General features: G+C 46.8%; 2 protein-coding genes and 1 pseudogene across 2 annotated transcripts; all 3 read right to left on the bottom strand.

Annotated features, from left to right (window-relative positions):
* Positions 1-7,527: 7,527 nt before the first annotated feature.
* On the bottom strand, positions 7,528-45,918 carry CD101 (CD101 molecule). Its single transcript, XM_039841307.1, has 14 exons — positions 45,574-45,918; positions 44,528-44,732; positions 42,920-44,322; positions 41,330-41,387; positions 40,630-40,730; positions 37,568-37,685; positions 30,718-31,098; positions 29,045-29,461; positions 25,177-25,563; positions 21,402-21,785; positions 20,305-20,709; positions 17,385-17,795; positions 14,539-14,934; positions 7,528-7,848 (listed from the first exon to the last, which is right to left on the bottom strand). Exons 6-14 carry the CDS (start codon positions 37,608-37,610, stop codon positions 7,607-7,609), a joined length of 3,066 nt encoding a protein of 1,021 aa, XP_039697241.1. The 5' UTR covers positions 37,611-37,685; positions 40,630-40,730; positions 41,330-41,387; positions 42,920-44,322; positions 44,528-44,732; positions 45,574-45,918; the 3' UTR covers positions 7,528-7,606.
* Positions 45,919-46,035: 117 nt separating this feature from the next.
* On the bottom strand, positions 46,036-116,150 carry PTGFRN (prostaglandin F2 receptor inhibitor). Its single transcript, XM_039841308.1, has 9 exons — positions 115,978-116,150; positions 88,259-88,627; positions 85,314-85,736; positions 80,551-80,931; positions 68,842-69,267; positions 63,390-63,809; positions 55,716-55,823; positions 50,969-51,274; positions 46,036-49,465 (listed from the first exon to the last, which is right to left on the bottom strand). Exons 1-9 carry the CDS (start codon positions 116,024-116,026, stop codon positions 49,299-49,301), a joined length of 2,649 nt encoding a protein of 882 aa, XP_039697242.1. The 5' UTR covers positions 116,027-116,150; the 3' UTR covers positions 46,036-49,298.
* LOC120585265 (uncharacterized) lies at positions 82,400-82,518 on the bottom strand (annotated as a pseudogene).
* Positions 116,151-116,787: the final 637 nt, after the last annotated feature.

Below are 116,787 nucleotides of genomic sequence, written 5' to 3'. Positions count from 1 at the left end.
GTCAGCGGGCTCCTTCAGAAGCTGCCGACCCTGCAGGTGCCCGGGGTAGGGGGGTCAGAGACCCACCTGTGCCCAGAGAAGACCTGTGGGGGACGGCGGGAGGAAGGGGGTGCGAGGTTCTTCTTTCTGTGGTTTGTTGGCTTGTATTTCCGCTTTCTCCCTCTTATGTATTAACTGCCCATTTCTTGTCGCCCATACCTCATTTTTTCCTGCTTTCCCCACAATCCCTCCCTTCAACCTTCAATGATTCCCCTTGGTTCCAGGGGAAATGAAAACAGCATTAATTGGTAGCTGTAGAGAAGGAATCATCCGGGTCCTTGGGACTCCTGCCCAGAGCTCTGCATGCGTGTTTAAGCAATCCCTTTTCGTCCTCACACTTTTTTCATGATGACACCATTCCTGCCACTTGAGTAACTGCCTATTTCCGATGAAGAGCTGGAGCACGGTTAAATGGTAGGTGGGGGAAATTCTGCTCCCTTGGTTTTGCTTTGAAGTTGTATACCCTCCCCAAGTGCTATGGACTGAATTTTGTCCCCTGCCCCAAATTCATATGTTGAACCTCTACTTCCCAACGTGATGGGAATCTTCGGGAGGTGATTAGGTTTAGATAAGGTCATGAGGGTGGGGCCCTCATGACGGGATTAGTGCCTTAGAAGAAGAGACACTGGGGAGACATCTCTCTCTTGGCACCCCCATCCCGCCCTCGTGTGAGGACACAGAGAAGTTGGCAGTATATAAGCCGAGAGTAGGGCCCTTGCCAGTCAGCTGGCACCTTGATCTAGGACTTCCCAGCCTCTGGAAATGTGAGAAAATACATTTCTGTATTTTCTGTTTAAGCCACCCAGTTTGTGGTATTTTGTTATGGCAGCCAGAGCAGAATAATATGAATTCCCAAGCTAATTATTTGTTATCTTCCATAATGTTTGTTTTCCAAATGTGCCATTTGCACTTAGATCTACATGCAAATTGAATTAGCTAATTAATACAGGTAGAAAGTACCTCAGGATAGGAGTCTCTGGTGGCTTCATTCCCTGTTAATTCCCATATATTTATATATCTTCACCTGGAACTCCTGGATTAAACTATCCTGGCTCCTCACTTAATCGTAAAGTACTTAGACAATTTTATCCAAACGTTCCTCTGTCCACACAGCCTTGATATCCAAATTTTTCCTTAAACTTTACACTTATCTTTCCCTAAATTAGCTTTTTGAGCTGAGGACCCAAGCGATGATCCTATTTTGAGGCCAAGTCCATGCATGTGTTTTATCCTCATGCCCTGTTCTCCCTGCTAAAACATTCAAAATTAGGTGGTAAAAGACAGGTATCTGGTTTCCTTTTCAGGAGTCAAAAGGATTCAAAGGGCCAGCTCTTCACTGATGTCCACGGTGATAATGATGACACTTAACCTTTATGAGTTCTCACTGCTTTACACACATATATCATAGAATCCTTACCACAAATCCTATGAAGTAATGGGTATTATCTTCATTTTGTGGATGAAGGAATTGAAGCAAAGCTAGATGGACCGCCACAGACGACACGGTCAGGGAGCGATGTCAGGATTCGAACCTGAGCCGTCTAAATCCAGAACTCACATTCCTGACTGTTGAGTTGCTGATGTATTTGTTGGGCACACCATCTAAGAGAAGCAAAAAGACGAAGAGGAAGGGCCTAACAGGGAGTCGTGAGCAGCCTCGACTTTCTCTCACTGCAGCTGACTTCTTATGAGGGCTCAAATGCTAACTACTTCTTTCGTGTGGAAAGATTACTGAATATCACAGTTGCCAGTTAGCTTTCTGTTGCCAGGTGGGAAGTCTCCTGGTTTACTGCATTTGAATGACCCACACTTAATACTACACTGAATATATCCCCTCCATCTGGAAAAAAAAGTTTCAGGTGAGGAATTTAGGCGTGTGTGGGAGCGTGTTAGCGGCCGCCGTGGGGCTGAGCCAGTAACCCTTAGTCAATGTCGAAGCGAAGGCCGGCCACTTCAAACCCCTATAACTCTGTTCCATGTTTCGCTTCACTAGTGGTGCTTTCTGCATACAGCTCTTTGCCACATTCATGGCTAGAAGGTATTTGGCCCACACATAAGGAATAAAGACGATTGTGGTTATATCTGGCTACTGAGAACAGAAGATTCCTCAAACAATTTCCTGCTGCCAGCAGGGTGGTACAAAGAGCTGCTGTCAGGCAGGCTATTAAACAATACAAAGATTCCCTAAAGACAGACTTAAGAACTTACAGCATCTGCCTTCAGTCATGGGAGACCATCGCAAAAACACACTCTCGTGAGTCTATTTGAACAGCAGCAAAGGCAGCACAGTGTAGCCATCTAATCAATATGCTCTGGACTGAATGAAAATCGGGTCACCAGGGCAAGGGGTGCAAAGGGGTCTCCTGCTCCTCCGGTCAAAACCCAACTCCCCTTCTTAGAGTAAATCGGTACTTAGCAAGTGACAAAACAAGCACCTGTCATCATTTTCTGTCCTGGCGGTCCTCTCATTACCTTGCATGTGGAGGTCTTTGCTCGTAATGAGATAGCAGGCTCTTCACAACTGGAGTCAGCACAGGAAAAGGGCTGCTTTTGGAATCGGCGTACTTGGGCTCCCATGCGGGCTCTGCCACTTCATGATCGGTGACCTTCGGCATGATACTTAACTGCTTTATCCTGTTTGTGGTTTAATCTTGGCTTCTTCTCAAGACTGTCATAAGGATTCAACCCTCATAGCACCTGATGGCTGCTCAATAAAGTAAACATCAGCTCTGTCCTCTTTGAGAGAATGGACGACATCAGTTATTTCTGCATCCTTAGCTCCTAGCGGGTGCCTTGGCACGTGCTAAATATCAGAAGATGTGTGTGGAATAAGTTAATCTTGTAATTTCTCTTGTACATTAAAACCCCTCACTCTGTGTTGGTCATCTGGTTGGTTCTCAAATACTCTTTGAAAGAAAAATGCTTTTGTAAAAAATTCAAATTTATTTACATACAATGAGTTATTTATTATATTATTATATTTATATATTTCTAAGTTATACATCACCTTTTTACATCATATATAATATGTATTATATGTTATATGTATTGCATATAATAAATTACATATTATTTTATATATAATAAATTGCATATTATTTTACATATAATAATATATAATACATATTATATGATATATTATTATAGATACTATAGAATAATTAGATATATCTAATATATAATTATATATTATTAAGTTATATATTATATGTTTTATATAACTTAATAATATATATGTGTTACATATTATATATTATGTATTATATAATACATATTCTATACTATTAAGTTATTTACATATAGTAAAGTACTCAGATCTTGAGAAGACAGGTCAGTGAATTTTCACACGTAAATACACCCATGAAACCACCAACTAGACAAAGATACAAAACATTTCAGTTACCACAGAAGGTTTCCTCATGCTATTTCCTGGTCAATACTCAGAATAAAGAGGAAATCATCATTCTGTCTTCCGTCACCATACACTCATTTTGCTGGTTGTTGGACTTCATAGAAATGGAATCACATAGTGCATAGCCTTTGTTTCTGGCTTCTTTCACTAAACAAATGCTGTAAGACTCATCCATATCATCATGTACGTTCTATGCTGATTCTATGCACTTTGCTGCATTAGGAGTAAAAACTAATAGCCAGCATAGCATAAGTCCCAGCTGAACCTACAGGAAATGCAACCTTCTCTGGACCTTTCTGATGAGTGGGGAGCTTCTCTATTTGCATGACCCACTTGCAGGAGGGTAAGGGGTCCTGTAATGAAGAGGTTAATACAGAGGTTCCTGGGAGCTGAGAATGGGAAATGGAGAGCATAGCATGAAGTCTGTCTCTCACCAGACTGGTCCCAGACAGGTTGGTGTCTGGACCCTACAGAGAAAGGAGATATTGGGCAAAAGCTGAAGGATCTGTTTTCACAAGAGATCTTTACAGACATAGGGAACAAGCAAACTTGGATTAATTTGTGATCTAAACAGACTGTAATGCAAGGGCTGAATGGGAGGTAGGTGCTTTTCCTTGCTTACTTATCACTGGGCGCTGCCCAGCATGGCATCTCATATGCTCCAGCAGCCCAACTACAGGGGGAACCCATGGAGCTGAACAGAACTGCAGAGAACTGTGTGCATGTGGACTTGTTTGTGAGCTCATATGACTTCACAGAACCCTAGGGGATCCCCCGAAATCTGTGAAGAACACTTTCTAGATGGCCAAGACTCTGTATATGCAGCCTGGGGCGAAAGTCTGTAAAATTTGGATAATTATTGCTGATTTAATTTCATATATGTGCACAGACAGGTAAGGCCAGGAAACACTTGGCTTATAATGACGTTCATTTATTACTTGAAATGGTTTAAAACTTATCCCCATGTAAGTATTTGACTTTAGCCTCATAACAGCCATATGAAGGGAATACTATCATCACCAGATTTTCGCCATCACAATGGATGTGAGCAGTGTTTATCGTGGAGCGTCCAGGACTTGTCGGCAGACCTCGATTTGAGTTTTTACTCTCCTACATATGGCTGGGTGATCCTGGGTAAGTCCCAACTGCTCTGAACTTCAATTTCTTATCGCAGGATGGGAATAACAATCCCTTTGCATGGGGATGGCGTGAACCTCTGTAATGATGAACAACTCCTGTACGATTGTAAGAAATTATTATGGCACATGACTTTCTGCCATCACATTCATCTGCTGCCATAAATCAGTTGTTCCAACAGATGTCTCACTAGACTAAAAATGATGAAAAGAGCCTATTCATGCTTATTCTTCTCTGTGTCGTCTTGTCCCTGACAGAGTAAGTACTCAGGAGCATGGTGTGGCATTCCCCATCTCTAGTAGCAGTGTGGTAGAGAGGGCGCAAATTTCAGATCTGCTCGGACTAGACACCAATACGGAGAGTCTAAGATTATTTATTAAATTAATCGGATATATAACTGATACAGATATCATGGGTCAAATCAAGTTTCCTGGGAACATAATACGTGGCTAAAACAGATAGAACATTAGTCACTAAAAGAGAGGAGGGCTTGGCAAACTTTCCCCTAAAGAGCCAGATAGTAAACATTTCTGGCTTCGTGGGTCATCCAGTCTCCGTGGCAACTACCCAACCACTCATACTGTCATGACAGTAGCCACCGAGAATACGTAGGCAAATGAGAGTGGCCGTATCCCAACAATGGTATTTTAAAAGACAGACAGTGGGCCACATCGTAGGTAGCCAGCTCCCGAGACAGGTTTGTCCTGTTGCCAAGGAAGACGTAAAACACAAGAAGCTCAGAGCAAAACCAGGTGGTAACAGAAAGGAAAACTTGAAATTAACGAGTAAAAGTGAAGTTCTCCATTAGGTTTTAAAAAACGAAAATGAACAAGTACGTAACTGGAGCATGAGGCACTGGCTAAGAACCAGGAGCCAGGTGGACCTTCTGGTGTGGGGAGGAACTCGGGGGCTGACTGGCACATTGTTGCAAAATTGAAAAAAAAAAAAAGGTTTTCCTTAGCAACGACGTAAGAGGTTTCGTGTGAATTGTCTACTGAATTGGGGGAAAACAAATTTTATCCTAGAAGTGCAAAAAGGAAAAAGGAAGACCTTGGGCTTTCAGTTGCCTGAAAACTCACTGTGGGCCAAAAGAATGCAGTGTGGCTTCTTAGAAAATCTGATCCAGATCCTACGGATGACAGCAGAGCATCCTGAACAAACAAGGGGATAACCCCAGGGCGCGGGGCCCTGTCTGGATCCCTCACGCCCCTCCCAGTGCCGACATGGGATGCTCACTGGAAAATGCTCATTCCCAGGCTCTGCTCTGGGGGAGCAGTTGGATATTTGAGTGTCTGTTCCATGCATCTCCGAGCTGGATTTAAACGTGAAAAGTAGGGGTTGAGCTAAGAGCTGAAAGGGTATCCAGGTGAAGACAGAGAGGGGCAGTGTCAAAATCTATTCTGATTCCCTCTGACAGGGCTCAGTTCTGCTCTTTCCCTTCAAAATCCCAATTAAAATGCAAGTTTCTGGAAAAAAATGGGGGAGGAAGGTGGAGTGGTGGGCTAATCATACTTTCTAAGAAGTCTTACTTTAGCTCTGTTTTCTGAAAAAAATGTACTCCTTTACCTGAGAGAGAAGAAACAAATGTGTTGCCTTGTTCGAGGAAACATTTGGAATAGTTCAAATAAGGCCATAAAGGGAGATGGATTTAAGGAACCAGTAGGTCTACACTGGGAGTTCTCATAGCCACCAATAATCCCTTTGCAGAGGAACTAATTATGTTTGGAGAGGATGCAAGTTCCTGATAAAATAATTAAAAATAAATTGCTCTCCTTGGAAATGCAAATTACCAAGTGTTAAAGCAATGCTTTTGGTCACATAGACAATAAACGGATGCGGTTTTTCAAGTCTGTTAGGTGACACGGATTGATTTCCATTTCTGCCTATGACAGGACCTAAGCAGCTTTTGAAACAGAGGTGAGGGAACCTCGGGCCTGGTGGGGACAGTCATTATAACCTGGGGGACGACTGTTAAAAGCCTTAGCCATGACACTTCCCATCCCCAGTCCCCTGGCTGAGAAGAGGGGACCCTGAGGGACCAGACTGCTCCCTCTTTAACTTCCAGCTCCTGCTGGAGTAGGAGGGCATGGTGGTACTGGCGACCCCTTCTCCCGCAAATAATTGCCACAACACCCTTTCCTACCACTCAGTGCTGTCAAGGCAAAGAGAAGAAGGCACTGGCTAAGAACCAGGAGCCAGGTGGACCTTCTGGTGTGGGGAGGAATGAGAAGGAGGACTCGGGGCCGCGGGGGCGGAGCTGACTGGCACATTGCTGCAAAATTGAAAAAAAAAAAAGGTTTTCTTTTAGCAATGACTTAATAAGTCTTATAGAGAAAAGAAAGAGATACAGGCTACCAAATGCTTTATCATTTCACCAAAGAACCGATGTCGTTTAAGCATCAACTACGGAGTGCTCCTGAATGTCATTTATAGATGCGATGGAGGAAGAAAAATGGATTTCCGGCCTGAAGGAAGTCACATTCTTTCTGAAGGCAGATTTGATGAGAAAGAAGGGCCGAGTCTCAATTTCTTTCGCTTTGCAGACATTGGGCCCTTTCCTGGCCTCTCATCTGGAGGCAAAAGGTTACCTAGAGCTCACGTGACAGAACGCTGGATGTTTCGAGGGACTGTGACATAGAGAGGAGGAGCTCAGAGGGAAGGCTGCCCCTCGGCTTGGCCACAGGCTCTCATTTGACCCCCAGAGGCTGTGTGGGGACAGGACTTCTCTCCTCACAGACGGGGAACCTGAGCCTCAGGGAGGTGTGCTGATCGTAAAACAGGGCAATGATGCCACCTAGCTCCTGGGAGGGACACCAGGGGTAGGTGAGGTCACACACAAAGAAACACTTAACCGTGCCTGGCACCACACACGCACTCAAGAAATGTTCCCTCTGACTCTGGGTAACTTACCCGAGGCCACAGACACAGAGAAGGGCAAAACCAGGGTTCATTTACGTCCCGTCAGTCCAATTCCAATGTCTGCACTTTCCCCACAGGGCTGCAGGTGCCTCTGGGGATTCAGATGTCTTCGCCTTCCTCTTCCTCCTCTCTCCTGTTTGTGTACCTGTCTCCGGCCCTTTTCAAGTCCACCCAGAGAGCCTTTTCTTTCTGGGCATTTAGACTCAGCATTGACAGCTTCCTGGCCTTCCAGTATAAGCAGAGGAGGGCAATGAGCAGCAGAATGAACATAATGAAGGGGCAGATGAATATGAAATAGACCAAAGGTGCCGACGAGCAGATCCTGGAAGGAAACGTGGGCTCTACGACGGAAAGGAGAAAAACAGAATAATTCATCTCTGACTTATTTGTACGAATCAATTATAAACACCTCTGAAATTTATTGTTCCAGGCGAACCTATGTAAAAATAATGGGGCCAAATAGCAGCCAGCCCCTTAAATCCGACGTGAGGAGCGAAGGGAAGAGCTGCTGGAGATGAAAACTCCAGAAATGCTGCTCAGGCAACCTAACGCCCCCTCGCCCAGCAATTTCCAACCACCGGAGGTTCCAATGACCTACTTAAAACTAACAGCCAGAGAGAAAAACAAAAAAGAAAACCTCTCCTTTAATCTTCGTTCCTCAGAAAAGATATCTATAATTCGACCCTTGTTCTCAACTCTGCTGCCGGTCCTGCATTTTTAACGGAGTTATTCCCACTGCTGCTTCTTAAACACACACACGCACACGCACATACACGCACTGCACCGTCCTGATAAAACAGCACCCCTCCTGACTCTTTGAGCCCCAGTCACCCTCCATTAGGCTCCTTCTCTCTGTTCTTACTGCTGCCTCCCCCTGGCATGCTCTCTGCACCCTAATCTTCTAGGTCTTTCTGGCCCAGCTGAGATCACACTTCCACTGCCAGGTGGTCTGACCTCACCTCAGGCACAGTTCTTCTCTTCTATCCTCCTCTTACACACCTCTCTCATTCCCCTCTAACCATCTCCTTTGTTCCGTCACAGTTACTTGAGTATGTCCGATGGTGCCATTTGTCTCTATATCCCCTACAGTGCCTAGCATATGTGCTTCATAACTTTTGCTGATCTGAATTAAATCAGATCGACTTGGGCAGAAGATACTATATGAAGGCTTGCTGAAGATACCCCATCAGCAGCTGCAGTCCACAGGGAAGCGCACGCACACACAGCCACAAAGTGGGTCCCGGCCACACAGCCAGGAAAGCAAAGGAGAGGGACCGGAACTGTCACAGGCTCCAGGAAACAGCGCCCTAAGTTACCAGTCCAAGGAAAGGGTGTATAGTCCCTGAATGCAGAAAGACACATGCTTAAGGAGACACCAACTACAAAATGTGGTCTTCCAACTACACTTACTTATGATAGCATCTTTGACATCAGAGCTATTCCAAACATTCCGATGCTGTGCTTTCACTGGAAAATTGTAATAGCATAAGCAATTTCTTCTTTAGAGGTTAAGCTATAGGATTCATGGGATTATAGACTCTTGGAGATGAAAACAACAGGTTTCGAGGTCATTTCGATCAACCTCATGCTGCAAGGGCTCCCCTTCGGGCATTACCTTGAAGAACATCTCTTGGTTGGAAGCTAAGAATCTAAACATCGGTGCAGCTCCTGCGTTGTGAACTCCTGGAGGACAGGTCCTATGTCTTATGCATTTTTAAAATTTTATGCAGGAATTTGTCCACAGGTCATCAATGGAGAGTGATGAATGAATTGATTGCACAGGTGAATTCCACACGCAGGAACTGATGGGTGGCTGCCATCTTGTGTCACGGAATAATGATGATCCCTGAACACGAGGGCTGGCAGCTCTGAACAGGGCTGGTGGCAAGGAGTCTGTCACCTGGATTTTCTCCGGTCTCATTTATATTCTCCAACTTAAATTTGGTTTTTGAAAGAGTGGGCGATGATAAAGCTAGATTTTGAGGTTCTTTTTCACCCTCTCTTCACATCTTAACCTGACCCTTTTCTCCAAGGCCGTTCAACTACAGTAATTCTCCCAGGTCTGATCTGAATATATTTGAAGGCATGAGGTTAGGGAGGTGTAGACAGCAATGCTGAGAGGATGGGGCTGAGGAGACCAGGGGCTAAGAGAACTGACCTTGATACTTCACACTACTCATGCCCAGAGTAGTGACTGAGCACCTACTGCATCTCTGCAAGAGCTGGGTTCAAATCCTGGTTCTTCTCCTTACCATGTTGACATTAGACAAGTTACTTATTCTCGCTAATCATTAGTTTCCTCATCGATCAAATGAGGATAATAATTTCTAGAGTCATGATGAGATAATGTATAATAAAGCATTTAATATAGTGCCTAGCGCATTTGTTGAGTCAGCAAAGAATAAATATTAGCTAGAATGCTACTGAGAAAATTAGGAAAGTCACAGGCAACTTCCTCCTGAGAGACTGGGCAGAAAATAGCCAGACTTGCTCATCTGTCCCACAGGGGCCGCAGGTTTGGCCATGTTATTCCATGGGCCAAGTCTCCCCCTTAAATCTCTGAGCCCCCTGCTCGCAGGGTTGGGTAACATTCAGCTGAGAGTCAAATGATTACTTAGAAGACTCTGCTTCCTTATCTACTCATGGGAGGTGAGAGTCCATAGACTCACGTATCCCCTTTGCTAGGATGGTGGAATGATGATGGGGACGTGAGCTGCATGTAGAAGGTGGAAAGAACTCTGGTACTTGGCTTCTCCGCCACTGAGACGCTAACCGTCGGCATGAAGGGACAGCCAGAGGGCTTGACTATCTTAATGGGAAGGAGGATGCTCTGCTTAGAGCAATGTGCCATCTAAGCATGGCAAAATGTGCCCTTCGCAGTGCTGAATTGGCCAACAGCTAGCAACTGCCAGCTCCAGCACTTCTAAACTGTCTTGTTGGAAGGACACGTTTGCTCTGAGTCCCATGGTCACCATTTCCCACCATCTGCCTCTCACCCATATCTGGATTAGAATTAGTGCCATTCAAATCCACTAAGATTTGACATTTTGAATTAATCTGAGTAAGTGCCCAAAGCCCAAAGTACAAGACCTGCAAGACAGAGCCAAAAATGTAATGAGAACACTTCATCACGAGGTTTAGTTTATAACCCATTTCCACCCACAGCCAAACACATCACGAGGAACATTCCTTTATGATATCACCTCAGAAATACTGACTTTAGAGACCAAAAGTACCAGATAATCAGGAGGCTACAAATCCTCCCCAACCCCAACCCAAACTTGGGCAACTGACTGACTATGCCATGTGTGGCTCTGTGGGAGAGTCGGCTCCCGCCAAGAAATAAAAGTAGTTCACGTCACCTGACACAAATGTGTCCCGGAATAAGTGAACCCCTGCAGCATCCTGTTTCTGCCCAATTGAAGACTCGCTTTCTCATCTTTCATCAAGCATTTGCTGAATGCCATGTGCCAGGCTCGTTGGAGGCACTGGGGTAGCAGGGACAAATGGCATGGTCTCTCAGAAATTTCAGTGTGGTAGGGACACATATCTCCTTTGAGGACCCACTTCCTAAATATATCCTTACCCAAATAAAAGCTGGGAAATAGTAACAAATACCATACTACTACATAGAACCCAGTCCCCCAGAAAGTTCTATAGTCTCGCCTATTAATTAATCACAGAGGATTTTCTAGAATAAGACATTTATGTCTGGGGTCTGAAGGTGAGGCTAAGAGACTCAGGTAGCCGGCTTTTCCCCTTCTAGAATGTGAACGCACTCAGGTCCCTACCATCTTCCAGCCAACACTGAACAAAGCAAATTTCACTGCCACCTCTTGCCACTCATTACGGCCATCTCTTTCCCTTTACACCAAAGCTCTGAAAGTGTAATCTGTATTTGATGTGTCCACTTTCTCACGCAGTCTGACTTCTCCCATTACTTTTCGGTAATTTCCCTATATCATTAAATCCAGTGGATATGTTTCTATGCTTATTTCAATTGACCTCTTGCAACAACTAGTTGAGTCTGTCGGCTCTCCCCACCCTCTCGATCCCCTCTCTACCTTTGGTTTCTGTGCTACCAACAAACCCTGGTTCTCCTTGGTGCCTCCATCATTCTCCTTCACGGGTTGCTGTTCTGTACTCTCCTGATAAACAAACGGTAGGGTACCTCAGGGGGCCATCCCTGGGCATCATCACTGGCTACACGTCGATGACTTTGAACCTACAGTTCTGGCAAAGATCTCGTCTAAAAGGCCCGGTGTTTACTGTATAGATCTCCCTGATAACTTATTGGTCCTCCAGACTCAATTCCAGCCCAACTTATTCAGAATTGAACTAATCTCCCGCTTCTGACCTTTCTTCCGTATCACCTCGTTTAGTGAATGTCCCCACTATCTGCCTTTGCCAGAAACCTGATGTTCACCTTTCTGCTCATTCACCCCCACATACCTCTAATCATCTCTAAGTCCTTAAGAGTTCACCCCCTAATACTGAATTCCTGTCCTCCTCTCTGCCCTCACGGGCGCTGCCTTAATTCTAGCCTTCACCTTGTGTCACCTGGGCTCTACGATCAATTTCAAACAGTCTGCCTCCCTCTCGATTTATGGGGAGCTTTCTGAAATGCAAATCTGATGATGTCACTCCCCTGCTTGAACTCGTTCAATGGCACTCCATAACTTTCATGATCAAGTTCACCTTCCTCAGCTCTATACACATGACACATTCGAGGTCTGTACTCCCCCATCTCACTGGCCTCGTTTCCTGCCATCGTACCACAGTTTCTACGATCGTCTTGCATCCCCTTTCCTTTTCCCAAGATACGTTTCTTCCTTTTTTTAGGCCCCATATTCTGGGGGACCTACCCAGATCCCCTCCCCATCCAGCCCTTCACCCCAGCCCTGCCTCTCCTCCTGCCATAGCATCCTGAGACTACTTCTTTGATGACACTTATCAAGTTGGACTTTGCTTGCCCCACCAGACTCTGAGCTCTGTGGGGACAGGCTCTGCAATACAGGTTTTTGTGTCCTCAGAAGCTCACAAGTTACTTACTGAATAAATTAAAATATTTTGTTACATAGATGCACATACAGATATGTTCGTACGTATGTTCGTACGTGCGCGTGTGCGTGCACGCAGTGCATTTGGAGGCAGAAGGGGACAAGGGGTTAACATTTTGAGCAGTTACAATATGCCCGGGCTGTGCTATCTACTTTGATTTCGTAGCTAGCAGGTAGGTGGAAGAGCTGCGATTTGAGCTTAGGCTTATCTCATTCCTAACTCTGAAACTTTCCATCTCCCCAGACTGCCTCCTCAGCTACCGGAAAGGGACATCCAGGCAGAGAAAGCGAGATGCCATATTACAAGGGTTCAGTTGGGAGCCCTAAACTGTAAGTATAATGAAAACCCTCAGGTCGTCATGGCACAGGCTTCAGGCTTCTTTAGTTGAGAAGAACACAAACACCAATCAATTTTTAACATTTCCTTTCCAGGGTTCCTCTGTTTAAAAATCTTACACCTGTTTTATAAGGATTCTACAAAGCTCAACTGTATATACATGCTGTGAAGGATCCCGTCTGTCTCAGAGATGTGCTTTTTAGTGACGGAATATATACTTTTTACAGTTATCATCTATTTATTCTACTGTAAAAACTGCTAACTCTACAGAGTCTAGGAATTCCAGTGGGAAAAGGGGAACGGCATGTGCCGGAGTGTGGGACTTCCTATAATTGTTAGAATGGAAGAAAAGCTGCTAGAAAGGAAAATTCTGGTAAAGAATGAACAGAAGAGGATGATGGACCCCCAGGGAACCAGTCAGAGGACCTTCACTCCAGAAGCTCTGCGGGGAGGCGTCTGCGCCTGTGCCTGCACCCACTTTTGAGAAGCTTCCATATGTTCTCGGCGGCATGCCCTTCCTCTTCCTCCTAAGGAGTGTCACCAAAGCTGGCTGGTGTCCTCGGAATGTTATCTTTATTGATTCTTGTTACCCATCCTGCTGTACGAACGAAGACCACACCTCTGCCTCTCCAATGACCGTTTTCCATTGTAAGTTTAGTGTAGAGCTCACCCCTCACCTTGTCCTTAAACCCTACCAGGAGCAAGTGGCTCGGAGAATGAGCTGGCTACAACATCTGCCAGCTTACTGATCGCCAGTGAAGATTCACTGGTCTGGCTGGAGAAGGTTCTGCTTTCATTTACAAATGCTTAATAAATGCCTGTGATGTGCTTGGCACCGTGCTGGCTGGCAGGGCACCCTCTTCCCCTCCACAGCCTCTTGCTCCATATCCTTCCTGAAGCTGTGCACTCAGCTGAAGAGGCCGACCTTCCCATACGGAGAAGGGTCAGCTTTTGGCGTTGGCTTCCAGGACCCGCCCTCCTTGCTGGAGCCTGAAAACAAGCTCTATAAGGATGCACTTCCTCCTTTGATGCCTCTCAAGGTGCAATTAGGAGAGGTGCACTGAATGACTCTTGATATCAAAGTCCTGGTGGTTTGCTGAGCACACAGAGAGATAAGCGACTTGGCATTTATTCTTTGAGAAAGGTTTTGTTTGTTCATTTGTTTGCCTTTTTTTTTTTTTTTTTTTGACTCAAGGAGCATTTAGATAGCTGTTTTTTTTTTTTTACATTTGATTCAACCAGATCAAATGTAAAGTCACCATGTCCCTCTCCTTCATTCCCTCTCCCACTGCAGAGCAACATTCTAAGGTCCAAGATTCAGCCGAGAGGTAAGGCTGTCTGCTTCAGACATTATTTGGCTAGGTAAAGGGATATAACGTTGATGGCTTTTCTTGTTTGGGAGAAGAAGCAGGGAGCAGATGCCCCTGACATTTCAACGTCTGTGCCATCACCTCACGTAGACCTTGTCTGCCCAAAGGCGTTACTATTGAGACAAATGGCAAGTCGTTTCCTTAGAGCGTCTGAAATTGTTTTCAGCCTGAAGAAGGAGCAAAACATAGCTGGGAGGAAAAGCCCAAGAGGGGAGACAAATGTTCCGAGTGCGAGCCACGGCCGCTTAACTAACCCCTGGTTACCTGACGGCAGCACCGTGAGCGCCACATGCTGTGACTCGTCTGAGGCTTGGCTGACCCACTTGCCGGGGGTGCCATGGAGCTGCCACTCCACCACCTTGCACCAGTACATTCCAGCGTCCTCCATCTCCACCCGATGAAGCTTCAGGACGAAGTCTGTGGGGGATGAGCGGTAACAGTGCAGGGGACTCCTGAGCCTCTCGTCGCCATACTCCAGCAAGCCATCCTGCTGCAGGTGCACCAGCATTTTGCTTCCAGAGTTTTCTCCGTTCCGGTACCACGTCACAGAGAACAGGGAGGCTGAGCCACCTGGGCTCTCTAGGCTGCAGTGGATGGTCGCCTCTCTGTGCTCGGTAGCGTTTTCTGACCAGGACACTCTGGAGACACGTACTTTACTTCCTAGGAAATAAAATGGCAGTACGTTAGAGAAGAGCATGGGCTTTTTGAGGAGATGCCATCTTATAATCTTTAGATTATATCAAGTGCTTCATCTTTAACACTTTCCTTTGACCCCTATCCTTCTTCTATATTTGCTAGAACATTCTCTGCTATGAAGCAAACCAGCCACTTCTCTCTCTTAGCCCTACCTCTTGTCTGCTGGACCTGACACTGAAAACCACCCAGCTTTGGAGGGCGCTCCGCCCCTCGCTCTTCTATTTCCCGGGGGGATCGCTCCATACTTCCAGCCTTCTTCTCAAGTCCTGTGTCCCACCACTGCCCCTCAGTTTTAGCAAATCACCCTCCTCCCACACACCGGAAGGAGAAGGCTGTCCGAGAGACTGAACATTTTTACACAAGTGCTAGAACACCACCGCTCAAGGAGAAGATGTAAATGATTGGATTTGACTTGTTCTAAACAGATTTTGACATTTACTTAAAAAAAAATTTCCCTGCTAACCAGCAGGTGAGGACTGGAATGAAGGCCAAGAGTAGTTACAAACAAAATAAAGAATTTATAGTATGCACTGAATTTTCAGCTCCACTACAAACGCCTTTATTAATCTTTTTACCTTAAAAGAACAACTTTGTCTGAGCCTACATTTTTTAGTTATCGTCTTTACTCTCTGTTTCCCTTTATAGCAAAGCATGTAAAATATTAGCTTACGTGATAAACTAATATTTATCTACTTCCTCATCTCAAATTACTCCCTGCTTTAGAGCAATCAGCCTTCCGATCTCCCCACTACACTTTGGCCAATGTTTGCATTAAGGGCCCAATTTCCCTGCTCAAGAGACCCTCTAGTCTTTTTTTTTTTTTTTCCTGTCTCTGGTTTTTGTCACTGAAGTCCATTTTCTTCAACAAAACTTCTCCTCTTTGAATTTCAGATGTCCCTTCTACCATTCCCTCTCAGTGTCTTTCCCTGGGGCCAATTCCTTAACTCTCCACTGGTGCACTCAGCAGGTTACCTGCAGACAGCCACACCTGGATGTGTTTCGTCTGACACTCTCAGGATAGTAAAAGACTTTGAATTCGTTGTGAGCATTCTCACATGGAACGATGTCACCAAGAAAAAATGTTAAGCGCTTTCTCGATACATGAAAAGACCGGCCAATGCTGAGCCCCCGTTTCTGAAGGAGAAGCGCTGGCTCGGGCTCCGGAGTGGCTTCGACACTGGCGGGATTTGGCGAGGACAACTGGGAGGAAGGGGAGCCCGCCACACAGACGGAGCGTGTGCAAGTGTGCATGAGACTGGCAGGATGGCAGGGAGGACAAACGCGACTGGGGACATACTGAGCGGCAGGGACTCTGAGGCCTCCAGGTAGGAATGTCCAACAGGCAGTTGGGTAGAAAGACCTGAGCTCAGGAGATTGGGGCTAAGAATAAAGACCTAGAGCTATTTCCTCAAAGGTGATAGGGGAAATCGAGGCAGTGTTTGAGAAATTCTGAAGAAAACAGAGAATAAGAAGAAAAATGGGCCCAGGACCTGGTTCCCTTGAGAACACCCGCCTTTAGCCCAGGGAGAAAGAAGGGCCTGAAGAATGTGGCAAAGGAGAAGCAGAAGGCTCCCTGCTACCCCAATAGACCGCGAGCTCCTTAAGGCAAGAGCTGTCTTTGTGATCCTAACTGCTTAACACACGGTAATGCTCATTACCATCTTGTTTTTGATGCTACATCGAACTGAGAATTTTAAGTGCCAAACTAACTCATCTGCATTGTGCTACTGGATCTCATCCAGTTCCCAAACCTTAGCCACGACATTCATTTAATTTTAATCAACATTAGAGGTGACCTAATGAAGGCCGAGAGATCTTCTCAGCCCTGCCCACATTTCGATCTCAGCGCGCTTAGACCAATGCAAGTGGATGGAACCTCTACTCCATTTTTAAAGATCTCCTGAGGAAAAGGAGACCCTCTCTGTAAGCCATTCCAATGGTTAACTACTCTTCTTCGCCTTCTGTTTAGGCAGCCAAATGTTGAAAAGCAATTTCTCCACACTTCCCTGTAGAGTTGTACAGTTTCTGTTCACAGTAGGAGAAATATGCTTCGTATTACTCTTTCTCTGCCAAATTACAATACAGCCTCACTGGAGTGACACAGCTTGTTATTACAGAGAGCTGGAGATACGATACCCTGGGTAGCTGCATAGACCAAGCTGCCAGGCTGATCAGCAAACCAATCGAAGGGCTCTCGTCCCCGTCCAATCTCCCTGAAACCTCAGACTGATTCACCTTCAGTGATCCCCCATCCCCTGGTGGGCTACCAGGTCCTGCGGTCGTTGCGTAGGTGGACACTTTTCCTGGGACTCTAGGTCATCTTTTTACTTTCAAGTAATCACGCCACAGAACAGCGGCCCAAGAAAAGATGGCAACCCTACAGAAAGACGTGAGGATACGCTCATGAGGTTCACCTGTGGGCCTGAGTTTCAATTCTGTTAGACCCGACGTCTCTTCTCCAAGCTGGTACCAAGCGCCATTCGTAGCCAAGAGCCATTCCTTCACAGAGCAGCGATATCTGCCCTGATCGCTGTCTCCTGCGTTCAGAATGTGTAGCTGAAACGTGTCTTGGGAAACTCTCTCGGTGTGGAATTTTTGTTTTCTCCATGGAGTGTGAAATTCATCCCCATATTTTACAACGTTGGTTCGGTCCATTTCCAGGATCTTCCGCCAGGGTGCATTAGTGGAAATGGAAGAGAAGTACCAAGTAACAGCAAATTGAAGGTTTCCGGTAGATTGGGATAAGATGTGACATTCTATGTCTGTGTTGGAGTTGATGGGGATCTCTTGGACTTGACTGCTTGAATTCACTTTCAGGTTGCTCTCTAAATTAAAAAAAAAAAAAGGAAACGATGACTTTTGTTATTTTGTTACAAAACAGAATTTGAAGGTAGAAGGGACACTGGAGTCAACTAGAGCAATACCTCCTATGGCCACTGGATGTGTGAATGCCCTCCCCGGCAGGCCTACTCACTGCTCACTCACTCAGCCTCTGAACAGCTCACTGTCTGACAAAGCAGCCCATTCCATCTTCGGACAGCTCGGCCACTAGAAAATTCATTCTGATATCAAGTTGAGTTTTACCTCTCCGTAACTTCCTTCCACTGGTCCTAGTTCTGCCCTTGCCCGGGAGAGTGGGATGGGGGAGCGGACAAGTGTCACTTTTAAAGGCCCACTCTCTCCCATCCGATAGTGCTTCCGTATTTAAGCACAGACATCTTCTCTTTTGTAGCGTTTTATAAATCGAATGGAGAGGAAGTGGCCCTGTTAATGCTTTGTCCATGTGTTCGCTATCCAGAGAACTCTTGGTTCACAATTTGCCAAAGTCTGATTGTATGAGCCGTCAAACATGGATAAACAAAAGGAAGTTGCACGTAGGCTGTTAATATGGTAGCCTCTTTGTAGCCACTCGACTGCGGAATATCATATACATATGGAGTCAACTACCCTTTAACCCCAATGGCTTTTCTGCTTCATCGGAAAGACAAATGATAAAACCAGGCTTCTAAATCTTATTGTAACTTCTTGCTGACATTACTAATTCTGCTTTTGTAACTGCTTATCGATGTTGCTCTTCCTTCAATAAGCATCCATTAAGCATATACTATGTTATGTGCCGGACTATTCCAGACTCTGTGGATACCTCCCCTCAGTGGGTTCACAGTCCAGAGGAAGAGACTAGTACAGGGACAGAGGCTTAGAGATTACAGGATTGTGTCACCCAAGCGGGATGAAGGTATGCACAAGTGGCCATCAAAGCACACACCACGACCACTAAACCAAAGCAAGGGAATCAGGGGAGGCTTCCTGGAGGAGATGTCTCTAAGCTAAGTCTTCAGGTTAATAGGAATTAGTCTGATGGAGAAGGGGTTAAGGCATTCCACACAAAAGAAGCAACTCGAACAAAGACTTTGAAAGTAAGAGAGAACAAAGAACATTTGAGGAACTGCAAGTAGTTCAGTGTGTCTGGAGTTCAAATTCAAGATGGAAAGTAGAAGGAGATAACGCTGGAAGGACATAATGTCCTGAATGAATAAGGACCTTGCATACCAGGCTATGTGAGTTTGGACATGAATTGTGGATGACTCAGGCTTCCCACATAGGTCACTGGTGGGTGATGGGCACATAGAGAACAATGTATGAGTAGCAGCTTTGGAGGGATAAAAATGGTGCATTTATGTTCGACACATTGAGTGTAGACCTGTCTTGGAGGCAGTTGCACAGATGAGTCTGGTGATCAGAAGAGGAGGCTTTCAGGATAACGGATTTGGGCGTTGTCAGCACATGGGTAGAATCCACGGGTAGAAATAAAGCCACTCCAGGAGACTACAGAATGAGAAGGAGCACTCAGCGTGTTAGGACGGAAACCAAGAAAATCTCGCATCACGAAGCCAAGGAAAAAAGAAGTTTCAAGAAGAAAGGACTGGACCAACAATTTCGAAATCCACAGAAAGGATAAATAAATTAAGTCGTGAGTTCATCGGCAAGGATCATTACCATCACCAAAAATATTGCTCAGCAGCAGAGAGAAGAATGACAGCTCAGACCACGTCTGAGCCTCTGCTTTGTGTGTCAGGTACTGTACTAGGCACAGTATATATGTCTCCACCTCTAAACTGCACATCAGCAATTTATAGATGAGGTAACTAGGCTCGGACAGGTTAAATGACTTGTTTAAAGCTATGCTGTTATCAGCGCTTGTCAGATCCAAATGACTTCAAAGGCTATTGAACACTCTGCCCTAAGAGAGTGAAAGTCACCAAAAAAGATACTTCACACAGTGGCACTCTGCCCAGGTTGTGTCTTACTTTTAACCTCTATGCTCTATTACCAACTGACAAGGTAAATTATATTTGGCTATAATCATAAGTTCTCCCTTATACATGGACACATTAAAGTAAGTGCATAAGTGTACTCGGGTGGAATTTATATTATCCATACACCGGGGAGACAGCCCAAACATTTAATGACTGGTGAGGCATGAGCAGAGATCAGTCCGAAAGACTGCCCCTTTACTGGAGCTGGCCCCAGAGGGCCCCTGCTGTGCCACGTGGTCCCTTTAGTTGCTGGCTGGTGGGGACTTCTGGGAAGAAGGGGGAGGAGTATGGATAGTAGCTACTCTTAGTGTGGAAGTGTTTCCATGTTTTAACAGCAAAGATGGCCATGCCGTGCATACTAACTTAATGTGACTCTGGATGTCACTTATATATGGTTTATTTATACAGTACAAACACAGGAAGAAGGTATTTTATGCCTTCATTCTATCACTTATCCAAAGTGGAAGAAATTTTTTTATTTTTTTAAAGCAGGGATTAATTTCAAGCGGCGATTTACCTGGTAAAGTGACGGCTATCCGCAGCGGGTGAGAGATGGCAGAAGCCCTCATGGGGCCATCTGTGTGTAGGGAATTTCTGTCATAAACTTCCACTTTACACCGATACACTCCCGCCTCCTCCTCAGTGGCATCGTGGATTAGGAGTTGAGAACGAAATGAAGACTGCGAAACCTTCGATTTCCTTTGGAACTGGGACGGAAAGTGGCCCCATTCGATTGTGCCATTATGGGTGATTCGAATAAGCTGGTGAAAGGCTTGGGACCCAGCCGGCTGGAACTGCCATGTCACGGTGAGTGGTACCTTGAGGTCAGCGTAGTCAGCCCCCACTATGCAGGACAGGTCTAAGGTGTTGGTTAATTTCACTTGCGGTTGACGGCTCATCAGACTAACTTGTAAACTTGATTCTGTGGGCAGAAATGTGAAACACGATTTCTTATATGTTTATCACACCAAAGTACGGTCCTGCCAACTTTTACCTAGTCTCCACCTCTGCACGTGGAACCATGCAGTCACACGTTGGGAGTCTCAAGTATTGGGGGCTGGGGATAGCAGTTGATTCACAGTACAGTCCGTCCTGAATTCTGACCTTGATTTTCCAAAGCTGACCTTCCTCTCAGAGTGTTCTCGGCAGCGACAACAAACAGGCAGTGTTTCTCCAGTCTGCTGCTTGGACAGCTGCTGCCGAGTTGGGGGAGCGCTCCACAGCCCAGCGCTGGCCTCCTTCCCTTACCCCGACTCAGCTTCCACACACTCTTGCACATGCTAGAGAGGCTCTGTAAGCCCAGGGCTGCAGCTGTCAAAAGCCCGAGTGTATGAGGCTCAGTCTCACTCAGCATCTCTTCTATAAGTCTACTCCAATTCATAGGATTTTGTTTTCAGCCTTGAAAGACAACTTACATGTTACGCCCTAAAGATGAGTGAACTTTAGAGATTCGTTAACAGACATGGTAGCCAGAGACTATGCTCTGTGTTCTGGGGTACATATACCATAACTAGGGGATTCGGGATGACACGCCATCTAATTCCACTGCATTCCACAGCAAAAGAACAGTGCTGGTGATGTGCGAGTTAAGAAAAGGATTTCACTGACACTTACGCAGAGATTTCACAGTGACCGCTATCTTCTGAGTCCAGCTCAGATCTCCGGCCTGGTTCCGGGTCCTCTCAGACACTCTGCACTCGTATGTCCCGCTGTCTGTCACACTGGTGGAGGGGATCTCCAGCTGGAAAGTGCCCCAGTCCGTCTTCTCCAGCCTTGCATTGCCGTGATTGTTGAGTTCCCGGTAGGAGTCACTCAGTTGCACGGTGCCATCCTGCTTCATGCCGGCCACAAACTCTGGCTGCGTCTGGTCCTGTGGAACGTGCCACCAGTTCACAGACAGGAGGCTTTCAGCTCCGTCTGCCTTGCAGAGAAGGGTTAGTGCTTCCCCTTCCCACACTACTTGCTGTTTGTTCCTGGTAGACATGACCACGCTTCTTGCTGTGGATTATAGATTTAGAAGGAAAAAGCATTTCAAGTAAATGAAAAATTTTCTAAAACACAGTGAGAGCTCGTTAATTAGAAATTGACTAATTTGTGACAAATTAGTCTGTTTACTCCTGCACCCCCCCTGGGGGGGGGTGGGGGTGGGGAAGACTTGCTAAACACTTAAACAGTAGAAACAAGACAGCAGAAAGAACATCGGGAGAACCTATTTACACTTAAGCAATTTACAGTTTGCCCTTATTTTTAGTGATTTGTTAAATCAGCCCTTCCTTAAGAACACCCAGTCGGGAAAACATCTGGCAATATTTTGTTAGATGAGTTAGGGTGAGCGTATGATTCTCAAAGTAATGCAGCGTGTTTACTAAACTTTTAGTTTTTTGGAATTCAGATTTTCACAGTTCAGAATGACCTTCCTCTCCCCACTTATCTTTCCCTAATTAGTAAGTGTTTCGAACAGGTAAGGAGTATTGTTAACTAGATTTCGGTTCACAATATTACCATTAAAAGCAATTACTTGGGGGAAAATATGCCGTGTATGCATATTTCTTTTTTTCAAATTGTATGTATGTATGCATGCATGTATGATGTATGTATGTATGTTTGGTGTGTGTGTGTATGTATGTATGTATGTTGCCTGAGCGAAGATCCTTCTTTCATCCGAACTACAGTGTAAAACAATAAATGTAAATCTGGTTCCCAGATGGGAAATTCAAGATGCGTAGAAATGCAGACATTCATTCAACAAACACTTCCTGTGCAAGGCTTTGTCCTGAGTGCTTTGGGAGCAATGCAAAGATATTTCAGGTGCTTATACACCTGAAGCAGCCCAGCTTCATGCTTAAGGCCAAGGTCCCTGGAGCCAGAATTATCTTAGGCAACATAGTTGACCTCTCTGAGCCTCAATTTTCTTTCCTGTAAATACAGAGGTAATAAGAGCACCCACCTTATCTCACTGTTGAGAGGACTAAATGAATGGCAGGCACATGTAAAGGGCTTGGCCTGGCTGGCAAGAATAAGTACCCAGTAAAGGTCAGCTATTAGCATTAGTATGTAATAATAGGCATTTCCTGAAAGCAGAGGTAGTTCAAAGCCAAAAGAGAAAAACAAAATAGAACTGGCATTAGCAATCTAAATAGGATCTAAATGAATGTGCAAATTGTTCTTCCCTGCTGAGTGAGGAAGGAGTTCAGTCTTCTACTGTTTTATGTATCTATGTATATAAGTTGCAAAGGCTGAATGAAGGTTAATGTGCACAAATAATATATATGCAAATCCGCTTCCAAATTTTGGGTATTAGAGGCATGATTATACTTAAATTTTTTTGAGTTAAAAATAGATTCATAACTAAAGCTTAGAAATTAGAGAGATAAATATTACTCAGAATCTTACTACTCTAATATAACCATTATGATCAGTTTTAACTAACATCAATTTTTTTTTTTTTTTTTAAAGGAAGAGCTTTTCTTAGTTCATTGTGGTCATTACTGCCTCTTGGTAAGAAGTAAAAAGCTTACTAAGTGTGGGTAAGTTACACATTCACAGTGAGTGTACCCCCTTTTGTTTAAAATATTCATAGAATGATAAAACTCTGCTCATATTTCAAGTAATGATTTGACTTTCAAAACTGAATGCACAAGAGAATCCTTAATAAATTTGCTAATAACCTTTTCCATTCCTACATATTAGACCCAGTTTGGACTTCAGCCTACATGAAGGACTATTTTTAGCTTTGGAAGACCCCCCAACCCTTATGATCTATGCATCATGAAACGAACACATCGTTAGGTCCCTTTGGTACAAATTCCCACATACTGGGTTTAAGAAAGGTCATAGATACGTTTTCCCGGGGAGATTTGAGATGCACAAAGCAGAGATTTAGCTCTGTGTAAATACGTAAACCGCCTACATAGCTCTTCCTGATTCCTAGAACGTTAGGCCAAATATTTAGTGTGAAAAGTAACACCAGTGCACTTCCTGGCTTGCCACTCTAGGCCAAAGCTTCCGTGTCGTCATTCCTAGCAAACGGGGAGATGAAGAAGAGACGGAAGGAAAATTTATTTCTCTTTGGAGATGCTTCCAATCGGAAAGTAACACAAGGATATCTTTATTTTTAATTTGTGTTTTTTTTCCTTTTGTTTTGTTTTTCCTTTTGCGTAAATTAATCTTTCTAGACTGAATTTAATACTCAGCCCAGAAAATCCTAATACAGTCAGTCTTCCATATCCATGATTCCACATCTACTGATTCACTGACCTACTGAAAATACTCCAAAAGAGAGAAGTTGCATGGTTGCTGAGATGTACCGTGTGGTTAGGCCTAAGATGGTTGCATCTGTGCTGAACATGCACAGCCTTCTTTTTCTTGTCATTACTCCCTAAACGATACAGTATAACAATAAAATGATACAATTTATATAGCATTTCCATTGTATTAGGTATTATAAGCAATCTAGAGATGATTTAAAGTATATAGGATATGCATAGGTTATATGCAAACACTACGCCATTTTATATAAGGAACTTGAATCCGCAGATTGTGGCATCCACACTGGGTCCTGAAACCTATACCCCGCAGAGACCTAGAGATGACTGTATTAGTTGTGGATTTGTCTGTTTTCTCGCCCCACATAAAGCACTGATTATTCCAACATGTTTTGGGTCATTCGACCTTCATAAACTCCATGAGAGCCCAGTGGCTTCTCCAGTTTCACACCTACAGATATTCAGACCCATTTGGACAGGCGTCTCACCACGTCACAGCGAAATGTAGAGAAAAGAGTCTGCCCAATATCATTTCCTTCTTCATTCCTTGCTCTGAGTCACACCTGGATGCAGCATTAAAACCTAGGATCATCGCCTGTATCAAGTTAAGATACTAGAGGATAGACACGAGGCGTCTGAAGACTGTCAGAACAGTGTGGGTGTGTAATGTGGGTGTTCATTCCCCAGGAAGGAGGCAAAGTGAAGCACTTTCCTCTTAACCTACTCAAATCACACACACACAACAAAAAAAGACAGAGAGAGGGCTTCGTTACTAAAGGTGTTCTCTGCTTGGAGAAAAAAATCCAATGTATAAAAATTAAGACTAACAGCAAATAGAATCAAAGAAGGGATTTAAGGGCAATCTAATCGTATGTCATTATTTTACATTTGAGGAAGCCGAGATTTAGAGAAGTAAAGTGGTATTTCCATGGTCTTGACTCATTTAATGGCTCAAGAATGGGACTCAGGTCTTCAGCTAGTTTGGGTGCTTTCCTTTACTTCCCCTCAAAGTGATGTGATTGGAATCTTCAGGAGACCTCGGCTGCATCCCTGATGGTACCCTGTCCTAATAAAGGAGAGGATCTGAAAGCAGGCGGATTGTGTCTGGTCCCGGCTTCACATACCTGCTGGCTTCCTCAGGTGCACATGGCTGTCTGATGACTGCTTTCTCTGAAGCACCTGCCAGGAGCCCATCTGAGTTCTTGTCACCTCTGCCACAGCACATCTGTAGGCGCCTTCATCCTCTGGGCCTGCAGCAAAGATCTTGAGAGAGAAAGCCTTGGGGTTTAACTTTGAAACCTGGACTTGTCCTTCTCTTGCTCTCTCTTTGTAGTCTTCTTTCAGGCCCAGAACTCCACCAGCATCAATATCGGCCATTTCAATCCCATTGAAGAACCAAGTGCCCTGAAGCTGAGGGTCCCGGCCACTGCCCACTACCAGGCAAACCAGTTCTAAGGGTTTTCCTGCAGTAAACGTGCTCTCAGTCGTAATGTTGACTTGAAAATCTCTCCCTAGGAAACAAAAGCAAGGCAGGTATTTAGACAGGCCACTGCATCTGCCCTTTCAGTAACAGAGAGAGATGATATTCCCTGTAAGGAGAGTACATACAGGCATTGAATTTCAGTGGGTTTCAGTTCCGAGGAGTAGGTAAACCAAAAAAAGTCTAGAATCAAAAATGCCCTTGACTATTTCTTAAATCACACAGGAAGAAGAGCATACATGTTTTCTGAATGTAATCCCATTAAGCAGGATGTATACATAGATATATAAAGTATATAGCAAAGTATCTTTTTTAGTGAAAAATATAAAATATTTTATACTATGCTGAGTTACTAGAAATTGTGATTTCTTACTCTGTTTTTTGGCTGAGACCATCCACCGGGATTTTCTTGCGTTAAAAGCACATGTGATATATAATAAGTCTACAGCTAACATCATTCTTCACAGTGAAAAGCTGAATGCTTTTTCTGTAAGACAAGAATGCTCACTCTCACCACCTCTAGTCAACAGAGTACTGAAGGTTGTGGCCAGAGCAATTAGTCAAAAAAGAAATAAAAGGCATCTAAGTCAGAAAAAAAGAAGTAAAATCATCTCTGTTTGCAGATAACATGATCTGATATGTAGAACTGCCAACGAACTTCACCAAAACAACTGTTAAAACTAATAAAGGATTTCTGTAAAGCTGCAGGATACAAAATGAACATACAAAAAAATCAGTTGCATTTCTATACACTATCGAGCTATCAGAAAAAAAAAAGATTTAAGAAAAATTGGTATTTACAATAGCACCAAAAAGAAGAAAATATTTAGGAATAAATTTAACCAAGGTGGCGAATGATCTCTATACTGAAAATTATAAAACATTAATTTAAGAAATAGAATTAATAGTGTTAAATTGTGCATACCACCCAAAGCAATCTACAGATTCAATGCAATCCCTATTAAAATTCTAATGGCATTTTTTTTTAACCAAAATAGAGAAAACAACCTTAAAATTCATATGGAATCACAAATAGCCAAAGCAATTTTGAGCAAGAACAAAGCTAGAGGTATCACACTTACTGATTTCAAAATATATTACAAAGTTACAGTAATAAAAATCAGTACGAGTCCAGAAATAAATTCATACATCTATGTCAACGGATCTTTGTTAAGAGTGCCAAAGACACACAATGGGGAAAAAATAGTCTCTTCAATAATTGGTATTGAGAAAACTGCATAGTCACATTCAGAAGAATGAAGTTGGATCCTTATTCCACACCATATAGAAAAAATCAACTCAAAATGTAGTAAAGATTTAAACATAAGACTTGAAACTGTAAAACTACTAGAAGAAAAGAGAAAAGTTCCTTGACATTAGTTCGGACAATGGTTTTTTTTGACCCCTTAAAATCATAGACAACAAAAGCAAAAATAGACAAGTGAGAATGTACCAAACTAAAAAACTTCTGCACAGCAAAACAACCAACAGAGTGAAGAGACAATCTACAAACTGGAAGAAAATATTTGCAAACTGTATATCTGATAAGGGATTAATATCCAAAATATTTAAGGAACTCATACAACTTAATAGCAAAAAAACCAATTACCTGATTCAAAAAAAAAAAAAAAGGGCAATGGACCTGAATTGACATTCTTCAAAAGAAGACATATAGATGGCCGACAAGTATATGAAAAGATGCTCAATGTCACTAATCATCAGGGAAATGCAAATTAAAACCCCGAGGTATCACCCTACATTTATTAGAATTGCTATTAGTAAACAAAGACAAATGTGGGTGAGAATGTGGAGAAAAGGGAACTCTTGCACACTATTAGTGCGAATGCAAATTGGCACAGCTATTATGGAAAACAGCATGGAAGTTCTTCGAAAATTAAAAATAGAACTACCATATAATCTAGCAATCTCACTTCTGGGTACATAGCCAAAGGAAATGAACTCAGTACCTTGAAGAGATATCTGCACTCCCATGTCCATTATCCATAATAGGCAGGATATGGAAACAACCTAAGTGTCTGTCAATAGATGAAGAAACTGTAAAATATATATATTATAGTTTCTGTAATATATATATTTTATATATTTATATAAATATAAAATATAAAATATATATTTTACAGTTTCTGTAATATATATATATATATATATATATATATATATATATATATATTCACAATGGAATATCCAGTCATAAGACAAAAGGAAATCCTGCCATTTTCAACAAAATGGATCAACCTGGAGGACATTGTGCTAAGTGAAAGAAACCAGACACAAAAGACAAATACTGCGGGGTCTCACCTATATGTGGAATCTAAAAGTGCTGAACTCATAGAAGCAGGGAGTAGAATGGTGGTTGCCAGGGGCTGGAGGGAGTGGGGAAATGGGGAGATGTTGGTCAAAGGGAACAAACGTAGTTATGCAGATCTAACGTACAGCATGGTGACTACAGTTGATAACGCTGTGTTGTACACTTGAAATTTGCTAAGAGATTAGATCTTAAGCATTCTTACCACACACTCACACACACACACACACACACACACACACACACACACACACGATAACTGTGTAAGGTGATGGATATGTGAATTAGCTTGACTGTGGTAATTATTTCACAATACATATGTATATCAAAACATGCTGTAAAAAAATCATGTTGTACACCTGAAACATGTACAGTTTTTATCCATCAAAATAAATAAATAAAAATACAGATCGTTTTACGTTTAAAAAATTGAGAGCAAAAACAGAAGGAGAAAAGCGCCTGTGATGTGTCCCCATTGAACTCACTGAGTATAACTTGAACACTTAATGCCATCAGGACAAGTTTTAATGGAATAGAATAAAATCTCTCCAAAAAAAAAAAAAAAAAAAAGAGAGAAAGAGAGAGAACTTCAGGTATCCATCTTGGATCGTTGCTGTTAGCGTGGACATATACGGTATTAGCGACCTCCTCTTACTCCTATGCAGAGAGGCCAGGAATTATAGCTGAGGCTTTCTGTTCACTTTGATGGAAATGCCAGTGGATCAAGGAGAGTGACACCATTCCAGGTGGAAGGAAATGTCGCCACTAAGACGAGACTTTACATTGGAAGCTACAGTGACTCTGAGACCCAGGTGTCTGTGGTGACACACCTGACTTCAAATGTCAGCTCCACCTCTCAGCAGATGGGTGACCTTAGGCAGAGCGTTTCGCATGTCTGAGGCTCAGGCTCCCTGCAGAGCCTGGCGAGAACAGTAACGAAGCTATTCCCACGCACGGCTGTCTAACCGTTCAGCAGATCTTATCCCGTACAAAGCTTCCCGCGGACAGGGCCAAAACTAATGTCTTTCTTTAATTTATGCTTCCCAGATGACAAAAACAAAATTTACTCAAGCTTTCTAAATGACGTCTTTTGGGGGGATCCAACGAAAGATTAGGAAACAACAAAAAGTTATCCCATAAATACGCACAACGAGCATATTAATGAATTTCTTGAGAAGATAATTACCTGCTGGCTGGATCCACAGATTCGTTTGATCTGTCTGCTTTTTTGTGATGAAAGTCCAGGTTCCATCTGGATCTTGAATCCATTCAGTTGCCTCACAGAACAGCTGGCCTTGATCTGAGGGCTGCAGGCTCCCTACGGTCAGCCTGAAGGTAGAGGCCCCAAGCTTGTCGAGCCTCACATCACCAGCTGCAAACCTCTCTGTATACGAAGGCCCAGGGATCAACATAAAATCTTTGGAGAGGGAAATAATCTTGATGCCTTGACTTCTTTCTCCATCCCGCATCAGGTACCAGGTGACAGACAGGTGGGTATGTTGAGCTGTGGCTTTGGCAGCCTCACAGGTAAGTTCTAATGGCTCACCTTCCTCCTTATGGAGAGTCTGGGAATTCATGGTGGCAGAGAGGGTATCTGGAATAACTGGAAGCAAAGGAATGGAGATAATTGACTGGCTCAGTACCTGTCAGACTAGTCTCCTTAGATGAAGATGGCGCCTGGACCCACCATCTGTAAAGCACATACTTTGAGTTGCTTTTCCACTAGCCATATGCTTTCCCCACTGCCAATGGGAACACTAGCATCTATGTACGTACAGTCTATGGAATTTAGCAAAGCTGATGGCTCACTGATGTACTGACCCTGACTTTCCATTTTTAGTGTAGACTTTAACCAATATAGCTACTCAGACACAGAGTATTTAAAGGGGAAATGTGCTGGGAGCCAGAAGACCTAGTTTCCGATCCTAAATCTGTCCCTATTTGACTACATGAACTGGAGCAAGTCGCTTCACTTCCTTGGGCCTTAACCTGCTCCTGTATAAAACAGAGTTCTGAAATAACCCGTTATAATCTATCATTCAGAGCCAAAATGCAACCCTGACGTAAGTTTTGATAACCATCCGACTCCCTTACCACTCTCTCCTTACTCAAAGGAAATCACACAGCCTCGGCTTATGTGAAAGCAACACTTAATCGATGAATATTTATTTAGCAGCTACTCAGAGCTAGCCACTGTGCGAGGGGCTGAGATAAACATTCTCTTCTCCTGGAACTCAGAGTGAAGAAGGAGCCAATTACCACATAAGCTGGTATGAATAGAGCATCGAGAGGAAACTAAGGTGGGAATACTGCCAGAAACTGTCAGGACAGGGCTCACAGGAGAGGTAAACTGGGTCCTGAAGTGAACATCTGCTTGGCTGAAAAAGGGGTGCTGAGATGTCCCGGGCAAAGGGACAAAATGGGAATGGCAAGAACGATGACTGTCCCCCTTTCGGTAAATACGCTGGAGAACAGTAGTTTGAAAATAAATGAATGACTTCTAACACCAGATCTCTTATCAAGTTAATGTTCTGCCTCCACGAGGAGACCTAACATGGGGAGATTGCCCAAAGCTTTGTCTGATGCTCTTATCATGCTAAGATTAGCTATGGGCGAGGCTTTGAGAAGACCACACGTGATCTCAGTCTCCGGGGCAAAGTTGATTGGAAAAATGAATTGAGAGTTTTGGAGAATATGAGATACCTATTTGTGACAAATCTCCAAAATATCCAGAGGGGTACCTGGGCTCTTTCATCAAAGCAAACAGCACAATATAAAGCCGTGTCACAATACAGGGCATTGTCATAATGGAGGCTCTGGCTTCTCTGGCTGGCTAGCAGAGACGGGCAATCAGCTCACCAATCAGGGTAGTCTTTGCACTGTAAATCCCGTAGTATCTTCCATCAGTATTCGGTGTGTGACACTCATACTCGCCAGAATCCTTCATCTGGAGCTTTGAGATGTGCAAAAAGACTGCACTGCCCTGGACTCTCTCCACGTAGATTTCTCTGCTTCGTACCCGCGGCGCATACATCACGTAAGAGAACGTGGCATCTTTAGTGCTGATGATCTGGACTTCTTGGGTCGGGCCTGTCAGCAGGTAAACAGACCACTGGAAATGCTGCTCGGAAGGTCCCTTGTGGCCAGTTACATTGCAGCCAATGCTGACAGGGTAACCTTCAGCTCTAAACAGTGGTCCTTTCTGAACTGTGACTTCTCTCTGGCCAATGCTGAGCTTAGCTTGCAAGGAGGAGAAAGAAAAGGGGGAATAAAAATAGATTAGTGCTCTATTTCCCAAAGTGCCGCCTTATGTAGCTCCCTGTATTACAATTCGACTAAATGAGATCTCAGGTTATTAGCTATAATCAACTCAAACGTTCAATACCTTCAGGCTGAGGAGCAGTGGAATGGCTTGATGAGTTAATTATTCTTTTATAACTTCAACTTCCATCGTGATCTCTAGTCTCTTGAAAACAAGTTTAGTTTCATCAGAGTATCAGAGTCTCTACCATGAAGCTTATGTGCTTATCTAAGTGAACTGATTTTAAAGTAAATACAATGTATGATAATTCACTTTACATTATTTTATGGAGAAATTCAGCATACACTTCCCAAGCCTCAAATTCCTGGGCACCTGTTCTCGTAGAAGTGGCTGCTTCTACGTAGAAGCAAAGTCAACAGCGCTGCCCATGGTCTCATGCTTTTTCTTGCTGGTTGGTTGAAACCATCTGAAGCACCTGGCCAGGTCTAATGCAAGACTAGTTAAAATTAGCACCAGGAGAGACAGCAGCACTTCATTTCTATACTGCGGAGGTTTCTTTTGTTTTGTAATTTTTTTTTTTTTCATAGAGCCACTACAGCTTTATTGAAAAGCATCACAAAGATGGCTGTCAAGCCCAGTAGGATCTGGAATCAGAATTTATTTTAGTTCTTCTCGTACCCCAAAATTTCAGTTGAGACACTATGGAATGTTTCCTATTGGGACAAATCTCAGGTATTAGATTTAAAGGAAAAAAAAAAACATTATTTTAAATGGTAACATTCCCTCTGCCGTCCACACTTTCAAAACCGAGCATTTTTCAGAAATGAAAACGTATGCGTTGACTTATTATGTTAATATTAAAAGCTAGTTTATTTTGCGTTACGGAAAGAACAGTGAAAAAAATGACAGAGATGCCACAAAGGTGAACTCAATCTTTCACTGGGGACTGAGGGCCAGTGGAAGGGGAACACGGGGCAGAAAGACATCTGCAGAATCCACCAGGGAATGACTACTGGTGTGAAGGGGTTAACAGAATGACGTTCAGAAGAAGGTGTGAAGAAGCAGCACGTCTACGGAATTTTGTGACTCTCCAGGACAAAGAGCAAAAAAAGGCAGGAGTGAAAAAAAAGTGAGAGAAAGGGGAAATGACATTATAGAGACCGTGGTGAGTCCAAGTACAGGAATTCTGGAATGCGGACGATTCTCATGGAAGGGGGCCGACAAAGAAAAACAGGCAGAAATGGTAAGTAGCTACCTGAGGCAGACAATTAAAATGGCATGTGCATGTTCAATGCCAAACTGAAAATCAACCAACCAACTAATCAACCAACCACACACATATCTAGTAATAATTTAAAACATACTAATTCATTCATAAATCCCAATTAATATATTTGAATTATGCCTAAGAATAGAAGTTAGACCATCTAAGAAAAATTGTAATTATTACTTACCAAATAATTATACTATAGAGGAAGTTCAAAACATTTTCAGCAACGCCAGCCAGGCTTATACATAGACCTTTGAGAAAAGCATGTACTGTCTGCCAGGCTACGCGTGAGAGACTCTCCATAGCATGCTGTTCATCATGGCCCCACACTAGAGAGCACCCATATGTCCATCAACAGGAGGGCAGACGAACTCTGGTCCACTCATAAAATGGAATATTATACAGAAATGAAAGTGGATGAAACGTGAGTTGAAATTCTACGGATGGCTGTGTTTAACAGAAGATGCAAATATTTTTTAATCTTTTTGACTATTCACAGAACGATTCTACTCTTTATAGTTGTAAAACAGACAAAACTATACTGTGTTGTTTAGTGATGCAAACACGGGGGTAAGGATTTAAAAAAAGAGAAAAGCTAGGAGTGGTGACCACGCCCATCAGAAAAGTGACTGCACGAGAGAGAGGGTTGTGTTTTGCATGGGACGCATGGCAGGTGGATGGGTGCTGTAGGGTCCTGGCAATGTTCTCCTTGACCTGGGTGGCTTTTACCTCTTACTTATTGGTCAAATTGTGCATTAATTTTTATTAACTTTTCTTAGGTGTTATATTTCATGATACAAATGTGGTTTCTGAGGTACCACCAACCTGTTTATATCAGGGCATATTTCCATGTTATTTTTGGTAGCAAAGCAACACTTCGACATTTTTCCATAACTTTTCAGAGAGATGGGTACCACCTTTGAAACGTTTTACTGTGAAAACTAGCACTTCATTTTTTTTTTTTCAATAAATATTAATTCAACCACTTATGGTATTTCTGATGCGTCAGGAACCAAGATACAAAGATGGGTTTGGGATAATCTCTGACTTCTAGATTTTATAATTCATTCAAAAAGGAATGATAGTTCTCCTAGAGAGATACGATAAAAATGCTCTGAGGAATTTGAATGAAGGGGAGATGCCATTCCTGAGGGGAGAGAAACGGGTCACGTTTATGAGAGAGAGAGTATTAGAAATGAACTTGGAAGAACTGGGAAGATTATGACAATTTAAGTGGGGAGACAGGGCCTCTGTGGTGAGGGGACTTCGTGACAAGACTGTATGAATAGGAATCTAAAGACTTGTTCAGAAAACAGGGAGTAATCAGTTCGATTAAAGGAAGAGTGGCATGAAGATTAATAGGAGAAGGTAAGACTGAATAGGAAATGTGGGTCCGGAGCAGGAAGGACTTGACTATCATGATTCAATGTTTGAACTTGATTGATTAGGCAATGGGGAATCTGCTAAGGATGTTTGAAAAGACTTAGGAAAATTAACCTGACAATTGTGTGTAGAATGATGAAAATTAGAAATAGACATCAGGTAACCATAGTAGCCCAGGAGAGAAGTGATGAAGGCAACAAGAATGGAAAGAAAGGAAGGACAGTTTAAAAGCCCCCTCCGGTGATCAAATCTAGAGTTCTTCAGTGTGTTGGATGCTTGGAGGTAGTGGAGGTGGATGGAGGGATGGGAGGCAGGAAGAAATCAGAGATGACACCCAGGTTTTATGAGGGTGACTGGGAGAATAACGGTACTATTAACAGAAATAAAGATACCAGGAAGAGTCACCGTTATGAGGAAGAAGAGAAAGCATTTAATTTTGGAAATACTAAATTTGAGTATCATGGAATTAACAGGAAGGATACCCAACGAATTAACTGGACACAATATTTAAGTACATATATTTGTGCTTTCAAGTCTTCATCCTAATCTAATTCTTTCAAGAACTCTGATATTTGCAATGTCAAAACTTGTAAATGGTTGAGCCAGACTGGAACTTAGATCTGCAAATGCCAGTCTCTGGCTGTCTTTGTCCATTGTTTCTCATGGCTTCCTGTAAACACTCCAGATTACTAGAAAAATCTCTCTATTTAGGGGATGGGATGAGGAACAAAACCTAGAGAAGGAAGAGTTGGGGAGGCGAGAGGGCAGCCAGGTCACGGTGGCTTGGAAAGCAAAGGAGGTAAGACGTTGCCGGAAGAAAGAGCTCGCCGGCCTGCGAAATGCTGAGAGGCTGAGGATTCTAAAGGCAGAGGCGAGTCCTCTGAGTTTGATGACGAGGATGTCAGTGGAGACCTCTGTGGAAGAGATTTCAATCAAGCCCAAGTAGCAGATTTCAAGGGTCAGAAGCCACTGCAGGACACGTGAACGACTTCAAGAAGTTTCATGCAGAAGGGAAAGAGATAAATAAGGCGGCAGCTAGAAAGAGTCTGTGGGTAGAGAGAAGCAGGGAGGGCCGGGGCGGCCGCAGGTGCCACTGCATGTTTGCAGGCAGAGAAGCAGTAGAGGGCAGAGATGAACGAAGCCAGAGAGAGGGTGACAAATGGAGTAAGGTCCTAGTAGAGGCTTGAGGTCAAGAACATGTTTGGGATGGTCCTGCTTTCTCAGAAAAGCCAAAGAGATTGTGTAGGTGTTTTATAGGTATTTTTGAGGTGAGAAAGAATGACGGACAGAGGTCAATTCAAATGGCTATGCATTCAGATCATATACTGAAGCGTCTTACTATAAATATATCCTCTGTGGGATGTGTTGTACAAATCTCTCCTCCTCCTAAAGAGCAAAAATACCTCGAGGGACTGTGCCGTCACGTTCCCCTTTAATGGACGGAGGCTCAGATACCTTTGCACAGCAGCTCAAATTTCCGTTGACTGCTGGGCACACAGCTCAATATGAACGTACCGCACTGGAGTCACACTTTGGAAAAACGAAGAATTCCCTGACGGTATTGGCTTTTTTCAAAATTATAACTGAGATTGCCAAGTTTGCCATTTCAGTATTATTTGAATGGAAGCTGAACCATATAAAATGGCCCATATTTGGACCTTTTTGCTACACAAAAACAGCCACTTCAAATAGTCCACCTAATGCAAAAGCTACCAGAGAACATCACACACAAGCAACTTCTTTCTTTGCACATGCAAGAAACCTATATGCTCAGAGGCTGAGACAGCTTCCGTCCATAAGTTAGTGTGATTTTTTTTTTCATGAATACAGTCTTAGTAAGACAAACAATAGCCCCTCCTCTGCAGGCTCCCCTGGTAATGGCTTTTATGTGTAAGGCAACTAGTGAGGGTGAGGGGTGACAGATCACAGACGTGCTAGAGCTAAATCCAAGAGCTCGTTCACCCAGGGCCTTAACCTCAGCTAGCACCGTATTCTAATAGGGTTAACCAGTCTTTCTATCTATTGAAAAAATAAAGTAGAATAAAGTTTATATTTGCTAAATAATGCAATTGACTGATTGATCATCATTTAATTCATTACTTTTGTTTTTCTCTTTCATATTTATGAAGACAAATAGCAAAGTTTTTTCAAGTTACTTCTTGATTTATGTGTTCGTTACATAAAAACTGTGGTTCTGTACAAAATCAGGGCCAAGGATGAGTCAGAATGTAGAAGAAAGAAATAGTTAACCCAGTTTAAGTTAATTGTTTCAATGAGTCAGGGGAAAGCTTCTAGCTTCTCCTTTTTGAACCTGGTTACCACTTTCTGCACCCCCCAAGGCCTTCCAGCCTGCTCACCAGAGAGAGGGAAGCAGACAGACAGACACACAGAGAGCGTTTGTCCTTGAGAATCACACTCAGACAACTAAACTGGACGAACAGGAACACACCAGCCAACATCCCGCAAAGGATCCCACGAGTCCACCTAGTCAGCAATGCGTGCCAGGCCAGCCTAGTGGGCACTGATCACCCAGCACTGGGCCTAGAAATTTCCCCGCAGGTCACCTCTCGCCCTGTCAGGCCCCAGATCTGACCCTTACCTCGCACTATCCAATGTCTCTTGAGGCGTGAGCCCAGTTCAGCTCAAGCCACTGTTTAGTAAGCACCCCCTGGCTGATGCTGCGTCCTTACGATGCTTTAGCCACAGCCCTGACCACACTGACCATAAATTCTTCCAGTTCTCCTATCATTCCAGTCATTCAAGTCCCTGCACTGACTCAATCCAGTCCCAAAGGCAGGAGTTCTTAATCGGGGTCCATGTACGAGATGAAAGGGTTCACGAACTTGGGTGAAAAAGAAAAACCCTACATCTTTATTTGCACTTCATGGAAATTTTATATTTCCTTCAGTAATGAATGTAGACAACAAGCCATAGATATTTGCATATCCCATTGTGGTTGTTTCAGGTTTCTTGAAATACTGTTCAGATTCATCACTGCTTTGAAGTTTGGTAGGTAACAGACCGCCTCTAAATCTTATTATGTAATGCGTAAAGAAGCAAATGAATGACTACATCACAATCCATTGAAACATATTTTGATAATTGTATAATCCTATACATTCTATTTTATGCATTTAAGAAATTATTCTGAAAAGGAGTCCAGAGTCTTTACCAGATGCTAAAGGAACCCACAGTGCACAAAAGTACTTGCTACCTACTCTGTCTACCTGGAACTACTTCGCCCCTGCCCAGTTCATCCGTTCTCTCATTCACCTCCAATTTCCCTTTCCTCCACCCGGTTTCAGCATGTTTACATGCCGCTAGGGCCTCTCCATGTGCCCTTCAGCAGAGCCAAGTGAATCCTCCTGTCCCCTTCTCAGTCCCTTAGTAGTCAACTCCCACTTCAGCTCACAGGTGAAATCTAGAATCTTCTTTAAGCCTGGCCTAAAACTACAAAGTACTTTAATAACCTTTCTTTCCATCCAGCCATATCCCCAAGGCATGCTAGCTAGTCAAGCTCTAACATTAGGCAAACCTTAAGGTCACCTCTCACCTGGGGAGCCAAACCTCGTATTACCTCCAGGGACAAGCTAGCTCAGAAAGAAAAGATAAAGCCAGAACCAGCAAAACTGGCAGATCTAGTAACATAGACAAAACTAAAAAATTATTGCCAACACCAGAGATGGGTGGCATTGTTTTTCTTGTAGAGACCAAATTGACCTGTTCTATCACCCAGCAGCCTCCAGTTGCCTAGCTCCTGTGACAAGAGAAATGTGCAGAATTATGACACTTACTCAGAAAGAGAAAGAAAGATGCCACACGTGGGATGCATGCCATTTGGACCAGCACAGACCTTTCCTGGTGGTGTCCCTGAAGCTGTTCAGAGGCCGAGTGACAAATGCTGTGCTCTCACTACGAAAGTAAAGAGGAAGCAATGGTGTGGTTTTCAGCCCACTGAGAAACAGAAATGGCTTTGCAACAGACAAAACTGGTTGCATTATGGTCCTTTGCTAATCACTCAAATTTGTGTGTGAAAAAGTTATCTTCATGGGTAAGTATGTATTTACACAGATAAAAATAAGAAAATACAGGCCTCATTCTGGCTAAATATGCATCAGTAGGTAATCACAAGGGAATTTAAGAAAACTGAATAAATAAAAATAAAAAAGTTCTCTTCTTAGCCCTTACCCCTCCTTCCATCCTGGGGAAATTCCTGAGAAATGAGAGAAGCATCTCTGGAAAACGTGAACCCAGGGAAGCATGAGGTGATGGTGACGATGGCAGGTTCTCGAGTCAGGCTGCCTGCGTTTGCACGTAGATTTTATTTTTAATGGCTGTGTGATCTTAGAAAAGTTAATTAACCTTTTCTAACCCTCATCTATAAAACGAAGATACTAATAGTGTGTATCTCATAAGATTGCTGTGAGAATTGAATGAACTGATTTACTTAAAACTCTTAGAACAATACCTGGGACATGGTGAGTGCTCAGTGAATGTCACTGACCGTCACGTGACATTTAAGGGTATCTTCATCTGCTCGGTGTGGGCCTGGGCACCAGAGATGGCGGCGGACTGAGTGGCTAAGCTGGCACTGAACTCTGGCCAACTCAATCCCACTGTAGTCCTAGAAGACCAGACCAGACAAGGGATGAGCTCGCCGAGGACGAGTTCCTTTGGTCAGGCCTATGTTTCGATGGGTCAGTGACCAACTGGTCAGCTTCAGGCCACATTTACAAGTGGATCTCCAGTTCTACCCAACCATCTAACAATATTTTAGTCCTTCTAGGATCTAGATGCTGCTGTGGTAGGTTGTGCACATATGAAAATATTAACAACCCAGCTTTTGTTCTCAAGAAACTTAACCTGAATCAGACCATCACCACACAACTCTGAAAGCACAATGATCAATGAGGCGCCTAAAACAAGTAGGGGAGGTTGGTGGGTGGGAGGGTTGGTCAGGATGGGCTGGGCCAGGCCCAAGGAAACCACCAGGGAGGAAGAAGGCTAGGTACAGCTGGGCAGAAATGGTTTAGCATGAAAAATGAACGCCAAGCCAGCTGCGTCTTCCTGCTAGAGTCAAGTTTGAGGCTAGAGTGATGGGATAAGGGCCTGGCGAGGCAGGCAGGTCTTGCTGGGCCATGCAAGCCAGGCTGAAAAACTTGGCTTTTACCCCATTAAAAAAAATAAATAAATAAAAGGAGCTATTGAGAGTTTTTTTTAAAGCAAGAGAATGCTCTGGTCAGATTTTCCTTTTACATTGAATTCCATGTTTGGAATTTGCTAATTGGTTGAGAGATGAGGCAGGTGTTATAAGCCTCATCTCTCAACCAATTAGCAAATAAGGAGTTATAAGCTTTTTTCCAGTTTTCCGTATGTGCAATGATGAGGGCCTACATTAGGGTATGTAACATAAAGACAGAGCAGAGGTAGATGAAGAAGTATTTACATATTTAATGGAGCACATGCTCTAGGGTGCATGCAGAATTACGGTGTAGCCTCCGATCACGGGAACTTCTGTTTGAGATGGTGGAGCAGGTGGAGGTGAGTGAGAAAGGACTAAGAGCATGAGTGGCTGTCACGCAAGGTAAATTAGGTGAAGTCCCCCAGGAGAAATACAGGTAAAGAGATATGGACATTTGAAGGAGAGAAAGAGCATGAGGCTTGGGTGGTAAAAGAAGGGCAAGTTGGGCCCTACAACTCCAGGAACGTGGACTCTAGTTTAATAAACGACTGTACTTAAGAAATAGTAGCCACATAAAGCTGTATGTGTTGGGTAACCAATTTATGGTTTAGGCAAGAAATAGCCTATGAGTTAACAGGCTGAAGAGACCACTGCAGGCAGGGGCACCATAAGTCATTCAGAAAAGGCTGGTTTTAAGTAGGTCCTTAGAGATTCGGTATGATTCAAACAGACAGAGAAGAGACAGAAGGACATATATCCTAGTAGAGAGAAATGAATTACAAAGATACGGAGGTGGGGATGAGCAGGTTTTATTTAGGAAACACTTAAAGAGTAGTTTATCTAGACTGGAGCTTTCAAACTACCTCTCTAGGCTGTTAACTATAATATAAGTGTGGCTTGAAATATAAGAATTTATTTACCATTTCGGTTGAAGCCACCGAAATTTTAAGCAAATGCACTGTTATCAGTTAGTTATTGCTGTGTAACAAACAATCACAAAACTTTGGTGGAATGCAATACCAAACATTTACTTTTGTTCACAGCCCATGCTGGCATGGTCTAGGATGACCTTGGCTTGGGTCCTTTTCACGTCCATCTGGTAGGGTAGTCTGGCCACATTTTCATGGTGATGCCAGGCGTTCAAAAGAATTAGGGAAAACACATCGGTACTTTTTAAAAGCTTCTACTTGCATCATGACTTCTAACATTTTGCAGATCAAAGCAAGTCACATGGCCAAGTCCAAATACAGGAGATGGGTTAACAGACTCCATCTCTTTAGTGATGGGAACTTCAAAGTGACAGGGCAGAAGGAGAGGTCAAGAACCGGGGCCATCGATGCAATCAATCTGCTAAGTGCACTGAAAAGAAAATTATTTTAGAAATCACCGTTGATCACAGAGGCAACCATTGCCAACAACACAGAGTATCCCGTATTCCTGAAATACACATAACCAAGTAAACGCTATGTAACATCTCATTCCTGGCTGTTGCCAAAAATTTTTTTTCTGTTTCCATTTGAGTGGCTCCATTTCTGCCAGAGTTTAACATTCACAGGATGATGTCACTTCTTTTCTGCAGAGGGAAAAAGAAGCTTTCTGTTGTCAAAAAAAAAAAAAGAAGAAGAAGAAGAAGAAAGAAAAACTAGAGTCAGCGAGAGACAGTTACTCTATTACCTTGGGGATCACTGCATTGTAATTTTATCAGTTGAAAGGAATGTAAAAATGTAGCCTTGATTCGGATGGGCCAGTTCTGGACAAAGTAACACAGGAATGTACTAAAGAAAGAAAAAAAAAAAATCTTGTTTCAGGTCCTGCAAGATTAATGAAAAAATAAGGTTTCTTCCCTTCCTAATTTAAAATGCCCAAATATTAATTCCACAGAATCATAGAAAATACAGCTGTTGTGACCTCCTATCCTAAGCATTCAGGCACAAGAAATATTTAAACAGGGACTTTTTACATGCCAGGCTCTTTGTGAGGCATTTTCACATATATAGTTTAATAGAATAAATCACATCACCGAGTGATAAGTATTACCAATCCCATTTCACAGATGAGAAAATTGAGGCACAGAGGAATTAACTAACAAGACAACTGTATGGCTAGGAAATAGTGGCATTCTTTCTTTTCTAATTAAAATTATTGGGGTGACATTGATTAATAAAATCAAATAAGTTTCAGGTATATAATTTAACAATGTCATATATACACACATACCTACATACATATATAGCATTGTGTGTTCACCACCCAAAGTTAGATTTTCCTTCCGTCACCAAGTATTTGACCCCTTTGACCCCTGTCTACCTCCCCACTCCCAAATGGCTGCATTCTAAGGCTGCCTGCTGACTTTCGGTTCAGTGCTCTGTCTTACCTTCTAGCTTGTCACTCATAACGTTCAGAAGGCAGAACGTGTGTGAGATAGTGGATGCCTGGGGGACAGAAAAGGAAAGCCCCAAGAAGTCAGCAGGAAGCTGAGCATGATGGCTACCCGCCAGGTGTGAGACTTGCCAAGATGCATGGGCTGAGTCTCACGTCTACACATATGGAACACCAAGCAGTGACGTGACAGGAAGGGACCGAATAATCTCGGTCCCTCATAGAACAGGGGAGGAAATGGAGGCCTCGAGTGGGCCGAGGTGTGACTTGGGCCCCATGTTGGAGACGATGCCCAGGTCCCTTACTTCCCACTGGCCCAGCTTCCCCAGGAGCCAACAAGTAGTTAACCGAGGCTGGAGAGCTTTACGAGGTGGGCGGCTACCCCTCTTTCCTGCGGGGAAAAGCTCACGCTAGATTCCAATAGGCAGAGGCAAAGGCCAGGGAGAGGTCAGGGCAGGAGATGGGGAATGCGGGATGGCAGCAGGAGACAAAGAGCGAGCAACAGATGGGGTTCCTGGGCCAACGGCTATTTCCAAATACTCCCTTGGGAAGGGCTACCCCTCAAATTTCCTATCAGGGATTAACTGACGATCAGTTCTGAGGAGGGCTCAGAATGGGCCCCGAAGAGAGAGAGAAAGGAGAGGGGACAGGCAGCTTGCTTTACCGGGGCTCTAGGTTTATCCTACCCCCTTATACAGGTGCCCATTCATGGCTTGCTGGGCCCATAAAGCAGCTCGGGTGCCCTCTGCCTTCTAAATAGCCACGTTTTCACCCTAATTTCAAACCACCTCCACTGCCCTCCCCTCTTCAAACGTCTCAGCTTCCCAGTGTTCTGTATTCTGTTTAAGTTCCTAACTCTCCGGCACTTCAACCCACTGCGGTGTGACTTGGCTCCACCCACACATCCAAGGTCACAGCAGTGGACACTGCTCAGCTCTCCCATGCCTGTGACACCAGGCATGACCGGCTGCTGGCAAACCTTAGAATTCTTTCCTTCCTCCCCATTCCACTTGCTCCCCAGGATTTTCCCTCACCCCTTTGCAAGTTCCTCCTGCCTCCTTCTCACTGGATCCTCTTCTCTAGGGTTCTGTCATCAGCCCTTGGCTCCTCACGCTGCTGCCTCTCATCCCTCATCTGAACACTGACAATTGCAAACGAATCTCCGACCCCATCTCCTCCCTTAAGCTCCAGATGGATTTTCTAGCTGGTGTTGGACATTTCTACTTGAAGGCCCCACAGAAGACTCAGACCTGAGTCTGAGTCTCATCGTTTTCTCCTTCGCTGGTGTTGCCCTTCATGGTTAGATGCGCCAACATCCACCCAGACTCGTGGGCGGCCTCCACACCGCACATCCACTTATGAAGTCCTATCAGTTCTTGCTAAAATCGGTACAGGCATACCTCGTTTCTACTGTGCTCTGCTTTATTGCACTTCAGAGATTTTTTTTTTTTTACACAAGTTAAATGCAAGACCCTCCACCAGCAAAAAGATTACAATTCACCTTATTGTAATATTCCCTCTATCGGGGGGTCTGGAACTGAACCTGTAGTATCTCAAAGGTACACCTGTAATGAATGTATTCTACCTGTTGCTGTCGCAATTGAGGGCTTCAGTTTTTCACCTGGATCATCACAATTTGATGCATCTTTCAGCCTCGCCTGTGCCCCCACCGCCTCTGCTGCCAGAGGAACCTAAAATGCAAACATAAGCATAGCCTTGCACCCTCCCGGTTAGTTTGTCAGTGGTCTCCAAGTATTTCTAGAGGACCAAGTCCAAACTCCTTGACTTGACCTTTACGAGCTGGCCCTTGGGGACTGTCCCACCACCTCACCCTTCAGACACAGAAACAGTTATTTTTCCCAATGTGTCTTATCATCATTTTCCTCTTTAACTTTGCGAAATGCGACACCCTTTGCATAGGATCTTGCCCCATTGCTACTTAGTAAGTGCCCATTCATTTAAAAATTTAAATTCTAGGTTTGCATCGCCCATGTGAAACCTTTCTCGACACCTTACATAGCGTTCGCCATGCACGCCTCTGTGCTATGACAGTGAATGTCTCTAATTTTACTTATTATATGTAATAAAATGAGTTATTTGCATGTCTCCAAAACCAAGAAATACTGAATACCTAAAACATTCAGGCTGTGAGGCTGGTGCGGTGATTTAGAACATTTACGGACTTTGGAATCAGATCTGGGTTCAAATCTCAAGCAAATTACTTAATTTCTTAAAGTCTCAATTTTCTTACCTATAAGAATGGGGACAATAACAGTAGAAACTCCATTGTCTGACACAATTAAGAGTTGTTAGTTGATCAATTAACAGGAAACGTCAGGTAAAGTTGGGAATCACAAAGACTCCTATGTATCTAAGCTGTTTATTTTCACCTTGACCACACACACATAAAGTCATTCACCGATCTCTTGGCACAGGCCCTGGCCCTCCCTTTGAGTGTGAGTCTGCTGTCTGGAATGTTCCATCACCCAAACCTATGTCTTCTCTACAACTTGATTTCTTTAAAATGGAGTAAGAATTTAAAAACCATTTGTGTAATCCCAATGGACTACAGAATCCTTCCCCATTTTTATAATTTGTCCCCCCTCAATCTTTTACAGCTGCTTTTCCTGGACCTAAACTGATAGCATTTTTTAAAAAGCAATTTGCCTCTATGGAGTCTCTCCAGAGAATTCATCTTACTTTTATTGATACCTCTTTCTTTGTCATTCGTATTTCTCAGTGAATGTGTGTAATTCTAGTAACCAGTACTGTTGGCACAAACAGGTTGGAAAATAAACAGAACGAGAAGACTCAGGTGAGTGTCACCTCCCTGGATGGAGATGAGCCACCCAGGCCTACCTGAGCAGTATACAAGTCCCCAGCAGGGAGTGTATTAATCATGTCATTTTATTTTCTGTTTTTTGATACTCTGACAGCTAGGGCCTTGCTGATCCTGGAGACACTGCCCCTCCCAAGGCTAGCCAGTTCCTAGAGAAAGAAAATGATTCGCCTGTGAGCACGCCTTTCATGTGCAAACCAACCAATCCAGAACCCACCCTCCCTCCCCTCCTCCATTGGGCTTGCCCATTCAGAACCACTGTCCCCTGCTCTCATCACCCCAGGGACAGATTGACCAGACAATCCCTACGCCCCGGAGCCAGCTAAAGTCAATCGTAGGTCTGCTAGCCCTCACCAGCTCCTTCCTGTAGAGACCACAACGAAGGCTGTTGTTGCCATCCTGCTCTCTGGCTCCCTCCGCCTCACGAGAAACCCTGGTGCCTCCTCGTGTGGCCCTCCATGGTGTGGCATGGAGTGCACCCTCCTCTTGGGATCTGAGTATAACAAACGATCTTTGCAGTGATAGTCACCTCCTGATCCGTCTGTCGGCCCTGCCGTATCTACGTAATAATAAAACCCGTATTTTATTTTATTTTACTTTTTTCAGGGTAAAACCTGCATTTTAAAACAGTGCCACACCCACTGATCTGTGGGTGAGAGGAAACGGTGTGGCTGTTATTCGGAAGATCCCGTTACATGGAGAGCAGGTAAGTCAGCTTCTGCTGTCGCCACCTCAAGGTGACTCGAGGCACTTGTCCCAGTGCATGGCACGTTTTAAGAATCTCAGTGTTAGTTATTGTCACAATTAGATGCCGGGACACAGTGGCGAATAGTCCTTGTCTTCGAGCCACTTTCAGACCATCGGAGCCTCTGTCAGAGGATCCTCACCTAGCACAGAGGGACAGAAGAGGCTCCCTGGGACCTGGAGCAGAAGTATGAGTTAGACAGGTGGAAAGAGGTGTAGGCGAGCAGAGTGTGTGCCCAAGGACAAGTAAGTGGCAGGTTCCCTGAGCTAACACAATGCCTAGGCACACAGTGGGTGTGTAGGCAAGTTTTTGTTTTGTCTTTAATTTGAACTGAGGCAGGAACAGATACAGCAGTAGGTAGGGGACTACTGAAGACCAGCTGTGACTGTGCCAGCGCTCCGAGGCCAGCAGAGCCCCCCAGTTCATTGACAGCACGCGGGGATGGGCCCTTTCTTGTGGCGGAGTGTTAACTGCGCATTTATGACCTGCCGGTACCTTCACTGTGCCTGGCACGGCGTCAGTCCCCGAAGACCTTGCAATGTGAGCAATGTGAGGTGACCCCTGCCCAGGACACGGATGAGGCTAACAGCAGAGTCCTTGGGGGAGGCCATCCAAGGCCCAGTGGCTGCAAAGTCGGGGCTCCCTGTGCTCTCACCAGTCCGGGGCCCCGAAGCCAGCGGCCTGCAGACAGCACCGGTTTGGTTTGACCACAGCGAGCACCTCCTGCCTCGGTTTGGCTCCAGCCTGGGTCATGAGTCAGAAAAGCCACACTGCTCCAGGCACGATATGGTCACAGACCTTTGGTGTGTTTGTTTCCTCATCTGCAGGAACAACGTGTAACTTCTCTTTCCTGGCAGAAGACCTTGGGGTCATGAGAATTCACCTAAACACCAAGGGACCTTCTGTACCATCTGACCCTCACCTTTCCGCTTGGTGGGAATCTCAAAATCGATCCCGTGGAATCCATTTCTTTTATCTTTGGTGAAAAGCTACGATGCTTTCATAGGATTCAGTGAGATCAGAAGGTGCTAAAGTTACAACTGCAATTCAGCCAGAAGCCCTCACGCAGAGATGAAGGGTAACAGAGGCCAATGTCAAGTTCCTCACACGGCTTCGATTTAAATTAAACGTCCTTTAATGAAATAAAAAACAAATGGTGCATTGCATAATATTCGTGGTCACAGTATAAAACAATACAATTAGTTCATATAACATCAGATATGGACAAAAATACGCAAGACCCTTTCTTTGTCTATGTAAAATTCGGCAGATCCTTATGTGCCACGCTAAAAAAGAAAGTCGACTTTTTTCTCCTAGTGATCTGCATACAATATTTACCACTGAGGATTTGGTCAAACCGTGGAGAACTTATCCAAATCTCAGTTCCCTTCTTCTCCTGGCGTCGTCAGTGAAGCTAAAAAAAAAAAAAATTTTTTTTTTTTTTTCTGAAAGTAGCAAGTTGTATAGTATTGCTTATTACTCCTGCCAAAAAAGGCTCAGTCTTTGGCTCACAGATGTCAGTGACAAAATCATGGCTGCAGACATGTCTGCAAAGCAAGAAGCAAGAGCCACCAGGGAAAACACAGGGTTCAGGTGGGGGAGGCCTGCTTCGCCGGGACCTCAGGGAAGCCAGTGTGGGCCGGAGGGGAGAAAAGACACAAATAAATACATTTCCAAATTAAAATTTAATGAAATCCAGTTGGTAAGTCAGAGTTCCACTGTGAAAAGTCTGAAAAGTGGTTAAAAAGTCAGTTTGCATTTTTTTTTTTTTAAGTGTAAAGTGTATGTAAACATTCTAAAGTAAACAATTTAAAGTAATTTTGAAGCTCCTAGCTGAAAGAGCTTAAGCTCTTTCTGGGGATACTTTTATGATTAAAAAAAAAAAAAAAAGCCAAACATTTCATAAAGTTTCTTTTTGTTAAGAAGTGCAATTTCGTCTGTGTGAACTGTGGCTAGGTCCTTCTTCCACTCACTCCAGTGCTTCTGGCAGGAGCCTCTTCCAGAAGAGCACTTGGCGGCTCTATTTGGTACAACAAGAGTGTATCCCACACTTTTAAAAGGACACACATTCCAGGCAAGCTTATTTCCCCAGAAGGAATGAGATCCTTGGTACAACGCCCTGGGAATTCTGCCCCCTACCCCAGTGACCTGCAGTTTGGCCGGCCCAATGGACAGAGGGTGGGGTTGGGGGTCAATGCTTTAGCAACCCCAGCCTTGAACTGCAACAGCAGTTTGAAAGGAAGAGGTACAGCGTGTGAGCACACGTCACCTTCACTACTACCGAGTGTCTGGTGTGACCCATTCATGGTTTCGCACACACCTGGGGCCACCTGGTCACGTCCAAAGCTAAGTACGTGTCCTGTCTACCAAGAAGGGCCTGGGCTACCATGATCCTGAATCTGCTTTTAGTGTGACAACTGCCAGGGCCTGAAGGCACCGGCACTACCAACACAGCACCTGTGTAGGGTTCTCTCTCGAATTCCGGTTTGGACCATCACCTGCGACCCACCTCCTCTAAAACAGCAGTTAGGAAATGACATGTAGAAAATACCCAGCTCTAGAGCCGTCAAGGCCTCCTCCTCCTCCACCACTTATGCTCTGCTGAGTCATGCCGGCTGCCCGTCTTCCTGCCACAGACGCCAGGCCTGCGGGTCATCTGTACTGCCACCGTTAGTGCAGAAATCTATCCCACGAGTGGTCCCCTCGGTGGGCAGAACAAAAAGAAAAACTTAAGTGGAAATCACCTGGGGGTGACTCACTGGGAAGTGCAGAATGAATCACGGAGCAGCAGAGTGAGGAAGCGGCGGGGAGGGTGGTGAGCCGGGAGGGGTACCGCCCGTCCGGCCCCTTGTGACAAAGAGCCACACATGAATGGCCATCACTTTGTATGACTTTATTGCTCAAAACAAATGTATCCTTTTTCCCCTTCGGAAGACAGAGCAGTGTTAGAGCCTTCGGAGCCAGGACAGCAGCACGGAGGACAGCGATGAGGGACGTTGAGTCCCCGTGAGCCTCAGAAAGCCCCGCTGGGACCCTGGCGGAAGGCAGCGCCGTGCCGGGGGCGAGACAAGTCAGGATGGCCTCTGCTCCGCTCCGCTCTCAGGTCTGCTCTGCAGGCTGTCCTCACGGCAAAACATTGCTGGTTTCCTTCGTGCTCCTAAGAGGAAGGCAAACGTGCTACGAGGTGGATCCTTTCTCCCGAGCCCCCTGCAGGGGGCCTTACAGAGGCCTGAGGGACTGAAAAGGTCAGAGAAAACGCATGGTTCTTCTAGACAGTTTCTGAGTCCGTGATGTCGGAAAGTCTTGCAAGCAGTGCTTCTCCTTCACGTTAAGGAGACCAAGCGGCTTGTGAAGGAGGTGGGTTATATGTGGGTACCCCCAGCAGTCCGTTGGTGCGCAAGGCCGTTGCCTCCTGCAGAACGCAGGAGAGGGGCGTGGAGATGGCGTCTTCCGACTGACACGCCTCTGGCACCCCTGAGCATCCCGGCACGATCTGCAGAAACCTAACTCTCAGGATCCACCTTGTGGCCTCGGCACAATCGGGGTGTCGGTTCCTTCCCTTGTCCCCAACCTCCCCTCCCTTGCAGACCTTCGTAACTACTGCCCTGGACAGAGGTGGCTGTGTATTTTTCTTCATATTCATTCTTAAGGCTAAGGTGGCAAGATAAGGTGCTCGGTGGAGAGCCAAATTCTAGATTCCAGGGCCGCCCCTTCCGCATTCTCACTCCAAGCAAATCGCAAAGAAACGGACAGAGGGCAGAGGGGGCAAGAAACAATACGCGTTTGGGCTCAATAAGAAGTTACATACTGCAAGTTTAGATTTCAAATGTAGTCCCAAACCCCTGAAAATAGGGGGTGGCGCCGGTGGCGCAAGCGAGCCTCTGGCGCTGCCCTGCGTTGTCACTTCCGGCCGGAGTACAGGGTGGCAGCTGGCAGCTCTCGCGACACCGGCCTCAGCCCGCAGGCAGTTACCTGCTGACCCAAGACAAAGAACTCCGAATACCATCACCCCTTCCTCACACCACAACCCCTCGAAACGAAAGACACACACACACACGCGCGCGCGCACACACACACACATACACACACGTCAGACATCTATAAACCAGTAGGAGAAAAAAATTAGGTGGTTAACCATTAAAAAGCCGCAGCTGGGGACACACGCGCCCGGCCGTCGCCGGCCAGTGCCGTGGGGAGGGAAGCTGTGTGCTGGTAAACGTGTCCGCGCTCAGAGCTTGACATGCAGAGGAGAGCGCCAGGTCCCACCTGAGATGAGAGAGGACTGGGTTTTCGCGCAACACGCGTCTCGTGAAAATGTCCTCTTCGCGCCCAAAGTACCCCTGGACCGTCCCGCCGGCCGCCGCCTCCCCGGACACCAGCCTAGTCCATCTCCATGGACATGAGCCGCCGGCGCTCACGCCTCGTCTCCTGGATCTCCTTCTTACAACACCAGCGGGAGCTGCAGTACCCGATGAGGCAGGAGAGGAGCCCGATGACCGCGGACAGCCCAGCGCCGATCAGCAGCGGGTACTTGAAGGCGTTCAGCACTGGGAGGGGGGACAGCAAAGAGAAGCGGGGTTAGTGACGCCGGGAGGCGGCCCCAGGGAAGCACCGGGCCCCGCGCTCCCCACCCCGAGCGAAGTCTCCCCGAAAGACCAGATCTCATTCATCCCACACCCAGCACCTAGCCCAGCGCTTGAGACAGGAGCGGCTCGGCCCTCTGTCCAAAATAAAAAATAAAAAAAAGAGCAAATCTCTCCCCGCCCAGCTCCGTGGGGGAGAAAAGGAAAACAGAACAAAGACTTCATTCGCCGTCTTTGAATGTCAATTTGCTTTTTAGGGTTTTGGCAGGAGACTGATTTTTAAAAGTCAGTATAAGGGCAGCACATATTCGGCAGCAGATGCCTCCTTAAAAAAAATGTGCGTAAATCAATTCTATGCATCAAATAACTGATGTGTGCTAGGGGAGCTATTTTAAGTAACACTATAGTAAATTATCTAGCAAAGTGAATAATCACCCCCTCACTTGTTTGGTGAATCTGGGTTTATCATATGGAGTCACTTCAAGCAACGAATTTCTAAGATGCAAATAGGGTACAAGTGACTGTGTGTCAGGAATGCATAAGCACTGCTTACATCCCACACCCCAAACCCCATGTTGCCTTCCCCGTCCCCCCCGTGTGGATGCTGGCACTGTGGGAGGTGCCTGACATTTAGTACGACTGAATTTTCACGAGCGCCCTATGAAAGATTATCATCCCATTTTCCCAGAGAAGAAACAAAGGATCAGAAAGGCTGTCACCTGTGGAAGAGCTTCCCCCCAATTCCAGTCTCTCCCACACTGACACATCAGCAGGGAACACACACTCGAAAGCTCCTGGGGACCCCTGGGGACCCCTGGACTTGAGTTCTCTCCATGGAGTTTCTTCAGTTAATGTTTACTCTGAAGATCTTTGCAGAGAAGACGGTTCTCATTAACTAAGGAATGACTGTCCCCACATTGGGTGCTCAGGAACCAAAGGGGTAGGAAGGGGGCCCTTGACCGCCTAGGCAGGCTGACCCTGGTGGTCAGTGTGGGCTAACAAGGCAGAGAGCTCATCCTTCCATCTTGGGGTTCCAGGAAGAACCTCATCCATGTTGGGGACACCAGGAGGAGTCTCCCTTTCCAAGAAGCGAAACCACCATTTGGGCAAGAGTGGCAGAAACCCATCGCAGCCTTGCCTGGAGACCCAGACATGCTCTCTCGACTGTTCTCGGCCTCTGCCCGGCAGAACCTGTGCCAGCTCTAGGACACAGTAAAGTGGGTTTGTACGTAATACATAGAAAGCATCAAAAATCTTTCCAATCAGTCTTCAAAATCATTTCTCAACGGTGCCTCCAGCACACAATACACAAGCGAGGGCTGCTCGTGCTCTGTCCCGGCCAGGTCTAGAGACAAAGCAGGCCAACATTCCTCACACGGGGGAACTTGGGCTCTGCCAGCTGCAGCAGCACTGCACAGAGAGAAGAGTCCCTGAACCCCAAGAGAAGTATTTGCCTGCCATTCTTACCATCCATCTTCACAGTTATAAAGATGGGCTTGGAGAAGATCTCTGCCTCCTTCTGCCAGGAGCCTGTTGGTGACTTCACCCAGGGAGTCACGGAGCAGTAGTAGTTGCCGAAGTCCTGGTCCTCGGAGCCGTGCACTTGCAGCAAGAACTCCAGCTCGCTCACCCGCTCCAGGCTGAGGTCGCTCTTCCAGTCCCTCGGGGCTGTGTGCACAATCCCCTTCCGGTCCAGAGAAGACAGCAGGACGGGGGCCTTGTCTAGGCCAAAGGAGTGCACCGCAGACCAAGACACATCAAAGGCCATGTCATCTACGGATGAGCAAACCAAAAGCCCAGGGTCAGTACTGTGGGCCGAGAGAGAGACTACGTATGACTAACGTGCCCGTCACCTGACTACGAGCCAGGACAGCTCCACCTGCCTTAGGTCTCACCGAATCCTCACAAGGAGCCTGTGGCGAAGGTCTTACCACACTCCACACTCTACATGGACACTCCACACTCTACACGGCGGGATCGAATACCTTGTTCGAGGCCACACAGCCAGGGGGGCAGCAGCACGTGCGGCTCAACCCAGGAAGTCTGGCTCCAGAGTCCACCCTCTAAACCACGCCCCCGCCACCACTCGGCCTAAGATGCACAGGAACAAGGATCAGACCCCAAGCTGTGTCCTACAGAGAACGCAGGATGTAAAGCTGGTACACGCTGACATCACATGCTCTGTCTCCCAAAGAAAGCAGGGTCCTTTGACGTTTCGGGCAGAAGAACCCAAGACTGGAAGGACACGAAAGTCGCAAGGAAGGAAAGGCACATCGAGCGACTCGTCCAACACTCAGAGTTGTAAACCGTTTAGATTTTATTGTTTGCTGTGTTTTTCCCCCTGCAGAAGTGCTTAAGTTCAGAACAAGAGGAAAAAAACCGTCAAGCTGAGAAAATTGAGCACAGTCTAACAGTCCCAGAGAGTAATGCTGCTGAATCGTAAAATTACTCTGCAAAATTAAGGTTCTAACAGCCTCAAATAAATTAACACGGGCATAAGAGAAATGAGACTTTGGCACAAGGGGCGATTCTCATAGAATGTGGGGACGGAGCGCACATCATGAGCCCGTGCCCCCTTGTTTCTACTGTTACCAACTGATATCAGCTATGGCAGGTCTGAGACTCACCCAGCAGATGAGAAAGGACTGCAAGGCCACAAACACTGTTTCATCTTAAATCCACTTGACAAGGCTTTCCACATAAATGTGGAATTACACAATTTTTGTTAAACAAAGCCATATTTACTCATTCAGGAAAAACACACTCCTAACAACCTCAAAAAGCACATCATAAGGCAAAGAAAGAAATGATACTCAGAGGCTTGCAAGAATTTCTACAAAATTATCCAGATGATAATTCCTTTTCGACTCACTCTAAAAATATTAAGGTCCACGACAAATCTCAGCTCTACCTATGGGATGACAGCTCTCTACTCCGATGCCCAAAACACCTTTTCTTTCTTCCCATCGACCCACCGTGGCACTTGAGCGTAAAACTCGATGGCTCCCCGTGTACAGGTCATCTCTTGCCATGAAGACCAACTCTCTGGGGCAGAGGGAGTGTTGTCCACACCGCCAACGTCCTCACACCCTCATGGTGCCTGAGCAGAGCAGACACCCACATCACTGTCGTGTATAAAAACTCTAGCTCGGTGCTGCTGTCACCTGCAGGTGCTGGGGGGGTTACTGAAGGCAAAAAGTCACGCTGTGTCCCCGTTATTTGTCCCTAGACTCTAACCCCAGTCCTGCTGTGCCAGGATCCCTGAGCTAGACGCCCGGCACCAGCCCTTGTTAGCCTGGCCGTGTGACCTGGGTGAGTCACTTAAATTCACTGTGACTTAGTTTCCTCATCTGTGAGATGAGAATGACGACATCGCCATGGTTAAGTCAGTTACCTCACAGAATGCTTAGAACAGTCCCCAGAACGCAGCGAGTGCTCAATAAAAGGTGGTCGCCGTGAACTTGCTCACCTCCACAGCTGGACACACCACTCTCTACCAACAGGAGCTGTGGCAGGAAGGATGTCACCGCCTGTGGCGGAGTCCCCAGCTGCCGCAGCCGTTGGCTGCCGACTCTCTCACACCTGGACTGTCTGTCCTCCAGAGGACTGGCCTCAGCTGATGGAAGCCACCTGTTGGCCAGTGACAAAACACCCTTGCTTCCCAGCCATTCAGCCTGTGGACAAGGGCTGAGTGATGGGGGACAGAGAAGCTCAGCCAGTCCCTTACCTCAAGGAGGCCACATTATTCTGCGGCAAAACCCACGCTCCGGAGCCCCCTGTGGGGAGCTAGACTTGTTTTGAATTCACATCATTGCCTGCTCCACCTGGATTCACTTGCTCCCTCATGGTTTTCTCTTGAGAGCCACAGTATCCATGAATCACTGGCACACGTGTCTCAGGCTCTGCTTCTAGAGAAACTGACCCGAGCCACTGCCTCGAAACGGCCATCTGCCTCATCCCTCCCCCCAAACCCTGGCACACGAGTGCCTTGGCATCTGGCCCACTTACACAACGTGTCCTTTCCAAAAGAAAATTCCTTTAGAGCCCGTAGGATGCGTAAGGAAAAACGAAATTACAACTTGTGTTTAATTATTCAGAATCTTCCACCCACACAGTCCAAGAGTGCAAAGTTCTGGAAAATTGTGATCTGCAAGATAACAGCTACCTATAGCTTTTGCAATTACTCTGGAGGAAAACGCTTTTTATATTAAGGGCACAGTTGGTGACCCATTAATTAACTGAGAAAGAGCATTTAAATGATTTATTTTTGTATATATCTTAAACGAACGTTAAGGGTAAAAATGGTCTTACGTTCTTTTAACTTTTAAAAAGATTTCCCTGTCCGTTCCCTGGCAGTCTCCTCCTTTTACATTCATTTGCACCTCTGAATCCTACTTGGCGCCCTCCGCACACAGGCACAGCACAGTCGTGCGCCCCGTAGCACGTTACGGTCAACGACAGACCAAGAGCTGAAAACTTCCTATCGCCCAGTGACGTCATGGCCATGGCACTGCGGTCCTCGTGTCTGGCGACGCTGGAGTAAACAGCGATGGGCTGCTCCCCCGACGGGTGAGTAAGCGCACTCTGCGATGTTCTCACAGCGCCGAAACTGCCTAACGACACGTTTCTCGGAGCAGACCCGGTCGTTAAGCAGCACGTGACTGTCACGGCAGCTCGTCGCGGGTCAGGCTCCTCCTTCTTTACCCCCCAGAACAGAGCTAACCGACTCTGTGGGTTTGGATGCGTTTCCTTCTCTTCCTTCTCGTCTCTTCCGTCAATTCTTCTTTTTCCTGCCTCTCAAGCTCAATTGTGTTTTTCGTTCCCTAACAGAGCCACTTTTGGTGCCGATCACCAATTTCCGGGGTCATAAACCATAGCTTACAGGCCAAACCCAGCCCACTTCTTGTTTTTGTCAATAGTTTTACTGGAACACAGCCACGTCCACTGGTTTACATTAATCTGCTCTCCCACGACACAGGTGAATAGTTGCCGCAGAGACCATCTGGCCCACAGAGCCAAATATGCTTCCCGCTTGAGTCCTTTACTTGCCAACTCTGAATGAGCTGCCATCTGAACCCTCGACGGGTGTTCCAGCAGGAGCCTGACCTTGGGCGGTGGCCACGCGGGCCTCTACTCCTCCACACCCACTCTGCTCCGTGTCCCGCTCACGGTGTTCACCCTGGATTCGTTACAGGCCGCCCTCACTTTGTGCACAGTCTGCCTTTTAGCGTGGAACGAAAACCTGCTTCCTGCTTCCACCCCGGAGCCACACGTCTGGCGGTCTCGGCACAGACCCTGTACAACTGGCCTTTTCTTTAAGGCATGAAAATGGCCCGTGAGAGGCCACAGCTCTGCTTGTGATGGGACAGGCGATGCAAAGACGCCCAAGGTCAAGGCATCCAGAGGAGACGAGATGTGCAGCCTCCAGACCGCGAGTCGGGTTCTCCACGAGCTCTTTAGGAGAAGGAAGAGGTGGGCACAGTTCTGCTCAGCAACAAAGACATGTAAGTGCACTTAAGGTTCTTTTAAAAAGTGAGAGTATCATTGACTGGTTGCCGAGAGGGCTGAGGAGAAAAGGCGGAAGACCCACAGCCCACAACTCTGAAAAACGCGATGCTCACGTTTTCTGCAGAAAAAGAATTTATGAAGCTTTCCTAAGAATTTAAACTATACTATCACCCTCTGGTCACTTGCTACTCGTTTGTTCTACTCTGTATTTCTTCATAGCATTAATCACCATCTGATATTATATGGTGATTTCTTTCTTGTCTGCTTCCTTAACCGGGCTGCAAGCCCCATGCGGGCAGACTTTGGATGCTTACTTCACTCCCAGCATTTAGAACAGCCCCCGTATACAGAAGGAGCTCAATCCATATCTGAATGAAAAAGAAGAGAATGAAAGATAAAAATGAAGGAACTGGACTCTGCCGGTGGGTTTCGCATCAGCTTGAACCGGCCCTGGAAGGGGCCCAGTGATCTCCTTGACAACTCAGATTAAATGTCTGGATGTGTTACCAAATCATCTAATCGATAGATGCACTTGTTCAACAAGTATTTATTAAACACATACTGAGAACAAAGTCCTGAGCTGAGCAGTTTGGGGATAAAGAGACAATCCAATCCCTGACCTCCACATTGGTATAACACAGTGGGGATGATGCAAGAAGCATTTATAAAAGCCACATGGGGAAGGAGAAAGGATGGAGAAAAGTACCTGGGTCCAGAGCCGCTCCTTCGACAGTGATGATGCAAAACAATTTGATCAGCTCTCCCCGGACGACTGATGGCGTGTCCGAATACACGGAGGCATTAAATATAGGACCTGCGAGAAAGTGACGTCACCCCATTATTCTCTTTCACACTTTTGCTTACATTCCATTCTCGATGCTCTAAAGACTATTTGAATGAGGATCCCCTTCCTTGGAACTGGGCTAGAAACTCACAAAATAGGTGTGCTAAGGTCGCTTTTCTTCTACTGAGAGAGACATGTCCCTGGGCACACCTGAATGAGCTTCATTTTAAGATTACAACCAAAATACGACCGTTGCGAAAAAATTACTGTCCTTACAGTGGCTTTTCCTTTACCTCTTTTCTGATGACAACCGCAGTGTCTCGTTTAAAGGCCCCCACCACCTCCCACCCGGGTACGGCCTGGGTCGCTTCTGTGTGGTTCATCTCCAGGCCAGGTGGCTTGACAATCAGAAGGATGAGGCCTGGATCAGGGACGCTCTGGGTCTCGCTGGAATGAGCAGCCTCGTTGTTTTGGGTGCTGGGGACAGAGGCCCTGCTGTTAGGAGGCTGAAACCCAGTAAGGAGACTGGAGGGCCAACGATGACAATAATTCCGTCAGGTATCATGGGAGCACTGAAGGCACGGTGCCACCTGCCAGGGGAATCAAGGTGGCATGGACATGCCTTGAAAACTCTACCCAGATCGGGTGTGTGTCACACACTTTCCTGGGGACACTCCTTTGATATCCAGTTCATTTTATAAAGGACTGCTCCCCTTCTTCCCAAAAGCCAGGAGATATTTCTACCCCAACCATGCTGACCCCTCACAGGATCCTCTCACTGCAAGGCAGAGGGGCTCCCTCTACGTTTCTCAGTTGTGAGGTAATGAGCACACATGTGAGAAACAAAATATAAAGTATAAATATTGAACATATAAAGAGAATTATCTGTGGCTCCAATGCCCTTCAGAGCCAGAGAGAGGGGCCAGATACTGTGTGTGTTTTTTAACCCTTTTGCAGCTGATTTTTAGGCGGCGGCGTTACATAGCCTCAAACCGACCTAATCCTAAAGAACCCAACATTTATCTTATCCCAATGCCTAATATCTAGGAACAATAAAACCTAAAGAAGTTTCTAGAATACCAATATTATGGGATTTCCCTTGGAGTTCCTGTGAAGCAAAGATAGATGACCCTGGACACTGATTCTGAAACCCATTAGAAGCTAAGAATACAGGTGTTACCACCTTTTAAATCAGATTACCAGGGGAAAAAAAAGTGCTTTTTTTTTTTTTAAACACAGAAAAGAAATGATCATGAGAGAGTAAAAGGTCATGCAACCCAATGAGGCAAAGAACTGAAATGGCTGTTTTCATGTGAGCATCAATAGTGAGATGAATTCATCAGATTGCTTTCCTAACACCGAGTCCACGAGTGACCTGTGGTTTGCTGGGATAACGGTGAAGGGCAGTTGTAGAATATGGAAACCCGAGAGAGGTCAGGTAGCCCTGGGTGGGTTGTGCTGAGAATTTGGATTAGCCAGAAAGCAGCAGGAAGGGACTTAACTCTAAGGCAGGGGTCCCCAACCCCCAGGCCGCAGACCAGTTCGCAGACCAGTTCGGGTCCGTGGCCTGTTAGGAACCGGGCCGCACAGCAGCAGGTGAGCAGCAGAGGAGTGAGCAAAGCTCCATCTGCATGTGCGGCCGCTCCCCAGCGCCGGCATCACCGCCTCGGCTCCACCTCAGATCACCAGGCATTAGCTTCTCATAGGAGCGCCGGTCCCCGGCGCCAGAAAGGTTGGGGACCGCTGCTCTAGGGGACAGAGAACATAAGAGAATGGCAGCAGGAAGTGGGGAAAGGGGTGAAAGCACAGAGGACAGGGAAACTGTACGCACTGCTGGACGTCCCGTCCTTCAATTAACTGGGCGCTCGGCCGCAGTGCCCTCAGGGGCTTACCACCCTGGGTTTGCTCTACGACAGCAAGGAGGTGGGAAAGGGTTAATCCAGTTGCTTTGAGTTGCTCGGTGGTAATGACTAGGGGGACAACTTCATGCCTTACACGGCCATCTGTGGGTACAGGTTAGTAGCAACCATGGTGACCAAAGGGGACATTTTTTTTTCTCTGACGAGAAATTTCACGGTTATAAAATAGAGCTACGCTAAGGGGCCTTCTCAAAGTATCCAGGCCACTCGTAAGAGACCACGAAATGATCAAACATAAAGAGGGCCTCACAACTGATTCAGATTTTTATTTACTTAATTTGAACTAGCAAAGAAAGACTTATCTGATTTGGACTAATTTCACTCTTTTTTCTTTACATTTCCAAAGAAAACCCCAAAATGCCTTCTAGGTCCTGAGTTACAGTTCTAATTTCCCCCTAGTGGCCGTAGCTGTGGGAACAACAGCGTGTTTGTGCTTTGGCTTTCCATGCAGCCGAGGACCAGGGAAAAGACCTTCACCGTAAACTTGTCATAGCAGGGGGTTCCTGCTAATGAAATCCACAATTCACTGTAAATGTGGGCCATTACCCCAGGCTTGGAAACGTGGTTTTTGGTTTTTTTTATGGTCAATGTCTAGGGTAATGCTGTTTTTGTAAGGGGATTTGTCTGGTTAACTTCAGAAAGGACAAGACTACAGTGTAGAGAAGTGAACACCTAGTCACTAGATGTCCCCCGATTCCTAGTCTGCGGAGAGTACCCGGACCACTTAGCTTTTAAATACAAACACTGACACGAACCATATTCTAATTCCAGCCCCTAAGCAGAGGCTGCTAACAGCAGCATTATGGTGATAGTGAAAATTGCAGACCATCTGCATCTCTATCAACAGAGTGCTGGTTAACCGAATTCTAGTAGGTGGTCATTTAACCTGGTCTTTACCTAGAATTTGTTATCACCTGGAAAATACTTATCTTAGAGTGTTAAAAGGGGTGTGTAGGGGGGTAGGGAGTAGGTCATAAAATTGCGTGTACAGCCTGGTCTCTAAGTCATGAAGACAACATACAAGAGAAAAATTCTAGGAAGACAAACACCACAAATTAACTTTATAGGTGATTCTCTTTTCCTTCTTTCTACTCTGCTATATTCTTCAAAATTTCTCTATTAAAGAGAAAAACTATTATTATTATTTTTTTTTTATAAAAGATCAAAATCTTTAATGCCATCCCATTTAAACCATATTTTTCCCCCCAACAGTAAAAGTCATGACTCGGTAGAGTCCCTTGGGAAACGCAGCCCTCATAACAAGAGAGAAGTAGAAGTGCCCTGGGGCCAGGGACCAGGGATCAGGAAGCTGGGCACCACGAAGGACCTCTTGGCTAGATGTATCTGATAGCGCACTGCCGCTTTTTGGGAAGTGATGGCTCTTTGGTATTAAGTCAATAATTGCTGGGGACTATTCAGGGCTATGGCATTGTGCTGGGTGTTGGATTTGACGGCAGCTTCTCTTCAACTGTGACCTGGCCATGACAACTTCAGGGATTGAATAAAATAAAACCTTAGGCAGACTACTCAACCTGGAAGCTAAGGTATTTTTCTTTTTCCTGTTACGCTGAGACTTAAAGAATTGAGAAATTAATTCAAAATCCATTGCTCACCCAGAAATACAAAAGATTTTGCGTTTCCCCTCTTCCTCATAACAGTTTTAAAGAATCGTCAAATAAGAAATGTAAAACAGGATGGAGTAAATTCCTACAGATAGTAAAACAGATATATAAATACAATATATATCTGTATATATAAACAAATATATAAATAGTTATCAAATTCCTACAGATAGTAAAACAGATATATAAAGGAGAAAAAAACACATAACCACCTAAATCTTAACAGACATAGAAAACGCATTTAAAAACATCCTAACACCTCTTCGTGATAAAAACACTCAACAAACTAGAAATGAAAGGTCACTTCTTCAACTCAACAAAGACCTCTGTGAAAAACCCACAGCTACCATGACCCTTAACAGTGAAAGACTGACCACCTTTCCCCTAAGATCAGGAACAAGACGAGATGTCCACTTGTGCTACGACTATTCCACATTGTGCCAGAGGTTCTAGGCAGGAGAATCAGGCAAGAAAAATAGAAGGTATTCAGTTTGAAAAGGAAGAAATAAAACTATCTTTATTTGTAAATAACATAATCTCGTATTTTAAAAATCCTAGGGAATCAACCAAAAAAACTATTAGAACTAATAAACAAGTCCAGCTAGGTGGCAGGATACAAGAATAATATACAAAAATCAGTTGTGTTTCTATACACTTGTAATGAACAAACTGAAAAAGAAATTAAGAAAGCAATTCCATTTACAATAGCATCAAAAAGAATAAAATACTTAGGATAAAGGAAAGAAGTTAAGAGATTTGTACACTAAAAACTACAAAACACCATTGACAAAAACTAAAGCCCCAAATAAATGGAAAGACATCCTATGTTTATGGATTGGAATATAATACTGTTGAATGGCTCTACTTTCCAAATTGATCTACAGATTCAACACCATCTCTATCAAAGTCTGTCTTTTTTCCAGAAATCAATGGGCAGATCCCAGAAATTCATATGGAAATGCAAGGGACCAAGAAGAGCCAAAACCATCTTGACAAAAAATAAAGTTAGAAGGCTCACACTTCCTACATTCAAAACCTACTACGAAGCTACAAAGCTACAGTAATCAAACAATGTGGTCCTGGTATAGGAACAGATATATAGACCAATGAGATAGAACCGAGAGTCCATAAAAAAAACCCCTTCATTTATGGTTAAATAACTTGTGACAAATGTGCCGAGTCAATGGGAGAAAGAAGAGATTTTTACCAAATAGTGCTTAGGACAGCTGGGTATTCACATGTAGAAGAATAAACTGAATCTCTTCCTCACACTACACACAAAAATTAACTCAGAAAGGATCACAGCCCTAATGTAAGAAGAGCGACAACTTTATAAAGCTCTTAGAAGAGAAGAGGGGCATAAATCTTCACAGTATTGGGTTAAGCAATGGTTTCTTAGCTATGCCACCAAAACCATGAGCAACAAAAAGTGAAAATAAATCGGACTTCATCAACATTAAAAAACTTAGGAACTTCAAGGGACGACATTAAGAAAGTGAAAAGACTACCCACAGAGTGGGAGAAGATATTTTCAAATTATATCTCTGTTAAGAAACTTGCATCTAGATTCTATGGAAAACTCTACTAGTCAATGACAAAAAAATAACTCGACTTGAAAAGAGGCAAATGATTTGAAGAGATTTCTCCAGAGAAAATATATCTAACCAATAACTACATGAAAAGATGCTCAACATCGATAGTCATTAGGGAAATGCAAATTAAAACCACAATGAAGTATTACTTCACACCCACTCAGTTCGCTATAATCAAAAACATGGAGAATAACAGGGTTAGTGAGGATGTGGAGAAATCAGAATTCTCGTACACTGCTGGTGGGAACGTAAAGTGGTGCCAGTGTGGCTGCTTTGGAAAACAGTCTGGCCGTTCTTCGAAGAGTTAAACATCACCCCTAGCTGAGAAATGAAAACTTAATTCCACACAAAACTTGTACACTAATTTTTATCTCAGTATTATTAATAACAATCAAAAGATGGAAACTTTAAATGTCCATCGACAGACGAATGGATAAACAAAATGTGGTATATCCACACAATGGAATATTACTTAGTCATATAAAGGACAACAGCACTGATACTGCTATAACACGGATGGACCTTGAGAACATTACGCTAAGGGAAGGAAGCCAGCCACAGAAGTCCACATACATGATTCGATTCACATAAAATGTCCAGAAGAGGCAAATCCATAGAGATAGAAAGTAGATTAGTAGTTGCCAGGGGCTGCGGGTGGCATTACTACTAACAGATACAGAGTTCCTTTTACAGCGATTAATAAATTCTGGAATTATATAGTGGTGATGGTTGTACAACTCTATAAATATGCTAAAAACCAGTGAATATTACAGTTAAAATAGGTGAATTTTACGGTATGTAAACTATATCTCCATAAAGCTGTTATTAAAATACAAAACTCGCAGATATATGATAAAAGAGAACTGTGCTTTTGCTGCTTTTTCCAAATCCAAGGGTTCAGGTTGATATTTACTCTTCATTAATCTAAAGGCTGAGATTCAAAGATGCCTGAAGACTATTTCACTATACACTATTAAAAGTTATAACAACATAAAATAATATTAATTAGAAAACAAACTTTCTTAAGGTCTAGTTTACCTTTCATATAAATGGTAATAATTTAATTCAACAAATATCTTACATTCATTATACTAATTCATTTAATACCTGAATTTTTACAGGTGAGTATGAATTTATGCATTCAGAAATTTCTAACTGGAACCCAGGGCAGATTTAGTGAAAACACTGAGTATTAAACTCACAAATGATGATCCTTTACCTTGACCTTCTAAATAAGATTGGGGATCAAAGACTCTTAAATCATTTACCTGTTGAAACACACACACATACACAAAGATTTGTCAGAGAAGATTAATGAATTACACAGGTGAATAAGAAATATTTCTATTTGAGAATAGGTATCTGTGTCATTAAAAAAAAGTGGACCCTTCTGCCTTATAGCATAAAAACATTTTAGTTATCAAAGATAAAACCAATTCCAAATCAACATAAAAATGCCCTTGTTTTAATTAATTTTCTCCTAGATGAACACCACTAACGACTATTCCTAACAAATCAGGCTCACAGATATAGTCATCTACACCACTGGCGGCGACTTAACTGATAGGACATCTTTTTCCAGTCCAAAAGCAAGATCAGGCTTAAGGTGGAGATACTCAGTCTTTATATGGGAATACTGCCCTGATAAGGTGAGCCAAGGATACTGCCCATCATCTTCAGTCCTAGGGACCTCGAAGAGTGAAAGCCACAGGGCTGGATGGGATGGGGTCCTAGCTCTGAATCTTCCACTTCTGCAAAGTCATTTAGCCTCTCTGGAGGCTCAGTTCCTGATCTCTTTATTCATACTCCGCCATGTTCCCTAAAGATTTTGAAATAGATATTTATCTTTAAAAAAAAATGAGGGTCGAAATAATAATGATGAGATGGTATGTTCACCCCAAAAATTATACAGAAATGTTCACAGCATCGTTACTCAAAATAGTCAAGAATTAGAAACACCCAGATGGCCACCGGCTGATGAATGGATAAACAAATGTGGTGTGTCCACGCAATGGAATATTACTCAGTCATAAAAAGGGATGAAGGACCGATACACGCTATAACACGGATGACCCATGAAAACATTACACTGAAGTGGAAGAAGCCACACACAAAGACCACATAGTACGCCCCATTAGTGTGAAATGTCCAGAAGAGGCAAGTTTATAGAAAGAGAAAGCAGGGATGTGGTCGCTGGGGAATAGGAGGTTACAGGGGTGGTGTCAGCTAAGCGGTGCGGGGTTTCTCTGGAGTGGAATGAAAATGTTCTATAATTGACTGTGGTGATGGCTGCACAACTTTGTGAATATACTGAAAGCCACTGGATTACGCTTCAAATGGGTAAACTGTATGGCATACGAATCACATCTCAATAAAGCTGTGAAAACAAATGAAGCCATTGGATCAAAACCCTAGGGTCTCTTCTAGCTCGATCCGATCCCACAGGCAGGGCTCCCTGCTCACCTGAGGTTTGGAAGTCTATTTCAATAGGATTGGAGAGACTGGTTGCTGCTTCTCGCCACAGGCTGCCCCGGACAGGAGACCAGGCTGTCACCAAGCAGCGGTACAGCCCTGCATCTGACACCTGAGTCTGGTACATTCGATAGCGAAATTCATCTTCCTGTACTTTCTCTAACACGACGCCATCCACCCGTGAGGCATCTGTCCAATTCTCCAGCTTCACCACAGAATCCTGGTCCAGGGAGATGATGTACTTGGTTTCGTTGGGGCTGGAGAGGTCCCCAACAGGCTTCTCGGCAGTGATGAGAACGGAGTAGCGTGGTGACTTAATATTCTTGGAAGACACTTTGCAAGTCATCTCAAATGTATTTCCTGCAGCAAAGAAAGGCTTTGGCTGCCTCGCCTTCACCACGAGCACGGAATCTGCAATGAAGTACCAGAAACAAGCAATTTCCAACGAGATTAGTTAAAACGCGCACGTATCTGAAAGTACAATGTCAAGGAAGTAGGGATTTATTTGCAAATTGCCACACAACAGCACTTAAGACAATCCGGAAACTCAGCAAGAAAATCGCACTGGATGAAGCGGAGCAGTCTGAAGAGATTTCATGGTGTGAGGGAAGAGGGAACCGATGGGTGAAAATTTGGTTTTAAGGATTTTCAAGTCCTGGGGAAGTTTCATCCAGAGTGCTACTGGTGCCCGAGGATGTGAGGGAGAGTTCACTTTTAGTGGACCGCACGAGACAGGCTCTAGAAGATGACATCTTCCTCTCTTCCCCTGAGGTTCCGCTGGGTGCAGGAAAAGTACCCTTAGCTTAAGCAGCCTGCTTGGCAGAGCAGAGTAAGAGAGAAACGGGCTCTCTGTTTCATCACATGATGGTACCTCATGGAACAGATGGGAGCACGTGCTTGTGGAGCTAGTCATTTCCATAGAGATGCTGCTTTGACATTCTGAGCCAGTGTCCATAGCTACACTAACTCTACGTTTCAGTCCGTTACTCTGCGCTTCTCAGTCCCTAAAAACAATCCCTAAGCACATACACATTTGAAGTCACCTCTTTTAGAACAGCTCAATGTCAGGCACTCAGAAGGTACTTACATGTTTGTTGAATGGATGAATAAATGAATGAAACACATTCTTTTTATCCTTTCACGAGATGATGAATTCTATAATCTGTCCAGTTATAAAATGAAATTTTTACGCTGGGCCTTTTGGGAAGAGTTGTTCCCCCAAACCTATTAGATTAGTAGAACACGTATGCTACAGTGTTTCTCCAGAATAACTGCTTCCTGAGGTTCCACTGAGCCTCCCACATTCTTTCTGGATTCTCCTATGAGTTCTAGGCACTGGGAACGTCCCAGTAAAACATATAGAAATCCTTCCCTTTATATGCTAGTGGAGGAAGATGCACAAAATAAAGAAGCAAAGTGTATGGTACGGTCAGACGGTGATAAATGTTTAAGAGAAAGGGAAGCAGAGAAAGAAGAAAAAAGTATGGACTCGGGGAGGGGGTCGCAATTTTAGTGGCCAGAGATGGCCTCGTCGAAAAGGCATCATCTGAACAAGGACCTGAGGAGGTGAAGGGACGAACTCTGCACCCTTCGGGGGAACAGCATTCTAGGCAGAGGGGACAGCAAGTGGAGGGCCCCGGGCAGAGGCATGCGGGTGTGCGTGAGGAGCTGTGGGAAGGGGTGCCTAAAGCGGGATGGGTGTTGGGGAGAGCTGGGGGTGAGGTTAGAAGGTAATGGGGGTCAGGTGGTATGGGTCTCTGGGTGAGATGGGGAGCCCTCGAAGGTTCAGTGCAGAGGAGCTGATGATCTGGCGTACGTGCTGACAGGATCGCTCTAGCTGCCGCGTGCCAGGGCAGAAGCCAGGAGACGGGCTGGGAGGCGGGTGACATTACCCAGGACGGAGACGACGGTGGCCTGGCAACAGCGTACTGTGAGAAGGGGCTGGATGGGTTAGATTCTAAAACGATGCTGAAGAAGGAGGAAATCGGGAGGAAGGTTTTTGTCTGAAGATCTAGAACGCCGGTGCCGGGGAGGTCGAGAGAGGACCAGACGCACCGCTGAGCAGTGCGAGACGCCCTTGAGACAAGTGGAGGGGTCAGGAAGTCAACGCAATATTGAGTGTAGAGCTCTGGAAAGAGGTCCAGGGCAGAAATATAAATCTGGGAGTCCCTAGTGTATAGGTGGCATTTAAATTCGTGAGATTAGAGATCACCGAGAGAATGAAGATAAACTGAAAAAGTCCAAGGACTGTGTCCCGTGGAAGTCTGATGGGGGGCGGGGCAGGTCAGGAAAATGAAGAGGGACCAGCAGAGGAGGCTGAGAGGAAGAGCTGCGAGCTGCCAGAAAGCCCAGAGAGGGTGGCATCCCACAGCCACGGAGAAACCAAAGTATTTCCGGGAGGAGGGACTGAGCACCTGTGTTAAATCCTGCTAAGTCAAGTAAGGTAACCAACAACTGGACTTTGCAATAAGCCGATCACTAGTAATTTTACTATCACAAGCAGTGGGGGCTAAAGCGATTAGAGTAGGTACCAGAGAGGAGGGGAGGAGAGAAACTGGAGCCATCAGGTGTAGATAAATACTTTGGCTATGGAGCAGCCTCCCCTCATCTGTGGGGCGGACATCCCAAGCCCCCCAGCGGATGCCTGAAACCGTGGACACTACCAAACCCTATATACTCTGTCTTTTTCCCCCGTAAGTACACACCTATGATAACGTTTAACTTATAAATTAAACGATTTTATAGACAGAAGATTGTTCTTATTATAGCTTTTAGGAACCTCAGCATATGGTTCTCGTTCTTTCCTTATTAAGTCAATAACTTTCACCTTTCCACTTAAAAGAAGCACGTTTTGGCTTCTCTTGGCTATGTCCACCTTGGCAGCATCACTGCTCTCGCACTTATCAAGTAAAATAAAGGTGACTTGAAGACAAGGACCGCGATACCATGACAGTTGCTCTGATGACTGAGAACGCTACTGACTGACCGACAGGCGGGAACACAGACGACACGAAGACACTGAGCAAAGGGACGACTCGCGTCCCAGCTGGACAGAGCAGGACGGCGCGAGATGCCATCACCCTACTCGGAATGGTGTGCGACTTTAAACTAACGAATTTCTGGAATTTCCCATTTAACGTTTTTGGACCACGGTGGACTGCGGGTAACTGAAACCCCATACAGTGAAATCTCGGGTACGAGGGGATTACTGTAAGATAGAAAAGAGAGTAACGAGCGGGCAAGGGGGTGCGGGAAACGGAAAGACGGAAGTGAAGTGAGATCGAGATTAGCTTGATTAAAAAAGCAAATGAACGAACCCCAAAAGGAGAGAGACCTCGCAGCACGGTTACAGGCCAGTGGGAAAGGGCCAGACAAGAGGGAGATATTGACGAGATAGGACAGAAGCCACGGGCCTGAGTCGCGAGAAGAGCTGGCCTTTGCCAGGACACGAGGCCACGTAAAGTGGACTTGGCTGGGGGCAGGCATGTGGGAAATTTCCCACTGTCTGTTTTTTTTTTAGGAACAGAAAGCAAGACCAAGAGCTGAGCGTGAAGCCGGGAGAGGAGTTTTTCAGAGAGAAAAGGTGAAATGTGATAACCATTTCAGAGAGTGGGGAAGTGAGGGCAGTCGACCTGTTGAAATGGTTTTCTCCAACCACATTCGGCTCTTCAGACGCAGAGAGGGAGGCGGCAAAGGGCTGGCTTTGAGCCAGGGTGTGGTTTAGCCAGAGAATAACACAAAAAAATCAAGAACGGGGTGAGAGAGCTGAGGGCGTGTGCCAGGAGTGGCTGTGACTGCCTGGGAACAGGCTCCGTGACACGGGGGTGACTCCTAACTTATCCCGCCTCCCTGGACACGTCTAAGAATGAGGAGGATACTGTTAAAAATGACACAGGACAGCAGGTGTAGACTGGACGACCCCGGGCAAATGGTCACTCTACGTGAGACAGAAGTGAACACACAGCGGGAGTGAAGGACGAGGCGAGGATCAGTGGGCTCTCTGTCCTGGTGGGGTGAAGGGTGGATGTGGGAGTACTAGAGAGAGCGATCTAGAAAGACAGGGCAGGTGTTCAGAGCACAGGACGCTTGGCGTTGAGAGGATGACGGTCTTTCCGTGATCAGAAGGGAGGTAGTCTAGTGCAGGGTGTGAGCAGGGGAGTGAACAACCAGAATGAGGTGGGGGACGGAGGACATGAAGACTAGGGCTGGGGATGAAAGGCTTACTCTACACGAGGGTCCTCAGCCTGGGCTGCACAGGAGACCCAGCTCGGGAGCCTTTAAAACTCCAATGCCCGGACCACACATACCCTCAGGCCAATTACGGCGGAGTCCCCATGGGATTCAAAGTTCGGTATTTTTTTTAAATCCTCGGGTGACTTCACTGTGCAGCCAAGATGTGTCCCAGCATTCGACATGACAGTGAAGCCGGCAAGAATACAGGGGAGAGGGGCTGTGAGAGAGGAGTTAACATGTTCAGAGAAGAAGGCCTACGACTCGCCAGGTGACAGCGATGCGAGCAGGTGGTGCGACCCGGTGATGCGAGGTTGGATGGAGCTGGATGTCTTCAGGGAGAGGGGAAATGGTTCGGAGGCCGCAGTCAGGGACGAGGAGGGCACTGTCCCACGCGGGCCCACCTGTACGAGCACGGTAGGAGGGAGACACGCACCCCTCAGGACTCCGGGGGGACAGCGTTCCCCGGGGGAGAGCGAGGTTGGTCATGTTTAACGACAGGAAGAGAAAGGGCATCCAGAAAAGCAGTTCAGGAAGCAGATGTTGCTGAGTTCTGACGGCCCTGTCTGGGGTGTGGGGACGCAGGGGACAGGCAACGAGTCAACAGAGGCGTGAGGGGCCGTCCGGAGCCTATCGTCCAGCACCTAGGAGGCCTGTGGTGACAGACTTGACGAACCTCGTGGCCCACGGCAGGCAGTGCTCCGAGCATTCGAGGAGATGCCTCCGAGAAATTGTTCCCTTATGTTCTTGTCAGTTTTCCCTAGACATGAATGGACGTCAAGCTCCTTGCGGGCGGGCGCCATGGCCTGTGGTTCCCACTCACTCTGTGGCACCTCGAATGTGCCCGCATCCAGCGGGAGCTCGTGGGCACGGACACAGCCCCAAAGATCTATGGGAGGTTTGGCTTGCGACCACCCGGCCGGACACTAGTGTCAGTGGCTGACCCCCTGCACACCGTGAGCACCTATGAGACGATGCCCTTCGACTCCCAGCCCAGGCCTTCTCACCGGGACTTTGCCTTCACCTGCATCACCGCCTTACAGGGGTCCGTGCCGTTGATAAAAGCAACAGTCATTTGAGCATGTGCTTCTCAGATTCCTAGTATAAAAGGAAGCCTGCAGGTGACTGTGCATCTGAAAACCCAGTGGGAGGACTTCAGATAAAACCAACGACACAAAACCGTTCACGGACAAGAATAAAATAAAGCTCCTACCTTCTGATGCCCAAAATATGTGGACGGGTTTCGAGACGACGTCCTTGCTCTTTGCCCAGCTGTCGTTACGCTGTGCGGTCCAGGCGGACACGACACAGTAGTAATCGCCTCGGTCTTCGTCCGTCGTCCTTTGGATTCGGAAACTGAACGTGTCCGTGTGCTCTTTCGAAAAGATGAAGTCCCCATCCTGGGCTCGCTGCTTGCTCCTCTCTCCGTACCTGAGCGTCCAGTCCCCGTCCATGACTGCGAGGAGCTCGCTGGTCGCGATGTCGTCACTGCGCTGGCTCGTCCTATAGTACCAGGAAACCGTGAAGCGGACGCTCGCCTCCGCGTTCTTCCTGCCCGCTATCCGGCACTCCAGCTCCGTGAGGTCGTCGGAACACTCGGGGACCTTGGAAGCATTCAGGTACACCTGATAGTCCGGTTCTGAACGAAAGAGAAAGAAGCCAGGATTAAAAAAAAAACAAAAAAAATCAGATGGCAACAAACCAAGAATTAGCAAAAGGAACAAGAAAAGACAAGTACTCCTCTCGTCCTGACAATGAAATGCCCACTCTACCGCCTCCAGGGACAGACACGAAAGTCACTGCGGTGGAGGGAAAGGGTCCCGCAAGAGTTTGTGACTGTAAAACCTGTACAACACTGTCCCCCGCTGTGGCCCCAAGAACACCTCCCAAGGCCAGAAGCCCAATGTCCCTGATCAGAGCCTTGAACTGTCCATCGGCTTGGGGTCTGCTGTCACTGAGAAGCTCGGGGGTCCAGGCTCTACCAAGATTTTCTCTGGACTGCCCAGCAGTGCCCAGAGACCCCACTGGAGCAGCCCTGGAAAACCGTATCCCAGAGGACATTCTAAAATGTGAGGCCAATCAACGCTACCATGGCTCGGGTTCCTGCCGTGCTTGGAGTGTCCCAAATGCGAGGCCCTAGGGTCGTCGTCCCCCTGGAGGCTCATCCTCACTTTACTGGTCCTCCGACTCTTCCCACCGAAAACAGTGGTTAACAAACACCCCGACCCTGTCTCGCCCAACGGCATTCTTTTCACCGCCACGTGGACCTCCCGCCCACGGTTCCAGTGAAGAGCCCGGCTCCAGTAAAGCCTACTCACTGACGACCACCTGGCTTCCTTGCCAGGCACGAATGCTGACAGGGGGAGGGAGAAAGGCCACCGCCCTGTTACTTGTCACGCGTATACAAACCCCTCTTTCTTCCGAGGTTCATGGCATCGATTTAATCTGTTTCTGCAGTTCTACATTTCTGTCCTCGCTGACCCCAAGGCCTTCCCCCACGCTTGCTGAGGAAGCGGTATTGGAACCGTGTGTCACCTCCTTTCCTCCACCCACCTCTCTGCGCGACACGCTTAATTACCCGACGTCCTCCAGTCGCCACAGTCTCACCCCACTGTGGTGACCTGTTTGCGGTGGCCCTCTCTTCTCGAGTGTCCTGCACACTTCTACTCTTTCTTCAATGTCACCTCCTCTGTGCCCCCTCCCTGTGGTCCCCAGAGTGTGACACGCTTTCTCTGTGCTCCCGTAAGCCGTGCGTGTACTCTCGGGTAGCAGTAATCCTACTGTTATACCCCTTGCTTGAAGATCCCATCCCCAAGATCCAAATACACAGCCTTGTATGCAGTAGGCACTCAATGTTTGCTGCCTTAGTGGTTAAGGCTTTAGAAAAAATAACATTTTTCTTCCATAGCACTTGGCCCTCCGGGAGAAAAATCACTCGACCTAAACAGAACTTTCTATTTGCCAGCACTATCTTTATTCACATCACCTCAAACAGTTTAGTTTTATTTAATGTTGTTTTTATTTATGACTCATTCAGGTTATAAACTGCTGAGGTCAAAGAACTGTTCTTTGGTGATTTACGCTTCTAATGAAATATGTAACATCATGACTTCTCCAAGAATGATTCACTGGGCCAGGAAACGGAGAGAACTCAAAATCCTAATCCCCACAAATGTCATCTTCACAAGCATTTGATTGCAAGTGAGGCTGGACCCTGGGCCGTATAGGTGAGCCAACACGGCCCTGCCCGCCCAGGGGAGCAGGCTCTGCCAGGATACGGATGCTGTAGAGAAACATCACGGGCTTCTGGAACATCGTCCTGCCTCCTCATCTTACAGGATGGGGGTTCCTGCCTCCCAGGCAAGATGCTAACACACCACAAGTCCTCTCTAGTTACGGCTGAGGAACAAATACCAATGAAATGTAGTTATACCGTCACGTGCATAAGCCAGGCTATTCCCAAATTATCCCACATCTGCGGTTTCAGACTCTTTTCTCACGTCAGATGTTGGCACAGCGGCTGGAGTGCGGACAAAGACAGCGAGGTCTGTTTAATGTGGAAGGGACAGACTCGGACTGGCTGTACACACGGCAAGATGGCACTGCTCTTCGTCCCCCAGGACCAACCCGAAACATCGCCTCGCAAAGCAGCAGTAGCAGCTGTCACTTATGGAGCCCCGGCGTCGTTTCAAGCACGATGTCAGGACCCTTCCCCTGTGGTACCACGTTAGCGTGAACAACAAGCTGTGAGGCAGGAAAGAGCTGTGGTGAAGAGCCAGGGGTCTGGAGCCAGGCTGTGTTCAAACCCTGGCTCTGCCGCTTACTTGCTGTGTGACCTGGGGCAGATTACTGGACCTCTCTGGTGCCTCGGTTGCAAAAATGGGGATTATAATAGTAATGATCTCGTAGTATTACTGTTGAGGACTGAGTTAAAATATACCTACAAGGACTTAGACAGGTAACTGGTATGTGTGTGTCTGTACGCGTGTGTACACACACATCGACACATACACATATACCTATACGCACATGTATATATTTGTGAACTACTAGTCACAATTCCCGGGTCATATCTGAGAAGGAAGAGCTTTTAAGAGGTTAACGATGAGGTTACACAGCCCAAAAGCGGCAGGTCTGAACCAGGGCTGTCTCCTGCCCTCCACCTTTCCAGCACGTCCTCCCTCGTCGTGCAGACGTCCACACGCCCGTCCAGCACGTCCTCCCTCGTCGTGCAGACGTCCACACACCCGTCCAGCACGTCCTCCCTCGTCGTGCAGACGTCCACACGCCCGTCCAGCACGTCCTCCCTCGTCGTGCAGACGTCCACATGCCCGTATTTTCTAAGCACCACTGACTGGCATCATGACCATCGGGCACGCGGAATGCCACGCCTCGCACGACACCGCTACGTTACTGCCACTGGGACCCTGACCCAGGAAGACGGCTGCCCGTGGGCCACCACCTCAGCCTGACTGACCAGTGCAATTCCAAACGCCACAGGGCAACCTGCGGGGCCTTCTCTTCTGTCTCCTTGCGGATGACCAACTCCTTCATGACAAACCCTTCGACCTTCCGTGTTTATTTCCACCCCGGAGCAGGCTCTCCCCAAGTGGCGCTTTGGACACAAAGGCCATTAAAGCTGCCACGAAAGATGATAGAGAAGCAGTGAGCTGACCTATTAGTGGTCAGACCTTGGGACACGAGACGGCCGTCAAAACTGGTCCCGGCACCAACCACGGGCAGCTCTCTCCCCCACCTGCTCTGCCCCGACCCGGCCACGCCCCAAAGCTCACTCCCCAGACACTGGAACCCAGCTGCTCCCCTGCTCTGGCCCCAACTCTTCCTTGGGCTCCAGACCCATCCCCAGGCACAGAGCTGCGTCCCAGGCCTCTCGACTTGGTCTCTCCATGTCATTCGGGCATAGCACATTCACAACCTAGGTCACCTCATCCCCATCTGTGTCTCTGTCAACACACACACATTCACACATGCACAGGCATGCACGTATACACACATTCACACACATACAATACACATATACGCACATTCCACGCATACACACACACACATACACACACGCAGAGCTAAAACCCCACTCCAGACAGCCAGCTCCTCCTAACTTTCCAGCGGCTCTCCCACCATTCACCCTCCGGCCACCTCTGAAATGAGCCATCTTCAACTCTGAGGGTCCGAGGCCTCACGCGGTCTACCTCCTCGAGGTCCATTTCTCTCATCCCAGGCCTCACACACAGTAGGCGCTCTATAAATACTTGTGAATAAAAGTGAAAACCTCCCTCAGCCTGGCCCTCTTTGCCTCCAGCCAAAACTATTATAATAACTTCCCCACCCAACTCCAGGCTGACACTGCTACCAGGTCATCTGGTAGCCTATGGCTTTTCCTCTCGCCTCCTGAGGTAGAAACACGTGAGCCCCAACCTAGTACGCAAGGCCCTCCTCAGTGCGAGCCAAGCCCATTTGCCCAGCCCCACCGCCCACCGCCTTCTCGCGTATGTTCTAGACTCCGTTCCATGACACATCCCACCATTCCCTAATCACCTCCTATGCTTCCATGTTGTCTGCCTTCCTTCCTGCTGTTCCCTCTGCCTCACTGCCTGGGACACCCGCTCAGCAAGGTGTTGAATAAGTGACTGAAGAGAGTCTCCCATTCCACTCCAACCTCCAACCCCAAACGGGTCTGTTAAATCCTAGGCCTCCAGACGCAGAGGAAGGAGAATGCAGGGGAGCTGCAGCACGCATGCACCCAGGGACAGGAATCCCGCTGCAGCACGCATGCGCCCAGGGACAGGAATCCCGCTGCAGCACGCATGCGCCCAGGGACAGGAATCCCGCTGCAGCACGCATGCGCCCAGGGACAGGAATCCCAGCCTGGCGGGAGAGCAGAAGCTGGTCTCCTCCGTCTCTGCTGATACTAACCTTAGGCTCCAAAGAGGAGGACCTTATGCAAAGACAAACAAAAACGAGTGGATTCTTGGCTTGTGAACTTGCAAAGGGCGGGTTCTAGTGATTTAAAGGATGTTCAAAGGTCATCTGAACTATCCACCAGCCTTGTGACTTGAGTCAGACTTAGGAAGATGATCCCACTATGTCAGAATGGTAGGATATAGGTGGGTTCTTATTTCTTTCTTGCTTTGGTGCACAGGTGGAGATTTTCCTTTATTGTCGTCCGATGATTTTAAAACCCGTTCGCAGAGGCTGTGCCTAGTCCTCAAGGCCCGCCAAGCACACACCTCCTCTGTGCGGCCTCTCCGACGTGACCGAGAACGCTTCCTTTGAACTCACCTGGCCTGTCGTCCTCTACTTCTCATTCAATAAACATGCACAGAGACCCTACATCTCGCCAAGCTCCCTGCTCTCTAAGACTTTATCTGAACACAGCCTTGAACTTTAATCATACGTAAGTGTGTCTTAAGACCTCCTACAGGACTCTTCAGAGTCAGGGACCACCTACCTTATTCATCCATATGTGCTATGCATGCAGTGCCTTGTACATAAAGGATATTACCATATGTGCTGAATAGGACAAAATTTAGTATTTTGCATAAAAATGTTCATTTTTGGCATAAGCATTCCACTACTGATTACCGCTATATTCTGCTTGATCTCATCAAGAAATCAGCTAAGACTGTATGTAATGGTGGTTATGTTTAAAAAATGCTTATCAGATAAAGATGCCTACTAAAGTACTTAATAGTAAATGAGATGATGTCTGAGATGTGCTTTAAATTCTTCCTGAAGAGAAAAAGTGTGTGTGTGTGTGTGTGTGTTGTGTGTGCGCACACATGTGTGTTTGTGTGTCTGAGGGAGAGAAAAGAAAATATTAATCATTGTTGAAGCTGGTGGGTCTTTCTTCTTCTGTGTAAATTTCTTTGTAAATCTTATTCCAAAAAGTTAAAACCAACCAACTGCACCCACATGGTAAGCCCTCTCACAGAATGCCGAGGCCAGGCTAAGCGCGACGTCCTAAGATCCTGAGAAGCAGGTGTCTGCCCCGGACCTGGCTCCCTGCGAGGCGTCTGCTCACATCCACACCACCTCCTGAGGCCACAGCCTCCAGCAGCGCGAACCCCGCTTCGAATGAAAGACTCTGGTTTTTGCATATATGGATCATGAAACTCCTTGGTTACTACTTCAAAACAACAAAGAGCTCTCAGAATCATTGGCTAATTGGTAAAAGCGGGTATTTTGTGCCTCCAGTGTGCAGGGACCTAACTGTAGGTTTTCACATAGATTACCTCCTTTCACATCCATGATCCTGTAAGGAAGGGATTATTGTCCCCTTTTGACAATAGTGATACCGACTGGCATTTAGGGGGCTGCCGGGTCCACGCCCTCCACTCACTTGCCTTGCATTCTGGCTTAATCTGCATAACCACCTTATGAGACAGATGCTCTTTTCCTGCACACTTCCAAAATGGAAAACAAAAACAAAAACCAACGCTCAGAGGACTTAAGTTCCAAGACTAAGACTATGGCCTTGTGCTGTGTGTGTGTGTGTGTGTGTGTGTTATGCCACAGAATGCTAGGGGAGGCTCTGGCTCCACGAGGACAGAACTGTAGGATCTCCTCACACACGCGGTTACTAACGCTCCCTCAAAGCCTGCTGCATCCCAGATAGAAGATGAGAGTGATGATGTCGGCCGAGGCACTGACCCTGAACCCCGGAGCATTGCAGGGCCATGTTCTAATACCCCCGTTGAAGCTTAGGGAACTTGGTAGAACTAATTAGATGAAGAGACTACATATGCGAATCAGAGGAAACGGGGAAGGGCTACCATCTCCGCTGATACAGATTTATTCTCTTGAATTGGGCAGGGACTTTAGAGGCAGCTGAGCAAGTTGATTAATTGCCAAAGAGTTGCCACTATCACATTTGTATAGAACAATTAAATATTCTCTAGCATTAAACCGAGAAAGCTATAAATGAGGATCTCTTGTTTTGGGAGGACACTTGACCCCATCTTAGTAGAACCATTATTACGAGGTTGCACTTAGCATTAGCCATGTCAGAGTAATACAGATAGTATCATCTGAATGGGACAGCTAAGTCCCCCACACAAAATAACACTTCAGAGGCACTTTTCTCTCTGGTCCTCACTCAACTCCTTCCAAAGAAGGAAGAGTGAATTACCAGATTGGGGGTGCAGGCAGGAAAGGGCTGAGTGTGGTCAGCTCAGCCCCCCTCCTTGGGAGCAGTGCTTCCAGGAAACACATTCCTGGTCTTTTCGGGTTCCTCTGAGCCCTAAGTCAGACTCCTATGTCTTACTTGGTTAAGACCTTGGTGGGGAACAGTATGTTACACAATGAGCCCCCCAAACGCCAATAAATCATCATCACCACCGTGAAAGTGTACTGAGCACTTAAGTACAAGCACCGTGTGAAACACTTTTACATGCAGTATCACATGCATTATTGTAGGAAACTGAGACAACCAAAGCTTAGAAACTTTAAGAGCCATGCCCAAGGTGACACACCTGGGAGGCGGTGAGGCAGGAGTCCACAGCTTACACAAGCTCTCCTGCCTTCAGACATACTCCTAGACCAACAGCTAGTAAGAACTGCCTGTAAAAGTCTACAGATCTAAATCTTACCTCTTAGAGATGGCCCAGAACTCTGAAGTCTCCACCAAGTACTTAGCAGATTAACAACTCCTTTTAAAGAAAAATAATTACCTTCCTGGCTGGCACGCTGCTGCTGAACGAGGGGCCGGTGCTCTGGTGGGGAAGCATGCAAATCAGGTTCTTAAGCCTGAACAGCACTGGGTTCTGCTTCCTCCTGCACTTATGTCTGAAGCCCGAGGAAGCCTCCCCAATTAACGCCACAGAAGTCTGGTGCTCCCGCGCGGGGAGCTCAACCGTGAACTACGTAGTATCCAACTCTTGCCAAAGGCTCATTTAAGACATCTGATGGCGGAGAGAGGTGGCTTAATACGCAGCCACTTGCCATTCCTCCCAATTCTCTATACCGTCAGCCATATACTAAACTGGATCAACACAAAGCAACATTTGTCCTCCACAGGAACTCAGCTTTTTTACAGAAACTCCTTCACACACTTAAGATTTATTCCCTTGGCTTTTGTAGAGACTGAATATGAGAAACGTTCATTTAAACAATCACTTAGGGCCTTTTGTAAAAGAACAGTTAAAAGCACTGTCCATTATGTTATCCAATGCCCCTTAAATAAAAAAAAGCACATGATAAAATTCAGTGCCAAGAAAAAGTTTGTCTCTCTGAAAGGACTCGTTTTCCTTCATCAGAGGGGAACGGGATAATGACATTTCTTTTTGCCTCGACTTTTCAAAACTTCAGAGGCAAATTCGGTGTTCAAATGCAGTAACTAAAACATCCCAGCTACCTTGCGATACCTATTCTTTGCTTTTTTTTATACCTCTTTTGATCTTATTTTATTTTTATGTCTCCTCCTTTAAATTGTGATTCATTTCTCAAGCCAACTTAAATCTTTTTCTCTCCCCTTCAAATGTAGGACATAAATCCTAAGTAAAAGAGACTTTTTCTTAGCTTTTAAAAATTGTCATGCTCCTCCCAGCTGTTACGAGCGCTCTTGGACTTGCCAGATGCACTTGCGTCACTGTCCTGATCTCGGTCCGCTTAACACAATGGAACATGAGACTCCCATCAGCTTCAGCCCCTCACCCACCCAGTGCACCAACCCCAAGAAAATAAGGACAAGAATGACCCAGCTTTTAGGACTCTACGCTCTAGAGTTTCAGGAGTGAAGCTGATTCCCAAAGCCCAAAATGTTTCCACATGACAGTACTTGAGACGGACTCCACCTAAGATGACAATACTGGGGACAGACTGGACCCAGGGCCGTAATGCTCTCCACGCCATCCTGAACATTCCTTTCAAAATAAAAGAAATGAACGTTAACCATGGTGATAGATTCTGTTCTCCAAAGACGACTGCAGCAACATTTCCCAGCCACACGTCCCTTGCCAATGTGACCGGGCTATTCTACCATCAGGAGATGGGGGTCTCTTTCTCCACCCCTTCAATGTGAGCAGATTCTGTGATGGCTTTGACCAACAGGGAACAGTACAAGTGACACTGTGCCAGTCCCAGGGATAGCTTTTAACTGGCTGGGCACTTCCACTTCCTGCCTCTTGGAAGCCAGCCACTGTGAAGGAGAAGACTGTGCTGTGAGAAGCCCAAGCCATGTGGAAAGGGCCGGAGGATGAGATGCCATGTGGGCACAGAGAGAGAGAGAGAGGCCCAGGAGCACAGTGACAGTGCATGGGAAAGCCATCTGGAGGGAATCCCCAGGCCTGGCTGTCCCAGCTGTCACCATGCGCATCAGAGACGAACCCCCTTGGGTCCTTCCTAATTCCTGACCCTTAAAATCATAAGCAATTAAAAAAAACAAAAAAAACAACAAAAAAAACCCAGTGGTTTTCAGATGGGGCTAGGGGCAGCACCTCACTCACAAGGCTGTTGTGGGGATTAACTCTGAATACATGTAAAGCCCTTTAGTGCCTGGTAGCAAAAGTGAGTTTTGTGAAATACTTGCATAGGGAACCGAATTTCTCAAGAACTCTGTGACAACATTCCACAGTCCGTGACTTAAGACGACCTATGTAAACAGAGAACCTGGCAGATCATTTGCAGTCTGCCTTTTCTGGCCACCTCTCAGTTACCTGCAACAGGCCCCAGGTTGCATGTGGTATGGGATCCACATATATGTCATGTATCTAGAGAGAATCATATCGTGCCAGTCTGGGCAGAGAATCCAATTGAGAGGTCCTGGAAAAAGGTCTGCTGCCGTACTCATGCCCAACCGGCTTCCTGACTTTGTAAAGTCTAAGCAGCTGTTAACGGTGTGAGTCACAGGCATAAGAAAGGAGGAGATTTAAGAGGAAGAAAAGAGAAGAATGCAGTCGGTTTGTAATAGGCTTTTTAGTAGGTTTACTGGGAGTGTAAATATCTCCGAACACTCTACGGGTTGAACATCATTGCTTGCTTTGAAAAACCTCGTTTTCCAATACACATATGTTAACACTACTCAAGTATCCACCGCTGGTTCATCTATCCGTCCCACCAATGTTCACTGAGAGCCCATGATGTGCAAAGCGCTGTGCAAGGTGTGGGTCTCAGTGTACCCTGGCGTCAGTCAGGAAAAAGCACACGGATGACTTTCGCAACGATGGTGCTGGTACTCTGCAGAAAAACAAACAACTGGATCCTTAGGATAATAACTGAAACTTTTCCCACAATTTAGTCTCTCCATTTCTTCTCACTTTGGAGAACACAGACACCAACAAATCCCTTCCAGTTAAAAGAGCCTGTTCCCTCCCAGAGCTCGCCTCCTGTTCTCTGCCAGTCCCTGCAGGCCCCCTGGGTATGCCGGGATCAATGCACCAGTACTTCAAAGAGGCCCTCAAATTGGAGTGCAGGCAGCACTGTCTAAAAAAACCCACTTGAGCTGTGATTCTAAGTTGGAGGGGGAGGGGGTGCCGAGAGTCAGAGCTGAGATCTGACAGCACCACACAATGCACTGGGATCAGCGCCGTGAGACAAATTCAGTTCCAGAGATGAAAAATCTTTGGGTGCTGACAACATCTGTTTTATTTTGAAGGTTGCTAGGGAGAAGCCTGGCTGGGCCAGCATTGTTCCAGTTCAGTACTTCATAGCGAGCATCCTGCGTGGGGTTCAGACAGCAAGAATAAAAGCTTGCCAGATAAAGCCTGCTCCTTTCACTTTTCAAATATCAAAGAATCCCTTTGCTACCAGGGGTGACAAACACCCTGCCTACTCAGAACTGGGCGTGCCTTCCGCTTACTCCCTGATTACTCCTCTTCTTCCTGCCCCCTCTGTCCCCACGTGCCGGCTCCCCATCTTTGCCAGATAAAGGCTTACTCGGAAGAAACAGATCCACTAGCCAATGAGTAGATTTCATGCAGAGACAATGAAGAGCTAAGTGAGGGGCGGGGGCGTGGGGATTGTCTAGCATCACATGAAGGAGGAAGTGATTTCCCGGACTTTGAAGATGTGTTAGCGCCCGATAATCAGAGCCAAATGCCTCCAACAGGGCTCAGCACGGTTGTGGGACAGCAGAGAGCTCAAGCTCAGAAAAGAAGTTTCACTTGCAGGCCTGTTTCCAGCTTCGTGATGATGGAGGGGCGGGAAGTGAGGCAGTCCACACTCCTCGACCCCATCCTGCCTGAGTTTCCTTACAATTAACTACAAGACAGTAACAAAAATTAGGAAGTCAGCCCGGCAGGACAAGCATTTAGGACGATAAGAAACGGGGAAGATGACGCTGGTAAAAAGAAAGGACGCGACAGTGATCTTCGCATAGATGACGAACTGTTATAAATGGATGGCAAGGCGCCAACAGTTGAGAGCCACCCTCGAACGCTGGGAAAGCAGGAAGGCCCTTGCATTGAACTGGCATCTGCAAATAAAATCATTTTGGGATTCTGGGCATTCCATGAAACACCCGCATTCCATTAAGTGCAGGAATTCTCTTCCTGCACTGGGCTAGAGCACCAGCTCCTGCCAGGGAGCACCCAGAATCTAGGAAATGCACAGGGAGGATGACGGTCCTTCCCCCCCACACCCCTCCAAACAGAGATCCATTTCAAAGAGCCATTCAGCAGGGCCGGCCCTGCAAATCTCACACAACAAAAGGAAACTCTATCCTCTCAAATCAGAGTATTGAAGCGACTGAGGCCACATTATCTAAACATTTCCCTGGCCTGCCAGATTCCATTTCAGCCAGTTTTGCTTTCGCCCACAGCTTGGGATCCATCCAAGCTCAAGTACGCCTGTCCTGATACCAAGAACACCAAAATAATGCAACGCGCACATTGCTCTGACTTCTCCGGATGTCCTCAAGGAGGAACTAAGCCTGAGAGGCTAAAGAGCCACCCCCCAAGCCACTCACCTAGCCAGGTCACATCCACACTGGCTGGGACAGACATGGCCTCTGCCACCTTGTGCCAGCTCCTGTTGTGCCCTGGTGCCCAGAGCGCCACGTGGCAGAAATAGTGGCCAGAGTTCTCTCTGCTGACATCTCGAACGAGTAAGTGGTAGGAGCGGGCACCCACGTGACTCAGAGCAACGTGAGGAGAGCTGTGTGCCAGGGACTCGCGGTCCAGCCGAGCCAGCACGTGGGGGCCGGGCCAAGTGCTGTCAGGTGTCCTGCTGAAGTACCACGTCACCTCGGGCCGGACGTCATCCGCTCGGTCTGTCGTGATGTTGCAGGCCAGGTCCAGCTCCTTTCCTTCGGTCACAGACACATTCCTGCCCACAGCGGCTCGCAGAACTTGAAAATTAAAAACAAACACACCTAGATAATCTGCGTTATGTTTTCCCTCCCACGCAGCCCCCTTTAGATCATCTTTTACGTTCTTTCTTAGGACATTAAAGTGCGAAGGCTCTGTATAGTTGTAAGTGTTTGAGAATTATTTATTGAATAAATTAATGAAATACGTCACATTTCTTATTTCAAAAAAAACAATAATAGCAGCAAACCCTTATATACATTTACTATATCCCAGGCACTGTTCTGAGTGCTTCGTAAATACTAGTCTTCAAAAATACCCTGCTAACATTATCTCCATTGTACTGATAAGGAAACTGAAGCACAGAGAAGTTATGTAACCTGCCCAAAGCCACACAGCTAATATGTGGCAGAGCTGGGATTAAAATCCGAGCTGTCTGCCTCCAGAGACTCTACTCTTAACTGATATGGTATCATTTGAAAAGAAGTCTGAACATCACAAACTAAAATTATACTATCTCCTTGTGCCTGATAAGACTTGGGTGATTTTACAGAGAAAGGACAGTTCAGTTCTGACTGGTACATATCATTAGCTGGGGACTAGGAGTGGGGTCCGGAGGCTAGAGAGTAGGAAGCGAGGGTGAAACCCATCTTTTAGGTAAAAGAGGAGGGAGTCCTACATAGAAGGACCAGGAAAGTGAAACCAGACAACATGCTTTATGAGTCAGTCTTCAAAACGCAATGTACTTAGGGCACCATTTATTCCGCTAGGGATTTCCCCTTGGACTTAAACATAAAGCACATATTCTCAAACCAAAACAATGACTTCTGGATTATCAAGCCACTGTGCTCCCTCCTTCGGGTAGACGATTAAAAGCAGACTATATTGAGATGAAGCCCTGTACTGTCTGGTGCCACAGTCTCGAGGTGAGGTGTGGTTTCAGCGACCCCCTGTCACAGCTTTTTACGTGGAAACATTTTACTGTATTTAGGGGGTTTTTAAAAAGAAGTTGAACATCTGTAATCAGAGCAGAAAAACATTCAACTCGTGGTAACGCGCTGGGAACAGCTGCTTAGATGACACGTGGCCAGTACCTCCCACGGATTCGAGTGGCGGCAGGCAGGCCTGGACGTCCAGCAAACGTCACTGGCTTCCCCTGACATCCTGAATAGGCTCAGTGGCGAAGGCTGGTGCCCAGTTCAGGAAAAGACCCAACTCTAAAGCCACGCCCTCTGGAGTCAAAGCCTGACAACATTTCAAACAAGTGTTTCAGGCCAAGTTCAAGACCCCCCTTGATGAAGACAGGAAAGGAGGTGGGCACGGTAATTAGAAAAAAGAATTTAAAGTCTAATTTCTCACCTCCACCCACACTCCAAATTCTTCCTTCTCTTTGACCCTTTTTTATTTTTAGTTATTTTTATTTTATTTTTTTAGGCAAGGCAACCCTGGGTTGACCTCACAGATTGCAAGGACCTTGTCAGCTTACAATCTCTTACTTTTTATTTTTTATGCCAACACCACCTGGTCTTCCTAGGTGGTCTCCCATCCAAGTACTAACCAGGCCCGACCCTGCTTAGCTTCTGAGATCAGATGAGGCCAGGCTTGTTCAGGGTGACATGGCCATAGACGTCTTTGACCCTTTTAAAGGGGCCAGAAGTAATTTGAGGATATCTTTTGGGAGAAGTCAGTAAGGAAATGGTTGCCCTGAGCCGGGACTGTGGTTTGAACCGCCCCACATACAATGCCCGTGCTCAGAGCCCCTGGAATCCTGCTGGAGGCCCCTGTGCCGGCCACCAGCTGCTGGAAGTAAAAGGCGGCTCAGGAGGTGAGCTGAAATGGTCAGCATGCAGCTGTGGACCGTGTGTACAGAGAAAACAAAGTCTTAAGTTGAGGAAAGGTGGTGGACATGTCTCTTTATATAGTTCACTTTGTAATTTTCTTTCTGCAAGTGGCTAAACATCTCATCACATCACTAACCACTGTTGCCACATGTTCTGGACTGCGGGTTGGGGGGAGGGGGTCATTCATGGGAAACAGGAAGGAGCAGGCTGAAGGGAAAAAAGAACCAGTTCGAAGGATGCCCAATGCAAGACGGGGCCTCAGACAAAGCCTGCGGTGGCTCAGGCTTTCTCCCCCGATATAACTGAATCGCACAGGTTCTATCCTACTGATATAAGCTGTCTCCTACGGACAGGCGCCAAGCTCTGCATCCACCAGACCACCCCGAACATGGGGGAGGGCGGGAAGAATATGGCCACGTACGTAAGAGAGCTCCATTGTTTAAGTAACTTTGTGCTGTTTATCCTAAGAATGCAATAAGGATATTTAAGGAGGTAGCTATGGCTAGTATGGGTATTAAGAAAAAAACCAGCACGCTAGGGTGGTGGTTCTTAACCTGGGGTCCACAAAGAGGATTTAGAGAGCCTGTGACACAGATGAGAAAAAAACGTTGTCTCTGTTGTTACTGATCTCTACCTGAAATACAGCATCTCCTCTCATTATGAAATTGAGCACTAAACCAGTGTGTGTTAACTGTCCCTGGGACTTGGCCCCAACAGAAGTCACGGATATTGTCACATCCCATTACACTCGCTGCAGATATCTTAAATATCATTTATAATTATCACTACTTAGAAATCCCACTAGGCGTTAGGCCTGCCACGACATCTCATTGCTTAATGCGCTGATAAGCGATGTTGATATAGAATATCGCTACATTAACAAATTTGTCTTAAAACTATTTTGATAACAATTTCAATATAAGTGTTTGCCTCTGTCATCCTATGTATGAACTTTAAGATTTGAAACATGTTAATTGAGGAAGGTCTTGGGGCTTCAAAAGACTGTCGAAGCTCATGGCTCAAAAAAGTTACGAACTCCCAGGCTCAGGGATTCAGGATGCTCAAGTCTTGTAAGCAGATCTTATGGGTTCTGTGGCTTGTTTGAAATAAAAAATAAGTACCTTCATGACTGAACTACCTGCATAAAAAGATAACTTGCTGCAAAACTGAAACCCTTCAGCCTCCTGCCCATTAAAACAGTTGTTTGATGCAAGCTGGGTAGGCGAGGTTTCTTAGCACAGACGGCAGGCAGATCACTTCTGAAAAGGAAGGTGACCCAAGTCCATCTGGAAAGTGATTTCTGCAGCCAGTGGAACCAGGACTGACTGTGATGGGCAGTCCCTCTCCTCAGCAACAGAACCTCCCACCTCATCCACCGCCACAGTCTCTGGGGACCTCTGCCTGCTTTTACCGCAAACAGCTCCTGCATGGTGGTCTACGTACAGAGGAAAATGCCTAGGACAATGCGGCTTGCAGAGGAAAAATATGACCCATGTTTCCTGCTTCCCTTCCCATCTGAGCAACAGGGCAGCCACACACTCACATTTATTCTCAGGACGTAGTCCAGCCAAGGTCTTCCCAGTTTACAAAACAGGAGGCAGCCACTACGGCAGCGAAGTACTGTGAGGGCTGAAGATGTGAGACTTCCAGAAAACCAAGTACATTCATCCGCCCACCACACCGTCATCCTGAGATGCTCTCTTTACACTTTGTCTCTGCGAAAGCAGGAAGGTCCACGGGGCCTGGGAACCATCCTCAAAGTCCCTCCGACTCCAGGACCCAGGACCCAGCTCATCATCTGGCAGATTCCTTACTGATGCTTTCTGTATACTGAGCCAATAACGGTTCATTTTCTTTCTTGTTTTTCTTTTATTTTTATGGGTTTTCTAAAATGTTTTTGTGTTTTCTTTATTGCTTCTCTAGTAGAATTAAGTTTTGGATTGTTGTTTTGTTTTGTTTTGTCTTTTAAAGACTGGTTCACAGATGACAGGACAAAGAGCTTCTTGCACATAGACCCCCAAGGCTGGATGCTCCTGGGGTATGTGTCATATAGGAAAGGAGAAGGGGCCCAGCCCTGGAGAAGTCCTCACCTACAGGGGACAGTGCACCTGAGGGGACTCGAAAGGCAGGCTCAGAGACCCATGTTACAGGAGAGGTTCAGGGGTGAGCTAGACACACATCCCCAACAGCTGTGGGGAATGGCAGATCCGAGTAAGATAAAAACGCAAGGGAGCCGGGTGGGGACAGCAAAACCCCAAAGCTCCTCGGGACGCCAAGCTGGACCTCGTTCTAGCACTTTACAGGGATTTAATCTTTTAGTCGAAATATTGTCTTAGCATCATATGGAACCTGCGGCTTCCCAAGGGTTTGAATTCGAATGTTACGCCGCTGCAAAGCGAAACTAGAGGCAGAAAACAGAGATCCACGACCCCCCGGCCTTCCCTCCCTCCACTCAACACCGGCCTCGCATGAGAAGCAGGAAGCTCATGAGAAAAGGAAGAGGCTCCGGCCTAGTTCTTCGTGCTGTCATTGCTCCAAACACAAGCTATATAGTGTAAAATATCCAATTTCCAGAAGCTCACCTGTTGGCTGGATCACCACGGTGGCCACATCCACGGCTTTTTCTTGAATTTCTTGCCAGCTGCCCTGCTCTTCGATCCACTCGCTGACGACGCACCTGTAGGTGCCCTGGTCCTCGGCCAGCACGCGGGACACGGAGAGGCGGTACCCGTCGCTCCCCACGGTGTCCAGGCGCACGTCTCCGCTGTGGTAGCGCTGCTCGTAGGCGGGGCCCGGCCGCAGCCGGCCCTCGTGCGTCAGGGCGACGACGCTCTGCCGGCTGGCGCGGTGCCGCACCTCCCACAGCAGCGCCAGGTGCGTGTGCAGCGGCGACGCGGTGGAGGCGACACAGCGCAGCTCCAAGGGCTCGCCCTGGCGCAGGCTCAGGCTCAGGCCCGGGCCCGGGGAGGGCGGGCTGGCGGCCACGCGCAGGGCGTCGGCCAGCACTGGGGGAGGAAGACGGAGGGTCAACGGGCCACCCCTGCCCCTACCCCAGCCCTGTCCGCATCCCAGTCTCCACTGGCAGCCCCCGCCCCACCCCCCACTCCAGATCCCACCCCTACCCCCACCCCAGCCGCATCCCCTTCCGCCCAGCACTACAGTGTGAGCCAGCTGGGACCAGGGACAACCTCCTCCTCCTCTTCGCTGTTCCAACGTCCGGATGGGCACGTTTTCCCACTGATTCATCTATAATCTCAACGGACTCACTGACTTGAAACTAAGAAAAAGAAGTGGCCCTAATAAGACTCCTCGATAGAACCGTGAAAACTCCCTTTTGGGAGCTGGGCCTTGGGGATGTGCTTCTGCCTCCTTTAAGCAACTTACTTTACGCCTCGGTGCCTCAGTTTCCTCCTCTCTGAAAAGGGGCGACAACTGGATCTGTTTCAGGGAGCTGACTTGAGAGTTCCCCGAGTTCTAAGGGAAGGTGCTCAGGACAGTGCCGGTACTTGGCGATCGCGACAAAACTGGCTGCTCCCGACAAACAGGGCTAGACGACCGGACGGAAGGGTCTCCGAGAGCAGCAGCAGCACACTCACGGAGGGGAGAGCAGGGCCAGCACTGCCTGTGTCCTGGGGCTGGGACTGCCTGCCAATGACCAGTGAGCAGAAGTAACTGCAGGTTAAGGGCCCGTCAAAGAAAACTGAAGCCTCGGCTCCTCACTCTGTCAGGGCCATCTGGAAAAGGCTGTGCTCTTCTACAGAGTCTAGAAAAAGGGGGCCAGAGAGGAACGAAGTCCTGGGGAGTGCTATTTAGGAAGGACAGCGAGAGTGAGGTAGCCAGAGAGGAGGCCCCCGCCAAGGGGCAGGGACACCCTCCCAGGCGGGCTGGGAGCAGATCTCAGAAACTCATCTGGTGTCTTGGAGAAGGGGTGACTCTAGGTAACAGAAAAAAAACTGCTATATCTTTAGAGAGACTCATCTCAAAGACCCATCTCTGCTGCAGAATGAATCGATGACCTTCTAGTATATCCACCAGTCTGTGATTCCAGCTAACTGGAATATATAATGACTCAGTCCCCAAGGCCAGTTCTCTCTCAGGGCACAGGTGAACCGTTTCGAGACCCACGAAGCTGACGGCCAAACAGACTCTGGACCATGCATGGCAGCCACCAGACGCTCCACCTAGGCAGCCAAAGAGTCTCTTACGTGGGCCATCCATCTGCTTTCCTGACCCAAGGATAGCCTGCCCTAGCTCCGGCCTTCCGAAGACTAGGGGAGAAAGATGCTGGGTGGTAGGCAGGGACCTCCTGCTGCCTCCAACCACAAGATGAGAATTACGAGGGGTGCATCTGACCTAACAGAGGTGTAACATGTGTGCTGACTATGAAAGCAGCACATTATTTCACTGTAATGCAACAATGTCTTATGGGACTTCTTTCTAAAAAACATATTTGGGATTTTCCATAGGAATAGGAAGAGGTAATGGAAGAGGTAGATTTGATGGTTTAATACCTACATAATGGACATGGCTGCTTTATTCCCTCGTGAGTCAGACGGGGGAACAGCATCCGCGTTATGGAAGGATTCTAAGAAATCATTACAGTGGGAAGGAATGCCTGGATCAGTATATCATGATGTACGTCTTCTACTTTCTCAATCCCTAAATATATTCCTGCCCTGACATAAATTCTTTTTGGAACACAGCAGGGTACAAATAAATGCATAATTAAGCAATAAAAAAATGATAATAATGTTTCTATTTTGCTATCTCCAAATTAAAATTTTTGTTCTTGCTCATTTACTAATTAGCTGTATGATTTTGGGCAAGTAGTTAGTGTATGCTCTTCCATTTCCTCATGAGCAAATTAAGGAAATATCCCTCCCTACCTTCTTCGTTGGATTCAGAAAATTGAATGTGTGAGTAAATCTAATAGGCCTTGGAAAATGGAAAAAAAAACAAAAAACAAAAATACCAAAAATACACTGCAGATATCTAAGGTGTGATTACCTGCACAGCCAGGCCAAAGCTTGCAGCGTCCCATCATAAGCTAGCAGTGACCACAACCCGCTTTCTCTACATAGCTTGCTATGGCACTGTTCTGAGGCTTTAGACATACTAACTCGCCTTGTCCTCACCACTTTTAAGAGGCGACTGTTACAGAGGAGGAAGCTGATGGAATATGCCCGTGGAAGCTGCCAAGTGGTAGAACCAGCAACGAGGCTTTCTGAGTACAAGCAGCATGGCTCAGAGCTGGGCTCTCGACCAGCACACCCTGCTCTCATCAGCCAGGGGATAGTTCAGAATCACAGTGGAGTAAAGAGAAAGGGCCCTCAGCGACCACCTGGCCCATCGTCTGCCTTAGATCAGGTGAAATACTATTACTTCACTGGACAGAAGAGGGAGCAGGGCCCCAGAGGTGTTAAGTTTCTTGACAAGGTCACCCAGAGCCAAGTGGCAGAGGAAAGTCTGGCCCCTGGCACAGCGACCCGCTCCTCCCCCAGCCCCAACTGCCCCCGTGAAGATGTACCTTTCACCTGCACTGTATCCTCATAGTTGCCTTGGACGGTAGCATCGGTGCTGGGGGTCGAACACTTGTAGTGGCCTTGGTCCGAGGGCTGGACGTTCTTGATGTGGAGCTCCACGGCATCATTGGCTGTCCTCCTCAGCAGGATCTCGCCCCTCTGCAGGCGCTCCCGGTACAGCTGGGCTGGGAAGCCCACCTCCCAGGTGCTAGCGAGCTCCACGAAGCTGCTCCCCGAAGACGAGAAGCTCCAGTCGAAGTTCTGCTCGCTGGGGCCATCGTAGTCGCTGACGTTGCAGGGGATGACCAGCTCGGTGCCCGCCACCCGCACCAGGCTCTCGGCAGGGACTCTCACCACGCGCCCTCGGCAAAGAGCTGCAAAGACGAGAGATGAACGGCGGGTATGGGATCAGGCCAGGTAGCAAACCTGTAGGTGCTCTTGTTGGCAGACACGTGGTGGAAATGTGACATCTGGGGAAAACAGTGTCTTGCTTCTGTCTGTGTGTAGCCCATCCCCAGCCCCATGAGCCGGAAGTACAACCCTGAAATGAGTACCTCTCACTCAACCGTTTCCTAGGATTGACAGGGAGGAAGATAAGCATTAAAGTCCGGCTAGCCACAAACCCGAATAGCTTCTTCCCTCCCGTTACTACTTAACATACCATTACCACTCAGTGTGATGTCGAAATACTTTAGGTTTTGTGTGAAAGAAAAGGACACAGCTAACCAAGTATTTACACTTCTGCCCACCCTGTATCAGCCCTCATCTCTAGAGACCAATCCCTGGGGCTCCTGAGACCTGATTTACATTGATGAATGCCAAAGTTTCAATCCTAAGGCAGCTTGCTGATAAAATAATTTAATTCCGATTATCTGACATTGCCTATAAATTAATTTTAAAATATGACGACTCTACCAAGTATTAATTTTCTATTTTCTGGCTCATTTCCTTCTCTCTACTCTTCACCCTGATTCTAAATTCAGAACGAGGATCATCGGAAAGCACAGAGGGAGAAAGCGCCTAGTCTGGCTGGTTGCTGGGCTGGGTATTGCTAGGAACGCAGCACCTCTCTGGGGACAAGCCCCGTGGACAAAGCCAAGAGTTCGCTGACATCGCCCCCCACAGAGCACAGGCCTCGCGTGCCTCTGGTAAGGCCCCTAGGGACCCTCCCCTGTGCAGTCTTTAAGACGTGTTCACTGCAATGAAATTCATCACCATTCTGCAGTGCATTTACTATCTGTGTTTGGCACTGCCATTCAGACAGACCGAATGGACTTGTGTGGCTCCTCCTCGGGGTCTATAAATAGGCAGAGCACTAAGGTATAGAGGAGAAAGCGTAGGCTCTGAAATCAAGGAGCACTCAGTTTAAATTTGACGGACCTCTCAGCTTTGGCTTCCTCGGCTATGAAACAGGGCAAGAAGGAGTCACTGAGTTAATGAAACAAAATGCCCAGCTGAGAGGCGCTATACACTAAGAGCTCAATAAAATGGGCACTTCTATGATTTATTTTCAATTCTGTTTCTCTTATGGGTTGAATTGTATCCCTTCTCCCGCCCCCCCAAAAAAATTCCTATGTTGAAGTCCTAGCCCCCAGCACCTCAGAATGTGACCTCACTTGGACATAGGGTCATTGCAGATGTCATTATTTAAGCTGTGGTGAGGTGCAAGGGAGTGAAGGGGGCCCTAATCCAATGACTGGTATCTTTAAAAGGGGGGACGTCTGGGCACGGCTATGTACACAGAGAGAACTCCCTGTGAAGACAAAGGCAGAGAAGGGGGTACTACACCTACGAGCCAACAAATGCCAAGAAACACCAAAGACTGCCAGCAAACCACCAGAAGCGAGGGGACAGGCTTGCGACAGACTCTCCCTCAACGCTGCGGAAGGAACCACCCCTGCGGACGCCTGGATGCTGGTCTCCAGAACTGGGAGACAATAAATTCCTGTGGTTTGAGCCACCCAGTTTGTTACTTTATCCTGTACTTTATTACAGGAGCCCAGCAAACTAACACACATTTGTTGCTTGTTTTTCAATGGTTTAATTTATGTTTTTCAAACTCTGAGTTGCCACCATTTAGCCAGTTGTACAGTGAATTTACAGTGGCTGTGATTAGCATGTGTGTATGTTTTTTAAAGACATGAAGCAGAATAGAAAATATTAGAGTCCACCGCATTTAGTGGAAGTAAACTGGGTTTCGTTAAGTTTTGTTAGGTAAACAAAGGTATGTGTATACCAGATTATGATGAAAATCTTTTATCTTAATTTGTATCATGGTAAAAAAAAAAAAAAAAAGTCAAGAAAAGCTTTTTAGAAGTCATCTCTTAGTCTCTCCACCTATTATCTTTTGCTTTGAGAAGGAAAAAAAGGAAACATCCACAGAAGACAAATAGTGTTGGAGATGGCGGGCGCCCTGAGCCGGGGGCCGACTGCCTTCCCCTCCCAGCCCAGCCAGTGCAGGTCCAGACTGGTCACCAGTTCTAAGAAAGGCCGCTGCCACCCTAAATCACTCTCCCTGAAAACAGGGTGACTGGCACTGGTAACTCAGAGCCATGGGTCACGTTTCTTCCCACAAAGAACAGTACTTCCGATCCCAAATATTCGAGGAGTGCTGGGACGTGCTTTCTTCCCGAGGCGACTCGGTGCCTGTAGGAAGATGTCCACGGCCTCACCTTAGCACTTCCGACCAGTACTCATCCACGCGTGTTGCCCAGCATTCAAGTGCCCCTCAGGTGGGCTGACCCTGCACCCCCGAAGCCCCTGACATGGCCACTGGAGCTGAAACCAGGTAAAACGGAAGCTTCCTGGCTCCTTTCTGCTGAAACTTTTCAGGAAGATATTTTCACTTCCTTTGGGAACAGGGTACCATAAAGACGATTTGCTCAAGCAGCATGGGGACAGCCCTCCTGAGGAGCTGAGGGGGCTGTCTCCAGCAGAAGAGACCCAGGCCAGCAAACACTGGGACCAGAGAGGTGGAGAGAATGCACCCTCGTCACCCGATGACATCTTCTGGGCCACTGGGCCCAGCTACACCTTCTAAATCATTCCACACTCACCCAGATCCACACGTGTACGTGTGTACACTCACGGACAGACAGAAAGACACAGACAGACAGACAGACACAGACAGACACACACACACACACACACACACAATCTTGGCAGTTTCTCCACTCACCACCACTTATGTTCCTTAAGCTAATTTCTGTCACTGGTAACTCAGGATGTTGAAATAATACATAACCCGCCCAGCAGCGAAGCCATCACCACCACAGTTCACAAGGGAAATAGATCACGATCTCTTTTTCACATTTAAGTTTAGAGATTTAGGCAACTCTGAATTTCCCTAAGAAATCATTCAGAAGGAAGTGCCAAGGTGAAGGTCCTTAAGAGGCAACAGGGCCTCAGCTTGACCTCCTTGTGCCCACTTCCTCATCTGTGAAATGGAGACAGTAGCTACCGCCCCCTTAGGATTAAGCTCCATCACTGAAGACAGGGCCCTACTTCACATAAGGGTATGTGGATATCTGCTTTGCAGGCCGCCTCTGACCACAACCACTGACTTTACTTCCTTGGCAAGGTTCAGCAAAGGAGTTTGCTAAGGTGTAAATGTTTTTAATTCTTCACCCTTGTCAAGAAGTTGACCAGATTGGCAAGTGCCCAGCAGGGCCCTCTGCACAAGAGTACGTCCTTTGTAGTTCTGTCTCTATCTTTATTCTTAATGATTGGAGCTTGGGAAACGGATCCAGCTCCTCATCTTAGCTCTCCAATCCTGCCTCCACCTGGTTGCCAAAAATCGTCTTTGAAACACACAAATCCTATGTCGCTTCCCTGGTCCAAAGCCTTAACCGGCTCCTTTCCACCTGCAGGACACAACCTCCTGCAGACGGCCCACTGCGGCCGCCCTGGTTCACACCACCATCTCTCTCACCTGAATTACTGCACAAACACCTCCCAGCCGGCCTCCTGACTTCCATTCTTGACCCCTACTCTCGACAGAGAAAAATGACCTTTTAAAAAACCTAAGTTGCATTAGGTCAAACTCTCCAACTCACTCCCATCACACCCCATCTCACTCAGATAAATAGCCAAGAAAACTCCTCACAGAGGCCATCGAGACCTCACAGGATCTGGCCCTGTTTCTCGAACTTCCTGCTCCTCTCCCACTGGCTCCCTCCCCTGTACTTCAGCCATGCTTTCCTCCTAAAATGTCCTGAAGGAACCAGACCTGCAGCAGCCTCAGGGCTTCTCCGGCTTCCTCAGTCCAGAGCCCTCTCATTGCCGCACCCCACCGCACACCCGCATCCATCGCACCCCGCCCAGCTCTGTCTCCGGCTTCAGATCTTTATTCCAATGTCACCTCGCCTTCGCAGTGAGGCCTTCCCTGACCAGCTTTCCTGACCAACTGTATCACCACCCCCCATTCTGGCTTCTGCCAAATTTTCTTCTCATGTATCACTAATATACTTTATGTGCGTTTATAATTTTTTAACTATTATTTATTGCCTGTCTCTTCCCACTAGAATCCACATTCCATATGAGCGGTGGTTTTAGTCTGTCTTATTTACTGCTGAGTGCTAGTGTCCAGAACGAGGCCTGGTACATAGTAGCTGTTCAATAGATATTTGCTAAATGAGTGACTGAATAAAAAGACAAAATAAAAGATCACTCATCGTCTGGCCCACGGCTAGCGCTCCAGCTTCTTCTCCTCCCATCCTCCCATCCCATAATGCTTATGCTCCAACAAAACAACGACCCCTCATTTTCCAGAAATGCCGGATTCTCTGGGGCTCCGCAGACTCTGTTTCTGTGCCTCCTTCGTGGGAGACCCTCCCACAGTCTCCTCATCCTCTTGCAAGAAGCGGCTCCAGCACCACCTCCTCTGTGAAGCCTTCCTCATCTTCCCTGGGATCACTTAGGCACTCCGGCCTCCGTGTTCCACTCAACCTGAGAAAGTACCTTCAAACGCTGGCTATGATATAGTGCCGCTGGGAAAAGTAAAGCAGATATGAACAGATGCTGGAAAGATCCAATTCTAATCTAAAAAGATATAAACCCAAGCTGTGTCTTGCATGCAGAACTGAGCTGTCACCTCATCCACGCAAATCAGATTTTAAATTTTGGTAACAGAATTCCAACTTGTTACAAGCAATCTGGTATTTAGCACAGATTTCCTTTAATACCGTGAAATAACAGCTAATAATATTTTTAAATAAATACAATTTGCAAAAAATAAAGCATATGGCTCTTTTCAAATCAAAAAGAATATCTGCATAGCCACACATAGCCAATTTCTGTCAAAACCTTTTGTAACAGTTGATAACTAAGGAGAAAAAAATAAAATTTTCCTCTGCTTTTCTAAATTCTAGCAATATTTCACATTTAAGAGTCTCAAACACTGTTGTTAGTCTAGTTCTCCATAAAGATGTCTTTACTAAGTAACAATTTAATTAAGTATGGTTTCATTTGTTTTCAGGAGTCAGCATAAGAAACCTCCATATGAAAAGCATCTCTCTATCATCTTTACAGGTCCTACCGAGGACAATATTGTGTGTTCAATGACACAAGAATCCATATGATAATATTCCTTTAGAATTTAGTACCATGAAAAAAAAAAACTGTTGTTGGACCATTGTACATTCTTTCTCTAGAAAACAAGAACAATATAGGTATCCTTCACCACTCAAACCAGTTATCACAGTAACTTCGATGCTCAAGACAAGGGCACTTTAATATCACGTTGTGCAGTGGTATGAAGGCGTCTGTGCCAAACCATTAGCAAACCCAGTTACTAAGTGGACCAGCACGTGAAATGCCCTGATGACATCAGGCCCTCTCAGGAAAGTTTTAGAACCTCCATTGCCTCTTAACTTCTGTTTTCAGAAAATGTGCCTAAGCCTACAAAAAAACAAACCAAACCAAACCCACCAAAAAACCTACTACAATTGTTACTGCTAATTTCATCTTTCTTCTCCCCACCAACTTCTGTCCTGTTTTTCCCAAAATATATAATGTGTCCTTTAGTACTTTAGCTTAGAACTACCAATAGTTTAAATTTCTAATAATTATCTCCCTCTGTCTCTACACCTTCCTCTACCTTCCCTCCTGACCTTGAACTTTTGATTTTTTTACCCTTATTTTAAGTTTTTTATTGCATATATATGTGCATCTCATTGCGAATTGCCTCAAATACTTTTAGGGGAGGAGGGGAGGTGAGTAGAGTATAAATTCTAAAAGACCAATAATTGAGATTTCCACTTCCAGGAGACTTTCGCTTTTTGCCATGATAGAGTAACTTGTATCAATTCCTGCCCGGAGAACTACAAAAGATGAGTAAAATATAAGAAACAGATAACTGAGTGCATTAGGAGCAATCTGGGTATCCAGGATCAAGAGGCCAAGATCACAGAAATACCCCAAGGTGGACCTGGCCATGTCCACCACTCTTTCCCTTGAGCTATTCGCCATTTCTAAGAGGTATAGGCCACGGACTAAGTAAAGTTAGTATCTCAGCACTGCCAGCACTCACAGAGCCAGGAACACAACAACCGAAGTTTAGGCTCACTAAGAAAGTTATAGTTTGAAGAGCCAAGATCCTAGGGAAAAAAGGCAACAGCCGAAAAGCAGGCACATTGCTTTTCCTCTCAAAGCAATTGACATTTCGAAAGCTGCTTTGCGTTGGGCAGTGGGGAGAGGGCGGTTTGGGGCTGGGGGTAGGGCTGAGAAGCTAAGCACAAAGTAAATACTGAGAGGCCAGAGGGTTAAGCAAAGTTGTCTACTATCTCACAGTACTAGGGAAACAACAGCTAGAATTCAGAGTTCACAAAGGAAGGCAGACTGCAGTAAACACCCCAGAATTTCAGTTACAACCCTGGAAGGGGCTGTGCCCTCGGAGTAAGTGTAAAGCTGAAAAAACAATGAGCTCTCAATACTGAAACCCAGTCTCAAAACCTCCCAATTCTTCATTGGATTATAATGAGCTCCTCTTACTTCTAAAAGCCTCCTCGAAGAGAAAAAAAGTAAATCTTCTTGAGAAGAAGACAACATCATACAGAGCCTCTGTAATTTTTCAGTATTCTGTCAAGTTACCGGACATTCCATATGAAAGGACCAAATGACTGAAAACGAAAGAGGAAAAAACAGACAGTAGAAACAGACCTACAGGGATCCAGATATTGGTGTTATCAGAGATGGACTTTAAAACAGCTATAATTAGATTACTAAAGTAACAGACAACAGGATTTCGCCTCTTAATTGAAATCTGCTAAAATAACTGAATTGAAATTCTAGAACAAAAAACATATATAATATCCAAAATTAAGAGTTCAATAAATGGATTTGATAGCAGATTAGATACAGCATAAATAAAGTCAATGTAACATATCCAAACTGAGACCCAGGGTATAAAAAAAAGATGAAAAATGCAGAAAAGAATTTAAACGACACATGAGAGGCATTTAAAAGCTAAAATGTGTAAGAGTCCCAGGAAGAGGAAGAATGTGGTCGAATTAATTTTTGAAGAGATAAGAGCTAAGATGTTTCTTAAACCAACAAAAGACATCTTGCCACGGATTCGAGAAGTACTACGTATCACGACCAGTATAAATACAAAGAAAACCACACCTCGGTACATCATAGTAAAACTGCTAAAAGACAGAGAAGGGAACGATGATACAACTGACAGCTGACTTTCAACAGAAAACATGCTCATAGGACAATGGAATGACATCTTTAAAGCCATGAAAGACAATAAATGCCAATGTGCAATTCTACACAGAGAGAAATCCTTTAAAAAAAAAAAGTCTAAATAAATATGCTTTCAACCAACTCTCAACAAAGGAAAGAGAATGAATAAAAAGAAATACCAAAGGGAGTTCTGGAAAGGTAGAAAGGCATAAAGAGCAAAAGAAAGAGTAACTGTGGGAAAGTCTACTGAGTACTGATGATATACTACAATATTAGTAATGTCTTCTAGAATTTAAACCATATGCAAAATTAAAGTATATGACATCAACAGTACAAAAAGTGAGAGAAAAAGTGGGATAAATGGAGCTTAAATGTTCTAAGGTCTTACATTATCCCAGAATTGATATAAGGGCCACCAGGAGACACTAAGTCAACAATGTTCTAATCTCTGGAATAACCACAAAAATGAAAGCATGGATAACAAATAAATTAATGGGGGGCAGAAGGGAATAAATAATACTTGATTAACCAAAAAATCTATAATTTCAGCTAAAATAATATAAGCATTTCTCAAGAATTTATTTTGCCATGGGTTCACTTGGATTCATCACCATGTGTCTGTCAACAACAAGACTCAGATACAGACAGAGGAGGAAATAATAATATACTGTGTCTCCTTCATATGTCATGCACTGAGAGTACTACTCATATTTCTTCCTAATTAACCCACAGAACAGAACCAGAAAGTAGATACTACCACCTCCATCATAGAACTGAGGAATCAGGACTGAGACTCCTAGAAGTAAATAACTTGCAAAAGGTCATAATAGCAATTAAGCGAGGGCCTCAAACTCAGGTATCTGCCCTATACATTACACAGTCAACACAGAGATGGGCTGGGTTGGTTTGTTTTGCCTTCAACTGTGTTGTTGATATTACCACTTTCTGTTGATTTTGCCTTTGCTCTGAGTAGGAAGAAGAAATCTTGAAATTCCCTATAAAACACTTCATATTCTCCAGGGGCAATGTGAACCAGAGAGGCAGAATGAAGTAATAGAAATGAGTTACTAAGAGGAAATATATATATTCTCAATATGAAGTAGATGAAATAGAGAAATGAGTTTGCTGAAAATAATCTTCCAGTTTCTTCAAAACTTTTTTTGACCTGCTACTCTCATTATTTTAAATGATACTAACTGCAACATCTCACACTTTCACATTCAAAAAAAGGTAAAGAGAACTTTATTCCAAAATCAGATAGGAAGGACTTTTGAAACCCATTACTCTGACTTGTCATCAATACAGATAATTAATAAGCAAGAGGTAACTGTTTCCTGACTACTATTTGCCTACCTTTGAAGTACTCAAGCAAATAATTAAATGCTTTCAACTTTCTTCTGCCATGTAGAATGGATGGGGGGGTATACAAGACATCAGGCAAGTTTTTCAAGGTCAGCTGTTCCTTCAATGCTTATTGCAACAAGCACTACTGCAACCGTGAGGAATCATTAAGGAGAAAAGCTAACGAAGATTAAACTGTATTTATCTACCTTCTTCCACCCCCTCATGATATCCATGGGAAAGAGATTTTATTTCTTGCATATCATCAGTATTATTCTAAATCAAGACCTACAGACTACAGCAAAGGATTCTTGCAATTGTTTCTATTATTGCTCGTTTTACCATCTCATCGAGCTGCCTAGAAGCAAACAGCCTGAATTTCCAATCGGAGCCATTGGCAAGATAAAGATTGGCTGTTTTGGATCCAGTGGTACAAGTGGAGCTGAAATACTGAAGCTAAAGAGCTTTTGGTATTTTAGTTTGCCTTATAAAAGGACATCTAAGGCCCCTTAAAGAAGGACTGGGGACCTATGAAGCTCCTCATGGAGTTCCCAGCCCACACGTGAGCCAGAAATGACCACACAGAAGGTCAAACTTGTAAACTCTTAAAAGAGCCCTTATTGGAGTATCTGACTCAACAAATGAAAAACTTTTGTCTCTTCATGTCTGCCACCGAGGGACCTGGCAGGAAAGGACTGTGCCAGCTTTCATCAAGACAGTCCCTACGCGACGAAAATGCAGCAATGTATGCATTAAACAAGTTACAGCCAGCAGAGAATGTGTAATGAAGTCACATATGGCAGTACTTCAAAATCCCATCCGAACGCAAACAAGGCTCTACTAGAGCAGGCCTTATCATCATTAAAAATAAATAAACAGATAAATAAATAAGTAAATAAATAAATGGATGTTCAGCTAATCCCTCATTGAGATACACTAGACAAATACAATGTTACTCATTCAACAACTACTAAGAAAGAAGCTCCAGTGTTGGACCATATATGAGAGAGAAAGGTAAATCAGCCTCTAGATCTTTTTTTAAGGGACTTAATGTATGATATGTTTAGGGTCAAAAGGTGAACATAAAAATTATAAGGAAGGATATAAGAAACCAGAGAGGTACTGATAAGTACCGTGGAGTTCAAAAGTGAGTGTCCCTCCAAAAAGGTTAGTGAAAATCTTCCTGCCTGTTAACATTTGAATTGGGCCTTTGACGAATGGATGGGTGGGGGGAAGGGACGTTGGACAGAAGACACTGAGGATGAAGCTGACCAGAATTAAAGGGCGGAGCATAAGCAAAGCCTAGGAAGGGACCCGTGGGGAGTGGTAAAGAGTACAGTGATGAGAGCGGACTGGGGTGGACACGTGGGAGACCTGTTGGGAGCTGTCAGTTGGGAGCTCTCTACAAGACGACAGAGGAGAGGTATTAAGTAATAAGAATCAAAACAAGGGCAGTGCTGGGCACGGAAAGGCAGCATCTCTGAGCCATGCTAGCAGGAGCGACTGATGGACCCGCCGAAGGGAAGCTAACAGCTGGTGAGGACACAGTGGAGGAAACAGTCGATGAGATTCAGACAAGCTGAAGGATCCACGAAGCAGGGGGAATGGAAGCCCCCAAAAGATATGAGCCCCGAATGAATGTGGAATCACATGCACGGAAGGAGGTGGGTTAAGAGAGAATTTGTCTAAAGGTGAAGATGTGGAACTCGGTGAGGTCACCAAGGGATAGAGTGCAGAGAAGAGAGAAAGGGGCAAAATAACAGTGAACTCCCATATATTTAGGACACAAGCAGAAGGAAAAAAGTTCGCAAAGAGAAATAGTAGCCAGTGAGAAAGAAAACCGGAAAACTCTTATGTCCCAGCAGCCAAGGGATGTAAGAATTTCAAGAACGAAGGGTTGGGAGTATCATCTCCTGTTTTACGTACAGAGATACCCATCTACTTGCTCCTGGTAGACTTCAAATTCCTAAGGCAGAACCTGTTTCTTACTCATATCCGCCCCCTCCACAATATCTAGAGCAGATTCCAATTATATGTTTCAGTTTGAAGAAAAAATGAACAATGTAAAACCTTCAGAAAAGTCAAGGTAGATGGCGGCTGAGAAAGGGCTACTGAATCGGTCACGGAGGGATCACCGGTGACCTCCACAGACGGGCACCTTCTGTGCTGTGGTGTGAGATCTGGAGAGAATGAGCCAGGACAAAAAGGACAAAGATGAAAGGAAGAGAGGGCACAGCCATGAAAAAGACCCCGGAGCAGGCACGGGAGCTCAGAACGAGCCACCCCAAGATGTGCCTCAGTGGTATGCAGATTACTTTGAGCTAAAGAAAATTTTAGCTTCAGGCTCAAGTGAAACATCCACTCCACCCTTTAACTGCCTAAAAGAACTTGAATTAGGGGTCTTGCTCATAATGAGAGATGACCAGAGATAACCTCTTTTAACCTATCTATTTTCTAAGCCTCTACTCTTATCACCCTGCAGTGACCTTTTAAAGCCCCCCAGGCACCTTACCTCATCCCCAGCTCAGAATGTCTTATATGCCCATGTTTCCTTTCTGTCTCTGAACTTCTCCTGCATCTGGGGTCCCCGACTCCCTCATGTACGCGGGGTTCCCGTACACACGTATGTGTTAAATTGGGCCATTTTCTCTTGCTACTCTGTCTCATGTCTATTTGATTATTAGACCAGCCAAAAGAGTTTGGTTTGTTCCTTCTCGACACAGGTATACCGAAGGGCACAAGCAGGAAGTTTATCCTGGATAGTCAGCCGGTCAGTCCCCTAAGCACTGGTTTTGAGATTTCCCAGAGCAAGATAAGGCTTAGTAGGCTGAGAGACTGTGGTTGGAGTGGATTACTCAAACACGACATGAGGACTGGCAAAGAAATACGGCAGGGGTCTCCCAGGATGTTCACAAGCACACTGCTGAAATGCTGACCACCTGGGTCCACCCTGGGCTGGAGCCCAAGAAGAGTGGCCTGGGGGACCGGAAGGAAGGAATGTTCAAGACTGGGGGTGGGGGTGTCACAGTCACAGTGAGGATGAAGAGTAGGTACAACAGCCACGAGGGAATACAAAAAGGGTAAAGGGAAGAGGGTATGGTCACACAAGGAAAGATCAGAGTTGACAAACGAAAAGGTGACAGAATTCAGAATGATGACAAAGTCCAGGTGTGGCTGCTAAATCTCACGAAGTGTGCTACTTCCCCGGGGGCCAGGATTACCAGGGAAGGCACTCCCCAAGGCCTCACTGGCCTGAGCTGGCTGCAGAAGCATGAAGAAAGGGCATTGGGAACCAGCAGATCATGGGAACAGAGGTCTAAACCTTGTTCTCAATGAACATTTACACGACAGTTCCTGGCTCTAGCCTGTAGCCATTCACATCCAGGAAACTTCCAGCCTTCACGCAGGGCGAGGAAAAGGAGTGAGCATCTAGTCTCCCAGGTCAAACAAGAACTTGGTGAAAGAAAGATTTTGCGATCCAGCAGAACTGGCAGGCTCTTCCAGGTCAATGCAACTTTACTTAGCTTCTGCTGCTGAGAGGACCAGCGCATCGCCTCTGGCACTACAAACAGGAAGGATGAGGAAGACAGGAGGAGATCCAGTACCACCAGCCACCGAGGACGAGGACGAGGACAAGTCACCTCTGAAAGACTGGATCATGAACGAAAGGGACTTCTTACCAGTGAATCACTAGGTCATCCAGCCATGACTTTGGTTCCAGTTCTGTGGCCTTCGAGAGATACTGGGAAGCCAGAGTAATGCAAAATCTTTCATTTTACATTATGAAACTGTGGGGTTTTGCTCTGGGTCAACGTGGCGAAGTTGGAACTACATTTCCCAGAATCCTCTTCGCTGTGCAGTTCTGGGTCAGAGTTGGACAAGAGAGAAGTGCACTTGAGATCTGGAGGGAGAAGGAAAGCAGCAGCTGCTCGTGGGCACCAGCGTGTCCTCGCTCTGCTCCCGGCTCTTTCACACCCCACGACCACCCAGTGCTTGGCTGCGAATCAGAAGAGGTAGCTCTGAAGAGACAATCACCTTTCCGCAGACTCCTCGGCCAGCCCCTCTTTGCAGTCCCCCTCTGCCCCGGTCCCGGATTCCTCTGCAGCCGCCAACCTGTCCACCTGCACTGGTGCACCTGACTCGTGGCTTCCAACTCCCCTTCTGCAGCGTTCACTTGCCTCTGCTCCTCCCACAGCTCTGCAATGCCTAATTCCCCTAATCAGTGCCTTATTCCATAACAGTTACAGAGGCTCCGCTTCTCTGATGGAACTCGTAACTGACAGCGTAAGCCAAGTATTGAAAAGACAGCTTTCCCCTCAAGGATATGGTAATTGACAAAAACCACCTCACATTTATAGCACTGCTTTATAGTTTGCAAATCCTGTTCCCATCATTTACTATTCGACCTTGAAGGGATCAAATCAGGAAACTGAGGTTCTAAGATGTTAGGTGACCAAAGAACGAAGAAAAGATGCAAAAACATTTTGAGGCGACCTGAACCAATCAGTAACCCAAATAACTCAATAAACATGAAATGATTTAAAGAATTCTCTGCCTAGGGACCAGAGACAGAAAAGGCTGAGGCATAATCTATCCACAAGGATGATTTTGAGCATTCTATAAAATTAACAGCTGCTAGAGGCCCAAGTACCACCCAGCATCCCTCGCTACTCAGCCATTTTCAATCCCCTCCATGTTCGAACCGGCCAGCCTGTCTGCCAAGTTCTGTGTGAACACCTGGTCCTCCCTTAAGCCTCTAGTTTAAAGAGAAAGGGGGATTCGCAGAGGATTTAAACTCACAACTGGGCGTGAAAGGCACCCGAGTTAACTGGTGGTGAAACCACCGCGCCCAACTCCTTACCTTAGGCAGCTGTGTCCTCTCTCCCCCTATTTTACTGTTTCTTATGCCCATTTTCTTCTCTTCTTTAGCCTTGTTCACCCCCTCCTCCCAACAAGGCCTTAAGCCTGCCCTTGACGTTTACGGATGCCATGGGTGGTACGGGGGTCAACACCCCACTTCCCCAGTGAGGCCTAGGAAGGAGAGCAGGGCAGTAGTCTGGCTTGAACAGTAAAAGGCTCTGGATTCACGTGCCCTTTAAGGAAAAGACTTTAACTCTATCGATCTGATATTTCATTCCTTCATTCAGCAGTTCTTTACTGCACACCTACTATGTGCAGAACCACATCATCAGGCAAGTTGATGGGCCGACAGCCAGCCAAGTATCAGAGTCACAAAGACAGAACATTTTGGCAGCTCTGCAGAAAAGGTGGGAAGAATGAGTCCTCTGACAATGGGAATCTTCTAAAATATCAAGTAAATAATGGACACGAGGGACTTAAGAGCATCCTAGGGAAGACAGAACCAAAAATGACAGACAAACTCACCCACCACATCATACTCAAATTCTTTCAGGTGACATTTGAGGCTCTTCACAATCTTACGACTTTCTCTCCAGTTCTCAAATCTTTCCCTCTGAACACCCTAGAACTCAACCCCCCACTCCAGCCACACAAAAAAAGTTTTCTCCATGCAAGACCAGCATGGCTTTATAAACAGGTGTATTTCTTTACCCATGTTCTTCCCTCTGCACGAAACAAATAACCCGCCCCTTCTCTGCCAGACCAAGACCTACTGATCGTCATGATTTAATGAGCTCAGACGCAGCCACCTTGCAGAAGTTTTTCCTGGCTTGGTCCCCAGCCCCAGACAGAGTTCAGAACATGCCTACTGAGGGTCCACTGAGCATGACTGCCATGATCACCCCGAGCTTATCTGCCACCCTCGCTGGACTGGGAGCCCCCTAAAGGGGCAGAGCTCACCATCACAGCCCCAGCCCGGCAACACGCCTGGGGATGCCGTGCCCGCAATCACCCCTGCTCAATGAGTTTCTGCAAACTGGAATTTTGGAGCCAGAATTGATCTTTGGATCATCGCCTGGGTGGGTTAACAGGAGTAACTTAATCTCACTTATATCAGAAACGGCCCCTCATCAATGAATTTTCAAAAAGCTCTTTGCAAAGCTCATCACAGAAAGTGAAGAGCATATGGTGAGTGGCCACAACACACATCAGTCTAGAGACCAGTTCTCAGCACCCCAGAAAGTGCTACAATTTCAGTATTCCGAACCCCAAATTTTGCCAGATCAGTTTTATTATCACTCTTGTTGGGGGCTTTCAGAGAAGCCAATGACCCAGATGCTTCAGTTCCTTACAAAAGGTCCCCAATCCAGACACGTTGCTAAAGCCTATAAATGTATACGCAGGTAGAGAGAAGATGCAGGTAGTGGTATAAACAGGTAGAGAGGGCTGCCGGCTGTCTCACCTTTCCTGCAAGAACACCCGTCTAAACTGGCCCAGAACGGTCTTGTTTTCCTCTACACTTTCAGCATTTTTTTCTAACAATCCCTGGATACTTCTGCTATGCCACCTCTCTTCCCGTGTCCATGTCACGCCTTCACAGCTAGACCGGTGGCTTCAGGAGCTGAGGGACTCTGTCTCTTCTACAGCTCTCGAGTGATGCCCAGCTCAGGCAGCAGCCCTGCTGCCCCTTCCCGCAACGTGGCCGGGGCTGGCTGCTCGTTAGAACAGTGATGACGAGCAGGCGGCGTGCGGCGGGGACTGACCCAGCCACGAGGCGCTTGAAGCCTGCACTGTTACTGCAGACGTCTGCTTCTCCACACCGTGAACAACCCAGCGGAGGCCCAGGAAGGGAGCAGATGCCAGTCGGAGCGGGGAAGGTTGTGTCGATCCCGCAAAGGGAGGAAGGGGTGGAGGGAGTGGAGAGACAGGGAGGAGAACCCGTGAGTCACTCGTCTTCCACAGAAGCTGCCGAAGAAAAATCTGAGACAATCACTCGAGGAAGGCTGGAGACTTTCTCATCTCTTCTTTTTCATGGGCAGACTCCATTTTCTCCTATCCCACCCTAGAAACCTCTGTCTTAGAAAAGAAATCACAAGCAATTCAGGAAATATAGTAGTAACCTCCCCCAAAAAAAGACACTAAATACACATACCAAAGACAGTAAGGACACACAGCTAACCTCTGCCCCCTTTATGACTTAAGGTCCACGAAACAGATTTTATATGTGTATTTCTTATGTGTCATATAGTGTCTATATGACAGATGTATATCTACATGGGAGACAATGGTGTTTTCAACACACATAAGTTAATTCATTCAAAGACTAGAATTTCTAGACACTGGGATAAGCAAAAATAGACATAATCCTGCTTTCATGGTGCTGACATTACCATCTGGGGTAAGAAAGACCAACACTCACCCCGATAATTGGGCCGTGAGACATCGAGGGCTGTGCTCTGAAGGCACGTGGCTCAGCGCCAGCCCACGACAAAGGAACTGATACAGGGAGGCCCTTGCTACAGGCAGCAGCACCCCCGGTCAGAATGCGTCCCCCGCCCCACCACCACCTCCTGGGAAAGTGAGGCTTGACTTTGAGCCCCAAATGGAAATCATTCCAAGACAATATAAAAACAGAAGCGGGGCAACGTGGGCAGAGATCAGACAGCCGTTCGTAGGGGCACAGAGTGAGGGGTACCTGGGAAAACTTCCCGAGTCGTCACTGAAATTTGGCTATGTGCTCAGTTGTCAACACTTCTCTGTTGGAGGCCCAAGTGCCTTCAACACTGAGCACACCAGGCAGAACAGAGACCCTGCCTTGTCACCGCTGCAGCGTGGGTAAGTCCATTAGGCCTGCGGGTCCCCGAGGGTGCAGCTGGGCGGTGAAGCCACCTTGGTACCCCTGCGACACTCCAGAGGTGTGGGAACAGAGGTACCTTCCCCGGCACTTACGAGCCAGGGATGGCAGGAAGCTTTCTGGGGCTCATCCCGATGTTTCAGATGAAACTTGCTGGTGGGGTAAACTGTTAAGAAAGTGGGGCTCTGATGAATAGATCACGTGGCGGCATAAAGCTTGTTTCCATAGAAAGCCATCTACAATTCCCCATCCTTCCGCTAAAACTTATCTGAGTCTCTTATCAGGTGATAGTCCTTTGAGGAAATGCTCCAATAAACTACCTAAGGGGAACATCAGTAATTGTTTTATGAGCCATTTTCCTTGTAAGAAACAACCAAAAATAGGATTATGGCCTGACGTATCACCTTAATTTAGCAGACTAGCTTCCTGTAAGCCCCGCAGAGCTCACTGGCCTCATGCATGTGGGCTCTTAGCGGCTCTGCAGGTGCTGACAGCGCTGCCAACATCTTTTGGGGTGACTTTGCTCACCTTCTTTCTCTCCGCCAACCTCCCCTCTGAAGACCTCCCCTCTGAGGTCCCTACTTGTCCAGCTTAAGTCAGCTAATCCCCAAATGGGACACCAACCCCCACACGCTCATCCACTCCCACCTCGGAGAAACTGCACTGGCCATTTTCATACCTGAAATGCTTTTCCTGCTCCCAGCTCAAACCACTTTCCAGTCCCACCTGTTCCACGAAGGACCTTCCACAGCAACAGCTCCAGGTCCCCGTTTTATCTCCATAATCACGGCCAACAAACAATTCATCCACCAGGTGTTTAAAAAGCCCCAGCGATCCACTCTGCTCTTCAGTTACAACCGGTTCAGTTTTCATGGTGCACCCCATTTCCTAATTCCTTTGTAACCTCCCACAGTGTCAGAAACATGGTAAATACTCCCTAAATGCTGCAGAAGTACTAAAAAGATAAGACCACAAGGAAAAGTGGAAATGCCTTGTACTGCAGTGTGGGTTTAAAGCTGGGCCCCAATTTGTGACTTTGACCAACATGACTCATTGCCCACCATGTGCCAGGCTCTGCACTAGGCCCTATACATGGTCTTCACTTGGAATTTACCATATGGATTTCTCAAGAAAGACGGACTATAGTGCCTTCTAATAAGAAAACATCTGAATGTGCCAGCCTTCAGAAAATGGAAATGAATAGCTATGCCAAAGTGGTTTTGTCTGCTGTTTTGTTTTGTTTTTTAACTCCTCACTGCTGCATAAGCAAAGTGGCAGCACACTGGACAGACACCAAAACAGCTAATATTCTGTTCTTAGGACATCCTAAGGGGGCAGCGCATTTAGAAAGCACTGTCCATCCCTTTACTTCCAGAATAGCAAAAGATAGCAAGCCACTTTACACAGGCAAGAATTCACTCCTAGAGGGTTCTTGATGAGACTCAAAAATGCCCGCATCCAAGACGAGTGAGAGAACATCACTGGGTCAGCAGCAGGGGTTGCACCTCAAAAGTAACCAAGATGCAGTGAAGGCCAAGGTCATAAACACAGGTTCTTAGTAATATGGAGGTTTTCCAAGCTGTAGCCTTTAAGCTGGCATTGCATCCAGCTTCATTTAGAAACTTCCCCTTTCAGATTGAGAGAATTAAAAGGAAGAAAGTCCCCAAACACCGGGAACACATTTCTCGGCCAATTAAGGCTACTGATGGGAGATGTCTGAATTCCAACTCTCCTACCCATTGGGAAGGTGGAAAATCCAAAGTGCTGGCAACGTTTGGACACATCTGACGATGTCTGTGTCTCTTCCTGCTGTGGCCTGGGGCATTCGGAAAAGGAGAACCCGTGTGGCATCGCCGTCTGCCAGGCTCTCCCCTAGACTTGAGGGCTGTCACGTTCCTGAGGACTGAGCCTTGACTACTCAACCCCGCTTGCTCACGGCTGACGTCCTCAACAAAACTGGCGCCAAAATCAGTACTAAGCAACAGCCTGTCACCTAGAAACACCTTAATGGTTCTATCGTTTCTGTGACTTTTCCTAGAAGTCCGTCTGAGAGCGCAGTTAGCCTGGCGGTGGGGACACCTCCATAACCTAGTGAACCAAGGGGAAAGATGCCAGCTTCACAGCACAGGAAATGGGCTGGGAGGAGGAAGTAGTTGCTGATACAGTGACAGAATGACAAACAATTCCCAGAGCCCTCCGAGGCCCCGACCGCCCTGTTGTGGAAAGGTGCCAGGCAGGTGAGAGATAAGAGACACAGGAGGAATGCTGGGGAAGAGGGGCGGGGAGCCAGGGCTGGACCAAGCAGCCCATATGGCCCACAGCAGGGGTCAGTGTGGACTCAAAGAATTCTAGAGATGGAAAGGGGCCTTTGGGATCAGCTACCCAGCCCCTTATGTTAAGGAGGCTAAAGATATTCAGCAAGGTCAGAAAACTACTGAGTGGAAGATCAAGGGCCAGAAAACAAGCCTAGTGTTTCAGAAGACAAGGAAACAAACGGTGTCACATTTTGGCTAATTGTATCAATTCCTTTCTATGTTTTCAAACATGTTCGACTATCTGACTAACACAGAGAGGCAGAACAGGGTACTGTGGTTATGAGCCAGACTCTGGAGCCCGGCCATCTGGGTTTGAATCCCAGCAGCTCTGCCACTGACTACTTGACCTTGAGCAGGTTACTGCACCTCTCTGTGACTCAGTTTCCTCGTCTATCAAACAGGGGTAATAGTACTCACCTCGTGGAGTTATGAAGCCTACTAAATGAGTTAATATATGAAAAGTGCAGTGGTTGGCACAAAATAAGTGCTATTTAAGAGGTAAGAAGGAATTCCTTAGGGAGGAAATAATCCTCATGTTGGTTCCTTCTCAGCACACCTGCTCCCCAACCCGCAATTCATCTTAGTCACAGGGAACTTACTGCCTTTTCCCTGCCACACCTGGGACTGATGCTTCTAAACAGTCACGCTGCCGTCTCCTGATCCAAGGGTCCCCAACCCCTGGGCCGCAGACTGGTACTGGTCCATGGCCTGTTAGGAACTGAGCCGCACGGCAGGCGGTGAGCAGCTGGCAAGCAAATTGAACCTTCATCTGCATCTGCAGCCGCTCCCCAGCACCAGCATCACCGCCTCAGCTCCACCTCAGATCATCAGGCGTTAGATTCTCACAGCAACACCAGTCCCTGATGCCAAAAAGGTTGGAGACCGCTGTCCTAATCCGCTCGGGCCCAATCCAGAGGTAAACTGGCCAAAATGACATGAGAGGTGAAAATGCTGGATAAGGGTTTATTTTGGCCACTGCCCACCCAGCCCACTACCTTTCATATTTCCACTTTCAAGACCCTGGACACAGAAGTTACCTCTCCCGATCCTGACCTCCTACCTTCCCCGCCTACACCCGCCCCTGTGCCTCTGAATCTTTTTAACCCTCATCACGTCCTCTAGTCCCTCAAACCTTCTGCGATTCATCAGGCCTTCCAGCCTCACTCACCTGCCCCTCCCACCTGGACTTCTTGGCCAGCTGGCTGTGATGCTATCACAGCTCCTTACAGATCCCCGCATCCCTCATCTTTCCGCTCTCATCACAAGGAGAGATCACATCAAGTCCCGCCTTTGCTCCCAGGCTGCCACACCTGGTGGCATAAAGTCAGGAAACCGAGGCAGACTGTCTCCACCCCAGGCCTGACCCCTTTCTTCATGGCTAACTGGGCGCCTGCCCCATTACCACAGACCCACGCTCCTCTAGCTCTGACTCTGACCGTGGCCCTTGCCTCAGTCCACCCAGGAAGCCTGGGCTACCAAAGAACCTGTGCGTCAAGGGCGTCTTCCAAACCAGGGCGTCTCAAACGTCAGCATGCCTTCGCGTCCCCTGGCGATCTAGCTGCAGTGCAGACTGGCCCACGTGGTTCTCTCAGGCGCTGCCGATACAGCTGGTCCGCAGACCCCATCCTGAGTAGCAAATTTCTAGGGATTTACATACATGAAGTGCAATGTTTTCATTTTTCTAGATTGTTTTTAACCTTCGCGACAAACTTGCAGGAGAGGTCTTAGTTACATTTTATAGGTGTAGAGACTGAGGTTCAGAGAGGTTAAGAAGCCTGTCCAAGTTTCACAGCGCTAGAGGGCAGGGCTCAAACGGATGGTTCCAGTGCCTGCGCCCTATTCCTTCTCTGCACGAGTCATTTACGAGAGCAGAAACGGTTTAGATACACACATGTAATGGTTTACTTGTAATACAAAACTGCTGAAACCTTAGCGGATGAAGATGGGAGAAAGACGGGTCACAGAACTGCCACAAAGTCCCTGTGCTAGAGATTCCAACTACCAGCTACAGGCCTAAGTGCAGCTTGCAGGGAGCAGGTTAATTCCACCCGTCAACATGGAAGTAGACATCCGTTAGAACGCGGGAAAACCGCTCCATTTGTGCAGAGAAACAAGGGAACACATATACATCCTCTAACTGGCACGTCTGGAGACTCTGTGGCCATGCTTAGGGCTGCGAAGGTGGCGAGCATGGCAGACGGTGTGTTCCCCACACCACACCGCTCCCCACACCTCGCCCCGTCCACCTCTCACTTCCCTCCTGTTCGGTCTCCAAAGCCACGGCTAATCGTTATCTTCCTGGCTTTTGGGCAGCATTTGACCAATCCCTCTTCAACGACTCCATTTGCACCCATCTCTGCTTGGCTTCCGGCAGAGTGCTGTCCTGGTTCTGTGGCCATCCCTCTGTCCGCCCCCTCCAGAACTCTCCCTTCCATTTCCTGTCCCCTAACTGCAGGCCTTCCCAGAACTTGCCCTTGACCTTCACCTCATTCATCCAGGTGGTGCTGCACCTTCTGGTGACACCACCAATCATAGGGCTGGTGCATCCGGCCCCACCCCTGGAGAGCAGATCTAAGTCAGCTCTGATCACTGCAGAATTCTCAGCACTCAGAACAATGCCCAGCCTGGGGCAGTAAGCACTCCCTTAATATTTGCTGAATGAATAAATGAGCTTCTCATCATGTCCCCCCAGCTTCTCAACTTCCATCTTCAAACAGTTCATCCCAAGGCCAGGGTGGGGCTAAAGGACTCAGGTTCACCGGGTAAAAGAGATAACTGCCGACCTCCTTCAAATCATAGGACACACAGGAAGTGATCACATCTGTAAGGCTCTCAGGGCAAACATGGCTTCTGGTTTAGAGACATCTGTGACCTGTGGGCTCCAGGGCTGAGAGCATCAATATCATGACATGCCTGCGGCCCACCTCAAACTCACGTGGGTCTCTTACCACAGCCAGCAAATTTGGACGTCCTGGCCCAGTCCGGCTTTAAATAAGAACAAGGAAGAGCCATTACTGGGATGTTCTTGGCGAGTTGTCACTTTGAAGGTCTGAGGAGTAACCCCTCTGTCTGCACATTCCCCTCTACCTTATTAGGATTCAAAGGTAGCACCCATTCTGAAAAGCGCCGTGAACCTTTATGCACAGTTCTAAACCAAATTCATCCTAGCAACACCAGAGCCAGTGTTTCTCCATTCCCCTGAAATATCATGAGTGATACAAACACTTTCACGTTTCAGCTGCTTATAAAGGTGCGAAGCAGGATGCAATTAAGGTCCCAGAACATCATACTTAAACTCGAATCATGCTGCCTAGCGACTCCATAATCTCACACAAACACTTAGGGGGCCTTGTGGAGAAATCAGCATTCGAAGAACACAAACGTGCACACAGTGCCACTACCCCTAGTCTACAGAACACCACGCTGCTGGCGGGGACAGCGTTAACTACTGGGTCTAAGTCTGTTGCTTCACAGAGACTACAGTTGGTGTCAGGGGGAAATATTCCAAGATCTAAAAAACCACTAACTGTGCCAACTGCAGTACTGGGCCCTTCCAGCAGATAAATTATGAAGAATTTTTGCCCATTCAGGTTATTTTCCCAAAGCAGAGAGTCGAATGGCCTTGCTAGCCTGCCTTTAAGAAACCAATACAATCAAACTGAATAGCTACGAACTGCCCTGACAGCTTCCCCCCAACTCCATTTGATAAAGTGAGACGCAGTCGCACACTGACAGACAAGCACACACCTTATTTAACTGCCAGTCACAGCGCCAGTATGAAAATGTACGTTCAATCTATGGGGTAAAAATCTGCTCAGGACTCGTCATTCAAACAAAATAGCCATATAAATGCCGACTGGCCCGACTGCCCTGTAAGGAATGAGCACCGACAACGAGGTTCCTATTCAGCAGGCTAATAAGAATAATTATAGCCAGGGCAGGCATTAATCAGCTTGGCAGATACAGGAATTGTTAACAAGGCTAAAATGAGTGCCCAGGAATCCCTGAGGCCACAGCACTTCAAAGCCCACGAGGCTGGGTGAATTCACTAGGGTTTCTCCTGCTTCACTGCTTTCTGGAGGAAGGTGAAGTTCAGTCCCTGTCCTCGGAGGTGTTGTGCCCCGCTAGGCGATGCAGGTGCCACATCTGTGAGGTGCGTCCTGGCACAGCCCCTCTTAGTTAACTGCACTTTTGCTTTCAAACCACTGTCACCCTTTTTCACCTAAACTTAACCTCAAGCAATAAGGTTATGGCGACCACGAGCCAACTCTTCCTCAGCAGAGGCAGAACGGAGTCCTGGGATCAAACACGGCTCTGCCACAGAGAAGCTAAATGACTCTGGACAAGTTGCTTAACTTTTCTGGGTGTCGGGATTCCTCCCCTGTAATATGAAGGAAATAGCGGTACCTTCCTCAAAGTGTAGTTGTGAGGATTAAATAATACACATAAAGAGCCTGATGCTTGACCTGCATGCCCTCTATAGAGCTGTTATTTCTATTCTGCACCTGTTAGGTGCAGAGCCTTGTATAGAAACTCTGAGAAAAGAATAAATTATTCGAGATACAGATGCACATCCATTAGATCTGAGCGCTGTGCCTGGGGGCGGGGGGGAGGGTGCATTTTTTTTTAACCTTATATCCCTTCTAACCGTCACAGAGGCTGCCACCGGTCCCCAGATTTGTTCTTCTCATCTCCCAGAGTCGCTGGCATGCGGCTGCCAGGCTACTCTGTATTCCTCAGCTTCCCTTGCAGCTAGTGTGGCACGGACTGACTTCTCTCGAATGGAATGTGCACAGAAACAATGAATGCCACTTCCAAGTCTGGCCGCGAAGCCTCCATACATGCTCCTCCATACTCTTTCACCCTTTGTGGGGCCGGAAGGGCAATGGTGACAACCAAAGTGACGTTAGAAACCATAGGTTGAAGACGGCAGAAGTGCCATCAGCCTGGGAGCCAGATGACTGTGTGGAGCATGGATCCCACCAACCTTTTCATCGAAACATCCCCCCTTGGGACTGTTAGGAAGGGCAGGTCTATTGTCTGAACCACCATGCTTTGAGTCTATCTGTTAAAGCAGTTCCGCCTGCCTAATTAACATAATACCCTTCTATGTTATAGTGAATGTTAAAATAGAGATATAATGCTTTTGTCACTTAAAAACGACTTCAATGGATATGCAAATTTTTAAAAAGCACAAATTTAGAGAAAATGTGGTAATCACTCTCCACAATCTTCACACCTTCCACTCTCTAATTCATGGGGCACACTAGAGAGGACTTACCTTCCTCAAACAGATCAGTGTGCTGTGTTAATCTCACCCTGTGAACTTTCAATGGCTACCCATCAGCCACAGATAAAAGGATACAGACAAGTATTCACAGACAATATTTACTGAACACCTACTATGTGCAGGCACCCTATTAGTGACAGGGATGCTATAGTGAACAAGACCAACATGGGCCCTGCCCCCAGGGAGTATAATCAGGGTGAGGATTCAGACCAGGACAGACAATTAGACAATGAGCTAGATAAGCATTATGATGGAAGCAGCACAGGATGCGTGGCAGCACCCACAGGCCAATGAGCCCACCCCGCATGGTTCAGACCCCGCAGCACAGCATGAGAAGCCTTCGGAATCCACCTCAAACTCACCTTTCCAGTTTGATCACTCATTACATCCTCCTCCTCCCACCTACACTTAGGCGAACTTTCACGTCATTTCTGAAGGAGTCATGTACCTTCGCTCATCCGCGCATGGTGCCTTTCCCCAGAGCCTAGAATGCTCTTCCATCCTTTCTTTCAAAATTCTAATTATCCTCAAGGCTCAGCTCAATGTCACCTCTTTAGCAAAATCAATCCCGATGTGAAGTCAAAACAAAATCATTCTCTCCCTTGCTTCCTACTTGGTTTCTAAGTCAGGTATTTCATTCTGTCTTGTAGTTAGCTGTTTTATTATCTGTCCACCCGTCCCACCCCCAACCACCCCCAGTGAGGCATTTGTCTGGGACACTCTATGGAACTGCTATGGACATTCGAAATGTGCTGTGCTGAATGGATAAACAAGATAAGTCAGACACAGGCAATAGCAGTGAAGGATTGCTCTATGAAGCTGAGCGGATTCTGATGTGATGGTGATAGGTAGGATTATTTAAGAAAGCTTCATGGAGGAAGTGAGTTTTATGGGAAAAGAGAAATACGCAGGCAAGAGAGAAGTAGTAGAGGCATTCCAAGGCCAGGAGAAATGGAAATGCCAGAAGGTTTACATTCAGCCCATGAAAAGGACAGCAAGCGGGTTACTTAGAATCGAGTATCTGAATCAGAGAGAAGACTAGAGGGGAGAGAAGAGAAAGGGGAACACCTCTTTGTAGGAAAGTCGTACAGAACCAACGCGCAAAGGCAGGGCCCCCGAAACTGATCCTTCAGAAAAATGAGGAACTTAGAAGGGAGGAAAAAAGTCAACCGGGACAATGCCACAAGTTAGCCGTGTAGGGCACTATCGCCACCTGGGCTGGAACAGCAGCTGCAGAGACAGGAAGGACAGGAAGAAGCTGGAGTCTGAGTCTGCGTTACGGGAAAAGCCAGAGAACCGAGGGGGCAGTATGAACGCGGAGGTCAAAGAAAGTGACAGCGAGATTATGCCCAGGATGCAACACAAGAGGAAGGGTGATCTTGCTAATCAACATATTGAGTTTCAGGACTCAGTACAGTGCTAGAGGGAGTCAACAGAGAGGGCTTCTCAGAGGTCAGACTGAAGCCACACGGAGTGAGAGTCCGTGGGGCAGTGAGCAGGTTCAAGTTCAGGGAACTGTCAGGGGAAAGGGCCCTGGCTGGCGACACAGACCTTCCTGTGTGTAGTTAACATGAGGTGTCCGTCAGCGCAGGTTACTCTGCTATACGACCAAGATGTCCGGAAGCTGTGCGTTCCCCACTTCTACTTTTGCTAGTTTCCCTTTGCCCTCTCGCCTCTCCCTTTCTCTCCCTTGTCATAGTTATAGAATCTTTTTTTCAAACTTCTAACCCCACTGCCTCTGGTGGCACACAGGCTGTGACCTGCACAGCTCGAGGGGGGAGTCATTCTCAGGCTATGAAGTGAATAGCAGCTCCTAGCCTTGTGCAGGGCACACCTCTGCAACGACTGGCCGTGACAACTGGCCATGGCCCTGCCCTGTTGGACCCAAACCTGTCAGCCAGTTAACTGTCATGGATAATCACCAGGAGCACCAGGGTTCCAGAGGGAAAGGGAAAGAACAAAAGCACTTAGGGTCCAAGACCATGGAAGAATGCTACAGAACTAAGTGAAAGACCTGGGAGCTTTCTGCACATGGCTATAGCTAAAGCAATGTGGCTGGAGAAGCTCTGCTGGGGAGAGAGTTCCAGAAACCCCCTTGGAGGTGAAGACAACGCAGCAGCAGCAGCAGCTAGAAAAGCCTGGCCCACCAGAACCAGGAGTCATGGGGGCTGGGGCAGAGCCCGGGAGCCAGCAGGACCGCTGTGGCTGTGGAAGGCTCCACCGGGACCCTCTGACAGTGAAGTGCAGAGCAGTCATTTGCCCCGCGTGCAGCTGGGGCCTGCCTGGGGCCGACGCCACACAGAAGGCCCTCCACAAAAGATCCTGATCTGCCTCCCCCAGGGGCTGGGACGGAAACCCATGGTCGGGTCGCAGGATTCATTCTGCTCTGGTTGACACGGGCCAAAAGGATTCAAAAACATCTAAGCACTTAAGGGTCAGCCCTGGGGAACCATGGGGGGCGCTTAATAAACAGATGTATTTCTGCAGCTGATAACCACACGGTTATGTTCATACAGCCACATTAAGATAACCACATGTACCTACGTGAAGATGGTGTCTGTGTATTTCGAGTAAAAGGAAAATGGAGAGGGAAAAGCCCCACCAAAGATTCCTTGGGTTGAGGGGAGAGCGCTGGGCCAAATTATCAAGAGGCACCAAGGTTTGGGGAGCGTGGAAGACAGGGGACAGCAAAAGGGGGACAAGTAACAGGTAGGAAAAGTTGGAGCAGCTAAGACTCCCAGGGCTTTGTGTGTGAATGTGGACCTTGGCAGCCTCAAGGAGGAAAAAAAAAAAGCAAAAGACTGGGGCAGAAGCTCTAGTCACAGCGAGCACGACAGACAGGTCTCGCACACCGATTTTTATGGCAGCGCTTCGGGCCGCCCCGTGACCTTCGGGGGAGGAAGTTGGTGGATTCCCTGGCTGCCCTAGAAAGGCAGCTCAGCCCGGGTTTGTGCGCCGAGCGAGTCCGTGGGTCTCGCCTATGGCGGGGCAGATCAAAGGCGCACATTTCCGATTGCGAGCTGGGGACCCTGGTCCGGGGCCGCAGGCACCTTCCGGGCCGGGAGTTCAAGGTGAGCCGGGCTCCCGGCGGCCAACAGGTAGGGAGGGCTGGGGGCGGCGGGGCGCCGGCCACTCCCCCCCGCACGTGCCGGGGCGAGGCTCGGCCTGGCGGCGCGGCGACCGGCACCGGGCGCGCGGCCGGGCCGGGTTCTCGCCCTGCTCCGGGAGGCCCCGCGGGGGTCCCCCGCCGCGCCGAGCCGCCCGCGCAGCGCAGCCAGACCCCGCCCCAGGAGCGGCCCCGGCACCCGCGGCGCCCCAGGCCGCGCCCCGCCGAGCCCCGCCGCCTCCCCGGGGCCCGCCAGCCCCCCGCGCACTCACCCAGCGACAGCAGCACCAGCAGCAGCGGCCTGGGCGCCGGGCGCCCCATGCTCGCCGCGCGGGAGCGACCCCCGCCTCCGCCTCCTTCCCCGCCGCCTCTGCTCCTCCGCCGCCGCCAGCGCCGGCTGCTCCGGAGTCGGCGCTCCCCCGCCCGGGCCGCGCGCCTGCTCCGCTCCCTCGCCAGCCGCGCGGTCCCCGCCTGGGCGGACGTGCGCCCCCCGCTCCCGCGCGTCCGCCCGCCTCCTCCCCGCCCTCCCCCCGCCGCCGGGCACCGCGAGCCGCGAGCGGGCGCCGGAGCCGCCCCGCCGCGCCAACGTGCAGCCCCGGCCGCTTCCCGACAGCCCGGGGGAAGAGCCGCAGCGCCCGCCCGCCCGCGCCTCCCATCGGGCGCTCTGCCAGCAACAAACACAAACTTTCCCAAGCCCCTCCCCGCTCCAGGTAACGGAGCGAGCGCCGGGACCGCCCGCTTAAAGGGGAGGCGGCGGCGCAGCCCACCCAGCTCTCCCCTCGGGCCCCGGCCCCACGACAAACTTTCCTCCGACCTTTAAAAGTTGGCCCTTCCTGGAAGGACTGGTCTGGAAATCCCATCGCTTAGCTCCTTTCCCGGACACCCAGCATTCCACCGCTCTGGAGGCACCCACGCTTGTCCACTGCTCCCTCGGCTGGATGTCCGCACGTTCACCCACCGGGCCCAAGCCGAGCACCCACTGGCCAGCGGCTTGGCCCTTGCCAAATATTATTCAGATCGGACTGAAAGAGGTGGAAGGACTTGAAAGGCCCTGGCCTCTTCACGGTACAGAGGCCTTAAGG

This window comes from Pteropus medius, unplaced genomic scaffold (genome assembly GCF_902729225.1).
Source record: "Pteropus medius unplaced genomic scaffold, Ma_sr-lr_union100, whole genome shotgun sequence".
NCBI lineage: Eukaryota > Metazoa > Chordata > Mammalia > Chiroptera > Pteropodidae > Pteropus > Pteropus medius.
The sequence above is the reverse complement of the archived record's forward strand: the minus strand, read 5'-3'. Positions and strand labels throughout refer to the sequence as shown.

What these genes read in the sequence shown, in the direction of transcription:
- CD101 (XM_039841307.1), bottom strand. Translation starts at nt 37,610, where the DNA reads ATGGCATGCATCCCACGTGTGGCATCTTTCTTTCTCTTTCTGA. An exon ending in GATAGCCGTCACTTTACCAG is followed by an intron (nt 17,796 to 20,304) that starts GTAAATCGCCGC and finishes TTTTTAATTTAG; the next exon opens with AGAGCAACCTGAAAGTGAAT. An exon ending in GCTCACGGTGCTGCCGTCAG is followed by an intron (nt 7,849 to 14,538) that starts GTAACCAGGGGT and finishes TTTCCGTCGTAG; the next exon opens with AGCCCACGTTTCCTTCCAGG.
- PTGFRN (XM_039841308.1), bottom strand. Translation starts at nt 116,026, where the DNA reads ATGGGGCGCCCGGCGCCCAGGCCGCTGCTGCTGGTGCTGCTGTCGCTG. An exon ending in GCTGGTGCTGCTGTCGCTGG is followed by an intron (nt 88,628 to 115,977) that starts GTGAGTGCGCGG and finishes TCGTCTTTGCAG; the next exon opens with CTCTTTGCCGAGGGCGCGTG. An exon ending in AATAGACTTCCAAACCTCAG is followed by an intron (nt 55,824 to 63,389) that starts GTGAGCAGGGAG and finishes ACTTTCTCGCAG; the next exon opens with GTCCTATATTTAATGCCTCC.